The 144,179-nt window shown below is 40.6% G+C and overlaps 3 protein-coding genes across 3 annotated transcripts; 2 read left to right on the plus strand and 1 right to left on the minus strand.

Annotated features, from left to right (window-relative positions):
• Positions 1 to 15,004: 15,004 nt before the first annotated feature.
• CMPK2 (cytidine/uridine monophosphate kinase 2) lies at positions 15,005 to 24,522 on the minus strand. The gene is made up of 7 exons (XM_063150555.1): positions 24,398 to 24,522; positions 23,330 to 23,405; positions 22,479 to 22,844; positions 22,026 to 22,140; positions 21,011 to 21,212; positions 19,613 to 19,846; positions 15,005 to 16,584 (listed from the first exon to the last, which is right to left on the minus strand). The coding sequence occupies exons 1-7, from the start codon at positions 24,520 to 24,522 to the stop codon at positions 16,464 to 16,466; spliced, it is 1,239 nt and encodes a 412-aa protein (XP_063006625.1). The 3' UTR covers positions 15,005 to 16,463.
• Positions 24,523 to 29,592: 5,070 nt separating this feature from the next.
• On the plus strand, positions 29,593 to 35,126 carry RSAD2 (radical S-adenosyl methionine domain containing 2). Its single transcript, XM_063150804.1, has 6 exons — positions 29,593 to 30,090; positions 30,278 to 30,439; positions 30,911 to 31,140; positions 31,943 to 32,092; positions 33,832 to 33,864; positions 34,434 to 35,126. The coding sequence occupies exons 1-6, from the start codon at positions 29,757 to 29,759 to the stop codon at positions 34,596 to 34,598; spliced, it is 1,074 nt and encodes a 357-aa protein (XP_063006874.1). The 5' UTR covers positions 29,593 to 29,756; the 3' UTR covers positions 34,599 to 35,126.
• A 3,836-nt stretch (positions 35,127 to 38,962) lies between these two features.
• Positions 38,963 to 99,431, plus strand: RNF144A (ring finger protein 144A). The gene is made up of 9 exons (XM_063150805.1): positions 38,963 to 39,016; positions 53,487 to 53,569; positions 71,095 to 71,240; positions 86,671 to 86,775; positions 86,964 to 87,024; positions 88,037 to 88,244; positions 90,023 to 90,170; positions 91,409 to 91,498; positions 94,706 to 99,431. The coding sequence occupies exons 3-9, from the start codon at positions 71,106 to 71,108 to the stop codon at positions 94,835 to 94,837; spliced, it is 879 nt and encodes a 292-aa protein (XP_063006875.1). The 5' UTR covers positions 38,963 to 39,016; positions 53,487 to 53,569; positions 71,095 to 71,105; the 3' UTR covers positions 94,838 to 99,431.
• The last annotated feature ends 44,748 nt before the right edge of the window (positions 99,432 to 144,179 follow it).

A 144,179-nucleotide genomic window follows, 5' to 3' on the forward strand; every position in this document is an offset into this window, starting at 1 on the left:
GCACACACAAACACACAGACACACAAACACACAGCCACACATACACACACAGAGCCACACACACAGACGCACACACAAACACATAGACACAGACACACAGACACAGACAGACAGACACACAAACACACAGACAGACACGCACACACAAACACACAGACACACACACAGACACACGCACACCCACACAGACAGACAAACACACACAGCCACGCAGACACACAGATACACACACAGAGATGCACACACAAACACACAGACACACATACACACACAGAGCCACACACACACACAGAGACACACACACAAACACACAGACACAGACACACACACAAACGCACACACACACACACACACACAGAGACACACTCAGACACACACAAACACACAGACACACACACAAACACACAGACACACACACACACACACACAGACACACACAGACACACTCAGACAGACACACACAAACACACACACACACGCACGCACTCGTGCCCCTCTGAGAAGGTTACAGTAACCAGAGGTTATAATTTTACTTAATCCTTTATGACGTTTTTAATTAAAAAGGCTTTAGTGCTTTTCTAGCGTGACATTTGATTGCACTCTAGATAATGCACTCTAGCTGATTCTGGCAGCCGTAAAGCGCTCAGAAAATATATGAAATATTTTTATAAGGAATTCTGTCAGATCTGTCTTCAATGGGAAACAGAATGATTTCAAACCATGTGTATTCTTTTCAATAAAACAACAATATATGCCAGAGAAACATAACTGAAGAAAATTACCCGATCCAAATTACTGTCCATTTGAAACTGTTTTTATTCCTGCTACTTAGATTGACTTGTTTTTTTATATAAAAATTAACTGAAATTTGTTGCACCATTTTGAAGTACTGACTGAAATTAAACCTACTACAAGCTGTTTCTAGCTTGTCTGAAAAAAACTGTGTCTGATTCTCTTGTCATCCATACCATTTTAATTTACTTGACTTAATCCTTATTTTCATCTAGAGCAGAATCGTAGATCCTCATTCCTCAGTAACTCAGAATTATGCTGTATTTTTACTTTTATCACTATTATATATACCCCTTTGATTTATTCACAGGTATTCCTTTATCCACTTTGGTCAGCAGTAATCACACGTTGCTTAAACATGGTACCTTGTTAATCTGTGACACTGAGCTGTAATGTTATGCTCTTTCCTGGATTTATGCAAATCTGAAAGCAGAAATGCTGCTACTAAGGACTTCACATACTTTGATGACAGGGATGCATTTACAAGATCAAAGAACAAAATTCTAGTCCCACTGTAGTCTTCTGAAGGTAGCCATTGACAAAAAGAGCTCCTACATTTTTTTTCTCAAAATAATAGATCTCTTAGAGATTTATTTGGCTTGTTGTTTTGGTGGGTTTTTTTCCCAATTAAACAAAGTTTTTGACGTTTCAAATTCTTTCTACTGAATTGCAGGAAAAAAAATTATTAATTCTGAGAAAAAAAAAAAAAACCTGTATAGAGCAAATTTTCCTATTCAAACAAATAAAACCCTTTTTTTTCTTTTTTTAGTTGTGGCAAAAACTGTGTATGCTTTGTCTTGAAAAAAAATTCAGCGGAATAATTCTGAAGAAAGCCTAAGTCATGGGAGACAAATCAGTCATTTCATGACAAATTTGTCTATGGGTCCATCACAGCAGTATATAAAGGCTTTCCAAATGGATTTGTCCTCATAGCATCCTCATGACATTAATAGTCCTTTCCTTCCCCTTCTCTGCTACGGATGCTGCAAAATGCACATCAGAACCTCCTCCTCATTTGTTAAATCCTGATTTTAAATGCCAAGATTTTTCAATCAGTGTTGTTCAAAGGTGCTGTATTTATGGTCGAGTGTTTCATTTACCCCAGTACAAAATTCCCACTGACTCAGACTCTCTCTGGAAGCTCAGCCTTGCTGCCAGCCAGGCACCAGGTGTCCCCCGGAGGGCACTGCAGTGAGGAGCACACACACTCACACACACACACACAGAGTTATCACCTGTGTAAAACAGTGACCTGTGTCCCTTGCTCAGGGACACCAGGGTGACCTGACCCTGCAAGGGCACTGGTGCTCGGCTGGGCCTGCCCCAGCCTTGGCCCATCTGCCTGTACAAAGAGAAGGATGGAGGTGACTGGCAGGGGACAAGGGGCATGTGCTGCAGGAAGGAGGTGGCTCCTCAGGGGACAGCTCTGGGAACTGTGGGTTATCTAGGCAGATTGCTTTGAATTTGAAAATACTTGAAAAAATCAGTCCCACACTGGATCTGCTGTTAGCCTGTTTCCTTAGAGGGGCTGGTAAGGAAATGTGGTGCCATCTACACCAAGGATGGCAAAGGGTTTCATAGTCAGAGGACACAGTGACCCATCCAACCATTCTGTGGCTGCAATACCTTCACTGCTTTCCATTTCTATGGTGAGATGAAGGGCCTTTTTAACAAGGCATTGCCAAGACCCCATCTTGGGCCATTTCCTGAATCCCATCCACCTCCTGTAGTGTGTGAAGAGGAGATAGAGACGAAAACATTTTGTCAGGCTGAATCTGGCGAATCCTGTCTCATTCACCAGCCCACGAGTCTCAAACAGAGCGATCTGTCATTTGGTTGCACAGAGAGGAGTCCTCTGTGGTGCACATTCAAGTGCCTAGCTCCTTGATTTTGGGTCATCCCAAAACTTCTTGTTCCTTTAGGCTGATTTTGGGTCATCCCAAAACTTCTTGTTCCTTCTTGTTCCATCAGCTCTGTGCCATGGTGCTGATGCCCAGTGCTGGATGTGGGCAAGGAGGCTGCAGGGAGAGCTCTGCTCAGCTCTGCCAGACCGTGGTCACCAACAGGAGGGTCAGGTTTCTTTAACAGCCCTGCTGTCACTGCAGTGCAGAGGCTTATGACCTGCCCAGGTGCTGGTAGGCTTTGGGTTGGGTTTTTTTGTGAGTGCTGCCCCCATGTTTCTGATCCATAGTCAGGAGTGGCTCATAACCCAGGTTTCTGCTGCAGTGCAAACCATGGAGATGAGCATCCTTCAACCAAATTGTGGCCGAAACTTTCTAAAATGGGTGAAGCAGCTTGTCTTTTCCTATGTGCCATGTTGGGAAGTCAGTGCGCTGGTTTTGCAATGTTTCTCCTGAATGTTTTGATAACACTTTTCCAAAAAGTATTAACTCTGCAGCAAGCATGAGGCAGGCAATATTTCAACTCAGAAAAACTGGCAAAGTTATGAGAAGCTAAAAAGGGTGTCTTAAAAGAACACATTTCCAACAACATTCACCATAAATACCACTATTTATATGTTTTCGAAAAGGCATGGGCTTACATAGTACCTGTAATTTTTGAGGCACTACAACTAATTTTTCAACAGTAAATCTTTCCCTTGCTTTGAAATCAAAATTCAATAAAGCCTTACCTATGGAGCTTACAGGTTATGTTGACAATGAAAAAGAACTGGATGGACATCCAGGCTCAGAGTGGTGGTGCATTAAGTTACATCCATCTGGTGTCCAGTCACTAGTGATATTCCCCAGGGCTCACTTTTGGGGATAGTCCTGTTCAATATCTTTGTCAATGATCTGACAAGGGGATCCAGGGCACACTCAGTCAGTTAGCAGATGACACCATGTTGTGCAGGAGTGCTGGAAAGTTGATCTGCTGGAGAGTTGGAAAGCTGCCCAGTGGTCATGGGCCAAGGCCAATCAAGGCCAAGTTAAAGGTCCTGCCCTTGGATCATAACAACTGCAGGCTGAGGGCAGAGTGGCTGGAAAGCTGGATGGTGGAAAAGAATCTGGGGGGTTGAGGAGAGCCAGCTGAACACAAGCCAGCATGTGTACAGATGGCCAAGAAGGCCAATGGCATCCTAGATTGTATCAGAAACAGTATGGCCAGCTGGACCAGGGCAGTGATTGTCCCACTATACTCAGCACTGATGAGACTGCACCTCGAGTGCTGTGTTCAGCTCTGGGGCCCTAACCACAAGAAAGGCATTGAGGGGCAGGAGTGAGTCCAGAGAAGGGCAACAGAGCTGGTGAAGGGCCTGGAGAATGAGTCATATGAGGCACAGATGAGGAAGCAGAGGGTGTTTAGCCTGCAATAAAAGGAGGTTCAGGGGTGACGTTATTGCTGTCTACAACTACCTGAAAGGAGATTGTAGTCACGTGAGGGTTGGCTTTTTCTAACAGTTAACAAGTGATAGACAAGAGGAAATGGTTTCAAGTTATGCCAGGAAAACTTTAGATCAGATATTAGGAAAAATTGCTTTGCAGAAAGAGGTTTTTCCAGCATTGGAACATGCCATGGAAGTGGTTATGTCACCACCTCTGGAGGTATTTAAAAGATGTGTAGATGTGACTCTTGGGAACATGGTCTAGTGGTGAACTTGTATGTTTTACAGTAAAGGTTGGACTCAGAGTTCTTTTCTAGCCTAAATGATCCTATGATATTTAACACCAGTAATGCATATTACTACTACCATTATGTGTGGCCTGATAGATATCAGGAGAAGGATGGGGATGAATTCCAATTTTAGAACCAATTTTCTATGGAGTGCTGTCCCCTTTTTCTTAATAGCCCAATTTGGTTCAAAGAATTCTTCAAGGCATGCTTTAAAAACAGCAGCTTCTCAACTACATATGTCAGGTTGCAGCCAATAATGAAATTTTGTAACTTGTTGAAAAGTAAGATCTGCAATGGAAAAATCTGACACACCCTTAATTATTGCATTCTGAATGAACCCAGTACAATAAAGGAAACAGATAAAACTCAGGAGACATAAAAGTCACATCTGTAACAGCAAGACAGACCGATGCTGTGTGTGCTGTGCAGCCGAGTTCTGGAGATCTTGATTTTTTAATCAGAATGCCTGGCTTGTAGCCTCAGCAGCATGCCTTCTGCATGGCTGCATGGAAAACCAGCCCAGGACATCCTTGAACAAAAAATAACGTTGTTAAAAGTCTCAGTTATCTTATGCCAGTTGTAACAATCAAAGCCCTGGGCCCCAGGTCCCTGAAACATAAAATCTTTCACTCTTTAGTGCACTCTTTACAACATGGTCTGTTTTTCTGTGAGGGAAAGAAGCTGCAATTCTGACACATAGAGCAAATGGGGCACAGGGGAAATAGGGCTACACTATTGTTTAGGTTCTGCTGTTTTTCAGAGTGTTAAGTTTCCTTATTATCAGTGGATCTGGGTTTAGGTGATTTGCACACAGCCACACAAGGAAGAAGTGACAGAAGAGCAAACCTTCAGCAGTGCTGTTTGTAAAGATACAGTATTGTGTTTAAATTCTGTGTGACTGAGAGTCTTTTGGTCACTTTGTTTAATAGTCCACTTTTGCCTTTCTCTTAGAGGAATGGTATGAAGTATTTGTAATAGCTACATCTTTATTACATTTGGCAGCTTATACAGTTTAGCCACTGTTGATTACATAAAGAAATCAAGAAGTAGGAAAAAAACCAAAAACAAAATAAAAACAGAACAACAAAAACCCACAAAACAAAAATCCCAGTGTTGATTACAAAAAGAAATCTAGAATTAGGGAAAAAAAATATACAAAACCAAAACAACCTAAACCCCAACACCTACCAAATGCATCAAAATGGGCTTTAAAATGTCTTTGGGGTTTCTCCACCTAAATGCAACCACACAGATTCTGAGCCAGCCCTCCTCTCCTCCTGGCTCGGGATGATTTCTGTGTTTGCATCGCCTGAAGCTGCGGTCCCGAGCTGCCTTGCTCGGTGCTCTCGCTCCCTCTGGTGGCTCTGCGCTCCCCGCACACCGGCTCCGAGAGATGGCTTCGCACAAACACTGCAGAGACAGATTCATCTGATGCGCTGCAGATTTCCCTGATGCACAAGCCTGCTTGGCACACTGGAATAAAGAAGGAGATAAAGAAAAGAGTCTCAAAGAGAAGGAGCTGGCATCCCAGCTGGTTTAGGCACACAAATGGAGCGAGATGGGTGGGTTGCAGCCCACCAGCTCCTCTGCAGTGTTTCCCTGTTTGGGGGAATTTATGGCACGGTGCATTTGGAAATCAAACTGCTCACACGGCTCGTGCCAGATCTGCTCCCTGTGTGGGGAAATCTGGGCAAGCATCAGGAAAGTCTGCAAGGTTCCCTCCACGAGCCTCCCAGCAGATTGTTTTGCCAGATGTTGGCCACCCTGCAGATAAAGCCTCAGGCTCTGCAGATCTCTGAGGGCGCCTGCCAAAACCCGGTCACCTCCTGTGTGTGGCTGGGCTCTGCCCTCCCTCCCCACCTCCTCACTGACTTTGTGGAGCAGAATCCAGTTCCCTGCATCTCCCTTTGGGCCCCCATGGTCCTGTAAGGAGAGGATTTCATTGTCCCGAGCCTGCCTCAGGCAAAATTCACTCTAAAATACCTTTTCCCCAGAGGTCCAAATGGAGGATCTCAATGTCAGGAGACACTGTTCCTTTCTGTGCAAGTCTCTGCACAGATCACCATGGACATCAATAGGTCAGGCATGCAGGCAGAGAGCCAGATGGAAGAAGTATGCAATCTGAGATCTCTGCTCCTGTCAGTGATGGGCAGACAGCCCTTACAAAGGACAAGGTTTGACAAAGCAAATAAGTTATTTGTCTGAACAAAATACTGTTCCTTCCATGCCCTTTTATTCTATAGAACAGGTTATGATGAGGGGAAGTCCTTTGAAATTCATTTAAGTATTTCCCGTATGCTCTGCTGCTTCATGTATTTGATTCTTCTTATTGAAGTGCTTGAGAACGAGTATGTTTTGAGGCTCTAAACCCCTTCCACTGTCTGAATCAGAGTGAGACCTTTTTTCACTGCTAACCAACATGCAGGACCTGCTAGCCCAAGTCTCAGCATGTGCACAGCTCCTGTTAAAGATCAGGGCTTAGTGCCCAGGGCTCTCCACATCTGAATATTAGATTCCAAATCCACCATGTGGATCCTGTTAACTCCACGCTGAGAAAGAATACCAGAGCTCAGAGTGATAATCTGTAATGAGCCTAACCCAAAATCCCCAGCCAAAGCAGCTGTGACCTCTGAAGGAGCTCAGACCGAGATCCAGACTTCTGTGACTTAGCCCAGCTCCACAGGCTGTGCATGCAACATTAACACAACTGCAGTCCCAGGGGACAAAAGCAAACCACAGACTTGCTGATGCCCCAGCTGTGCTTGATTTACTGAAACTGGATTACAGGCTTTCCCTATCACAACTGGCTGTACCACTGGCATGGCTGGAAGCAAAGGACATGATTGTTTTCTCCTGCAGCGTGCTAATATGTTCCTGCTTATTTCCGATACTGTAAACAAAAGTGAAGCGAGGTTTGATATTTAGGCAAAAGCTGTTCCTCTGCAGAGTTGGAATGAGAACAAAGACGTTGATTACAGAAATCTTTCAACTCTTCCTTCCCACTGGTCATCTCCTCACCCCTTCTTATGTCAATACCTCCAATTCCGCAGCTATTTTCTGCTCCTTAACCTGGCAGTAAGAATTGCTAAAATCACTCACCTCTTCAATTTTTCCTGCGGGATATGAATCAACACCATCTACAATATATTCGTGTCTTTCTCAGTAAGTACAGCTGTGAGGAAAAAAACAAAACAGAAACAAACCCTCAAACAGAGAGGTGAAACAATGGTGAGAACAAGCCTCCTGCAAAGCTTTCAAGCCCGCTGTGATTTTATTGATACATACCCCTCTGTGAGCAGGATATCTTACTGCTTCAGCATTTGTAGTCTTGGGTGAAGGCAAGGAGAGATATGAGAGAAGTTTAGCTTCAGAAGCTTCTTGATCAGTTTCTTGGGCTACAATTTTGGTTGCAGAGTTTTGGTTTTTTCCAGAATACATCTCCCATGCCTATTACTAAATACTAATCAATACTAATTAATATTAATCTCTAAAAACTAATCAACACATCATTTTTTCTGTTGTCTTCCAAAAATGATGTCAGAAATCTGAATAGGTATCTACATTTTACTTGCAAAGAGTAGGTTTTGATCAAGGAACTCATTACAGAAATTATGCACAGCTTAAAGGTCTCCAAAAATATCAAAGTGGAAAGACTGAGAAGAAAGCCCTTATTAGATCCTTATTGTCATCAGATGCACCACTCACATCTTCCCAGGAGCACAACCTTACTTTGGTGTTACCCTCCAAGTGAAAAACCTGTCTGGGGCTCACCCACCTATCTTGAAGGAATAGGGACAGAAATGCTTTTTCTGTTTACAACAGATTGACACAATACACTCCAATAAGACATAAATCACAGGTCAGTTCCTTACTCTGCCTTCAAAGGTGCAATCCCTTGTCTCTTTTCCCTGGTAAAAGTCAGGCTGAAATTGCTTTGGGAATAAGAGAGTTTTGGCTCTTGCAACTCTGTGGAGAGAAGATTAGGAAATCACAAACGTTGTCTTTGGTATGAGAAAGAAGTCGTGCTTTACTGAGGGATCACAGTGCTTTCTGAGGATGACATGCAGTGATTTTAGAAGTGTGCTACATGGCATTGAGGGCTAGAGAGCCAAAACTATCTATGCAGATCATTGCACCCACTGGTGCATCCCTTGCACGAATCAGGTTATGCTTGGACCATCTCTCCTCACTGGTGAGCTCTACAGGGGAACGCAGCGCAGGGAAATGGCTGGGATCCACTGACCTACAGTTGCCATTTCTTAGGGATGTAAATTAAACTTCCAGGCAGGAGACACCTGAAACAAAATGTCCATAATATAACAAAGCCATGTGTTAGAGACAGATGTAATTCCCTATGCCTTCCCACAGTACATGTGTGCGCACACACACCCATACACAGTACACATGTGCACAGTTCAGGATGGGGTGCATCCAGTTCAGCCTTGCATCTTGTTTTATCCTTCAAGAAAGAGCTGAATTTTACAAATTGCAGGAACAATAAATTGCATTTATTGTTCAGTAAGGGCTGAATTCACAGAATTTAACAGAATTCTTGCAAAGCTTGAGGTTCAGTTTCTGTTTGTGTAATTTACTTGCCTAATTCCCCACATGCTTTGAGGACTGTAGCATCAGAGTCTTTGCAGGACCATATCCTAAAGCTAGCAAATCATTACTTTATTAAATTACTAATAGTAATAAATTCTTTGTAGTCTTTGCAGGATCATATCCTAAAGCTAGCAAATCATTACTTTATTAAATTAATAATAGTAATAAATGTAATAATAGTAATAAATTCTTTGTAATGGCATGGGCTGAGTGCAGCACTTGCTGGTTCCCCTGTAACTCAGATTTCCCCTCTGCCTGGTGGGCTGCAAACTTGGAGCAGGTCCCAGGTTGTTTTGTTTCTGTTGGGATCCTTTTCCTGTTTGCTTTTGTCCTCCTCAAGGGGCTTTCTGAAGCCCCCTGCAATCTTGTTTCATTTGGTTTCTAAGGCAGTGCCTGTGGGCAGGCTGGTGAATCTGTGGGTACAACTGGCTGCAGACCATTCTGCTTCATTCTCTGGGACAATTCTACAGCTGCTCTTTTGTTTTGCCCTGAAAAAAGGAGGGTAACAGCATCTGTCTCTTCTCATAATTGTGAAATTGTCCTGAAAATCCACACTCTAGATCCAGTGGTTCTAGAGATTTACAAAAATAACATATTTTCTCCCAACAGAATTAGATTTATAGGAAAACGTTTGTAAAATAACAAGAGATTTCTTCCTAAGGTCAGTAACTTTGAGAAAGTGAATCTATTTTGGGGGATGGCTGGCAAAGCTACATATAGGTGTTTCTTTTGAATTGCAGCTGCAGATAACTAAGTCCTGATTTCCTGTGAAGAGCCCACATTTAGATCATTTCAGAGCTGTCTTCTCAGTGAAACTCCCACTCAGAAAAAGGAGAGGCTTTTCACGGTACTTTGAGAGCAGTTGTTGCACAGATGATGCATCCTCTGAGGAGGCAGCTGTAATTCTAAAGTAGATGAACTCTAGAGCTGAACTCTGCTGTGTTACCAGAGTCATATGGGAATGCTGCTTGGAGCTGAGCTGCACTGCCATGGGGAAGCAGAGTCACACCCACTTCAAGGCTTCTGATCTTAAATATCACAGTTCAACCTGACAGCAGTTCAGAGGCTGTGAACTGCTAAATAAAAGCTAACTGTAAGTACTCTTCCTTTACTAAAATAACCTATGTTCCATTTACCAAATAAATCTCATGTGGAATTGGAAAAGCAGAGCAAAACCCATATTGTTTGGGCAATACACATACATAGTACATAAACATGATACACAAACTACATTACAAAGAAATGTCTGTATAGCTTGTTTGACACTTAGGTAATCAACTTTAGTAAAATATTGTTGTAGAGTGAATGAATTTTTCAAATTAAAATATCAGTGCAGAGATATTTTTGCCAACCTAACACAGTTTCTGGTAGCTGCAATCCTCAACTGGAGTATTCACCCCAAAAGTCTGCTGGCTGGGAACAAGGAATACGTGCAGTCGGATACAGACCAAACTTCAGAGACAGAAGCAGCACAATATTGTCTGTGTATCAATAGTATGAAATCTGCATCCATCAGCAGATGAGGCTCCCTCCTTAACCTGGTACATCACTGCAATCTCCTCCAAGTCTGACCAACACCAGAGTCAAGGAGGACTTACTCAGAAATGGTCAAAGAATCATAGAATCATATGATTGTTTAGGTTGGAAAAGCCCTCTAAGATTGTTGAGTCCAACTGTTAACCCAGCACTGCCAAGACCACCACCAAATACCCCATGTACACAATTTTTAAGTACCCCCAGGGATGGCCACCACTTCCCTGAGCAACCTGTTACAATGCCGGACAAACCTTTCCATTAAGAATTTTTTTCTGATGTCAAATCTAAACCTTTCCTTGCACAACTTTAAGGCATTTTCTCTTGTCCTGTTGCTTTATTATCTGGGAGAAAAGACCAATCCCCACCTCACTACAACCTCCTCTCTGGTAGTTGTAGATAGTGACAAGATACCCACCAAGCCTCCCTCCTTTTCTCCAGGATTAATGTCCCCAGCTCCCTCAACCACTCCCCACAGGATTTGTGGTCTGAACCCTTCACCAGCTTTGTTGCTCTTCTTTGGACACCCTCTGGCACCTCAATGCCTTTCTTGTAGTGAGGGTCTCTCGAGCACAGTACTCAAGGTGTAGCACTTGTATCACCAACAAAAGCCTAAGCACTGGCTCAGACGATTTACAGTTGTGGGATGTGGTCTGAAACATCTGCAAAATTGTGTCTTCTGCCTTCTCAGGGAAAGCAGTGCCTACTTGCTAACAACATCTTTCATGAAATAAAACTGAAAGCCCCAGCAATTCTGCAGCCTGCACTAAGCTTTCACCAGTGTAGCTGGCTCCAGTGAGGGGGAGAGCAGCAGGAAAAGTAAATTACCCTGCTGGAATTCATTCTGTACTTGCCACATGCTTAAAGTGCAGCTTTTCTGTCTGGGTATTTTCATAAGCAATGAGGTTGCAGACATAGCATTTTTCATCATATCTCCCCTGCTTTGGAGTACACAACATGCACTGTCTTTGTGGCTGAAAAAAAGGTCATGACTGGCCAGCTGGTAACACAAAATGCATTTTTACACTAATGGCAAGGTATTCTAGCTTTTATTTCACAAAATTGCACTGACTGCATATTTACATAAACCCTACATCTGTTTAGTTAAATTAAGCCAGAGGGTGATGATCTTTGTCTTTACAAAAGAGCTGATTTAATTTTATTGAACAAAGCTTTCTATTTAAAAGATCAAAGTCAGTGCAGCCCCCTGCAGCAACAACTTAAAAGTTTCTTCAACTATTCGAATTAATGAAATACAGTAACTGGGACTGAACAAGTAGGAAAAAGAAAAAAGGAAAATAAAAATAAAAACTCCTTGGGGCTTTGGTTATCATGAACTTTGAGAGACATTTTTCCTTTCATCAAAGTCCCATTGAGTGTCCTGACTCTCCTGCTTCTGAGAAGGCAGGAATTGATAGCAGAAGCAGCATGCACAGTTTTTAGACAAATTTTTAGAAGCTGTGCTAATGCTGCTAATGCTAAAGGCACAGTAAAGTGAAGAAAATGTAGCAAAGAACTGGCATCTCTAGATTCCATGTGCTAGTTCCAGGTGCTAGTGAGGTCCTACTTGATAAAATATCAGTTTGTTTATAAAATTGCTGGGTAACTCTACAGAAAATAATTGTAAAATCATGAGTTTGAAACTGTAGCTGTAGTGGAGATAGATATTTCATGCCTTCTGAGAGAGCCTGCCTGTGACCTCCTAGCATCTGACTTTGGGGAAATTGTCTTGCAAACTTATTTTTGGGAGGGGAATGGCTAAACACCTGCCTGACATTTCAATCCTGAAGTCTGGTATTTGCTTGCAAGTAGCTTTCTCCCCTCCCAGACTGACAGCAGCACTCACTACTGGTACACTGGGTGAGCCCATGGCTACACCTCATGCTATAGCAGGATGGGGTCAAACATGCACCAAAATTCACTCTTTGTGCCTGTCCATAGGTTATATCTGGCAGGTAGCCCAGGAACATGGACCAAAAGGAACTGTAGCACGTTCCAACTTAGCCCTCAGTTAGGACACTGATGAAACTGGCCCCAAAGTCTGTTGTGGCTCCAAGGAAACCTTTCCCAGAGATCTATGTTGCTTCTACATCTCTTGTACACAATACATCCAAATTCAGCTTGGATCAGGAGAGTGCTGTGGCAGCTTTCCTCCCCCTCCTTACCATGCTTTGCTTCACCTGCTGAAACAGTCCTGGCATCTTCAACTGGACTCCATCCAGACAAAGCTACACAGAAAAATCTGGTGTATGAGTGCACTTACTGCACTACAGCTGCTAATATGAGGCCAGTCAATGTGACCAGATTAGAGCTGGTCTAAAATAAACCCCTAAAATACACAGAGGGCACACACTGCTCCCCTGTGCCAGCTCCTCTGTGCTACAGATCATCCCTACTTGTTCCAGGCCACCTGCTAATGTAGACTCAACCCAAAGGGGCTGCACTGCTGCTTCCTGACCCTCTCACTGTTTAAATGGGTGAATAGTGCCATTTTAGGCACCATATGGTATCCCTGCAGGCCTCCAGCTGCCACTCTGCAGATCAACAGCTCAACCAAATGTCTCCTGTCATATCTGGCAGCCCCACACAGACATCTCAGATACCTCAGGGAGACTAACTGCTGTGGATGTCTATGTTTAGACAACTGAATATCATTTTATTTTAGCATCTATTCCCCTCTAGACCAAAAAAAATGAAGTAAATGAAATTGAAAATGAGAATGCAGATGCTTTAAATACTATGGTGGGTTTTATGAAATAAAATGTACAATATAGAATAAATAAAATAATAAAAATAGAATTTCTTGAAAAATTCATTAAAACTCAATTTTTAATAATCTAAAAAGTATACAAAGCTTAATCCGACAACAACAAAAGTATTTTTTTTGTTCTTCAGGAAACAGCTGAATTTTACAAATTGCATTTATTGTTCAGTAAGGGATGAACTCACTGAATTGAACAGAATAATTGCAAAGCTTGAGATTCAGTTTCTGTTTGTGTTATTTACTGGCCTAATTCCCCAGATTTGAAGACTGTAGCATCAGTCTTTGCAGGACCATATTCTAAAGCTAGCAAATCAATAAATTATTAAATGACTAATAGTAATAGTAATAAATGAAACAGGCTTTGGCATGTTTCCTGTCCTGAGGGTGACTGACGGAGAGCAGCCCTTCTCTGTTACTAGCAAACTCCTGGTGTCCAGCATGGGCTGGCTGCAGGTAAGCAGGGATGCTCTCTGGGCTGACCCAGGACTGCCTGGCAGGGGCTGGTGGCCATGGGCCAGTGCTGTGTCATGGCTGAACCTCCTTCCCACAGGATGTCTTACACAGCAAGCACCCTCCAAAGCCGCAGGAAAACATTTACATTCCAAGGAACTGACTTCTGAATCTGCGTGGAAATACCTGGGAGATTACAGGTCTTTCAGACACTTAAACATTAAAATCCTGACCTCTTGTGGCCATCAAACTGTCCAGCAAAACTTCTGTCAGTTTCTAATGCAGGCGATGTTCTTGCTGGGTGCAGGATGGTAATTTGTATATTGCTGCTCCCAGACCTGCCTGTGTGCCAGAAGCCATTGACAAACCTCACATTTGAACACCTCTGTGGGCCCAGAGGAGGCCACAAATGAGATCAGAGGGCTGGAGCACTTCTCCTACAAAGGCAGGCTGAGAGAGCTGGGGCTGTTCAGCTTGGAGAAGGGAATGCTTTGGGGAGACCTTAAAACAGCCCTCCAGTACCTAAAAGGGGAGATTTAGATTAGATAATTGGAATAAATTCTTTACTGTGAGACTGTTGAGGCGCTGAAACAGGTTGCCCAGAGAAGCTGAGGATGCCTCATCCCTGGATGTGTTCAAGTCCAGATTTAATGGGCCCCTGAGAAACCTGATCTAGTAGGTGATATCCCAGCCTGCAGCAGGGGGTTTAGAAATAGATGATCCTTAAGGTCCTTTCTAACCTAAGCAATTTTTTTTTTGTTCTGTGATTTGTCCTAAATGTAAATAAAGTCTTTTTAGACACTGTGGACAAAAATCTCCAGAAATGGGAAGCATGGGAGTGGGTCTACACATTAACATCCTGCATGTGGCACAGAGCTACTTGCAGACCTTTAATTCTAACAAAGAGAAAGGGAATGTTTGTTTTGTCTACCTTGCTTTGCTATTCTCCTAGTCTGCATCAGTAGATTTGGGTTATAGAAAAATTTAGACTATGAATATATTCTGCATGTGTGCAATTGATAATATCTGATGTGAATTTTTGCAGATATATACAATTATTGCACCACTTCAAATATGAACCTAAACTTCTAAGAACCCAGCATCAAAACCCAGAAAGTCTGGCTTCATGTGCAAGTGTACGTAAGGACAAAGGGCAAGTGGAGTTTCTCTGGATGAGTGATCTTTTACCTGCACAAGCTAAGGCTACACAATATTTAGGACAGGCACATATTTGCACCCTGATCATTCATATGCAGTAGTGTCTTTAATATAAGAATTTCCTCTATCCAGGACTGAGTACCTGAATACTTTATAATTTCTAAAATAATTGGAGCATCTACAAGTATGCATTTTCAGTCTGCATGTATGGCAAATCCAAAGGCTGCTGAAATACAAATAACATACAAAACAAAACAGCATCCATTTCTAGAATTTATAAATTTATAGAATGTATAACTTATATAATATATTAATAGCATACTCAAAACCATTAAACAGTGCATGAATAAAATGTATTTTTTAGAAGTTTTTCTTTCTATCACCTTGTATATACAGACTGGACACAGGAACTACAGTACTGAGTATATTATTATTTAGAAGACAGATTCATTGATAATTGCACTCGCTTAAAACAGGAAAGTAAGTAAAAGTGTTTTAAATCAAATTTATATTTTAAGATTTTTTTTTTCTGGAACTGCAGCTTTATTTCTGACCTCACAAAGGCTTATCCATATGTTTAGTTTTACACTTAGGAGTTCAACTAATGTGCATAAAAATAAGCTTTTGCAGACCTGAAGTCTTGATGCAGACCTGAAGTTTCTGCGTTCACATTCAACCTGTTTGAACACCCACATAAGAAAGAAAAGATGAACTCAAAAGGTGCAATCATTACCACTGCTCAGAATCTCTGAGGTTTTTCATTTCACATTCTCTCAAAAGAAGATTAGTTCTCATTAACAAATATTAATAGGATAAAGTTTTGTAAAAAATATTATAGTGATTATTTTTAAGTTTTTAGTTTCCGGTTCTCCTCAGGTCTCTGTTTCTCATTTGCTGGCATTGTCTGGGTTCCCTCTGAAAATATTCATATATATAGATATTTCATTTGAATATATAAACAGGCTTGGACTTTATCACTTACAGCCCTTGGTGTTTACTGGCACCTTTTTACAACACATTTTTTCCACGATGCTCATCATAGCAACAGCTGCACATCCTCCATACCAAAAAAACCCCTCAACACTGGGCACTGGATTTTCTGTTCCTAAATGTTACAATCATTTTATGGTTTTAGTGCTTATGATATTTTAGCCTCTCCTTGGGCATCTAATGCTCCTGATGCAGTGCAGCAAATTTTGGCACACAATGGATTGGGGAATAAGTTCTCCTGGTGAAGAAGATGCAACATGATAGGATCTCAAAATGTCCTGGTGTCAGAAAGCACTCTGAGGCACTTCATGCATGACTGTAGTATGCCTGTTTCTTTACAAAGAATGCTGAATGATGTGAGTACCACTTTTCTGTATTTTGCCTTATACAGAAGAGTAGCAACCACAAAACAGATAACCTGCACCGATTACTGTTGACAGAATAAAACCGTGTTCAGTATTTCTGTGAGACAAAACAAATCACTGTACATTTTCAGGTACCAAAACAGTGGAGCAATAAAAAGTATCTTTTAAGTGCTACTACACAAAAGTTGCTTTCAAAAAACACAGTGCTTCTTAATTAGTTGTAGAACAGTCTTGAGAACCTCTTCTTTGGAGGGACTGGCATCAACCTCTTGGCATGCAGGATTCACCATCCTTCTGTATGACTCTTCAACTCTAAAAACAAAACACAGAAAAATAGAGAAATTAAACTTCAAAATGCAGGGATATGAAATGAAATTAGTCATCAGTCTCAGAAGACAGTGCTTACACTGCAGAGACGGAGGATAGAAAATCTAATATGAAGCTAAGAATGAAATCTCCAGCAAAGAGCAATAAACCATTAGGAACTATTACAATGTAAATCTCAAACCATGCAGTTTCCTCGACATTGATCTCCAGAGCTCCAGCCCTATTAACAAGACATGGCATAAAGTATTTCTTTCTTTACAGCTTGTCACTGGATACAGTTTGGTACAGCAGTAGAGCGGACAGTTTTCTTCTAGCACCTGAATTAATTTTTTTCATTTTCTGCTAAGGTATCTCTGAACTATATGGCATTGCATTGTGTAATTGTGCTCATTGACTGATCTCAGCTTTGACTCACTAGATTACTGAGTTGACATATCATTCAACCCCTTCCTCTGATCAACTAACCAGATGAATAACAGGATAAAGTACAGGATGCAAACCTCCTCACTTAGGCCATAAGCATAATGCAGAACCCTCCCACATTGTGTCTTTGAGGGTGTGAACGGGGATGTGAATATTATTGTCTATGTTCCCATAATGCCATTCAGGACAAAAGTCACAAGACAAATCAAGGAAGATTCTGGATGTTCTCATATTCAAATTGACAAAATGAACAGGTAGAAATAACTAAAAGCTTTCTGACATGAATATGCAGTAACAGGATTAAAATGTAAAAGATGCCTAAATGGCAGTATATTCCCTAGCTAACTCATCCCTCTGCAGGTCCCACTATATGAGCTGGGTGTCCACACAGAGTTTCTGTCAAAATTAGGCAATCACAGAATCATAGAATGTTAAGGGGCTGGAATGGGCCTTAAAATTCATCTAGTCCCAGTCCCCCTACCATGGTCAGGGATACTTCCCACCAGACCAGGTCGCTTAAGGCCTTACCCAACCTGACTATGAACACTGACAGAGTTGGGGCATCAACAGCATCTCTGGGCAACCTGTTTCAGTAGCTCACCATCCTCAAAGTTAAAAATTTCTTACTAATAGCTAACCTAAATTTCCCCTCTTTCCATCTGTATCCATTACTCCTTGTGCTGTCACTACAGTTCCTGATGAAAAGTCCCTCTCTGGTTTCCCTGTAGGCCCCTTCAGATACTGGAAGGTTGCTATGAGGTGTCTACTCAACCTTCTCTTTTCCAGGCTGAACAGCCTCCCCTTTCTCAGGCTGTCTTTGTAGAGGAGGTGCTCCAGTTCTCTCATCAATTCTGTGACCCTCCTCTGAGCTTGCCCCAAAAGTTCCATGACCTCCTTATGCTGGGGACACCAAAACTGGACTCAGCACTCCAGGTGAGGTTTCACAAGACCAGTGTATAGGAGGAGAATCCCCTCCTTCAACCTGCTGACCATGGTGCACAGATGCAGCCCAGGGCACAGTTGGCATTCTGGGCTGTGAGTGCACGTTGCCAGCTCATAATGAGTTTTTCATCAACCATCACCCTCAAGTCTTTCTTTGTAGGGCACTCTCAATCACTTCTCCATCCAACATGTAGATGTGCTCGGGATTACCACAACACAGGTGCAGGACATTGTACTTCCTTCCCTTTGTGGAATTTCATGAGGTTAACACAGGCCCACCCCTCAGGCCTGCCCAGGTTCCTCTGAATGGCATCCATTCCCTCCAGTATGTCCACTGCACCACACAGCTTGGTCTTGTCAGCAAAGCTGCTGAGGGTGCACTCACTTCCACTGCCCATGTCACCAAAAAGATGCTGAATAGTATCAGCCCCAGCAGCGACCCCAGGGGACACCACTTGTCATTGGTTCCCATGTGGACAGTAAGCCATTGTGTGCTGCCATCCAGCCAATTCTTCATTCACTGAATGGTCCATTGATCAAATCCATGTCTCTCAAATCTGAAGATGAGGATGTCATGTCAAACACTTTGCATGTTACTGTCACATGTCATGTCACTGTCAAACACTTTGCAGAAGTCCAGGCAGATATCATCATCTGCTCCATTCACCAATGTTGAATTTGTCAGGCAAAGTCTCCCCTCTGTAAAGCCACTTTGGCTTTACAAATTATAACCACTTTTGACTTTACAACATTTTTAAGGTATACCATCACTAGAAATTTATAATCCTAAAGGTAGATTTCAGCCTTGCTTGTAGATATGGAAACCAATGTTCAGGTGTCTCTGTTGAGGTATCTACATGAACACTGAGTATTTGAGTTTCCACCTTAGACAAAGATGATCTAATCAATACATTTGGCAGAGCCTAGACAGCAATTCAGCACACCCTGAAGCAGGATACCTAGGGAGCCATTCAGTTGCTTAAATTAATGTACCTAGTACTGCTTGAGATGCTCTGGACTATCTCATTTAGCTTCCAGTTTCTAGCCCAGGAAGTGTACACAAGTTCTACATCACATCTCATATCAAAAGGTTTTAAATACTTAAATTTAGATCACTGAGCTCCAAAGAAGTGGTGAGATAAATCACTTTGAAGGCTCCATTAAAGGTAGTGACAATACTGGTACCTGAAACACTTTGTACAACTAAAGACATCTACAACAGGATTTTTTTAAATTTTATTCTCTTAATCTGGAGCTCAATTCCAGAATTTCCTGGGGAAATGTGTGCTTCATCTTCTTGCCTCCTAGTCCTGGAACCCTTAAGTCCATTTCCTTCATGACCTCAATAAGAAAGATGCAAAAATAAAAGCAGCAAAGCAAAATAGAAGTATTTTAACTCAAAGATCCTTTACAATGAAATTATACATCTGCATCTTTCAAACACTTTCAGTTAGCAGTGAGAGAATTTACCCTCCCTGACAGCCATGCATTCTTTCAAAAAAAAAACCCACCAAAAACCTAACAAAAGCTTATACAAAGGAAATTCTTGTGGAAATTCTTGTCCCAATAACATGGGAGGCACATTTGTTATTGATCCCAGAGGGACCAAGATTGCCTCCAGCCTCTTATTCCCCATTAAAGGAATTACCTTTGGCGAAACAAGCTGTTTGCTTCCAACTCAGCTTCCTCCTTTGTTTTCTCCAGCCCCCGATGCTGAAGTCTCCGGACTCGTTCTTCAGGGTCAACAGTCAGGAGAAGCACAAGATCAGGTTTAAGCAGATCTTCAGGCCACTGATACACCTCATCTTGAGCTGGTGGAAGATCCTGGACTTCCCCACTTGTTTCAGTGGCAATTGCATAGGCAGCTGTGCTGTGCCAGTATCTGTCAGGAAAACACAAAATGGAGGGAGAGAAATTTTAAAGAGAACATTAATTCTTCAGTAATATAGGAGACAGTTGGCATTATAACAAGAAGTCAATAATGATGAGATAGGTGACACCATGGCTTTGAAGGGAAATAACAGTTCTGTGCTATCCATTATTTCTTAACAATGATAATAGTCAGTGCACTATTCAGAGTTAATGTGAACTATTAATTAAAACATTATGTAGAGACTGTTTCAAATACTCCTGTCAAAAGAAAGTCTCCTGATATATTGAGACAGGTCAAAGAAGAGTTACAATATATCTCAAAATCCTTTACCCTGAGTCCCCTTTTTTGTGATTCCCATCCTACTTAATGCAATAGATTTGGTAGTGAACATGCAGTCTTCACAAACATGTGAACGAACACAGGCATTACTAATGTTACTAATTTCACTTGCGTTTAATATTGTCCCTACTACAAGGCACTGTGTTTGATAGATTTCAGTGGATTTGAGGCTGGTTGAAAACAGCACTCACATGCAAATAAGGCATGTGTGCATGTGTGTCTGTGTGTGTTTTGTAGCAGGAGGTTACAGTAACACCTACTGAATAAAGCTAGAGGGTTCAATGTACATCTAGACTTTTTTATGAACAGTAATATTGTAAGCTGCCTACACATATAGTGAAAACCAGAAATAACACAAACTCAAAAAAGTAGGAAGTATATCTCTGTGTTTAAATTCACAAAGAGTAAGTTTACCTAACACTCAGTCATTCCAATCCACCCATATGTGAGACACATCTTGGAGACAGCCATGACCAGCAGCCCACAGTCTCCTCTGGTTTGTCACAAAACCCTGGTTTAGCTCAGGATGCACAGCCTGTGCCTTCACTATTCCTAACTGAAGATGTAACAATTTTCATGTTTCCTAAAGCTAGTTATGAGTATTACACTGATTGAAGTTCCCTATTTTACTGTTATCATAAATGTTACTCTTTAAAAGATATAATATTTATCTGACTCTCTGCAGAGTGCTTCCAAAAAAACCCTGAACAAACTACAAAAAATCCCAAAACAAAACCCCTGAAGAAACACAGAGACAATCACTGACTGCTTGCAACACTGCAAGAACAACTGTATGATGGCACTGATATAAGAGGGCTTCTTAAATACACAAACCTGTCTATGATCACAGGTGCCTGAGTGGATGCTTTTGCTATCTCTGAAGCCAGAATGTAGTTGCCGGCAGCATAAAATGCTCTTTTGATGGGTGTTCGCTCGTCATCAAATACAGTCCTCCACTGGCTGATGCAGGGTGGTGGGGACCGCAGCAGGATGCCATTCAGGGTGTCCTTAACAGCCTGGGTCACTGTGGTTTTGCCTGCATTTCATTTACAGAAGGAAACATTAATTATATTATTTACCAGATACACCTGAGTTTAAAAACTGAAAAACGCTCCTGTCTGCTCATGTGGAATACAGGTTCTGACATCTGAATATGTAACCCGAGCATCTTGTCATAAGGTTTCCAGTGGAAAATGATTCTGAGTCTGGTTGCAGGAATTATTACTCCTCTTCCTGATCTCTGGGCCTTCCAGTCCTTCCTTTAGCCAGCTTTCAGTTTTCATTTCCTTAAATGCATTAGGTGCACGGCAATTTCTCTATATATTCATGGCAATTTCCCTATCTATTAATTTATAACATTTTTCCCGGCTGCAATTTATGTGAATGTTGCCATGCTGATCATCCAGTTCCTTCTTTATAGGAGGATTTTCAGTTATCTTTAACTGACAAGTCAGAAAACAAAGTTAGCCAGAAGTAAGTAATATTTCTCTTTTAGACAAACTGCTGGCAGCTCCCCAGACTACCACTAGTTTAATTCATTTATTTGAAAACTCTCCAGTAAAAGTATGTTTCATCATCTGCACAAGAAATTTAATTTTCAATATTTCACTCTGTATTTTTTCATTTGCATAGGTAAGGAATTAAACTACTGAATGTAAATTAGCATACACTAATCTTTTACAAGTAAGAGAAGACAGATTGGCATTTGTAATTATTAATTCCATATCTGTCACAGGTTTCCGAGATTTTTTAAATTTTATTTTAACGCCTGATGTCTAATAAAAAACATAGCAGTTGCTCCTTTCAACAATTTCTCGTCTGTGATTCTTCAACCACACGTTGATCTTACCTGTGGCATCCAGGCCCTCAAAAACTATGACGGGAAAAGATCCCTTTTTTTGGTGCTCTGGGCATTTCTCCAGCAGGTCGAGTACTGCCTCAGCCTCTGGGATCCGTTCTGCACACTGCAAGGAGCGATCACAGCATGCGTTGGCTCGGAAGGGACCTGTAAAGACCATCTAGTCCAACCCCCATGCAGTGCACTGGATCATCCTGAACTAGATCAGGTCTCTCAGAGCCCTGTCCAGCCTCGCCTGGAATGTTTCAAGCGGTGGAACATCCATCACCTCTCCGGGCAACCTATGCCAGTGTTTCACCACGCTCACCGTAAAAAACTTCTTCCTTACACCTGGTCAGAACCTGCCCTCCCGTCCTTTAAAACGATTATCCCCTGTTCCCGCGGCACCCTCCCGCCCCACGGCTCTGGAGAGCCAAACTCGGGCTGCGCGCCCGCGGCGCTGACCTGGCGCAGGCGCTGGCGGAGGGCGCTGGCGGAGGGCGGCAGGGCGCGCACCGCGCACCGGGGGCCCGGGGAGCCCGGGGCGCAGCGCCCCAGCATCGCCGGGAGCAGCGAGCAGCGAGCCGGGAGCAGCGAGCAGCGAGCCGGGAGCAGCGAGCAGAGAGCCGGGAGCAGCGAGCCGGGGGAGCAGCGAGCAGAGAGCCGGGAGCCGGGAACAGGGAGCCGGGAGCCGGGAGCGGCGATCCCGACCAGCGGCACAGCGAAGGGGGCGGGCGGAGGCGGAGGAGGAGCCAGCGGGAAACGAAACTGGCCCGGCCGGCCGGGAAAGCGCCCGTCCGCGGGGAGCAGCTCCTCGGAACGCCCTTCTGCCTTCCCCGCCCCGCGTCACTGGCACCGGGTTGAACGGGCCCGCTCCTGCGGGGAATGGGCGGCAGCAATCACGGGATGTAAGGTCCCAGTGTTTTGCGGAGAAAAGAAGAAACCTCACAACTTTATAAAAGTTGTAAAGCCCGGTATGCCTTTATTACGACGCGCGCCGGACGCAAGCCTCCCCAAAAGGCATGCGTACCCCTGAAGACCTCAGGTCTCCTTTTATCCCCCTTCCAAATGCATATGCATACAGTTTCACAATAGGTTCATACATATTCATTCTGTGTGACATTTATCGCCAGTTCTTCTTTATCAAAGGAATTCCTAGGTCGGGGGTAAATTGACCTTGTGGTCATTTCTATTTTTCTTTCTCTGTCTCCTTGTTGTCTCTGGAATGCGGCTTTTCCTTCAGCTTTGGCCTCACAGACTTTTCACCTCTCCTAGACACTTCACCTAATTCAGAATGGATCTCTACTCTGTCTCACCAGCCTCGGGATCCGGCCCGCCAGCTGCAAAGGGTTGCATTCCCACGGATTCCCGTGGCTGAATCCTGACGATCTTCTAAAAAAAAAAAAAAAAAATTAAAAAAATTAGATGTGCAAATATGCTCCACTGGCCCAAAATAACAAACAAGTCCTAACCTAAACTGAACTACTTTGTTGAGTTGCAGTGCCCAAGCAACGCTGGGCTGTCAGGCATATCAGTAACTTGACCCCATTATTTGGTAATTCAGTGCCTTGATATCAAGACCAACAGGCACAAATAATTTTGGGGGTAAACTGGACTTTTAGAAGGCTGTTGTCATTTCCAAGCAATTTTGCCAAGGCCAATTTCAGCTTTCATCAGTTCAGATGTATGAACCATGAACACTGCAAATAGCAATAGCACAGTCTTAGTCTTGTGACAGCTGCTATGAGTAACATTGCCTAAAATGTAATTTTTGAGTTTTCAGAAGATGTAACTTAAAATGTTGGAGAACCTGCGTCTCTTTAGGAAACTTCTCATTTACAATAGTTGGAGAACTGCCACTTAGAGATATCTAAAGTTAAACTTCTGACATGTTTTTTGAACTAATAGACTCTGCAAGAAAATCCTTGGAAACCTGTCTTCCTCTGGTCATCTCAAACGCCTGCACAAATACCTTTTACTTAGTGTAACTGCAGGGAGAGGGGAGCAGCTGGGAGGCAGTACCAGTTGCAGATCATCTGTACTAGTTGGAAACTGCCCATCTCAAAGAAGCTGTTGGAAGTCTGGGCCAGAGCCACAGCTGAGAACATAGCCTTGGAAGCTCTTCAGTACAGTCCCAGCATCATGTGCCAAAATTCATTTGGTTCTTTTTAAGGCTGTTTCATACCTGAGAACTCCAGCACTATTCCACGTCACTCAAACACATGGCTAGGGCATCTGGGTACGGATACCAGAAGACACAGGGTAAAACATGGTTCATTGTACAGGAAGCTAATAGATAGTTTTAAGACCATAATAATACACACTGATTAAGAGTAGGGACTCTTGTCAGCCAATATTTTGTCTGGCAGAATGACATGCTGTACATGCCTGGCTTGTCCATGGTCCCTTCTACTAGTCCTTGTGCTCCTCCAGCCTCCACAGTCACTAAACCAGGAATGCTGAACAGTACATCCTCATCTTTCAGCACCTGTTGTGGTTCCTTGCTCATGGAGTTGGCTAAATGCGATACAATCTACCTCCATAAACCCCTGTGCTCTCCAATCCCAGCAATCCTACTGTTGCATAAAAATTTTGTAAGTTTTAAACACACATCTTTATTTCAACAAGTGCCCCTTCTAATAATGTTACTGGTTTTGGTGAATAACAGTTCAACATTCAGTTTATTTATTACATACAGGATTTTTTTAAAGATCACTCAGATTTTGCCTTCAGCTTTTTCATGTCAGAAATTACAGCCTCTATCCCTTGGTAAGGCAGCTGCTTCATCCCCTTGATCAGTTAGAAACAAGGATAACTTCTTTAACTGTGAGGTCCTGCTAAGATGTGGAGACCTGAACTGGACATCTAGTCAGGGTGTGGTTACACTTACCAAAGTTTCACAGACTAGAAGAGTAATGCAATCTACCTTGTTTCTGGGTGACACTAAGCTTTAAGCTGACTTTTTTTCTCTGCTTCCTCCTGCAGAGCCATTGATTTCAGAGGGGAAGCCACAGTGACTAAGATGTCCTTCCTGAGCACAAGTGCCACTGCTGAGCTCAGCATCAGGTTTCGATTACTCTTTTGGATCTGCACTGCCTCACCTTTATCTGTACTGAAACTTACCTGCCACTTTTCTGTTTATTTGTTTGCTTGAGGTCCAATTGACTTGCAGCCAAGTTTCATTTCAAAAGTGCTTGTAAACCTGGCCATTTCCCTCACTGACCTCTCAGCTTTTTTTTTTTTTTTTTTTATTGTTGTTGGCTTTTTTTGTTTGTTTTTTCTCCAATGCTACTGTTGCCTTTCCCCTCTCTGCTGAACAAACTGAAAGAACTTACTTTCATTTTCTCTTTTCCCTTTTCCCATCTCATAACCTAGTTACAACTATTCCTGAACCAAGCTGGTGGTGATTCCTTCATTTATAGTAGGCTTATGAGATCATTCATAATAGGCATGTGATGCCTGTTCTCCTGCCTAATTACTTTAAAGTACCCTCTTTCAGGATTCAAGTAAAAATATAGGAAAAGAAAGTTGTCGTTTTATGCCCAAGATGCTTTGTTGTATTTAAAATCAGTGGAGACAGTATGACTTTTTCAGCCTCTCTACAAGGACCTTTATAATTTTTTCCTCTGTATAATATGAAGCAATGTTGAAGAACAAATGTGCTAATTATGTACAAAACACTGCTCAGGAGCATTTTTACATCTTTGAGTGTCTACTGTGCTTACATAGAGCTATAGGGATGAGATACAGAGACAAGAAGAGGCCATATGAATATTCAAAAATTTTTGATCCACACAAAATGGAAAAAGAGAAAAAAAATACAAAACCAAACCATGGAAATTGATTAGCCTGTAACTTAAGAATATATCTAAGTGTACAGTCCTGTAAACAGCTGTCTGATACACAAGCAGGAAAAACTTAAGTCAAAGGCACATAAAATGGGTAGGTACATGGAATACACATAAATAAAACTGCTCTTTTAATGCAAAATAAACTTTAAAGAATATCAATAAATGGCCCTCCAGTAAAGAAAAAGATCTGGGGATAAGACAATAAGAACACAGAAGGCAGTATAGTGTGAGGCCAAGAGAGATTCCTCTTCTGCCCATGACAGTGGCCACTGCCAGATGTTTGGGGGAGGTTACAGAAAGGACACAGAAAAATCCTTCTCTCAACATACTTTTGTCAAGAAAGGATCTGATGATCCTTGAGGTCCCTCCCAACCTGGTATTCTATCATTCTAAAAGTCTATGATCTTTTCCTAGACCACAGAAATCATCTTTTTAATACATCTTGAATGGGAATTCACATCTACACTATTAAGGGTCCATGGTGGACTTCTTTCAAATGTGCCTAATCTGTATCCATATTCATATTGTGTGTTTCATATGTCTTTCATAATTTAATTGCATGTGGGTTTGAGCTTTCTGTTTGGTAACTTCCCCTTGGATTTTTTCATCCAAAGGAGAGCTGAGTCACTCTAAGTACAAGGTTCTTGACAGATTTGCATTTATAGTGCTGCAGATGCAATGAGAAAGCAATAGTTTCCAGATGAGACTACAGCAAAAAGTAATATATTTACCAAATGCTAAAATTGCATCTGCCATTGCTTGATTTGCATGAGTTGTCTAGTTGTCCTTGGATGGTTTCTGGTCCTCCCAGGTGATGTGATATGACTCCTCTTTTAACCTTTTTTATGTTACTGGTTTGTATCAGTAGTTTCGTTTGCCTAGCAAAATACTGTTTGACTGGAACTGCCAAATGGCCCCTCTGGAGAAGCAATACATTTATTTCAAATATAAAATTACATTATTCGATAAATATTATACAGGTTTTGCTTTTCTAGCAACTAGGCACAAGAGCATTATCTATGCTTATCCCTTTGGATTCTTCCATGCTAGTTGTGTACTTATTTACTATCTAGTGCACCATTAATAACATTATTCAATAATTTTTGAAAAATTATATTAATCTTTAAAGGGTTTTTAGATACAGATTTGGAATACAGAAACATTTTTATTACTGTGACTCCATTGTGTAAGAGGGCTTCTATAGGAAGCTAGAGGAAAGAATCGTACTTCCTACAAATTTCAAAGAATATTTATGTTTGCTTTTCTGAGGTTTTTCCTGAAGGCATCAGGACAGAAAATTTCATTACAGTTCTAGCTTGCAATATTTCTTATAGATTCAAAGCTGTGCATAAAAATGCACATGTGTGTTTTCTTAAAGGCCTTACCATAGAGCCTGTGAGCTAAGACAGTTTGGGATGTAAAATGTGAGTGTCCTTCTGAAAGCTACTGGATCTTGTATATAGGAAGGGGCCACATCCTGGTCTGGGTTTACTTTGAGAGGCTTTACAGTAAAGCAGAGAGTGTAATCTGAAAACATACTTATTTGAGGCAAAAAGTAAAAAGAACTATAATTTCCATTTTTCTAAGAAAGCACTGATAGGATTGCAAAGAACAAGAAGCCTTGAGTATGCTTGGGTGCAAAGTTTTCTGCATGTTTTTTTCCTTGAAATGGAGATCTGTGTTTTCAAAGAAAAACAGTCCAAAACTGCTAATATTTTCATTTTCTGATTTATAGAGCAATATTTTTCTGACATGTTTTTGGAATGTTTGGGTATCAGATGTAATTCTTGTGTCGAGAGAAATTGGTAATCATCAAGGGTTCTTTACTGACTTAGGAAATTAAGTATTTTGAACCTAATTTTTCTGGCCAGCTGAGGTACTAGGCAACAAGCTTAGGGCTAGTCATGAGCCTTCCATCTCAAAGAAGAGAGAAAGAATGTAGTTCCTACACCTGCATTGGCTTAACTTGACATGAACAAGGGATATGAATGAGGACACAAGGAATTTGAATTGGGGCTAGAGAAGGTAACACATGAAGTAGGATTCCTACCATGCAACAGAAGGGATGTATGGAGTGAGGAAGAAAGAGGGCATATCAGAATTCTCCAAATTAATTGAAACATTGAAGCTACCAATTAGCAACTCCAATGTCAGATTTCAGTTTAAATTTGCATTGTCTTGTCCAGCTCCCTTTCCAATAATATTTTCAAGTTTGTGATCAACAAACTCTTTATTTATTAGAAAATAGTGCTTTTATCCTTGATCTTGTATCTTACATAAAGCTCAAGGAACTGGAAGAGCATATCGTTAACTCCTGCTGGAATTATCTCTGCTGATAGCCTCTCAGACCATTTTGGAAAGCCTCAGAAGTGAGATGTTTCACATCATGCTGCAGCATGTGAGGGGGCATTACTGGAGCCAGACACAGCAAGAAGTTTCTCATCCTGCCCTAGTAGTATGAACCTGTGCCAGCAAGAAACAGCTGATAGAAACAATAATAAAAACTGTTCAAACAATAAAAACTGCGCAGAATGGTTTTTGCTGATCCAGACATTATTCAGCCAGTAGATCACCTCCAGGAAAATGAAGGAAAGATGATGGGAATTCCACAATAGGCAATGACAAACCAAATTAACACTTCTTATTCACAAGCAGGTTTTGTTTCCCATGAAAATTGCACAGGATGAAGATAATTCTACCCCTTTTTTCAAAGGGGGAAAAAAGGGAAATAAAAAGAAGGGAAGATGAGGGCAAGACTTCTTGGCTACACCAGCAGTTCTGGCTGGGCTGGTCAATGGAAGTGAAGGAAGCTCCATTTTATGCCATTGACAACATGCAGGTGGAAGGTGTTAAGATTTGAGCATGACTCTGTACCTTGGCAATAGTGGCAATGTTAAACAGCCCACGCAAGAGTGAGGACAGGCTGAGTGAAGACAAAGTGAGGCTGAAAATTTGTGACAATCCTGTTGGTGTGTCTGAACACACTGGAAGACTGAAGATAGCACTGGTATTACCATGGAGGAGATCCTTCTCCAGCAGTACCTGTTGTACCACCAAGGAACTGAGGAATATGGAAACTGGCAGCTTTGTCCTGGTCTCTCCTGGTGTTACCACGAGCGGGCAGCCACCAATGTCTCACCTCAGGCTGCCAACTGTTCCTGCTGTTAAGGCTAACCATGTGCTCAACTTGGTGCAGCAGCTTTGCTTGAGGAGCATCATTGAGACCAAGAATCAAAGAACCCGCAATTACTTTCTTTTCATGTATCTGAAGTCATCAGGCTTCCTCACTTGGGTTGCTTTTCCATGCAAAACTGTTTAAACTTACAGGAGCTCTTGAATGCCTGACAAAGGTGCAGTGCAGTTATACAAACTCAGTTTTCCCCCTGCTACACGAGTTTAACGACAGGAGCCAAAGTCACTGAGACCTCACGCACCAAAAGGGGTCCTAGATGCTAGACCTGCTCAAACCCAGAGGTGCTCCAACCTGCTCCCAGCCCCTGCTCCCAGCCCCTGCGGTGGCCGGCGCCGAGAAGCGGCTCTGGAGCGTGGGGACTCTGCAGTCACGGGTGGGGCAGGCGGGAGAAGGAAAACACCGCGTCTCGGTGCCAAGTTTCGCTTCTGGGAGAAGGGAAAACGAAACCGAGCTGTTCCTCGCCGTGCAGGACGGCGGGGCGGGACGGGCGGGGAGGGGAGGCGGTCCCCGCACATTTAAGTGCGGAGCGCCGACACCTCTCTGCAGCCTGCGAGCCGAGCCGAGCCGGGTCGGATTGAACTGAACCGAGACCAGCCAAACCGACTTCAGGCTAATCAAGTCCAGTCGAACCGTGCCCAGGAGGGTCCGAAGCAGCAGCGCATCTCGCCGGATCCGAGCCGAGCCGAACCGAGCCGAGCCATGCAGCTGGTCCTGCTGGCCCGGCTGCTGTCCGTCGGGCGGGCGGTGCTGGCGGCGCTGCGAGGGCGCCTGGGCGCGCTGTGCTGGAGCCTGGCTCCCCTGCCCCTGTCCCTGTCGCTGCCGCTGTCCCTGTCCCTGCCCTGGCGGGACTCGTCCCCCCGGCCGCAGCGGGAGCAGGAAGGGGACGACGCGGCCCCGACGCCCACCAGCGTCAATTACCACTTCACCCGGCAGTGCAACTACAAGTGCGGCTTCTGCTTCCACACGGCCAAGACCTCCTTCGTGCTGCCCCTGGAGGAGGCCAAGCGGGGGCTGGCGATGCTCAAGGAAGGAGGTGAGTGCAGGAGAGGTGGGTCCGGAGGGAACCGGGGAAGAGAGACCCCGCAGGACCAAGTGCCGTGGAAAAAGTTATCCCGGGGATGTCCCTTGTCCCGCTGCCGTGGGGCATTGATTACATTGAACAGGAGCAGGCGATGGGCAGCAGGGGTTGTTCATAGCATCTTTCTTCGGTCCTTCTCTAGGAATGGAGAAAATCAATTTCTCGGGAGGAGAACCATTTCTTCAGGACAGAGGCGAATTTGTAGGCAAACTGGTCCAGTTTTGCAAGCAGGAGTTGGAGCTCCCAAGTGTCAGCATTGTCAGCAATGGCAGCCTGATCAGAAAGCAGTGGTTCGAGAAGTACGGTAAGGAGGGAGCACGGGCACAGCTGCACTGGCAGGGCTGGAGAGCCTCCATGGGGCAGCCTCACCCATGGATGGGCTGGGGGGCAAGTGGGAGATGGTTTCTTAGTGCTTAATTTTTAGTAAATGCAAATCAAATGTAAATGCCAGTGAAACAGTGTTGATTATCTCCTGTAAAGGTAGGCATTATACCACAAAAACCTTCTGGTATAATGGTGCAATAAAACAATAATTACACCATTATACCAAATGTTTCCATATGTTCCACCTGTTTCCATATTGCTGGGGACACACACACACACAATGTGTTTCTATGCTGCTGTTGCTGTGGCTTTTGTGGTTGATGGGATGACTCCACAGAACTGCATTTACTGGCATTTTGCGTCAGATGACAAGGAAGTGAAAATGACTAGAGTCCTGACAGCTTTTAGCTGATGGACTGGATATTAATCAATTTTTAAAACTTGTTTTCAGGTGAATATTTAGATATTCTGGCAATTTCATGCGATAGTTTTGATGAGGATGTCAATGTTTTAATTGGCCGTCGTCAAGGAAAGAAGAACCATGTGGACAATCTCCATAAACTGAGGCAGTGGTGCCGAGAGTATGCTGTTGCTTTTAAAATAAATTCAGTCATCAACAGATTTAATGTTGAGGAAGATATGAATGAGCAGATCAAGGCACTGAACCCTGTGCGCTGGAAGGTAAGAAAGTAGGATATACCACATGTTTCCTGTTCAAAGAAAAGTAATAATCAAGTCCTGGAGTTGTCTGAACCTCTGTTGACCTGAGTCTTACCTCCAGCTCCAGCCTGGGCTGGTGTCAGGAGCCTTCTTGTCAATGTTGCCTGGTGCTGAGATAGGTTCTAACTCATTCAGCACTTAAATGGAGCCCCGTAGATCAAGAATGGTTTTTTTTGGTTGTGTTATGCACAGAAAATTACTATTTCAGTGTGTCTAGATCTAGGTTGTTTTAATATATTAAAATTAGCACAGAAAGCCTTTAACATGTGAAAATATGTTATGATGTAGAGAAAATTAAAGTAAATAGATTTTTACCAAGATATAGGTGTATAATAATTTTATCTTACAGAGTATTAGAGGGTAGTGTACATGTATTATTTTTTTACTAGAAATGTTTGAAAATGGGTTGGTATAATGTGACATAAATATGGGAGAACTTGTGGATTAATTTCTCATTCTATGTCTCATGGATATTGTTATAGACACAGAATGACTCAGAAAAAAAAAACAAAAAACCAAAAAACACTGTAAGTGAAATCTCAGATAGTAAGGAAAATCACCATTTATAACATTTAGAGCTCTGTAATGTTAATTTACAAAAAGTAAATCTGCACCATGCCCTTTGTGGAGTATTCAGTTATCACAAGTTGTGTCATTTTGTTTCCACTGACAGAAAAATTAGGCATTGCTGCTGAGATTGAAATCTCTTATCCTCAAGGCAAGTGAAAACATAACGTCTTACCCAGGTGCTTTCTTCGTCCAGGTATTCCAGTGCCTGCTTATCGAAGGGGAGAACAGTGGTGAGGATGCTCTAAGAGAAGCAGAAAAATTTGTTATCAGTGATGAAGACTTTGATCGTTTCCTGGATCGCCACAAAAATGTCTCCTGCTTGGTACCTGAATCTAATCAGAAGGTAAAAATGAAACTGTCCCTTTGTAACTCTATTTTTAAATATTGCTAGAATATTTGAAAGGAACAAAAACTTTCATGGCAATTAATACTCTCCCTGTTAATAGTGGCTTAGAAGAGGTGCAGTGCAACTTTATCAGCAACTGCTTTTGTTATGGTGGAAGACAAGATTTTAAATTTTTAAAATTTTCTTTAAGGCTTTTCATTGACAACAAAGTTATTAGGAAGAGGAAAAGCCCATTGTTCCCAGTCCTGTGGATACTAATGGAAAAACCCATTGTTCCCAGTCCTGTGGATACTCTTCCTGACTTGGGCACAAGATCCTGAAAATTTCAGAGTTAATGTAAACACACTTTATAGTCTAAGTATAGTTTCCTAATGGAGATTGACTGTGATGTCACATTGTGCCAGTGTCACCCACCTACATGAACAAGACAGCATCCCAACCAGCATTGTATTGGGTACTGAGGAACAGTACCCAACTAATAGTGCTTTTGGGTAATCCCTCTCACAATAAAGTTGCATTTTTAACATTTTCTGTCTGAACTCCTTTGGATTGCACACTCAGGCTCTTTAATCAGGAGAAGACTCCTTGTGCTCCTGCAGAGCCTGCCAGTTAACTTGATCAGCTGCCATCCCGCTTACATTAATCACACTCTAAAGGACTTTGGTGCCTATGGCTCAGGCCATTTTGTAAATGCCTACAGATCCTAAAGATGGGATGAGGAGAGTTAGAAGACACTCTGTTAGGAAAGTTTATGAACTAGGTGAAGAAATAGCAAGTTGAACCAAGATCAGGAATGCATTAAATCTCCCATCTTGTGTTCCTTTTCTTTTCCACAGATAAGGACTGGAACTGTAAACTCTATTTACAGTTTACTTCTTAATGTATGTAGAGGTTAAGTGAGCAGACTGGGTTGCTTTTGCTATGTAAGACCTAAAAGTGGGGCTGTGCAGCTAGCATTTGAGGCATTTGGTGAGAGGGAGCACTCATCAGAGAAAGGGTTAAGATGAGAACCCAGAACTGTTTCTACTTTCTCTTTTTTTTTTTCCTTCATAATAGAAGTCATACAAAAAAGGCTTCCCATTGTAGGTTTGGTTCCAGAAAACTGTTTCTGATTTGTGGTAAACCTGTGTGAAAGATGAACACCAAATTGACCAGATTTCCTGTTCTACACAGCAGCAATCCCCAGCTACCCAGAGAATTTTAAGGAGGATTTAGGAGATGCCCACTTAGCTAAGCAAACATGCCTTATTTCAGCTGTTGGCATATTTATTTGTGGAGACCCGAGAGCTTTTTTACCTTTGAGCCAGCAGAGTACCTTTGTTTGGTGGGGTTATAATTAAACATTCCAGTTAAAATGGTCATGTCATTTGTTTGGAAAATGGCATAATCATTCCAGCATGCAAAACTTTAAGTTCTTCTGGTGTAGAAGTTAATAGAAAACTTGGATATTATTTAAAATACCTTTGCCCAGTTGGGCACCCACATTTCACTTAGAAACCAGAGAGGCAATATTCCAGGAATTACTAATTTATTCATACATAAAGTTTTTCTAGCAATTCTGTCATTTATTTCTATAAATTTCATCCAAGCTCACTGAAACAGTGGTGATACAGCAACTGTTTCAAAGATTTGTATCAGACCTTGAATGAATAGTTGCTTGTTTTGTCCCTCCTTTTTCAGTGGAATGGAATTTTGATTTGTACATTAATTTAGTTTTTTCTTTTGGTCTATTACAGATGAGGGATTCATACCTCATTCTGGATGAATATGTAAGTATTTTTTTGATACATGGTATTTGTATGTTAATATATGTATGTATACAACAGTGAGAACCAGTTAATTTACTCTGCATTCTATAAAAAAATTTTGCCATGTAGTACAAGGAAGAGATGTGATTTATGCCCATCAGACATGTTGTGAACTACAATACAGCATGACCTAAGGAGGCGTTGCCATCAGCCTGCACACATAATCCTTGCATCACAAATCTCAAGGTGTAGATGTCTAGTTTTGCAGGCCATCTTTGCTTTTTTTCTTTAATATAAAAATGCAGAACTTGCCCTTGAAAGTTAAGTTTAAAAGTGCCAACTTAGTTTACATGTAACTGAAGTGACAGCATTTAATCTTCAAGAATTACGATATTGCTTTGTTCCTGCTAAGATTTGTCACATGTCTAACCATGAGTTTCTGAGCCTTCTGAGGACTACAGTGAACCTCTTCATGCACTTACATAGGCTTTGGTGGAATTGCAGTGCAACTTGCTTAAGTCTGTAGAAAACTTAAGCTTTTGCAAATTGGCTTTCTAACATCTTATCATCTTATCTATCTTATATTCCAGATGCGTTTTCTAAACTGTAGAAATGGGCGGAAAGAACCTTCCAAGTCCATCCTGGATGTCGGTGTAGAAGAAGCTATAAAATTCAGTGGATTTGATGAGAAGATGTTCCTAAAAAGAGGAGGAAAGTATGTGTGGAGTAAAGCAGATATGAAACTGGACTGGTGACTCAGTATACTGAGTTAGGGCAGTGCATTCTGTGAAAATAGGTGTATCTTATAGGTGAGTGTATACTTGTATCTAATGCTTTTAATTACACCTGATATTTTACACAGACTGATGTTCAGTATAACTGTACATGTGAATATGTTACATGCTTTTTAAATGCAGATTACATTGTCTATTACTTTCTTGAGCATGACCAAATACTTTCAGAGCTTTTACATGAACAGATCTCTGAAATAAACTTTCTAGTCCATTGCACCTAGGACTAAAAGGCAAACTGTTTTTATAAAATACTACATGAGTGTGCATGCCAGATAAGAAGCAAAAAAAATCCCAAACTCTAATTCATTTTAAATAGCTGCAGTGATGGAGAAGTCAAAATTCTTATCAGGACACACATTCTGCCTGTTTCTCAGGGCAAGATGGATTGCAGTTCCTGGGTAGATCACTGGAGGGCCAGCTGGCGGGTCTCTGGAAGCAACTTCTGCTTTTTTCCGGAGTAATAGAGGGTCAGAATCCGGGAATCGTTAAGTAATGATGTATTTAAAAGAAAATCAAGGAGGAAAAATTGGCAGTTTTTATTCTTTAAGACTTATTTGTAACAGAATCTTCTCCCTCTCCTCTGTATAAACACATGATATTTGCAAAAATGTTGGGGCATGTAATTTTCTGTGAAAACATATTTTTAGTCATGAAAAAATATTATATTCATTCATCCTAAAACCTAGAGGTGCATTTTACCTAATGATAAACATCATATTTCACATTGGAAATGTCCTTCAAATATTTGTTCTAACAAATATTTACAGGGAAACATTGTTTTTATTTTACTAGTATCTCAATTTTCCTTTCATCTGCAAATATTGATTTATTATTTTAAACTATTTTTGAAGTGTGGGCATATAGTTCTGATGAATACTCTTTCTTAAACTAATTAATACCATGTAGAACAACCTAACATATATCTTCTGTTGCATACTAGGTTTTTATTTTGCTAAGCTATGGAACTACAAATAACAAAGTTCATGTATCAAGCAACCTTGCTGTTCATAAACCTGCAGATTTTAAATGAAACTAACTTGTTTTTGTGAGAGCTACCTTTGATTTTAAAAGCAAGTAGCATCAGTATAAAATACAAAAAATTAAAAGAAAAATCCTCAAAACATGAAAAACAATCGAATGCACTGCCCTCATTCTTGGTTTTCTGGCAATTATTATGGCTTTATAATTGCAGTTTTTCAAATTTAACTAGTCCCATCCTCCCTCTGTCTGAAGGGCATGGTGATAGGCACTGCACAGTGAGATGGCACTACTCATTAATCCTGTCCCTGAACTCAATGCCTGGACTGTCTCACACATTTAAATATTTGCAGCAGCTGGGAGCCAGCATGCATTAAATGTACCACATAGAGAAAATGACACCTTATTCAATTTTTTTGGAAATGCTAATTGATTTTTTTAAAGAAGCTTTTTGCATTTTTGCATGAAAGAAATGTTTTGCATTCACCTAATGCATCTTCAAAGTTGAAGTGGGAAAATGCTTAAGTAGAAGCTGGTACTTCTGTGTAAAGGAAAGTGCTCTGAATACTCAGTGAAAATGTTTCCATTTATAATTCCTTCAGTTTCTATTTTTACTATCCTAACTGTAACTATACTCAGTGGTGCTCTTTTGTCCCTTTGTATTTTGCATTTTGCAGTCACAACATTTCCTAGACACTGACATTTCAGTACTTTTTTTTCTCGTATTAACACTAAGTGACATTTAAAATGTGGCCCACACACAGTAACCCCACAGTCTTTTGGCAGCTATTTCACTGACCTTGGCTGGAGCTCTCCCTGGCTCTATGGGCAGTGCAAATTTATGTAACTGGGGTTTGACTTCCCCTGCCCAGATATTAAATCTAGTCTCTTCCTCAGTACCTACACCCCACTGATAGAAAAGAAGCATTTTTCTTTGTTGCTGTCTCAGTCCCAGGATGGGGAAAGATTTAGTGGATCAATGTAGCAAAAAATCTACCACCCTGCAGCTTCTGCAAAAAATGCCAGCTGTAGCACAGCACACAGATATGAGGCACACAAACTCCTGTTCCCATCCAGAAATCCTGCCATTCTTTGCTTTGCATTTGACCCTGTAAATGGCTGTTCTTGTGCTTCCTCTGTGCCTACAGAGGAAACTGCAGGAGAAACAAGAAGGAAATGATGAAAATGTCAAAATCCAGCAAATAATGTACAGACATTTAAGATGGCTTTTGTTAGAAGGTTCTGTGTGCTTACCTTCTTAAAATGATAGGGATTTCACCTGCATAATTAGTAAAAGGTTTCTCCTCTGTGTGATGCTCCTTTTCAAAGGAAATATGAGTTCTGTACATTGGAAATTAAGAATCTCACATTACAGTTGGAGAGTAATTTAAGTTAATGAATAGCTATTGGCATTTTTATATGCAAAATTTATTGCTGTGTAAAACAACAAAAATTTGGCTACAGTTGATGAGTCTAGTTTATTTAAAAAAATTATAAACACAGTTCATATTGGAGCAAAAGTGGACTTTGAGCTTTCATTATGTAGTAGGGGCTACCTTTCAGTATGGGACTAGAAAAATAAAACAGAATTCAACACGGTTACTCCCAGGCTTAGTGATTACAGCTATGTTGTGATCCTGAAAAGTCAGGATTAAATTTAAGTCTTATAAGCACAGATATGCTTAACTGTAGCTTTGTGTATAATATCATAGTATTGCAGCTAAGCACTTGCTGAAGATGCTGAATTGGGAAGGAACTGGCACTGCATTCCACTAACATTATACAATTGTTTCTATTTGTAAAAAAATGTAAAGAATGAGTGTTTGGAAGGATGACTTCTGATAAACTTGTGACTATACCTTGGGTAGCAAGTAAAATTGTCACTTAAGATGCACTTTAGGATGCCCTTTTTCAGTATGAAGGATGCTCGTATATTTTAGGATGCCCTTTTTCAGTTTGAAGGATGCTCATATATTTGAATGTTACAAATGATCAATTTTGGACTGATAGTGTCAAATAATTAATGCTAAGTATTTCATGAGTATGTTGCACCTTTCAATAAATGTTTCTATTTTCCTAAGTTTGTCTGTATTTTTTTTCCTGTAATACAAGCCATAGTAGCAGAATGTGTGGCTGCATTCACAAGAGATCTGTAATTCTGGGTGCATTTAGTCTGTATTTAGCAGGGGGGCTGCTTGCACGGTGCCAAGGGCAGCATGGAGGCCGAAACGGAGAACAATGGTGGTGATTCTCCTGGCGATGAAAGGCACTTGTTACAAGGCTGAGTGGACTGGGCTGTGCTGGGAGAGGACAGTTCAAATACCTTGTGCTGCTCAGATGCGCGAAAGGCACAGCTATCCATAAATATCTGAGGACAAAAAAAAAAAATTATCTTCTGTTATGGTAAATAAGAGAGAAAAGCCAGTCTATTTAGAAGACTGAAGACAAGCAGCTTCTCAAGCTCATCTTCCATCTTCAGGCTCGGTGTAAACTGTTGTACTAGACAACCTCAAATCGAGCTTTCCACAGTATTTGGCTGTGTGAGAGGATGCTCGGCTTTTTACCCCGCGTTGCGATTGCCCCGCGCACTGCGGCGCTGTGAGGGGCCCGGCAGCCGTGCCGCAGTGAGCTGCCGTGCGCCCGGGCCCGGGGCTGCCGCGCCGTGCTGCTGGGCTGCGCCCCATGAATCCGCCTCACAGCTCCGTGCGGCTCCTGCCGTGCCTGCCGCAGGAGCACCGGGCCTTGCTCCGCACACACACCGGCAGCAGGGAGGCTCGGACAGCTCCCGCAGAACAGCCGTGCCCGTCATGGTTCCCGTGCTTTCCTCTCCTTCCTTTCCCGGCAGGCAGGACAAGCCCCCCTCCTCCCCGGCACAACCAGCCCCGTTTTTCTCTCTGCCGCTGACGGACCTGCTGGGCCCGGCCCATCACGCTCAGACACCCCGAAGTGCTATAGCTTCAAGCAGATAAAAAACCTCATGGTACAACCGGCGGCTCGGCTCGGCTCAGCACGCCCGGGCCGGCGGCGTTGCCAAGCGGGAAATCCCGGGATCCCCGCGCCCGGGAAGCGCCTCCCGCCGCCGCCAGGGGGCGCCGCTGTGCCTGGCGCGGCGCGGCCGCTTCAAAGTGGGCGGCGGCGCGAGCGCGGCCGTTAATGGCGCCCGCCCGCCGTGGGCGCGCCCGCCCCCGCCCGCCCTCACCCCACCCTCACTCCACCCTCCTCCTCCCCCGCCGGAGAAAAGACCGGGAGCGGCGCCCGCTGCGCACACTCCGGCTCCGCGGGGGGTGGAGACCATGGTTGGGGCGGCGGTGTCGTCCTGCCGCGGCTCCGCGGGATAGCGCGGGACAGCGCCGCGCACCGCCCGCGGGCCGCCCCGCGCCGGCAGGGGCTGCAGCGGCACGGTAAGGCGGCGGGAGCGGGGGCGCCTCCCGGGGCGCTGGGGTAGCGGGAGGCGGCGCAGGAGCGCACGGGCACCCTCGACCCCTCTACGTGAAGGGCTGTAGCGGCGTTCCCCGTGGCGTTTCGTATCCCTGCCGCTGCCGCCCGCCGGGAGCCCCCGGCGGCAGGGCGCCGTGCCCGGAGCGGTGCCGGCTGCGGGGCGGGCGCGGCGGGGCCAGGCTGCCGGCGGGAAGCGCGGCCGCCGGCGGAGCGCCGCGTCGGGGGCGTAATGACAGCGGCGGCTCAGCCCCGCGTGTGCTCTGTCTTGGGGTTTCCATAAACGAGCGAAAACGTCTGGAAAGAGCCCAGTGCCCTGGAGTGCGGTAGCCATTCTTCGGGGAGCGGGAAATAATGCGCGCAGGGGTCTGTGGAGTGCCGCCCCCAGCCGTGCTCTCAGCACAAGCGGAGTGTGCAGCCTGGGGAGAGCCCGGATCGTTTGGGTTGCAGGGCTGGAAGAAGCGGGAGTAAGGCTCGGGTTTTCCTTGCCGGAGCTGGAGTGATGTCGCCGTTGGCTTTTTTTGAGCTGTTGGAAGAACCCATAGGTACGATAAGGAGGTGTCTTCCCACCCGCTGGATCAAGGGTATCTTGTTCCTGAACAGATCAGGCCCTGCATCATGTGTTTATTGCTTCTGTAGTACTGGAACAGGGTGTGTCAGCAGGGCAGGCTGATGGAAGAAGATACCAGCTCTTTGAATTTTTACTGTGTTCTTGGAAATACTGCCACTTCTGCCCTGGAACATAATATTCCTGTTCTATAACAAGTATAAATAATGATTTATAAATAAATTCATTTGTTTATATTGTCCCCTGTGTCGCCAAACAACTGTTTACATTGGGAAATGGATTGCTTCATTTCACATCAGCTTATCAGTGCCGGCCCAGGAGTGGCTAAGCTGAAGTTACACGTTCTTGGGCAGAGTGCTACTGAGAGATTACATCAGTAGTGTAAACTTCTGGTGGCTGGGCTGTCTGCTGGTGTGTGCTTCTCTCACAGGCATCAGAGGCTACTGAGGGGATGATTGGGGGGTGAAAGAGTGTGTAGGGTTGTAGTACAGTAAGGGGGAGATTTGTGCATTTTAATGAAAATGGTTAGTTTATACTTTATTGGGACTTTGCAGTGTGGGAAAACTTAGATTATTTTTTCCTGTGAGGTATCAAGGTGTCCCAATATGAAGCTTGTTAAATACCCAAGAGAAGCAAGATCAAGTGAGAGGAGTAGTGGCAGGAGGGAAAAATAGTTCCTTTTGTCTAGGGGTGTCTTGAAAAAGACAGGATTTTCCCCACAGCCATCTTTGCCCCTGGGATGAGGTTTTAGTTTTTACTCCCCCTTTTCCTGACCATCATGTCTCAATATCCTCTTGTGCAATCTGTGTATTTTGAGGGGGAAAACCAGTTGTGATTGAAGTAATACTAGGTGTTTCAATTTTATATAGCTACTTTGAACAAGCCATCCTTTATATAAAACAGAGGGTTGATTTTCCTCATATCTAAATCACCATGATTCATATCCTGGGAGCTGCTAGATCAAATCATGTGCTTGTTGTCTGCAGTTATTGTAGATTTTTGCACTTGAAGCACAGTTTTGAAAGTTACACTTTTATGCTATTAGAAGTAACACTTACAAGTTGAGGGGTTTTTTGCCTCATTCAGTATTTTAAGGCAGTAATTTGTAGGGGGATAAAAGACTATAAAGTTGCTTAAGTCCTTTGGTTTTAAGTGTGGGTTGTTTTTTTATGTTTTTTTGGTTTTTTTTTTTTTTTTTTTTCCCAATGCTATACTCCAAGTATTTGTCAGATTTCATGTGGGGCTTTTTATAACTTCTGACAACTTTTCTTTCAGTTAAGCCAAGGGACAAAGCTGCTGTCTTAAACATGAGTTTTGGCTGCAGTGTCATACAGTGGGTATGAATGGCTTCAGTGTATCTGCTGTATTTACAAGAATGCTCTCATAGGCTGGCAGAAAACTCGTATTTGCCCTCCCAGTGCTGATTCAGGGAAAAATAATGGCTCTGATCATCCTGCAGCCTGGTCAGCGAGCACAGACCTTTTCTCTCTCTGAGACCTGATGTAGCAGGGGAACTGGAGCCTGTTATACTTAGCACCATATTTCCTATGGGTTAGTATCAATAGGTATGCAATTGAGTTAGTAGTCTGTGGATTGATTAGAAGACTTGCTTTTCATTGTGCTCCTTTTTACATCTTGGGTTACAAATAGGAAATAGAAAACAATTACAAATTAACCCACCACTCATTTTGAGTGGTGTAGTGAGTCTGCTGTGTCTAACTTAGGCTGTGGTCAGCTGTTCTTTTTATAAGGCATGCTCCTTTTCTGTATTGCTTTGTGGAAACAAGCTCATAAAATTCATTTTGAAGGAGATCAGACAAAAAGATCATAATGATAATGTCTGTTTTTCACTTCTGATGGCTGGGAGGAAGAAGCTGTTGAAAATAGACTTGCTCTTCTGGCTGCTTGCTGCAAAGTGATATGTTTTTTGTATTTCCTAATCAACTGGGATCAGAAATGCTTACAGTTTTTCTGCATATGCAGTCAGCAAATTCTGGAGCTGGCAAAAATAGTATAAAATGGATTTTCAAATAGATTAGTTGTTGATGGTGCTGCTTATGGTGGTAATACCATTAAGTGTCTTTTCTAAAAGGTTGAAGAAAAAGAGGAACAGAGAAAGTGAATCAGTATGTCTGGTAACTTTTTATTTACTCTGAAGACAGACTATCTTGTCAGACTGTTCTAGTCTTAGCATGACTATTGCTTCCTTACTACAGCAACATTTTCACCTTTTCTTGCATAGAATATCAAGTCAGTGGTAGCTTGTTGCATTGAAACACCTTGCTGTTATCCTCCAGGTACCACTATGACAGTTTAATACAGCTTCATCCTGTTTATATTGAATGGAAATGGCTTGTGATTGAAAAAATGCCCTGAAGCTTATTAAATAGAAACTTTTTCTTCTTCATGATGTCCAATGGATCATCTGAAATACTTCAGAATGTGGGCAGGTCTTGCAGCTTGTCTGGAAAATAAAGTTCTAACTTACCAGGTTCAGGTGTAATTTTTTCATTACTTACCAATGTTCAGCTTTATTTGCACTGATCACTGCTTTGCTTGTGAGAAAGCAGATTCCATAGTTTTGGAGTCTTTATTCTTGAATTTCACTTGGAAATTTTACTGACTGTTCTGTTTCCAGAGTATTTGGGTTGTTTCCTGTAACCATAAAACTCCAGTATGAACTACAGGCTATGAAAGTTCCACTGTGGTTCTTGGAGACAGTTTCAGCTGACCAGCCTTTGTCTCAACTCTACTCTCTACTAAATAGATCATATAGAACATAACAATTGTATACTGTTCTACACATCCAGTCCTTGCAGACAACTCTTATATTTAGCCAGGAAAATAAAATACAAGGAATATGAAAATGAATTAGAAATATATTGAGGCAAAAATCTGTTATTAGCCCTTGATAATCAGGCATGTGATCAGCTACTTCCTATGCTTATTATTTCTGTTGTTGTTCAGTGGTTGATTTGCTTCATGTTTGATCACTGATGAGGATCTATGTGTGAGTTTTATAATCTCACAGCTATTAATTGCCTTCTAGATATACTTTTTTTGTGTATATGTATATAAAATACATGCTATATAGAACATTTTATGCAATGTATGTATATAAATAAATCTCTCTTACTTTTCATTTCTCTGATGGGGGCAGGTCTGACAGAAGCATCAGAAGTGGTTGCCTGCTGTCCTCCTACACAATGTTTTCAGTCAGGGCTGCCTCCCTGCAGTGACCATACAGGATGGTTGTGGTGGTATGGGTGAGCAGAGTCTGTTCCTTGCTGAAATGTCCCCTCCCTGGGCTGACAGGAGGGGTCTTGCTGCATTCTGTAAAGCAGCTGTATTTTTCTGGGGCTGATGCTTCAGACAGTGTTTGTCCTCTTAGGAGGAAAATGAATGTTTTTTAAGTCTGGGTTTCCTTCTATTACTATGGTTTTCCCTTCATCTCTCTATTCCCTAGTAAGAAATACATCCATCCCGACAGAATGAGAGCAATGCTCTGCGACTTGTGTGGTCAGGCTCTTGTCTCCAGTGCAGTCTGGTAACAGCAACTTCAAGTTCAACACCAAGCTATGTGCAGTCAGTATATATATATTTCTAGCCTGGTTTTCTGAGAGAATAGATAGTCTGTGCAGCTCTGTGAATGTCTGACTTTCATTGTTGCTCTTAATTTCTAAACCTTTTGAGCAATTCCAGTTGCATTTGTGAGAGGGTGGTAGCTTATGGCCGATAAACCTACACCTTTTCTGGCAGTAGGTAGCCTTGGCAGATGGAAAGATGCCTGCTGAAGGACAGATTGAAATCTGAGCTCTTCCTGCAACTTTGACACATATTCCTAGGAAACTGGGTTTACTGCCTCCTTTGCTTACAAATCAGCTTACATTGTGTTCCTATTTTTTGACACTGTTTCAAATTATACTTTTCTTTCATTACTGAGTATTTTTGCAACAGTTTTGAGTATGAAGAAGAGCAAGTGTTTAGTCTTTATAAGTAGCTTTATAATATAACAAAAAGTGCATGATGAGAAAGGAAGGAGTCACTGGTTTTTAAAAAGATTTTATTATTGTTCTTCATACATGCCCTGCTTATGTGAATTCCTGTTTGTTAAAATAATTATTTTAACTCTTATCTTTTTTAATTTTACTTTGTAATAGCAGCCCTTTAGACACCCAGAAACTTTCTTTGTAGCTGTATCATATAAAGATTGTTCTCCAAATGTAACAAGACTTAATAGGATGCAAACTGAAACAGTTCAGTCTTATTTCTGTATTTCTCCTCTGTGTTTGTTTTCTGTAAACAGACTCTGTGTGAACCTTTCAGTTAGCTGATCACTTTTGCACACTGCTATCTGTTGAATACATCTTGTGGTCTTTGTTTGTCTTGTCACGCTGACTTGATTAATGTTGTACCATCATCTTCCTTCATGAATAATGCATTTCCTGTCATGCAGTTGGAGCCTAGAGAAGACACCTACACCTACTTTCTTAGATTAATTATGCATTACTTTTACTTTTGATGTGTACTGTCTATTCTTACTTTAATGGAAAAAATGCTGACCAAAAGATACATGTTGAGGGTGTAGAAGGTATGTTAGATTTGTGGAAAGGCAGATCATATTCAAATAAAACCAACCAAACTAAGCCCCAACTTTTATTAGAGCTTCCTGTTTGTTTTTTTTTTTCCTTTGTACTCTTGATATTAATTGGCAGCTTGTATTTTGAAAGGTTTGCTGGTGATTTCTCTCTACTTTAAATCACCAGGTTTTGCTGGTGTCAGTTACTGTTTCTTAGTTGTGTGTGTGTGTCTAGCTTTCTAGCAAAGATATGACAATATTCATTAGGTTTCACTGTTGCTGGAAAGCTGTAGGATGCATGTGCCAGCTCAAATGGGCTGTTGATGTGTATTCCATCTTGTTTGGTCTCATTGTTCCTCTGGACCACACTTGGAGCCTGCTGGGCTCTGGCTTGCTCCAAACACTGAGCTGACCTCATAAGCTTTGTGCCTCAGGTAAAACAGAGCAGTTCTCTCTTCCTGTTAATCACTGAGAAGTGAAACTGATACAGGTTAAGCACAACATGGTTGTGAACCTCGTTGTTTATACAGGAGCTGAAGCCAGCTGCTTCCTAAGGGTGCAGAATGTACTGTCCCTAGTGCTGATGGTAAGCACTTAAAGACCTTCAAAGTTTGTGGGTGCTCATCCATTCATACTCACCTGCAGGATGTAAGCTTATCTCAAGGCTACAGCCTTGTTTTTTCTCTTTGCCGTGTGATGTGACAGCCCCTGGCCTTGGGGAAGGTTGTGCTGGAGGAATTGGTGCTGTGTGCAGCTTGCTCAGAGCAGTGCTGCTGACCCCGGCACCTCTCCATGCTGTAGGTGGCTCCACTCTGTGTTAGGTTGTGCTCTGTACTTTGGATCCTTGTGGCTCTGAGGGAGCCATTCTCTGCAGAGGGAGTTCATCCTTCTCTCCACTGTAGCTTTTCACCTCTCCTGCCTGTGGCAGCAAACAGCTTGGCTCCATCAAACTGCTGCTGTCGCTGGGCATCAGCTGTGGTGGTGTTCAGAATATGCAATGTCAAGTCACCATCTCCTTTCTTGCATGATGTCTCACTGGGGCAGCAGCATTGGCCATTTAGTTTGCATGGATTTATGTCTGAAAATCCATTCTTAAAGGTTTTACCAAGGGCTTTTGTTGAGGGTGAAACAATAATTCTTAGTAGTTTTACTGTCTTAACCCCTTTGCATCTGTAGAGTCACTAGAGTGTGATCAGCCATTTCCCTGTCTTCTGTTCTCTTTTGTTCTAGCTTGTCATTGTTTTAAAATCTCACTTCAGTGGGAGCAACAGGGTACTTCTAATTTCAGTTCATGTTACATACTTAGTCAAAAATCAAGGTATGACAAATTCGTAGACAACTCATAAATCCAAAGAATGTGATATCTTTTTGGCAAACTGTCAGTGCTAAATATTTGAATCAGTCACTTTATGTTTCCACTAGCTCCTTAGAAAGGTGAACTTCACAGATTAGAATGAAATACAATGTTTGACTGTGTTCCCTGCTTTTCAATTTAGACTACTGCTGTGAAGCTTTCTTATAGTTACAGATGAATGTGTTTTCAGGGGCTGCTCTTTTTGGAAAGCTTACTGTTTTGCTCTGTCTTCTCTGAAAGGTCTGCATGGGATTTTTTGAGGGTTTCTTTGGTTTGATTTTGTCTCCTGTCCTCCATGGTTCTGCTGCATTGGTCTTCAGACCAACACAGGCATGTCCTTGTAACTTTTATTAATAGGAATGGTTGCTTTTGGATGAGATGATTCACCACAGCTGCCAGTATAAGGAAGAGTCAAAACATTGTGCCCCTTCATTGTGCTAATAATAGTGGTGTACCTTTTTGCTGGCTGGCAACACTGCTGTTCGTGGCAGCTTCAGAAGGGATTGCTGCAAGGGCAGTGAGGATCTCTGCTTTTTCCCTTTCGCCTTAGGATCTTTTCTCATGCAGCTTCATTTCTCACTCTGTGACACTGAGCCCATCCTTTTCATTGAAATGACAGTGTATTTTCACTCTGCTATCAACCGCTTCTGATCTTGAACTTGTGGAAGGGCAAAGATGGTGCTATTTTTGGAGGAAAAAAACAACACAAAAAACCCCTGCAAAACAAAACACTTTTTGTGCTGTGCTGGACAGGATGTTACTAAAACTATAACCTGGAGAGTTCCAGGGTAAAACAATATATGCACATAAGGATGTCCTATCAAAATCACCTAAACTAATGTGAAAATCCATTTGTTTTCTCAATACCAAGGGAGTTTACATGTGATTGCCTTAATGTGGGACTTACTCAGCCCTACTGGTTATGAAGAATTTTCAGTATCTGGAGCTTTATAGGAAAGAGAGAAAATCATTCTCTTAAAAGAAAAAAAAATCTTTACAGCCAAAGAGACTTAAAACAAGCAGGCTTAAATGAAAGACAGTATCCAAGCTCTTGGAAATTGCTGAAAGGCTGCAGAAGGTTAGTATCTGTCCCTTAGCAATTAGATCTTCCTAGAAATGTGTAGGAAATGCTTTGTGGGAGCTATAGACCTGAGTTTAGGTATTTCATATTAGCTAAAGTCTTTGTGTTTGCTGTCCAGCTGTTTCAGTGCTTGAGTGGGAGAATATCGGAGGTTACTCAACAAGATTGTTGCCAGGCATTTGTCAGGCTTGATTTTTCTCATTCAGTGAAAATATGTAGAACTCCACTACCTGAAAAGAGTAAATGCTGTAAAAAGAAAATAAAGAATAATTTTAAAGACTTGTGTTCCTATTTTATACAGACACTTAATTTTTTAATATGTGCATCAGGTAAAGCACATCATGTTTTCATGCATTTATTGAATGCTCAAAAAGGCTTTGTAAGAGAACCTTCTGTGATTTGCATCATTATGTTCTTCAGGAGTCTAAGTGCCAAATTGACTTTCTCTTTAATTGAGGTGGCTCCAGATATTTAAAACTATTACATATCTACAGTGTTGGAAAGGCTGCAGGGATCAGAAAAGATTTCTCATTTAGCAGAGAGAGTTTTTTCCTGAATATACTGTATCCATATTTCTTTAAAACAAGTTACTTTTCATAATAATGCAAAAAGCACTCTCCAGTTTCTTCTCCATATTCTTCTTCCTACTCAGCAGCCATTCAGTACATGGAAATAAGGAAATGAGAATATTTTGAAATAGGGGTACTTTGCATAAATTATTTCCAAAAATATTTGGAGGATTTGAATGTTGACATTTTCTTTGGATGTTAACAGTTAAGGAGTATAATGAAACTGTCAAATTAGAAAAGATATGAATTCCTTAGAAAACAATAATGTAAATACAGTGGTTTTCCTCTCAATGCAGTATACTTTTGTAGATATCATCTATTCCAGGAAAGTACCACAAATGCGAAGCATGCAGATGCAAAGAGTGGCTTTGGGGCAGTGTGTCCCAAAATGACCAAATGTTTGGCATCTGACAGTACAGCTTAAATCGTATGAACTCCTAATGTGTGAAGGCTTGATATGCCTGCCAGTGAGTGAGCAGTGCTGTATGATGGGAAAGATGTGAGTTATTCCAGAATCTCAGAGGTTTGTCTGGTGCTAGCCATGAAGACAGCCAGGCTGAGTGGGCCTTTGGCTACTGTGGTGTTGTGAATTGCAGCATTGCGTGCCCTGTCGTTAATGAGCACACAGAGAAGGGGCTGGTTAATCTGTATGTGGAGCTGTATTTTCTTTTAAGATAATTCCTGTTTGCATCTTTTCCCTCTTTTCACTCTGTCCCTGTGTTCTCCTGTGTTAGGAGAGGGGTGTTGGTTAGTTGACTTAGTTTTGAGATTCTATGGGAATCTTGAGGCAGAAAACTGAAGCTAATTTGCATGTATAATTCCCTTTTCCATCCAAGAACCACAGTCCTCTCTTAACTGATAGAGTGCCTTTGGGAAATGTCTGATATAGAACAAGATATAGAAGAGTTGAAACAGCTCTCATCCACAGCCATGGGGAGACTGTCCCCAAAAGTTCCAGGGAGTACATGCTTTGGGGTAATGCCATCATACCAGTTTCATCTTGCCTCCTGTTTTGCCTCTCTTTTGGCTGTGCAGCTCGCTGCCAGTCGCAGTGATGGAGCCATTGCCAAGTCAGTCCATCTGGCTTAGCCTGTGCAAAATGCAGCTGTACCTCAGCCCACATCTGTGCCTCTTCCTGTGCTCTGGGGCCACTTTGTAGCCTGAAAGGAGTTGCCCGGCGTGTTTCTCTTCACCCAGTACATCTCCTGTGTGGTCAGGTTTCGAGAGGGAAGGAATGTGAATCTATGTTCAGTCAAATACCTTGTGTGTTTCAATGTATCTGAGATTACAGGCAACTTCTTTGGTCCATTTGTGATTGACTGACGAAATGAGGTCAGGTTAAGTCTGTGTTGATTTCTAGGTCAGACTGAACCTTAGACTCTTTTTTAGTTTAATTTCTCTCTAGTACTTGTAGGTGAACAATAACTTTAAAAATATTTGCTAAAGAGGGAATTAAAAATGGGTTTATTTTCTCACACAACTGTGAGAAAGTTGCAGAATTTAAACTGATATTACACCTCATTCAGATCCCAATTATGGTCAAATTATTTTAATATTTTTCCCTAGGAAATTAGACTAGACATGAGGAAAAAGCATTTCTTTTTCCCAAAAAATTATATTATTTTTTTAAATGGTGTGATATGCCTGCTCTACCTTTTTATAGGAAAAAATACAATATTTAATCAACATTACTGCATTTGGGGATCTTCTGGAAAGCTTAGAAAACCTTATGTGGTAAAATGAATAGGTAATTGTGATTTCATTATTTTAACCATAGGTTTTGATTGTTTGTTCTTCATTGGATGGAGAAATAAATACAGGGAAGACATTTTCCATTCCAGCTTTTTAATAAGCAAGTGTGTATGTGGTGGGGAATTGTCTTCTCACAAAGGCTCAATTCTGTGTGCTTTTCTATTATATATATTATAATAAACCTGATAGTTAAATCCAACCATCTCTTCTTTAAAAAAAAAAATCTAAAATGACAAAGCTTCTTTAGAAGTGCATCCAAGAGTTAGTAGAGTAGTAATAGCTGTCAAGTTCAAAGCAAAGCTAGCAATTAAATCTTCTGGCCTATCATGTTAGAAATGTCTCTAAATTTCGCTGTTTTCAGCACACACTATCTCCTGTATTAGTATGAATGGATCTATTAAAATGCCTTTTATCACTGTGCTTTGAGCTTTTCTGTCTTCATGAAATCATGTAGCTGCTTTCTCTAAAAAGCCTTTAAAGAACTTCCCACGTGTGATCTGATGAAAAGCACCTCACTGCTGGGAACCAGCCAGTCAAATAGCTGTTCAGCTGTGGTAACCTGAATATTTCTTGCCAAGAGAAAATGGTGTGGGATATGTGAATCAGAGGGAAGGGAGGGGAGGGACTGGGGCAGGTGGGTAGCTTCCTACTCTGCTTCAGGGAATCCATAGGGATTTCATCTCCTGACTTGAGCAACAGCATACTTCAGCTGGCACTGTGCAGCAAAGAGCTTTACCCAGAGTTCATAAGGGCTTCTCTCTACTCTAAGCTATACACTTAAATTTTGCTTAAGTTTCCAGGATGTAGCTCTGTGTCTCCTTGGCACAGGGCTTCAATTTGTTTGTGGCCTGTTCTTGCACGGCAGAATTTCCCTCTGAAAGCTGTGTTGTGTCCCTGGCTGCTGTGGGAGCTGGTGCTGCTGAGGGATCTCATCTTTCTCTCCCTTCCCCCTGTGCCTAGGGCTGACAGTGTAGGACTGTATGAAATGCTGTCTCCTGACAAAGCTAAGGAGGCTGGTGAGGATATGTTTTGCATAATCACAAGTTGTCACCACTGCAAGTAAAGTGAGAATCCAAAGCTAAAATTCCTTCTTGTGCATATAACCTGTCAAACCTCATCCTCTTTCCTGTGTGCCCTTTAGCATTTGTCCTTGGACCCTGTGGCTGCCAGGCTGTGAGCTGCATCATGAGCTCTGACAGGATGAAGTGCAGAGAGATGAGTTCACGGCCATTTGTGCCTCCTGGCTACTCTTGGCTGACACAAAGAAACAGATGACCCATGGGCTGTCACACAAATATAGAGTAGATCCCACAGCCTTTCTTTCCACATCTGCCACTGGTCCTCTGCTGAGGCTGACACAGGTTTTTTAATTCTTCTGCCCATCAGTTTGTGCCTCTGTACTGTACAGTGTTCTTGTTGGAAACCATTACAGCACGTCAGCAAAAGCCTGCCAGGTGAATGGAGCAGCAGCCAGCTGTAAAATATAAACAAGTAGATAGGTATCTGTGGGAAATAAACTGTGAATTACAATGTTCCAGGACTGGGCCTAGGCAAGATGCCATTTAACATTTTCATTTCTAAGACAGAAGCTTGAAAAAAAAAAAAAAAGGCATTCATAAACAGCAGTTATGCTGTTTATCAGATTGCAATAATAAGTAAGCAGTCAGAAAGAATGATTTATTTCTTTTTGATGAGTAAAACCAAAGGTATGTATACAGGATGTAGCTGTTCAGGTTTCTTGGTGAAAAGTTTTCCAGACATGAAGCATGAGGGGCTGCATCGAGGAGAACAGCAACTCTGCAAAAGTGTTGGGATCAAGCTGGATATCAGTGCACTGTTGTAGGAAGGGAAGATAGAACTAATTTAATTCTTGGTTGATGGGATTTATACAATAAGAATTTTTCTCCTGGCATGATAGAGGTGTTACAAATGACAATAACACTCAAATTCTGTATCTGATCCTAGTTTTTACATCTTTAAAAGGTCTTTTGAAAACCCTCAGTTGGATAGAAAAAATTCCTGGAAATTGTGTAATATGGAAAGGGTGGAGTGTGAGCAAGTGCTTTTTTTTCCACCTGCATTTTTATTAGTAGATACTGGATTCCTGTCCAGATAATTTTAATACAGACTTCATATCATCCAAAGATAAATGTCTAAAAAATGTTGAATGTTGATAGTCAGGTCATTTTTGTGAGATAAATTGTTTAGTTGCTAATGCAGGATAAAACATCAGTAAAAAATGATCAAAAGAAAAGGCTGAGAAGACAGAGAAGGTTATTAAAACTATGGGAAAAGCATTTGGGGGGACACTTTACATGAATTAAATAACAATAAAAGAGTTAAAATATCCCAGCAGCATGTGCAGGAGATGACCATTGTCCTTTCAGAAATTCTTGAGGTTGGATTCATTTGGATGAAGCCTGAGAAAAGGAGGAAGATCTTTCAGGATAAAAGGATCCCATTTTATAAACCAGGATAACCATTTTATTTGTGTAAGAGATCAGAAAAAAGACTGCATTTTATGTACATTATGTGCATGTTCTTTCTACAGGATTTAGACATACAGCTTCATGTTGAATATAATGATCAGCCTGCAGGCTGGGGGACTGGCAGGATGCTGACTTTTTAAGAAGAGACTCTTGGGAAGGAGGGGAGATAATTGGTTTGTCCATCTGTGTAGAGCTTAACCTAATAGCTGGATAACTCCAAATTTCCAACTCTGGAAATTCAGAGAGAAGGGTTGTAATTTCCACTTTGGATAAGGGGAGAGAGAGATTTGGAGTAGGAGGTAAATAAATCTGTGAGGTCCTTCTGTAGAGAGGGCAAACTGAGTTTCTGTGGTTGGAAGAGGTTGCCCACGAGCAAGCAGGAGGAGTGACAAACCCTGCTGATAAGAACTATTTGTTTCCTCAGGATGCCTCCTGCCTTTGTGAGCTACAAGTGGGAGAGAGGGCCCAGGAAGGCAGTGCTGGTAGAGAGGTTAGTGAGGGGCTGGCAAGGGCAAGGTTTTCAGAGGAAGAAAGAGATTAGGAGATGCATAAGTCAGATGAAGCTGATGCAATGACTGAGAGTGTTGGCCCAGGACAAGTTGTGTGCTAAAAAGAAAGAGAGCTGGCAGAAGAGAAGAAAAACATCTATGGTAGAGCTTTAGGAAATGAATTTGAAAGCAACTTAAGCACTAACCATACCATACCTTAACTGTACAAGAGACTGCATTGACAAGAAAGTGTGTTGTACTCAATTCTTTCCTTTTTAAATTAAATTTCCTCCTCCCATTGAGAGAGTGATAAATATAACTAGAAACACTGTCTGAAGAGTTACATGGAAAGGTAAACAGCTGTAGTTCTTCAAACCAGTAAATTGCCCTTCCTGCCATTAGAGAAAGTGGTGAATCTCTCCAGGTTTCCAGCCCAAGGCAGGTTGTATGCCTAGGCAGTATTTGTTATCCATGTAAAAGCTACTTATCTTGCTGTCAGGGCACTTGGAAAATGTGCAATAATCTGTGGTGTTCAGGTTAACAATCTAATACATCCCATGGACCTTCTGACCCCAAGGTACAGGAAACAGTTTTCTTATTTTACAAGTAGGTAGAGCATAATGAAAATAAATTTTTATTTTCCTCCTGAAATGTCAAGATAATTTAGGAAGAGGGCAATAATAATTTTTGTCAGTTTTCCTAATTTTCAAGCAAGATTTGTTTTAAAGAAGTAGGAGGGTAATGTTGAAGTGCGGAGGACGTGAAAGAAGTGAGGGGGAAACCTTGTTTTGGTGACAGAGCTGTTGGCTGAGTAACTGATCAGTAGCCTAGAATTTTGGAGTACGTGTATCTGAGCTTTTTTCGAACATTGGTTGCCCGAGTAACAGTAATTACTGTTTGTTTTTTTCTAGAAGTACAGTAGATATTTTTCCCATATCACATCTCCCTCTAAGTGGAAATCAGTGGAGGATGAGAGTGTTGCAGAATGAGAATGTAGCAATACTTATTTTTAGGAGTTTTAAATGTTAAGGCAGACTTCAATAATTACAAATATTTTTAAATAGCATGTTGTCTAAAACTTAAGATGAATAAGGAAAATGGGAATTTTGTGTTTGGCTGTAAACTTATTCCAAGCTGCATTCTTTTTAATATTTGATAACAAAAGACAGATTTTATGTTTAAAATCTACATACTCAGTTTGTGTAAATAAGTTTTATGAGTATTTGTTGGAAAGGAACTCAGCTGATAGTTTATTTCTGAGAAAAAACACTATTGGATAAATCTGAGAAGTGGGAAATAGCTTGCAGTGAAAGTAGGACTCCTGCCAGTTGCTGTTTTCTGAATTCATAGAATCATACAATTGTTTAGTTGAAAAAGACCTCTAAGATCATCAAGTCCAACTCTTAACCCAGCACTGCCAAATCCACCACAAAATTTTGTCTGCTAGGACTGTACTATCACAAAATTTTAAAAGCTGCTTGGCAAAATGGAACTCTCAGTTCTGGTTTTATATGGTCAGTTGAAATAAAGTGTGACCCTTATCTTTTGTATTCCAGGCTTGTCTAACACTGCCAAAATCGTGGACTGGTTGGTGCTTTCTCATGGGATCCCTGTGACTGACAAAGGAGAGGTTGTTGTGGTAGGTGTTTGCCTTGACTGTCTTGATAACACTTGGCTGGGCACAGACAGATGCAATTTTCAATGCAGCCACACTTTCATAGGACTCTTATGCCAACAGAAGCTGTGGGAGGGGAAAAATATGCCTGAGAGATGGGTTTTACAGTCTTGGGAATTGCCCTTGTGGTTGCCCATAAAAGTGGAAGCCACATAGCCTGGGGTAGTGTAAGAGGAGGGAATTTGTCAAAGTTTGCTTGTAATTATGGAGCTCTACCATGAAAAGGGTTGGTTCATTTACCAAAGAAATGTAGGAAAGCAACCAAATCTGCATTCTAATTGGCTTCCTAGCAAAATCCAAGTCACAGAGACTTGTTTGATAGCAATCCTCAAAGCACAGTTTAATGGTACCACCTAAAATGGGCTCACTAGGTTTTCATTTTTAAATCTCTACATAGCATATGTGTGTGTGTGTGTGTATATACACACACATGTATAAAACACATAAAAATATATCTCCATCTCTATAACAGAGCCTGTTGTGCTTTCATACATGGTTTTTGATTTAATAGTTCCATTTCCTGTGTACTCCATATGTCCCACATACTTCATACTCCAAATAAGGGAGAGAGATAGTATAGTGATTTCCTTTTTGAGATAGCTACAGTTCTATACAGTACTCGATAGCAAATTGATATAGTTGGTAAATGCACCTCCAGTCAAACAAAAAACATAGCACATATTCAGTTTCAGATCTTTTAAAAGGCAGCAGAACTTGTGATTAAATAATGAAAACCTATCTGTTTCTCTGTGGTTTGGAGAAGGTCATCCTGCTAATATCACTACAGCTGCAAGTTCTGCATTATGGTTGCTCTAATATATGGCTATATGCAGAAGTAATGGCAGTTTTAGATTTTTTATTTGCTTGAGCTCGTGACCTGCTGTTAGTAGCTTTCCATTTTTCAAGCAATGCTGCTTTTGCACACATTGATGTTCTGGAAATAGTACTAAAAAGTCATACTTATGGATTAGCAGATTGTACAATATTTTTCCCTCCTTTTCTTTGAAACTCATATTCTTGGCTTATCAAAGTGTAACAGTGTTCTTACTTGACTTGTTTTGACTACTGGAAAAACCCCTTGTGAAAACATAATCATACCCTCATTGGCTTATATTTTAAGTATTGAAGATTTAATGTAACAGTCTGTATGCTCTGCTTGAGTAACATATCTTAATATAAAGCAGTATTTCTTAATTATATAGCTAGTTTAAATATTTTAATTTTTTTTCTGCTCCATTGTTTAGCACTAAGTGGAAAGGTCTGTATTTTCATGTCTTTTTTACAAGCAGAAGATCTAAATGAGAGGGGAGAAGAGGAGAGATAACATTTATTTTGAAGCCAAAATGTCTGATACTGTCTTTCATATCCCTTGCTTAAAAAAAAAGTTGAGGTTAAAAAAAGGTAAATCTACAGTTTTATTGTTCTTTAATTTAATCAGCTGATTTAAAATTTAAATACAAAGAAGCAGAAAGATTTTTTTTTTTGTCCCTCACAGTGCTGTAGTTACTTTTATAAACTTTCAGCTTTCAAGTAATCAGCATTTTTCCTACTTTTAGAAAACTATGCTAGAAACATATCATTAATTCCTGATACTTAGAAACTTGAAGAAAATCCTTATAAGACGTGGGAAATGGCAAGTTTATACATGTCTATGCTTGGGGTCAGTGATTTCTTGAAATAGTTCCCCTCCCATTTAGTGATGTACTTTACCCTGCATCATGGGTATTCAGGGAGTGACAGCAGCTCTTCTTGATCTCCTCGTGGGAAGCTAAATGAGCCAAGGTCCCTCAGCCTCTCTCCCTTCTTTCAGCTCTCCATGCCTCTCCTGAGGAGTCCCATCATAGTCATCTGCCTCTGCATTCACCACTGTGCTCTTTCAGCAGTGCAGCTTGTTCTGTTCTCACCTTGCTGTTTGTTTAGTTTTCTGCTGAGGTGCCTCTAAAGATCCTCAAACTTCTCCAGGCACCATATCCCATTTTCTGAAACATGAGGGGAAAACCAGGTCTAATGTACTCTCAGGAGCTGTGTCCATTGTCTTGGAAAAGCATGCATAACTGGTCAGTCTTTTTTTCATTTTCTCAAACAAGTGTAAGCCTAAGTTGAGTGTGTTCTGTTCCAGCAAAAGTCAAACTGTGAAACCTGTATGATCTTTCCTGGCCTTTGATCAGTGTGAGAGCAGCTCTGACATCTTGTGAGCATACATGGTTAAAATGTGCCTTGAGTTCTTGAATCTTTCTGCTGCCTTCCAACCCTATTTCACTGAAATGGCTCTAAGGGATTACTGAAATGGAGCATGTCCTGGCAGAGATCTGTATTGGAAAATATTTGTGGCATACAGATGATCATGAGGTATTTGTGTAAAGAACAAGAACATACCATACATAGCTCAGATGATTAATACAAAGCAGAGACGCTTTTCCCTCTGATTTTCCTTGTCTGGCAGGCAAGACCCTGCCACTTCTGTCTGTGTGACAGTGAACATAGGGGGACAGCTCATGATCTTTCCTAAGCATCTAAAGAGGCTTGTGCTCTTGTCATCTTCTTTAGACATGCTTTTGTAGCTTGCTCCTGCTCACTAATAGGGAGAGAAGGGAACAGATGGGGAGTCAAAGTTTGCCAGTAAAATGCAAAATTCTTCTCTAATGATCTAGTGTTGGCTTGAAATTCAGATTTTCTATTAGAGTTGATAATTTCTGTTCCATTGTTTATAACCTTAAAAGAGTTCTAATGTTTCATTTCACTGTGGAAGGAAACAATCAAAATATTTTGGCTTTGCTTCAGAAAAAGATGTTTTCTAAGTAGCTGTCTGTAACCTTAATGGCAGTTGAGACCTATATAAACTTTATCATTGTACCATAATTTAGTGACAAGTGTGTGATCAAGATCCAGTGATCCAGTAATAATTTGAATTATCATAATCATCATTATTAATTTATGTCTTATAGCAGTAGCCAGAGACAACTTGGCTCAGTCCAATATAGGAAACAGGTAACTAAAATGAAATCTGATAAAGATGTAAATATCTGTCTACAAAAGTCAAAGTGTTTTTTCAGCCTGTGACATAAAGAATTATATTGTGGAAGTGACAAACTCATTCTGTAATGTCAGCCACAAAATAAAATTTATTTTTAATTATAGTTAATGAAAGGATGAAAAACTTTTATTTTTACTATTTATTTGCCTTAGCCACAAAAAATCTTCCCCACTAATACAGAAGGGTACGAGGGTGGGAAATATTTATCAGTATGCAACATTTTAAAAAGTAATTATTCTTAATCCATCTGCATTTCTTTGTTTGCCGGGTTGTTGATGTGTTTAGGTCTGTGGCTAGCTCAGATCGTCATGGAAGTGGTTCTGACCAGGCATGGCCTGCTCAGCCTTCATTGCTTTTAATTCTTAGTTTTGAATGCCCCTCTAGTGCTGCAGAACAACTTGGCATCCTATTGAAATAAATAGCTGTAGATTGCATTTCTGAGGCTTTGTTTCAAATGTTGGAGGGTTTTTTCCCTATATTTGTTTCTATTTGTTGTTGCAGGCAATTAAAAAAAAAAAAACAGTATTAGCTTCTAATATAGGAACGTTCTGGGGTCTTACCATATACCAAAACCTGATTAGGAGTTATTTCTCACCTCTTTTGACGTTTGCAGAAATTAGTCTGGCTGTGAATGTTTACTTTTTGTATGGATGCTATGTATATGTGGCATTGGTTTTTTGTAGTTTGTTCCAGGTTCTGTAAAATTTATCACCTTTCTGTTAAGAGGGAATTGCAAGAGTTAGTGTGTTGGGGATGATGATTGATTTTTCTCCAGCTCAGTGTGTGAGAAAGGAAACAAAGGACACTGACTACTGCAGATGTACAGAGTATTAAATACAGATATTAAATGTGCTGGAATGTACTGTCAATGCATGAAGCAGGGAAAGAGGCACAAGTCAAGACACTCGTCTGCTGTTGTGTATTTTGACCTTTATAAAGTTAAGTAACCACTACACACCTTGGAGCAATTTTTTGTCTTATGCAAAAGAATCTCGTTGCTGCATAACAGTGAGTTCCTAAGCTTTCACAAGCTTTCTTCCACCTTTTGTATTTTTTTTAATGCAGTGTACACAACTCCATTACAGCAGTACTTGAGAAATTTTCTTGTCACTAGATTCAGACATTGCAGTGGAGCCTCTAATTTTCTCTGAACAGTTTTCCATTCTCCTGGTAAGGTATTGATCCTAACAAGAATTGATAGCTCTTTCTGCTGTTTGTGTCATGTCAGTATTACTAAATCTTCCTCCTATCCCTAGCAGTTATGAATTTGGCTCTTTCTCCTTTCTTCTGGCTTGCATTTTGCATGTCTCAATCCAGTCTCAATTTTCTATAGAATTTGCTGGTTGGCTTGAAGTAACACTGCAGAATAAGGACTGCCAATGGGAATGAAACAGCTAGAGATCTGGATGTCAGAGAGGGAAACTTCCCACTTCATCCCTTTCCTTTTCTGTCATGGTAAAAGGCTGATTTACAGCTTTCCATGTTATTCAGCAGTCCTTTTAATGTTTCTGTTATAAACTGAGATGCTGGTTGCCATTTCTGTCAAGCCTTGAGCTCAGGGCTGGGGAGGAAGCAGGTTGGTGGCTGGTCTGTCAGGCATAAGCTGAGCTGCATAAGCAAGCTGGTTTTCTCAGGGGGTATGGAAAGAACTTCTCCAAGCACTTGGGAGCCCTCTCAAACCTCAGCACTTTCTGTTCCAAGCCCAACAGCTACTTTTCAACACCGCTTTCTTTAACCAAACAGCAAAGCCAGTCTCCACAGAAGAAAACATTTCATTTTGAGTGTTAGTAGGGAAGGCAGGAGAGAGCACAAACTGTCTGTGTCACAGGATAATTATATTGTCTTATGCACTACATACCACTTCGCTTTTTCCATCTGCTAACTCTCTAACCACTGCTGTCTTTGCAAGAACCCAGACCTCGTGGTTATTTCAGGTCACTAGCAGGTATTGTAGCATCCTCTTCAAGCCAGCTCAGGTGATTCAGATCTGTGGTTAGAAGTTGAGCTCAGTTTGTTGCCCAGTATTAGAGTGTTGTGCCCAAGTATGAGAGCCTGTATTGCTGTTCAGTACCTGGGTGAAGGGGTCTCTGCCCAGCACAATGAATTCCTGCTCTAGTGCCATTTATCTGTGCCCATATTCAGTCGTTTTATAGTCCTTCAACATTTTTTTTACTTCTTTATTAGCTATTTTTACAAATGGTTGGTTATTTTTATTAATTTCTAACAACCACATGGTTAGAAGCCCCATGTGTTCAGCTTTTGCTTAATATGTTTTAAATCTAATATTTGGACGACTCCTGGTCTACATATCCTTCTCATTTTCACTGTCTCCCATGAGCCTTCTTTAGTGGGCTTTGGGGTTTTTTGTTCTTTTCAAGTACAGATAGATTTTGAATGTGGTGGTAGTTACTGACCTAGTTGTTTTGTCATTCATATTCCCAAACTCCCCATTAACTCAACTGCATGGCTTCAGCTATTAGACTTCATGGGTTTAGAGTTTATGTTGCACTGCCTTGGCTTACAGCTGATCCCCTATGTCTGATGTTGAGTCCTCCCTATTCTCCATGTAGAATATAGTTTGGTGTGGGTGAAAAAATGCCTGAATTTATTCTGTTGCATTATAGGCTCTTCCTACACTGCTCTGCTCTGGCCTTTCCCAGTGCAGTGAGTTCTGAAGGCCCCCAAGCACCTTGGTTCAAGTGGAGATGCTCTTGCTCCCATCTGTGCTCACCAGCATAAAGGAGATGCACTGCTTTGTGTCTCCTCTTCTTGAAAGAATGGCTTGTTCCAAGTCTTGGAGAAGCTGCAGCCAGCTCCTGTGCTCTTCTCTCGTTTGTTTTTTTAAAGAAGCACTGCTTTGCCCTTGCATCTATTTAATTGGTTTCCTGCTGGAAAGAAACTCAAGGGCTGCCTTTGCCAATTAACTAGGACAAAATACTCTGTTGTAGACAATGTAGGATTTACCCAAGGATTTCAGAAAAGAAATGTGGGATACCTTCGATGATTTAATAGTTGTTCTGTTCAAAGAACAGTTGTTCTTTGGTGGTGGACTCTTGTCATTAAACATGCAACATGTTCCAGGTTTAGTTCCTTCCTGAAAGCTTTTTTTTTAATGCATAGTTTTAATATTAACAAACTATTTAATCCCAATAACATGACAAATTTTAAAGTCCTAGTCAAGCATTTACTGTCTTTGGTCAAAAAAAACCAAACCCCAACAAAACCTAGAGAATGACTTAAGACCTGGTACACAGGTCAGTCATGTGGTAGACTATATTTAGGAACATTAATAGCCATATTTAAAATGAAATTTCTATTATTGGCCTCCTAGATTGCTAGGTGCAATAACTTAAGCCAAGAAAGCAGTCAGATTGAGTTTGTTACTAGGAATATCTAAAAACCAACCACAGAACCTAATTTTAAACGGTGGATTGTAATCCATGCTATTTGGTTTAGAACTCCTTCAGCAATTCTAAATGTCTATTTTAAACCAGTATGTCAGACCTCTGGCTGTTTTTTCACAATGTCCCAAACATAAAACACTTTGACCATTAAAGTAAATAGGAAAAAGTAACAACTAAAGAACTTAAAATATATATATATTTTTTTAGTACTGTGGATTCCCTTTAAATAGAGAGGTATGTTTGAAGAGGTGGGTGGTGGTGTGTGTGCCATGTTACTTGGTTGGGACCATAATGAACAACCTCATCTGTGATCTTCCCAGTAGCTGGAAAGAGGGCAGGCTTCTGTGGTTTGTGTCTTGTTTGGTTTGGGAAAGCATGAGTTGAACTTGGAAAGTTTCCTACTATCTGAAATGTGCACTTGACCTCTGGGAAGTGTAGAGTATCTTTGCCTACCACTTTAAAATTCAGTCTTTTAATCATAACTTCTTAAGAAAAACTTTTTTTTTTCCTTTATTCCTTATTTTAGTGTGAACTTGACTTAATTGGTCTACTTTTTTGGGCTGCATGCAAACAGATGGAAGCTACAGGAATCAGAACTGCTCAGACAAATACTGTATCAGAATACTTCCTGATGCCCAAACAGCTCTGCAGCAAATGGTTGCTCACTAAATTCAGCTACTTATGTTTTCTGAGGCAGAGAATATTTAGTACCAAGGCTATTGCTATTAGTTGAATTGTCTTCCAGCTTGTTTGTATTGATGTAAACTTCTGTAACCTCTGGCCCACTGCAGTGTGCACCATGCAAACATAAGAGAATCTTTTCCCCACAGAGGAATTTGCAGTTGATTTCTGTTAATAAACTGTTTGGGACTGTTCTGCCTCCATATGAATATATGTCAAGGTCCTGAAAAGGGCTTTTGCAGGCATAACCAATGTCCAAGGTAAAAGGCTTGACATTGTTATTTTACATAAGGAGAAGCATGTTTTCAAAGAACTCTTAGCCTTTTCCTATATTTTGTTTTTGTGGGATAAGCTTTAGTAACCTTTTTGGTAATGTACATAGACTGATCATTTTTACTTGTGGAAGGAGCTCATTTTATGAAGTGGCTTAGGGAAAATAATGTGCATGTAAATGCTTTAAATATAAGTATCACTGCTTTATTCTATTTACTTCTTTAGGAAATAAGATTACTTAATTTTGATAATTTCACTTCTTCTAAAAACCATTAGGCCTCACTGAAAAAGCTCTTTGTTTGACTTTTAGTTTTCAAAGCTTTTTTTTTATATAAACCCCTAGAATAATATCTACAAGCTTAAGCTGTCCTAAAAATGCTTTTGTCCTTGCCAGAATAAGTCTATGCAAATTTCAGTTGCTTTATGCAGCAAACCAGATCTCTCTGCTGGGAAACTGAAGATTAAGTAGGTGTTTTCCATCTGTGTGCCCAGTGTGCTTTCTGCTAGTAAGCAGGTCAGCACTGTGACCCACAAGATGGGCAGTGGGGACTGTGTTTCAGCATCCTTCCCACCCATATGCATGAGCACATAAAAGTTGGAGATTGAGCAGGATGTGGGTGCTTTGTACAGGTACAAAACTCAAAAGTGCTCCAGCATGTTCAGCATGGAGTGTATCCTGAACACCAGGACTGGCTATCAGTTGCAACATCTGTGTTAATTTGGGTAAGGGGTAATATGGTCTAGGAGTGCTAGGAGATGATGCAAAACAGTAGCAGGCAGTTCCTCTCCTGAGTAGGCTGTTACATTCACTGCATGCCAAATCTACAGCAAAGTACTCTGGTGTACTAGGTATTAATGCCTGCACCGTTGGTACCTGAGGTGTTCCCTCTTTAACAGGATGAATTATGGGAGTATGTTGAAGATGTAAGGGATTGACTTAAGTACCTTCAGCTTTCACTTCATAGCAATACAGTGCTATATAGTGCTAGGCTACACTAATACACAGATGCCATGCTAAGGTAGCATCCTTTTTTATTTATATTTTTATTGCAATTCAAATTGATTTTGCTAACTCGATGTTAGAAAAGCTTTATTTAAATGATTTTTTGATAGCTTATTCTATTGGTATATTCCTAGAATAACTTTTGACATCTCTTCTGTTTGTGTAACTCAAAAGCCAAGCCTCTTCCATAATAGTAAAGGTTTAAAATCCCAAAGATGGAAATAAGAGTGGGTCAGGCTGGAGGGGACCGCGATAGATCATCCAGTCCAACCTCCCTGCTCAAGCAGGGTCATCCTGACAGCACAGGTTTGGGTTCAGTTAGTTATTGAATTTCTCCAGGTTTCTCTGGGAAACCTGTTCCTGTGCAGTTACCTCCACAGCAAAGAATAGGAGGAAGCAGGTTGGTGGCTGGTCTGTCAGGCATAAGCTGAGCTGCATAAGCAAGCTGGTTTTCTCAGGGGGTATGGAAAGAACTTCTCCAAGCACTTGGGAGCTACAGGGAAGTTAACCATGCTTTACCCCACTCTGAATGTTGCTTTCAGCCAGCAGCATATCTGCTTTGCATTTCAGATCTAGCATAGGAAGGGATGGTGCTTGGATATGTGCTGTCTTACAGCTAGTGCAGGAGCTGTTGTTCAAACCTGAGCTCCACTGTTAGTATGCAAGTGACACCTTGAGGGGGTTTGTGGTGGGTTTTTCAATCCCATGTACTCATCTGAGACTTGTGAAGTACAATGGAGATACAGCATGCCTTAAGCATGCATTTTGTCATAGTTGCAAGTAAAAGAACAGTTTTGATTTCCTTTTGAGAGGTGGTCCAAATGTCTCAGGCAGAACTAGGGCTCTATTCCCCTTGCTCATATTTTCAGTTTCACAATAACTTTGCATAGCTTTAAATGTGGTTTCTAGCTTGAAGCCTCTGAGGCTTTTCTCTTTTCCCCCCTGGAAGAAAGCTCTTACAGAGCTCAAACTTGGTGTTATTTGGACTTTGTGTAAACATGGGTCTTACTTTTCTGGGAGAGTCAGCTGTGGAGAAGGAAAAAGCTTGTGGTATGTCAGAGCTTCAAACTGCTCTGTACTGATTTATTGCTTGTGTGGAGACAGCCCAGAGTGCATTAATTCATCAATTCTTGTAAGCAGAGAGGAGGGAAAGAATAGGAGGAAACAAGAAAGGGGGTGGAGGGGAAAAGAGTTGGGGAGGAGAAAAGAAAAACATGGGGAAATATAACGGGTGGGAGGAAAGACATAGCAAAGCAAATGACTTTGAGTGGGTGGTCTAGGAATTTCTGGAAGATAATAAAGTGCTTCCCTAGAAAGCAGTGGAATTGTCTGTGCCCTTCTTATTGCTGTGGCCTTTACAAGCTAGGATGCTATTTGGTCTCAAGTCACTTCTGACGGCCAGATTACACTGAGGGGTTTTTGCAGCTGTGCTTAGTTTACAACTGACTTTAAGATCAGTCTGCTTTAGGTTGGCTCCATCTTGGCTCACTTTAAGACCTGTTCTATGTGCAACTAATGTTCCCTTCTCTAAAATACTCAGAGCTTAAACATTTTGTCTGTTAGTGATTTAACCTGTGACCTCCCTCACCTTTGTATATATTTTGTATATTATATTTTACACACCTATAGCTATACAGTAATTTATGTGTGGTGCCTTGGTATTGGCCCCAGTATTCAAAGCCAGTGGTTCACTGCAGTAAAGTTTATGGAAGTCTCTAAGGATCTAATGGGTTGATGACTCTTAAAGCAAGCAAATGAGACAGGCAGGCTTGTTCTCTCCAGACCAAAATGTGTTACACTTGTGCCAGTTTTAGATCCAGTTGCAAAACCAGTTCTACAGTGTCTAGGTTTTTCTCCTCATATTATGTAGGATGGAGTTTTCCCGTCCAGCAGAGATGAGGAGGCTTTTAAAATGCATATCATCTTGACCTCACTGTTTCAAATTATCTTAAGCCTTGTGCCTCTGGCTGCTGAGAGGGCTCTGAGGTGTGCAGAGGATCTAGGACTCCAGTACTGGGAAATGGCATAGTGCAAGGGCTTCCCATCTTTTACCTGACGTCTTCTGCTGCTCCAGTGCTTTTAAAATCTCTTAGCAAACATTGATTAGGCACATGAATTCTCAGCAATGTTCTTTAGTAGTTACACGCCTGTCCTTTTGTTCATGTAATCTTTTGGGAATTTTGAATGTTTGGGTTACATTGCAGAGGGATTCCATTTCAATTGTTATTTTATTCTGTATAGAAGTACACTACTTCTGAGATGAGCTGGGAAGTTGATTTATTTCAGCTATTTTCTTGAGATTTCTCCTGTCTTTCCTATGTTTTCAACTGTTTTACTTATTACACCATTTTTCTTTTTATTATATTTATTTTTTCTTACCTTTGACTCTTCCAGTTCTTCCCCTTCTGTTTCCCTTTCCCATCGACAGTTTCTTTCAGATGAAATGAAGTGATTCTTTTTTTCTTTGGAATGTTTTCACCCTTGCCTACAGGATCTGAATAAGAGCCTCACCCAGTTTATTTCAGGTTGCTGCTGGTTGGCAGTGCTACAAGAAGCCACAGTGGCACCAGTGCTGGTGACAAACATAGGAAAATGCAAGGTCAGGAAAGTCTTTGGCTCTGTCACATTCACTGACTGTGTTTTTTTGAATATGTGCACGGATCTAGCTCTCTGGGGCACTTCTGCATGGACAGCTTATGGCATGTCTATTTGTAGTATTCTTTTGAAGGGGTTTTAACAATCTCTTATTTTTCTGTATTTGTTGCAATAAAATCTTTTCCTCTCTACCCACCCATGTATTTGATAGGCAGTATTCTCATATCCATAGATCTGGAAACTGTCCATTGCTTTTTCTAATCTTTAAAATCTGTCATGGTCTGTGCAGTAATCAAACCCCATTGTCTAATGTTTTGGCAGGGATGGTTGCTGTATATAATATTCTAATTTCTCAAGAAAACAAACAAGAAAAAATTTACCCAGGTATTTAGCAAAGAAATCGGTGTGAATTTTTTTTTCTTCTTTTAACATGCCCTAACAGTGATTTGTCCCTGAAGCAATCCACTATTCTGTTTTGCGCTCAATGTTACTGTTCAGATACCTTTTATCAGTGAAAAGACACATTCTTTCTTTTTTTATTGGCATTGTAATGTTTCAATGTAATCTTTATATATTTGTATATTTATACACCTATATCTGTACACCTATATACATATACATATGTGTGTGTGTGATACATATATAAATATTTAAAATAGAGGATTTTATCAGTCAGAGAGGTAAAGCAAAGAAACATAGTGGCTACTCATGAGTGGACTAAAGTCCCTGGAATAATTGTTTCAACTCAAAGTAAGATTTTCTTTCCCCTGTGCTTTATTGTCCAGGAGATTGCAGTTGCTGACAGCGTTCTAAAGCTTTTTATACCCGGTCTTTTATCTCTTCTGGGCTTGGGCCTTGGAATAGCTTGAAGATAACCTGGAGACGTTGAAGTTGGTGGTTAGTCTGTGTAGGGACTTAAAGGCTAGCTCTGAAGAGCTCACAATAGACAAAGCTGACATGACTTTCTGCACTACTCTAAGCTGAAGTTTCATACATGTAGAAAAAAGTTATGCCTATAAACAGCAGCCTGTTATACTGCTGGAATAAAGAATGTGGCTTTAGTGGGGTTGTCTGGAATTCAAAGGATGATATCTATCTGCTGGACTTGTGCAGCTGATTGTGGATCAGATTTATGAATGAGTTTGGAGACTTAGGTAGGCATTTGAAAGGTTGACAGGATTTAAGAATATAAGCAAGGCAGGCATCAAAATTCTGAAGTTAGTAATCCCTAAACATCCATGTAAATCAGTCTTGTGTTAGTGTGACTGACACCTATCAGGGAGAGCGATTCTGCTTTACCAGGCAGTTCAGTGAAGCTGAAGACTTGGAGACACAGCTACTGCAGTGATAGATGCCAGTAACTAACTGTGACTGATAAGTGAGAGATATGGAGTCTGCCTGCCAGATTGTTATTGTAAAATCTACCTGGTGGGTGGATGTAATAATTAATTTGCTATATAAAGTGACTTTAAAATGACCTTATCTGTGATATAGTTGCATAATAAAAACTGGTGCCATGGACACAAAACATTTGCAAAGTGGTCAATTATGTCATGTAGGCTTCTTTCATATGATCCTTCTGAAGATCTTTGGAAAAGCCTAGGAGCAAAGAAAAATGGCATTGAGTTCTAGCTCTGACAGAGGGGTAGCAAATAATGCAAGCCCCAGGACTGTTGCTGAATGCCCTCAGCCACCAGCCTGGATCATGGGGGGTAGTCCCTGCTGCCCCGAGGGTATGGCCCATGGCTGTGGGATTGTGTGTGATGAGCCACAGCTGTGGCTGCAGAGGAAGGCTCAAAGTCAAAAATATTGACTTTAAATAAGTGGTAGGCAGTGTCAGTTCCAGAGTGCACTATAGTAGCCTTTCTACAGATGACTGCTTGAGACCTTTGTGGGCTTCTTCCACATAAATAAAAATATGTAGGTTTTTGTACAGATTTATATTTGTTATAAATATTAGTGGTATAAATGCATAATATAGAAACATACTTTATATATTAAAAAAAACCATACAATTGTACTAACAGATGTGTTTGACTTTATATAGCAGGAAATGCAGTCAGTATTATATCCTTCTTTAATCTATAAATACTTGTACACAATACTGAAACTGTACTATAGCAGATGTCTGATTTCATCTAGTAGCCTGTATTGGAGTTATTTTGATAAAGAAGGACAAAGAAGATTGAGACCAAATTTTAAATCCCATTTTAGTCCCTTCCTTTGATTACTATTTTCATGCTTTTCATCATGTCAATAAATTCAGATTAAGTTAACTCCTTAAGCCAGATGACTTAAGTGTACTTGATTAACTATCTGTCTGGTAGGAGTGGGAACTGAGGCCCTTAATTTAGAAATTAAACTCATCCTTGACCTAAAGCTGAAATTGAGATTCTGCTGAAATCTCTATTTTGAGTCTTGCTTGGTGGAAAAGACCCACCAGCAAGTGTGCTGCATATGACTTCTATTTATCCCTATTTTCTAGTCACTCTTCTCACATAGGCAGTCATGCATCCTAAGTGTTAATGATGCAATTGCAGTTTAAATGTACAATGCTGCAAAATACTTGACTAGTGTACAATAAAAAATCTTATTGTTTTATGATTTCTTGAATGAATTTTATGAAGAAAGTTGCATTATTTTCTGCTTCCATAGAGGTTTTCACAGTTTTTCTGCTTCACTGTTTTCTGCGACTCTTTGAGGCCTAAAAAGAATTGTTCTATTCAGATGTTATCAGCCACTTGTTCTCACTAGAAAATGTAGTCTGTGTAGGTGGACCAAAAGCTGAGGGATTACTGTTCAGAAATAGTTCATGTTCACTTAATTCTTCAGAAATAATGAAAGTTTCCTTTTCCATGCACATCTCCAGGAATGCCTAAGAGTCACATTCATATATATTTTGTTATTACAGTAAGAAGACTTCAGTCCCTTCTCTCTCTTTACACAGAGGTTCCCTTTCAGTGTAGACATGCATGATTGAAGAATTAAACAGTCATTAGTCAGATTGTTAATTATTTATGACAAGACTGCTCTGAACAAACTCTTACTAAAGCTATTTCCTATACTTCTGACTTCCAGTTTGCTTTGGGATGCTTTCCCAGAAAATCACGTGCTATCTTACCATATATCTTACAAATTCAGTATTACCGTTTTGCTGACCACAGTCAGCAAAAATACATAAATGGGATTGACCTTGACTGCAGTAGAATTGGGAGTTTGAACTGATGACCAACTTCTCTTCTGATTTTCTGTGCCTCCAAGTCTATTTTGGTGTATCTGCTGTCAATATTTATGTTTGCACTGAGTTTGGCAAGAAACGCAATCTCCAGTGAACTACATTTTTAGTGTGCCGGGGTTTGTTGAGCTGTACCTTCACTAGCATTATTTCTTGGGACCTCCTACTAAATAGCCAAACCACGGGGGCAGAATTTTCTACTGGCTGTTTGAGTAACTAGTGCTATCATTCAACACAATGACACACCAAGATGTTTTTCAATATCTTGTTCCTCTAGAAATCCAGTTACCTTGTCTTTCTTGCAATTACTTAGCATTCTCCCTGAGATATTGCACATGACTAGAAAGCATGAGAATGCAATCTGAAGCCATAAGAGGCCACAGTTGTGGAACAGTAGGAGTTTTAATCTGATTTTGAAAGAAGGTGTTTTTCTACTTGTCTCTTACAAGTTTGTGGCTTGATTTTATGCTTTTTTTTAAAGCTTTTTTAAATGTGTGATGTAAACAGAGAAGCTTATTATTTAGTTGCAGCAGTGTGCTGGATGATCATGAAACAAGACCTAATCCATGCATTGAAAAGCTTCATTCTGTGTTCCTTTACAGGGGTACCCAGGAAAGATGATCCAGTGGGGTGTGGAGGATTTTGTCCAAGCCTTTTTGAGCTGGGTGGCAAATTTCTTGGTCCTTGCTTTAATGGCATCAGTGACATTGTGTCCTCTCCTTGCCCCATTGTGAATGTAAAATTTCTTTATTAAAAGAAGGTGTTTGGCAAGGAGGGGAGAGCAGGAATGGCTACCATTTGAGGCTGAATTCAGATTTTGCTCAGTTATCACCATGGCTGAATTCAGCATGGAATAGATGCCAACTGTATGGGCAGCTGGTTTCTGCTGGTCTATTAAAAGCCAACTTGAAAGGCATTTTAATTTGATTGATTCTTGCTTTGCAAAAGACAAAGAGGAGAAATATTTGCCAGTGAGGTGTTGTTGCAGTATAGTTGTTCTGCAAAAGTGGAATTACCACAGTGATACCAGTAAACCTCTACTGAATATCCTAGAAAATGAGGCTAAGCCTTGGTGCTGGAAGCTTGATATTTTCCCTTTGTTGTCACTTATTGACCCACACTGAATATATAGATTTTTTTTTTCTGAATTGAACCATGCCATACATTCAGTGAGCTTTAGTCTGAATTGTGTCAGATTCTACATCTTAAAATTTGCTGTGATTTTGGTCTGCCTGCTGTATGCAAGTGCATCCTTAAGGTAATCTGTCCTTTGTTGTTCATTTCCTGGTTTCATCTACTTGGAACCATAAGCATCAGATATGCAATAGACTAGGCAGGACAAGCAAATAACTAATAGCAGCCAGTGCAGATGTGTTTGGTCACTACTTCTCAAATACTTCATGAATCTGTGTATGTCAGATAAACCAAAGTTTGGAAGAAGGAAATTGGTTTTGCTAGTAATTTGTGAGTGAAATGAAAAAGTAGTGGTGAAGTATAGAAGCAGTCTAGTAGCCTTAGAAATCATGGGGTTTCATTCATATCACCATGTCTGACTTTCAAGTTGAAGTCTCAGAAAAGACTGCACAGCACAGTTGTATTTTGTGAGGTGGAGCCATTATTCTTGTGCTGGTCTGTGGGGCTGTTCCATGTTTTTGCTTTGAAACAGTGTTGAGTTGGTGTGTGGACTTCCAGAGGAAGTGCTCGAGAGCAGCCCTGGAAATGGGGTTGCTTAACCTTTATTCTCTCACCCCTCGTCTCCCTGTTGACTGCACTAGGAAAAAAATCTTTTGGTGGTACTTCCGTACATCATAAAAAGCATCTTCTACTGAATTGGACTGAATGGGAGGGCTGACAAAGTCTTCACTTTCTTTCAGAAATGTTAGGGACTTTGGTGGAGTCATGCCTACAATTAATTGAATATCAAAGACTTGGACTTCAAGGAAATGTTTGTGAAGTCTGCACGTGATTTCTTGGGGGACAAAAAGCACATTTTTCTTGAACATTTGCCTAAATCTAGTCTAGTAAGCATTAGTTTGTTACAGTTCTGGAGGTTTGCAAAGTTCACATATATGAGTTAAAAATTTAGCAGTTCCTGCAAGGAGTAGTGGAGGCAGAGGGGAAAAAAAGAGGAAAGAAAAGAAAACAAACCCTGAAAAAACTGTGACCGTGATTTGAGTAACATAACTGCTGGTGTAACGATGGTAAGGAACTACCTAATTTTGGGTAGGAGGAAGGCATGATAATGTGAACCTTTCAACAGCTTGGGATGTGAATTTTCTATGCTCAGGAGGTCAATGTCACAGTGATAAAACATTGCTAGTAAATATGTTGTTAAAATTTGATGTACTCCATAAGTTACCCTAGATGTTTTGGGGGAGTGTGTGGGTTTTTGTTTTGTTTTTTCTTCATGTAAAATTCATAAATTAACTTTTCTCTTTGGGAATACATTTCTTACGTGTGAGATTTTCTTTCTGCTTAGTCAGTTGACAGCACACCATCTGGGCCCTGAAGCCTAGGATAAAGATGCTCTGCATGATCTTATCCTATCACTGTCTTGAGGGTGATATATAGGTTATTTTAACCTCTTCTTATGGCTTACTTTGTGCTCTTATTTGCCCCAGATGCTTGTTGCTACAACAAAGTTGTGCTCTCAGCATATTGAAAGGCTTGGAGGAAATTGCAGGCTAAAAGTTGCAGTGTACTCAAAATATTTATTGTTCTTGCTAAAATTAACAGCAAACTGATTGATCTGTCATGCTCCTGGGAACAAAAATATCTGGCTCTGTGAGTTGAAATATCATCATGCTGGAAAAGGGCATAATAAATGCCTGGCTTATGAAAGACCTTTTGAGTCTTGCCTGGGTAGCTGAGGTTAAGGAACGTCATGAGAAAATTTTAATGTTTGTCAGAGAAAGCTTGTAGCTAGTGATGAAAATCACAGGAATTGGAAATGGGATTTTTGTTTGTAATGTGTGACAAAAGCCTGTGGCTTAAGGGTATTCCTGTTTGCTTCATCTGTTTAGTGTATTGTGTGTGGGGTTATTTTTCCTTCTGCTTTCTATATGCCAGTTCTATCAGGCAGGGGATATACAAGGGAATGCAAATGCTGGCACTGTCAAGTTAACTATGTTGGTTAGTTTGGTTGCTAGAAAAAAACAAACTCAACAGGCAATGTCTGACAATGTGATTTTTGATGGCAGAGATGTACTGACTATCAGTATAAGGAAATAATGGAGTATCTTTACTTTTTGTGCTGTTCTTCAGACTACTCTGCAATGACTACAGCAAGATACAGGCCTACCTGGGACTTGGTACTTGACCCTTTAGTGTCCTGTAAGCTCTGCCTTGGTGAATACCCCGTGGAGCAGATGACAACAATAGCACAATGCCAATGCATCTTCTGTACCCTGGTGAGTTTGTGCTCTTTATTAGACATAAAAAAACATGACATAAGTTTAACTGCAGAAATAGGGTGTTTCTGCTGGGAGGGACTCACCCTGAAGTATTGATCGTGTGGTGGAAATAAATACTGTTGCTGTGTACTTGACGCAAAAGCTAGGAAGTAAACCTTTGTTTGCCTGCAATAAAAAATAAATAAATTATTCAGCATTTGAGTATACTGTGTAGTTATCTGCTTAACAAGGTTATTCACACTTTCCCTTTTATCTATCAATGGCTTGGATCTGGGGGTGGTTTTGGCGCTCCTTATGTACCTTATAAAAGCATCTTCTAGTTAGTTGGACTGAATGGGAGGGCTGACGAAATCTTCACTTTTTTTTCAGAAATATTAGAGACCTTGGTGGAGTAATGCCCACATTTAATTGAATATCAAAGACTACTGGTGGTAGTTTTGTGATTGATTGGGTTTTTGTTGGGTGCTGAGGTCTTTGTTTGAATTTCTTTTTTTTTAACTTTGGAAGAGAATAGTCTTTCAGTTAAAAGGGATCACTTCAACCATGATCTGTGGTCCAACTGCCTGGGCACTTTCATGGCTCATCAAAAGCTAAAGCATGGTGTTAAAAGGCATTGTCCAAATACCTCATAAACGCTGGGAAGCCTGTTCCAGTGTTTGGTCACCCTCTCTGTAAAGAAGTGCTTCCTTATGTCCAGTCTGAACCTTGCCTGGTGCAGCTTTGAACCTCTCCCATGTGTCTTGTCAATGGGTACTAGGGAGAAGAGCTCAGCACCTCCCTTTCTACTTTCCTTCCTCAAGAAGCTTTAGGGAGCAATGAGGTCACCCCTCAGTCTCATTCTCTCCAAACTAGATGAACCTCAGGTTCTCAGCTGCTCCTCACAGGACGCTCCTCCCAGCCCTCTCACCAGCTTTGTTGTCCTCTGGAGATACATCCAAGGATCTTCACATCCTGAAGTGGTGGGCCCAGAACTCCACCCAGTGCTGAAGGTGGGGCTGAACTCTGAACACAGTGGGACAATCACCTCTTTTGAGCAGCTGGCAATGCTGGGTTTGGTGATCCCAGGATGGGCTTTGCCCTCCTGCCTGCTGACTCACATGGAGCTGCTGTCATCCAGCACCCCAGATGTCCTTCTGCAGGGCTGCTCTCCAGCCACTTCCCTCCTGATTCATACTTGTGCCCGGTGTTACTCCATACCAGGTGCAGAAACTGACAATTCAACTTGTTAAATTTCATGCCATTAATAATTTCCCTGCTCCTATTTATCTAGATCCTTCTGCAAGGCATCTTGCCCCTCAACAGTATCAGCAGCAGTTTCCAGTTTTGTATCATCATGAAATGTGCTAATGGTACATTTGATTCTTGGATCCAAAATGCTGAACACAACTGACACTAGAGCTGAGCTCTGAGGAACAGTGCTGGTGCCAAGCAAATGTAGTTCCATTCACTACAACCTTTGTAGCCCGGTTTTACACTTAGCTCATCTCACAGCTGGACAGCTTGTGCAGAAGGGTGCTGAGAGGGACAGTATTTACTACTTTGAAAAGCTTTACTAAAATCCAGAGAGAGTGCATGCACTGCCTAATTCTTAATTCCAGAGAGGTGACCTTGTCATAGAAGGTTATCAAATTAGTTACACAGTCTTTCTCTTTTTGATCCTATGTTGAGGGTGCCTGATGATTGCATTGTTCTTTAAGTGCCTTTCAATGGTACCAGCATAGCCATGCACACACTTGTAGCTAGAGAAGTATTTAAAGTATTTAATGTATTACAGATTCTAATCTCACTGCCTCATAATTAGTCACAAAACAGGCTTCCATTACCATATTGTACAAATGCCTACCCAGAATAACAAGAATCTTGTCAGTTAAATACTGGGGGACATGTGTAGTATTTGACAAAGAACATCATCATCACAGTTAATGAATATTGCTGGTTTAGGATCAGAGGAAACTACCTAGTCAGTTTCCATCCCTAATACTGAATTTAAATTAAAATTTTAGTTCATTAAATATTGCAATAGGTGGTGCAATTTTACACCAAAAACCTTGTAATGATGGTTCAGTAGAGGAAAAATTTGAGTATTATCAGTAAGAATAGAATTTGTGGCATACATGATGCTCAGACTTTAATTTCCCAAGGGTTTATGATATGGTATTATAGACTCAGACATGGGATTGGGTGACTTTTTAAAAATTAATTTAAAAAGTCCTTCCCAGAGAAGATTTTTTTGGTGTATGTTTTTAATACTTAAGATCAAAGATTTTAGTTTTTCATTTTTTCTTCATGGAAATACTACTTTTTTTTTAATAGTAGATTTCATTTTTCCTGATGGTTATTGAAGATATAGGAGGCAGCCAATGGAACAGGTAGATCTACTGTGAAAGAAATGTTGCTCAAGCATGCAAAAGCATATAAAATAAAAGGCTTTATGAAAACTCTTCTCTTCAAATGCTTACAGATGAGTGTTGTGTTTCTCCCTGGTGCTTGAATGCAGATAATATTTAAATGTCAGTTTTCAGTAACATTTCCATGGCAGCAGAATGCTTGAGCTACCAAATACATTTTTTCATCTTCACCTTGCTCCTTTCAATGTTTACTGTCATCCCCAATCTTCTGATTTTTTGGTTAGAATGTGGTTGCTGACTCTTACAGCTGTTTTGCAGATATAACCAGTTACAGACATCAGATGTGTAACCTTTACCGATAACCTGTTCTAGGCAGCTGATATCGTAATCTGACTGATGACATGGAGTTTGCATTTTGAACTCTGTTCAGGTGGAATCATAAACCAGTTTTTACTAGTATTTGATTGACTTGAATAGTTTGTTCAGCTTTGTCGTGTTTAAAGAAATTTTTGTAGTTTGTCTGCCTCTTGTTTGCCACTAATAAGCTTATATAGTGACCTTTCAGTGCCCTGAAAAAATTTTTGTCCTAAAACTTTCTCATGAATTAATAGATAGTATTACCCTTGCTTTCCTTGATAATGGTGAAGGAAGTATTAAGAATCAATCCCAATAAATGCAAGAGGCAACAGCTATAAACCTGTTACAGCCCAGGCCTTCACCTAAAACCCAAGGCCTTCATCTCTACCTTTGGGCCAGCCTGAAGGTTGATAAATTGCTAAAGAAAATAGTCCCATGAGTCTAGCAAGGTTGTTTGGCCTATTGACAGTAGTTAAGGAGGAGTGTGACAGATATATGCAGAATCCTCCACTGGTGTTACCTCAGCAATGATTCCCAGAAACATCAGGGACACGGTGTATGAACTGTGCTTTGTAAATGGCCAAACAATCAAAAAGAGGAGCCTTTTGACTCAAGATTTTGCATGGAGTCTACGTACAGTAGACCCAGTTCATATCTGCTTTGCTATTGTTTGACCAATATGTAGTTTTCTTCAGGCTTCTTTTTTTTTGTACATTAACGGTGGTCTTTCCAGGAATATGAGCAAAAAAGAAAAAGGAATGTCTGTAGAAGTGTGAGAACTACTTTTACTACAGCTTTTACCACTAGGTCTAGCCTTTCTGTCTAAATCACAGCCAGCCAACAACATGAGTATGTACTACAAAGAGATCTTTCAAGTGCAGTACTACTGCTGTGTTGGCAACATTTGGATCAATGTACAGGTCTCTAAATCCTATATTTCTGTCTGCAAGTCTTGACTCTTTATAATCACAGAAGTGCTGTAGTAAAGATACCATGAAGGATTGTCTCTTCCTGACACTTGTACAGTAGCACAGCATTTCCATTCAGAAAGATAGAATGGGGACACTGTTTCCGTTTGCTTTCTGGCAGAGCTGTGCATGGATTAAATAGAGCAGACTGCCACTCCTCTGCTGATAAGGCCCAGGCATTACAATTTCCCATAGTATTATTTTGCCAGTTAGTACAATATTCCATTATTGTTTTTATCATTGTGATCACTAATGCCTAGACAATGCTGTGAGCTCTCAAGTTTTGTATATCTCATCCATTAGGAATGTTATGAAAATGTATTTTCTCTGGTACATCAAGCAAATCCATTGTTGGATTGCTTGAGGTGCCAGAGAAACATAAGTCTAAAAAACAGAGAGAAAAACAAGCTAACCTGCTGTTAGCTTTTTCTTTGTTTTTCTGAGTACTATCACGGGGCAAACAAGTAGAGTAATGTTAACAATAGGACCAATCTTAAATGTGCTTGTGTAAGTTTGGATCAAAACACCTGAATATCTTTTTATTAAAATTTTTCCCCACTTAAATAGCACACAGTACATAGCTAATAATCTTACATAGATAGTCACTTAGCAGTTGCTTGCCTCAGAAGTAATTAGTTTTACATGTTTTCTTCAGAAAGATTTACACTTAGAGAAGAAAAAAGAGAGTAAAGCAGAGAACACCACTTTTTTTTTTTTTGTATTATTTGCTGTACTAAATTTTTTCACTTACTACTTAGCCTTTGCTTTTTCAAGGGAATTTCAGGAGATAAACAAGGAGCAATTTTATCCAATTCCTGTCTGAAACTCAGATTATTTTGTAATCTGTGATGAAATTAACATGCATCTTCATGAGCAGGATGTTTCTTTGATGTGTTACCAATTGTATCTGTGCTAAAGTTGCAACAGGTTTTTTTCAAGTTGATATTCTTGCATGGAAGTCAAGCAGTTAGTTGCTTGAATGTTTTCTGGTTCAGGATTTGCATGTACATCTGTGTACATAAATATGTATAGTTTATACATATATATAAAACACACACATAGATGTGTCAATGTGTTCCAAGTGCAGTGATGCCACTATGGCTCAGTGATAATGCCACTATCACTGCACTCAAGTGCAGTGATGCCACTATTACTCAAGACAGGCTAAGCTCCTTTTGACCTCACATGAGATTAAGTTCCCTTCAGGATGATATGCACCACTGATCATTCTGGTACCAGTGGATTCATTGCTTACTTTACTCAAACTTAAAACCAAAGTCTGTCCAAGCAAGCAAATGTCTAGAAGACATATGAAGCATGACAGAAAACTTGTCTTTGATGAAAAAATTTGATTACTCCTCTGTAGTCTATCTTGTTTCCAATAGAAGGAGAAACTGTGGTCAGGTACACGAAGGAGGGAGCCACCAACAGTTAGAAAATAACAAGACTAAGCTTAAGACCTGCTTTCTGCTTCCTGTTTGTACTTTCTTTTTGGTCAGATAGCACATATGGATCAACTTTGGTGTTTGAAACTAACACTGCTTTGCAGATACTCATACTCTGATTCTTACCCTAAGCTCTACCTTAAGCACTTGAGCCAGCTGGTTAATCTTACCTGGACCTTTAGGTGTCCCTCTAAGTTTGTTGTATTCTATCCCAAGTAGCATAGTGACAGACTTCTGTTATCACTAGTCCTTTTTAAACAGGATTACTGAATTTGCCTAATTGTGACTGCTTTTATGGATCTTCTTAATTTTAATCATTCTGCTATTTGAGCTTCCTCTCAGGGTGATGACCAGCAAGGCAATTATCCTATCTATAACTGATATCAGGCACCTCTTTTTTTTTTCTCATTGTCATGCTTGACCAGAAGCGCATGGAGCTTCTCTGAGTAGAAGGACAGAAAAAAGTGATTTTACTCAGTGTTATCCCTCACTCCAAATGAGGCAGAGGCAGCATCAGCCTCTCCTTCCCCCAAGGCAAGGCAGACACCAAGAGCAATGTGGATCAAACAGGTGGGCTTGGCTGCCTTCCTGTTCCTGTGTAGCTTCTTTCTGCTTGCCAACAGAAGCCTACCTTAGCAGGGCAGCGCTGTGCTGACACCAGGCTGTTCCTCACCTCTAACCAAAGGAAATGCCTCACTTGCTTAGAGACAGGAGGGAGGGGGAAAACTAATGGCTTGTGAGGTTTTATGGAGTTCAAGGTCCTTCTTAGCAGCTATAATGTTTCTGTCTCCCACCACCAAAGCTTAGAGCTTGCTGCTTGTGCTCATATACCCCAACCTCAGCAGAGAACTGATACTAATCTTGATGTTATGTGTCATAGAGGCTTCATGGTGAGAGGTCACTGTGTGTTTGCATAGTAGTTGACATGGCTGGCTGCATTCTCACTTGTCTTGTAGGTGGTGGGATGGCAGAACTCCCTGCTTTAATAAATAGGTACCACAGAACCCTGGGTGAAAACTAAAATTGATCCAGAGCCTTCAGCTCTCCTCTCCTGTGTGATGTCACTAAATTAGATTATCTCTCTTCATCAGGCTGTTGGGAAAACTAGCTCATTTTGGTTTGCATAGGGTTTTGCATGTGAAAAGGGAAGGGCCTTTGTTTGCTGCAGGTGTATTTTCCTCCCACTCAGAATTGCTATTTTGGTTGTGAAATAGAATAAACTTTTCTCAAGCATATAAGACCGAATTTTTTGTGGTGCTTTTTTCCTTCAGAATATTTGGTTTTCATCCCACATATGTTGGCATTTGAATATAAATTAATTTTTCTAAAGTTTGCTGTGTGTTTTTAGCAATTGCAGCCCTAAATAGGTGAGAACAAAAAGTTTGTGCAAGGTAATGGGGGGATAAAAATTCATAATGAAAAAAGTTTACCTGTACATCCACTTGAAATACCTATTTAAAGATGAAGAGGTATCACAAGCTATTATCCTTGTGTCATTTGGCCATTTTTTGCTGTCTGCTGCTGTGATTGATTCCTCTGAAGAAAAATTGTTCAACTTTATAAATTTTACAGTACACAGCCATAAAAGTGTATATAAAAAAGCATAAACAAGCCCACCACTTCAAAGGCTGGGCAGCTGTTAGTCTTTGTTGCTTTCTCTTTCAAGATACTCAGCTGGAGAAAGGCAGTGGTTTTTGCAGTGCTTTTAGTTTTGTTTGCTTGGTTTTGCTTGTGATTTCTGCAGCCATTGATTGCTGTGTCTCAGAGGCTGTTTGCCATGTCCTGACATTTCTCAAGCTGAAGTAGTCATCAAGGCTCTTCTTTCTGCTTTCTTGATAATACATTTCTTCTTGCCTTACTTCATCATTTGTTGACTGATGGCCTAATGGTGCTGTTCCCTGTACTCAAGCTGGTGCAGTCTCCTGTGGAGGATTTGGAGGCTGGTCTCAAAGGGGTGATACAAACATCTTGTCTGTGAGTTGTTGTTTGCATTCGTTAAGAAGCAGGTACCAGGGACTGCTGTGATGTTTGGGTGTACTGTCAGAAGGCATTTGGACAGAGGTAGAACCAATGCAGCAAAGTCTACTCTGCTGTCCACAGGAGGAATCTAACTACAGCAGAATTTGCAATGGGTGAGTTCCTGCTCCTGCCAGGATGTGGCCAGTCCCCATACTAGGATTACATCAGCTGCTGAGAGCACAAGGGTTCTTGGACAACAATAATTTTTACAGCTCAGGGAAGAATGCTTAGATGGTTTGTCCTCAGACATGGAAGCACATGGGTTGTGTTTATCTTTCCCAGCCCTCATCCTGTTTGGCCATCATCCACAGGGAAGATTATGTGACTGTGTTTAGACTGGCAAAATAGTCTATAACAGGGCTACAGAACAGCTGAGGGAGTCTTTAAACATTGACAGCATGGTGGGGAAAAGAGGCGTTTACCCATGGCAATTTCAAACAAAAAGTATCTTTAAAATAGGCCAAGTATCAGGAGGATAGAGGCGAGAAACCTGTCAAACAGGGGTCTTCCAAACTGCTTGCCACTTTGGGAAAAACATGTATCAGCTGTGATGTTATCTCTCCCTGGTCCTGGCCAAAGTCTCTCTCAGTGTGTACCTTCTTGTTCACAGCATGAGGCTTTAGGTATTTCCCTGTTGCAGAGCTCTGGAGTGCCTTGCAGGTGCTTCTCTTGGAGTCAAGGGTTGGTATGCTTGTGTAGCAGAATTTTTGTCTCTGTAACAAAACAAAGGATATAAAGGATAAACATGTAAGACAGTTCTCTGTTACTGCTTTTAGATTTGAAGTACTGCTTGTCAAGATAAGTGAATTTGTTCTTCCTGTGATTTATTCTTAAAATGATAAATTAGGGTTAATAAAATTGTGAGTTCTAATGGTGAAGATTTCTTTGCAAGTAGATAATTATTTCTGGAAAGATGTCTGTAGAAGTGGAAATTATTTAAGTTCAAAGTATTACCACAAACATTAAACACGTCTAATGTGCATCTGTCTCAGATCTACATGGTTTGGGAAGTTGAATGTATCTTTTGCTTGCAGATTTGGTCAGTATAGCTGACAGTTTATCTAGTAAACAAGAAAAATTGCTCCCACAGTCAGGCATATGCCTCCAGCAGATCTCTGTGATTAAGTGTGCATAGATATTTTCCAGTAAGTCTCTTGTCAGCTAAGTAGGATTAGGGTGATATTAAAAAGCCAGGCTGTAGGTCTGCTGTAGAGAATTGTTCACTCTGGAGCTGCAGTGCAAGAGTGGTTTTGAGTTGAGCCTGTTATTAAACAACAATAGATTTGAGGCAGGATTATAACTGCTTTACACAAAAAGGCCATGTAGTAAATTTGAAAGAAGCTTAAAACCTCTCTGAGGAACCTACTGTTCTTTTTCTTTTCTTGCACATGTTTTCTTGTGTGCGGTAAGTATACCATGGAAATTTCTCGGTAAGTAGTTTTCTTTTTCTGTAAAACACTAAGATTAAATAATATTGCTCTTGTGACTGGAGTGTTGGAATGGAAGGATGCAGGCTCTTTAGGAAGGGCAGGCAGAAGAAATGACGTGGAGGTGTCACTATATGTCAGTTGGAGGTTGTGGAGCTACACTTGGGGACTAAGGAGACGACCAAAAGCTTATGGGTCAGGATTAAAGGGAGGGCAGGGACAGGTAACTTTATGGTGGGGTTTCCTACAGGGAGTCCAACTAGGAGGCTGTACAAGAAAATTGGAGGGGCTTTATTTATAAAGGCATGTAGTGATTGGACAAGTGGGAATGGCTTCAAACTGAAAGAGAGTTGGTTTAGATACTAGGATGGAATTCTTTACTATGATGGTGGTGAGGCACTGGACAGGTTACCCAGAGAAGTTGCGAGTACCTCATCTCTGGAAGTGTTCAAGGCCAGTTTGGATAGAGCTCTGAGCAACCTGGTCTAGTAGAAAGTGTCCCTGCCTATGGCAAAAGGGTTGGAACTATAGGATCTGTAAGGTATGTCCCAACCTCAGTTATGCTATGATTCTGTCCTATTTGTCCTATTACCAGATAAGCATTCCTGTTACTTTAAGAAGTATGCACTGAAATATTTAAAAAGGTAGCATATGATAGTTATATATGGCTACAAAAATCTCTTTCAGGAATAGGGAAGGCTCTAGCCTTGTTTTATCATTCTTCCTTTATCAGAACACCCCAGATGCAGGCTGCTTCTTTTAGGGGAGTTTTTCTTCTTGAAATTGTTCAGGTTTGTCTAAGTGGAAAATATTTCTAGAAAATGGTATTCAGAATGAATTTGTTATTTGGACAAAAGGAAGGGAGCTATTTTTCCAGGAGTGTTAGGCTTTACCCGAGACACAGACACTCAGATTCTTTTGTAGTGAAAGAAATTCACTCCCTCTCACACATGCTGTCTCCTCCTGCCCCAGTGAGTATTGCACACTACATCACTGCACTGTTCTAATATGAACCTAAAATAGGACATTACATCATGTTACCCAAAAGATTTACAGGCAGTTTGTCTAAGAGTATAAATTCTACTTATTCACCAGACTGACTGCAGAATTAGCTTAGGAAGCTTGCACAGAGCAGCAGAATAACCTTGGTATTGCCCTGTCTTATGGAAGGAAAAGATATTACCTTCTTAGAATTAATTTCAAAGCAGTGTAAAGAAAACTTTCCAGTATGTAGAGCATAAAAATACTGCCAACTGCAGTTGATGCTGAAGTAGTTTTGGTCATCTGTGTAGCCCCCATCACATGAATTTTGAGCTTTGGCTTAGTATCCTGTTAGCATAAAAGCAGCCCATAGACCAAACTGTAGATTTTTAGCTACAAGACACGAAATAAGTGCTTCTCACTCAATATCCTTTCATATTCTTCATACAGAAGAATCTTCTTACCCTAGAATGCAATGCCCAAAGGGATCTTTGCATGTACATATCCTGATGTCACTTGTAACATGGATCACAAAATACCAACCAGCTTTTCCCGAGTCTTCATGTGGTTGAATGCAAGTTTATGTAATTATATGTGTGTGTATAATTATGTATGATATTTTTAGATGTTCATCTAATCCTGGATTGCAGATGATATAGAATTTGAGACCAACAATTTAGTCTACATGTTAATAATTATCCTCTTTGAAAAGATTTTTAGCTTGAGCTTTAAAAAACTCCCTTGTTGAGAAAGCATGTCAGCCCTTCCTTGTGTTTCTGAAGTGCAGTGTAAACTCCTAGTTATTGTCTGCCCAAAGTGCAGGGTTATCTCCAAGGTTAATATTTGTGCACTGCCTTTGCCTAACTTTAATATTAATTGCTACTAAATAAATTGTAAAAAATTAATTCCCTTTCTTTTTTAGAACTTGTTAAATGCTAGATTTCTTGTTTTTATTTTCCTCCTTTTCAGTTTTATTGGTGCATGTGTTTTGGTTTTTTAAAAATTGTTTTCCAATACCAGCATGTGATGATTCTGCATGTAGTGCACACTTCATGTGGTGATGGCTATGGCCTAGTGCCAGCACTAAAATACATTTGAAGGTTTAAGAAATAAATCAAATTGTGTAGTGATGATATACTTCACTCTTGTCATGTGTTTTTCGCCTTTCCAAATCCATGAACTGATTTAAAACTTTCCCATATGATTTGGCACATGCATCACAGCATTAGTGTAGTCAGAAGTCTACATTTTAACAAATTCCACCTATCAGCTGTTAAGAAAACAGTGCAGGATAATCTTTTTGTCTGCCTAACTCAAATAAGTGGCATCTTGAAAAATTGCTCCTTGTTTGCTGCAATAGTAGCAATAAAATGTTCTTAAAAATAAATTAGTTATAACTTTCCCAAACCATCTCCAAATGTTTTTAATTATGTACATTTTGTATTGAAAAATGACCTCATGTGCCAAGTGAACACATTTTTTCTGTCAAAGTAGATGGTAGATAAATGTTGCCCCCCCATGTAAACAGTGAAAGTCAAGATTCCTTTTTTGGTATTATGGTGGGGTTTATTTGGGGTTTGATGTCAGGAGAAATAAATCAAAGCACCAACATCAGAAGTAAGCATGATTATTCCTGGAGTTCTTCTAAAAGAAAAGGAAAACCCAAAAATTTTGCTGTGGCCCATGCAGGTTTGTTAGAGCTAAATGCAAGAGAGCAAGATTGTGTTGTGGTTTTGAAATTAGGCAAAAAATAAGCATTTTGATTCCTATATAGGGTCTATTGATCTTTATAACATTAAACAAAAAGATATGAAGCTCTAAAGCCATGGCACTTGAGTGGTCAGAGCACATACCTTCCTTGTGGCACAATCCTTGATGTACAGAGGTTAGAAGTGCAACACATCTTACTGAGCTTTAAATACTGCACTGTGCTTGGCAGCTTCAGAAAGTCATTCCTTTATTAGTCATCTGTCTCTGAGGCAACAGAAAAAAAAAGTGCTCCCAATTTATATAGGCAGCTTATAGTAAAACTGCTGCTGAATTGGAGTCTCGGTTGATCTTTGTGAGGGAATGGATCTGGGCCAAAACTCCTAAAAATGGATGTGCTTCTGCCCTTTGTCATGGGGTCAGCAAATGCCTGTAGGATTCATGCGTTACCAGATGACAGAAAAAGTTATGCATGTGTCAGAAAGGACAGCAGGGATGGAAGGAGGACGGGGCAGGGATGTATTGAACAAGGAGCATGCATGCACAGGGAACAATACAAGAGTAGTGCTCAGGGGAGCTAACTGGTCTCTTCTGACACACATCCATTAGAGGAATAATGAAGATGTTCCTCAGCATATTGCTTTTATATACATCAGTGTACTCTTGTAACCTTACTCCAATCTCATGCCTTAGGTATCTAATTTTAGCTCTTGTTTTCTCTGAGAAAAGTTATGTAATAGACTTCATTTTGAATGTTGTTTGGGGTGACCTACGCTCCTACATTTTTTGCTCATGCTATAGAGTACTTTATTGCCTTAATGGAAGGACTATGAAAATAATTTCTTCCAGCATTGAGTCAAGTTGCATAGAAAATTTGCAAAAATTTGTCATTTTTTTGTAATTGTTTTACAATTAATTTTTCATAGTATATGATTGAATACCTAATCCTGCTTTGTTGTGTTGCTTGCATGCTGCTGCATTTCTGGTACTGTAGCCAATCTTATACAAGTTGAATGTCTTGCGTCTGCTCTCAAGAGAAGCCACAGCTACCCTGTGCATCAAATTCTCTTGCAACTGATTTGGGTTCCTCTCTCTCTACCCAAGAAGTCTCAGGGGAGTCTTGAGTGGATAGCATGTTTTATCCTCTACCTATTTTCCAGCAATGTTTTGTAGCCTTGAGGCATTTCTCAGAAGGTGAAGCATGAGAAGTGCACTTGGCTGTGCTGTTTTTGAGAAGGCAGCAGCCAGTGCCCCATCAAGGGGAAGGGAAAGGCCAGGGACACTGCTCATGACAGGAATGAACTGTGTAGTTTCTTGGAAAATGAGAGGAAAGGGAAGCAATTTGAGTAGGCTTTGGCAATAGTCCTAAACAGGTTGAGGAGGAGAATTAACCACATTAATGATTAATGATAGCAAAGCTTATTCAGCTTGAAAAGTGCTTGCTATAAGTGCTTAGTGCTGGCATTAAAAATGTATGCATTTCGTTTTAATCCACACTTGGCATCTGCAAATGGAGAGGAAAGAGAAGAGCCAGCAGTGTCATTATAGCAGCACTAATACCTCACTACAGCTGAAATCACAGCTTGCCAAGGCACACAGCCTAGGGTCTGGGTGTTGCAGAGCTCAGCCTGTTGTGCTTAGTGATACGGGTTCTCCTAAAGTGTTCCATCACCTGCCCTGCAGAGCTCTGAGTGAAGGCTTGAAAACCTTCTGTGAGTCAACATCTACTAAATGAACAGTTGTCCTCATTAAACCCCTACTGAGGAAGACAAAGACTATGTGTAGGCTGTCACACATGGATTTCTTTGCACAATTAAAAATTTTATAAATATCAATTATCTGATCTCTGTTTTTCTTCTCAAAAAAAAAAAAAATGACCTGCTTTTTCTAATGTGTGGGAGACACAGAAAGGGAGCTCTAACAGAAATGATTTGTCATGCTATCAAGGTGGTGGCAACTTGCCACCAGAAATGCTGTGGATCAGAGCAGCAGAGATTGTGTGGGCAGGAAGTACAGTCTTTGCCACAATCAAGCTGCGAGAGGTAAAATCTAGAATAATTTGTTAATAGAGGTATCTGAAAGGAGCTGAGTAGACAAATGGAGAGGCAGAAGAGAAGAGGTTTGAAGTGTGAACTTTACCAGCTACAAGCCAATGCCTGAGGGTTAGGCTGAAAGGTGCTTGTTGATGGGCCATTTGATTGCACAGGGTGAAGGAAGAAGCAGTTTTGTGCTCTGACCTGAAGTTAGGCACACCAGCCTTGGCACCGTCAATGCAGCCCTTCACCTTCCTAGGCTGGTGGTTAGTCAGCAGCTGCATACCTTTAGCAAATGTCTGGAAATGGTAACTGAAATCCTTGTTTTGCCAGTTTGCTGCAGAGTGTGTAATCCTTCTTGCCTCCCACACAGCTGTATGCTGAGCTGGTGTTATATCTTCATTTCACTCTGCTGTTGGTGTAGCCTCACTCTTTATTCATACATCTGCAAACAGAGTTAGGGACAGAGTTCTTTAATTGTCTCCAGTTTGCTTATGGAAGCTGAGCACACAGGCAGGGTGAGAACATCACAGGGTGCCCCATCCACTGGGAAGCAGAGCCTTGTCTGCTCTTTCTGTGTAGTGCTGGGCTGGTGGAAGCTGCACAATAGCAGCAGAGGGCATCTCTTCATCACTGCCCTGTCTTCCCAGTAGACACCTAAGCATTAGCTCTCAGCTTGATGTAGGAAAAATGGAGGTGGAGGGGAGTTGTTGCTCATCAAGAATGACAAGGTTTAATCTTAATTTGCCCTTGGTCAAAAATATACACTTCTCTGCTTTGTTGACAGCCGTGCTGTGCACTGCTGTGCCAGAGGCTACATTTACAGTTATGAGCTGGGTAAAATGCTGTGGTTGCCAGGGGAGAAAAGTATTAGTATTACCAATATTTATTATTTGGTCCCCATGGAAACTATAGTTCTTCAGGGAGTCCTAATTTTCACATTTTTCCTCTCTGTGGAAAAGTTACTTCTTTAACCATGAAGTTCAGATAGTTGTTTTCCAAGAATAAATGTCAAGATACTCAACTTCCTTTGTGTTCTAGCATGCTTGACTGTTGGTTTCTCGGCTGTTTTAATGACCTGGAAAGGCTCGGGGTGGCCTTGGGCAGCCCGCGCTCCAAAGGACGAGAAGAGGCTTCAGGTTTTTTCTCGGTCTTCAGTGTTTATTAGTTTTTATCTAAAAGATTTTCTCTCGGCCCGACAGAGGTCTGCACAGCAAGCCAGCCATGAGCACACTGAGAGCCCCCGGGGAGGTCACTTATCTTTATACTCAAAACTACGTATACAATATTTACCTGTTTCCCCCAATACTTTTTACTCTTATTGACCAGTACACCTTTAGTAATAACCAATCCCAAAGTGCCAACATCACTACAGAAGATGGAGGCCAAGAAGAAGAAGAAGAAGGACAGGACACGCCCCAATTCCTCCATCTTACTTCTCTAGACCCCCCTGTACAGAAATCTTAAACCCTGTGTCTTACACTCTAATTAATTTATCCCTTCACCATTTATCCCAGTGAAATCCTCCCATCCTCATACAGGTGTCGTCTCCCATGCAGGATCAAAGTCCAGCCACCAGACACTTCTGGCAACATTCCAGGACCTCCGAGCCCCCCAAGGGTGGTCTCGGTGACTCGGCACATCAGTCCTGAGGTGCTGAGATCCCACACTTGACAGATGCCTGTCTATGGGGAATTACTGCTTACTAAGATACATTGTGGCTTCCAGGCACACAAATTTCTTTGGAGTGTGGTTAATCTAATTGTATCATGGAGGTGTTTTATTGTTTTTTCCGCCTCTGCATCCTCTTTGATTTGTTCTTTCCCCCATCATTATTTTGTAATTTGCTGCATATTTTAAATTGATGAAGAGCTATTTGGTTAATTTTGGTTTAAGTGGTCTTAGAAGGTTTTTTCAACCTAAATGATTCTATAATTTTGATGGGGAAATAAACTTTCTGTTTTCTACTTAAAGGTATAAATGTGGCAAAAGCTATCAGTGTGGCTAATGACTGTAAAACAGACACAGTAGTACCTGTTTTTTCAAAGTCTGAGTTCTTCAGATTTTCAGACTAAAGCTGTTAAAATACTGAGGGATTTAACCTTGGCAGAATAGTTAACTCAGTGTTTGGCTCTCTTACAGTGCCTAAAACAGTATGTGGAACTTCTAATCAAAGAAGGTCTAGAAACAGCAATCAGCTGCCCTGATGCTGCCTGCCCAAAGCGAGGTCATCTGCAAGAAAATGAGGTACACTCTTCCTGCAAAGAGGGTGTTTTCCTTACAGGATGTTTAAATCTGTCTTGCTTTTTATGTTACAGCTTTATTGTTGACAACATATGTTTTTATTAATTCTTCAAAGGTCAAATACTCTGTTTGTTTAACAGATTATTACTGTTCCTAATTGGATTTTTTTCTTCTTTTCCTTTTTTCAACAGATTGAGTGCATGGTTGCATCAGAAATCATGCAAAGGTATAAGAAGCTACAGTTTGAAAGAGGTAACAATATAACACTATCCATTGAAGGCTGTGAGAATGAGTTTTTTCCAGAGCAATCCTATAAATCAGAATCTCTGCATATGTTCTTGCAGCATCATTGTGTGTTAATTGCTTGGTCATCAGAAAGAAAAACCCCAAAACCTAAAAAGTAATTGCTTCTGTTCTTGCCTGCATGATTCCCAGAACTGCAGCACTCTGGGAATAAACTAAGGAAAGAAAATTGCTGTGTATAATATTCCTAAATAGCTAAGGGAGGGAGTGACTTCTATTTTGGGCTTTGCTGTTTAAGTTGACTACTGGTATTGTAGGGGCTGGAGAAGAACACTGACCTCTTTCACAGAGGCAAGATTATCTGCTGGGTTAGCATTTAGTACAGAATTAATGAGCATGTGTGTAACGATACAAACACATTAAGAACATAAATTGACTGTATGTTTATGGAGATGTGGAATGGCAGGACCATAGAGAACTGTCAGTAAAGTTTTGCTGGGACCCAGCCTAGAAACCACTCCAATCATTGGTAGATTTTTACTGCCTTCACTGGGCTTTGAAACATGAAATGACTTACCTGTAAGGAGCACCCAAGAAAGAGATGAAACTGTATCTTATGCTCTTGTTAATCATGTGGTTGCATTAGGATAGAGGTCAACTTGAAATAGGTTCCTACTGGGCAAGGCATTGTAAAAACACTTTCTGGTGGTTTTAACTGCATAGTATACGCTGTATTTAACTTCAAGTACAACTGAAAAAAATACGTCTCATTCTCAGAACAAGTTTAGTTCAGTGAATGAAAGTGTGCAATTAATTGAGATTCATGAAACTCACTTTGGTTTGGTGCCTGTTTGCAAAGCAGGCCAGGTTTATGTCAATGTGGGTCACATAAATTAAAAAGCTCCTTTTGAAAATTTGTGTCTTCAAATGCCCTGCCAGTCAACCTCAGCTGAAATGCATTGTTATGGAAGGCTGATCTTGTATCCGCCTTTGAATTTGGTTCTTTTATGTCCCTTTGCAGAAGTGCTTTTGGATCCCTGCCGGACTTGGTGTCCATCCTCTACGTGCCAGGCAGTTTGCCAGCTCCAGGAATCAAGCCCACAGGACCCTCAGCTGGTCCAGTGCAAAGTGTGTGACATTGAGTTCTGCTCTGCTTGCAAATCTAATTGGCATCCAGGTCAAGGCTGTCAAGAGAGCATGCCAATCTCTTTTCTTCCAGGAGAAACAAGGTAAGATTTTGAGAAAGATTAAGTATTTAGAAGCCAAAAACTCTAAGAGGCATTTTCCTGATGTTTTGTTATAAAGCTGTTTCCTTCACTTAGTTGTTCCTGTTCTTTTAATGCTGTATTCTAAAACTGAACAGCTCTTGGCAGCCTTGCTCTTTGCCAGCATTCCCAGAAAAGCACAAAAGAGCTGCTTGAGCCTTTGGCCTTTTGCCTCAGTGGGAAAAATATGACATCCAGGCAGCTCATCAGCTTCACTTGAGGGATGATCTTGTTACTGCTGCTCTCCTGGACAGTGTGGGAGTCGCTAACATCATGCCAGACAGTGATTTTTAGGATACCCTGTCAATCATCTTTTCTGCTGCACATTTGCCATATGATCTTAAGCTCTGTTTCAAGTGGTCTCTGGTGGCAAACTGCAGCCATTGAATAAGAAAGACCATTGTGTCTGGGCTTTTTCAAAGATTGTGTTGCACTCCAAGGCATCATTAAAGCCCTGTCCAGCTTTGGACTTAGTTACTCATACCTTGTCTTCTTTCAAGCTTTGCTGTAACAGATGACTAGCTAGGATGCTGTCATGATGAGTTCCTGATCAAATACACTAACTTTGGCACATGCTTTTGTGTGTGCATGACAAGAACTGAAGGTTGCTAAATTTCATGGCAAGATAACAAATTTTTTCTATTTTTGCTTAGTGTTTTGGTTGCTTTTAGTTTTTATTCCATGCTTAATTTTTTTACTCCACCAAGTAAAAGTAAAACTTGTTTTTTCATTGTTCTGGAGCATAATGTGCCTGTTAGGAGTTTCACATTAGGAGTTTCACATACATTTTATGTATACAAAGCATTTTTTTCTAGTACAGTCACCCCTAGTGTTAATAATTAGTGTGTGTCCTTTTATCCTGCTATTGGGGAAATAAATCAATCAATCATCAGTCCAGTTTTGCAGCAAATTGTTGATTCTCCATCAGTAATTCTTGCATCTCACAATGGCAGTAGCTGCAGGATTTGTCATTTAAGGTACATTTTAGTTGTTAATGAGCATAAAACCTGCATACAGTAGAAAGCTACACAAGGGAAATAAAAATTGTTCCACTATTTCAACATTCCTCTGTGTTGTGCCCATTATATCAGGGGATATCTGTGGTTTTGCACACTTGTGCAAGAACAGTCAGTGGCGACCCTAACTCATGAACAGTGACTTGTTAGGAGTCTGTCAACAGAGACAAAGTTTAACTGAAAGAGCAACATGCACCAAAACCTTATTGTTCTTGATTTGGAGGGAAACTCTTAGACAGGGTCCTCAAGGAGGGCACAGACAAGTTCTCTGTCCCTGGTGCCCCAGTCCAAAGGAATGTGGTCTGGGGTTATTGTGCAGTCAAGGGATTGTTTCTTCATCTGGGAAAGAAAGGAGAGAAAAGGAAAATAATCTAGATGTACAAAATATTTAGATGTGAGCTACCTGCTGCTCAGCTGGTACGTTACAGGAGAAAACTGTTTAATATTTATTAATATCTACATAAAAAAGCTGTTTTTTACATGATAAAGAAAAGATCCTAACTTTATGTAGACACTGTAGTCATTAAGCATATTCCTAAAGATATAGTTGAAAAGTAGTGCACAGCATAATATCTGAATAATAAAACCACTTGAATTCCTGAATATCTAGTAATTTCTCTTTTTTTAAGCAAAAAAAGCAGGCTTGCCTTCATACACAGTTCTTAGACATTATTTTCTAAACTGACATGGTCATGCATTTTACTAATTTCTCACTCTCTCCCACAGTTCAGTTTTCAAAATGGAAGATGATGATGCTCCGATCAAACGCTGTCCAAAGTGTAAAGTTTACATTGAACGAGATGAAGGCTGTGCCCAAATGATGTGTAAGAATTGCAAACATGCCTTTTGCTGGTACTGTCTGGAATCTCTTGATGTGAGTACATGCTGTGCACTCTTGACTCTCAGAAGCTTAGAAGTTCATTGCTTTGCCATCCAGCTGTCTCTTTAATCAATTAAATAAATAGCGCTCGAGCTTCTGGCCACAACTGGTGCTGGGAATTTGATAGGATTTGTATCCTCTGTTTTGCTTGTCTGACCTGTGTGAATTTAGCATTTGGCCTGAGTCAGTAAATAATTATTAAAAAGTAAAAAATCTTATGACAGTAATTTGTTTACAATCTTTACATGGCACATGGGGAAGGGTGTTGCTTTTTTTTTCAGTGCTGACTTTTCAATGTTGCCTTTCTTGAAGGCATTACAGTATAAGACTAGCAATGCTCTTAGTCTGAGGATGTTTAACAAACTAGATGTGGTAGGTTATTAGCAGTCTAATTTGTTTACCATTCATTGTATTCTGTGGGACAAGAAATAGATCTGCCATAGGAGAAAGAATACTGTGTTCCCTCAACAGCAGGAATTTATTGTTCTATAAGCTGCTACTGTCATATGTTTATATTTTTTTAAAATCAGCCTGTTATCATGCCCACAGATCAGAATATATACAATACACAACATCTGTTTCCATGTCATCAGTTTTACTTTATAACTTTGTTAACAATAGCAAAGGAAATTAGGTTCCTGAGAACTACTCTCAACTATTCAAATCTTGTGGTTGTTCCATTTGAATACTTTACTAACAATCCTGAAATCACAGGCTTCTCACATGCTCTCACAGATAAAAAAAGCAGTTTTGCCTTAGAACTAGGCCTACTATCTTGTCTGGTTTGTGAGGAGCTGACAGAATTGATAGGGATGTAATATCTCAGAAATCTGTTTTGTCATTCTGTTCTTCAGGTAGATAAAGGAGCCAGCTTTGGGAGGTCTGCAGCACAAGTACTGATTTTTCCTTTGCTCTTGCTATATGTTTGTAAAATGCCTGCAGTGATCAGCTTAGCTTCTTGGATTCTCTTGCTAAAGTTCATGCTAGCATTTAAATATGCAGCTTAAGACCCTTTGGGAGAAGAATTTATTATATATCTATAACACATGCCAAATAAACCTGCTTGTGAAGACACCTAACTATAAACAAAGCACTTTGGAAAGGTTGGACATGGCCATATCCACTTGCTTTTATCTTCCTGTGTGATTCTTGGGTTTAAGTTGTCTGGTTATAGTGTTTTGTAACTTGAAGAACTTCTGTTTATTGCCTACCTTCTCATTTAATATTTGCAGGATGATTTTCTCCTTATACATTATGACAAAGGACCTTGTCGAAACAAGCTGGGGCACTCCAGGGCATCTGTTATCTGGCACAGGACACAGGTAAAGCTCAGATCATTTAAAGCTCTCTACAATTCTACTGCTGTCATAGTCCCTCATTTTAACTCCTTAGGATAAATTCTGTGCCAAATGGTAACTGATTTTTGTAGCAGATAAAAAGGGGGCAATAGCTTGGAGTGGAACAATTATCTCTCCTAGAGAAGGCCCTCCTTGGCAAAATGCCCCTGAGAACCAGAAAAGGTATGTTTGCAGAGCCAGTTCAGTGCCAGTCCAGATTGTTCTCACTGAACATGGAGGATGAACTAGGTTGCCACTGTCAGTATTATTTACAAGGAAGCCCTTTCTGCAAGGCAGTTTTAGCTCTGGATCCAGAACTGGAGTGGAATTAACCTGAACACAGACATTATCTTGCTATGGTCTCTATCTGACTCTTTCCTGTTGGTTGGATAGAAATAACCCTGAAGGTTCATCAGTAGTTTCAAACACAGATTCAAACTGACAATCGCAGAGAGTGTGGGAATACCTCTTGTAGTCTAGATTCAGTGTTGCTAGACTCAGCAAGCGTGCTAGAAATAAAAGAGCTCTCTGCAGCACTGTGATGCATGCAGTATAAATGCTAATGTGTGACTTGGTCCAATCTACTGCCTCTACATTCACTTCAGAGATAGGGGGACATCTGCGTATCTGAGTCATCTCTTCCTAAATTAACTGTGTGCCTGGAAAAAGCTACCTTTGAGATGAGGTACTTTTCTTGAAGTAAGAAGATTTTTTTCCATGTGAGCATAAACCCCAAGTCTACAGAATAATCATCAAGTCTGGATAAACAGCTAAACTGAAATAAAAGGAGAAGGATCTCACTCACCCTTCTTTCACCCACACCACTGAGTATCTGAGCTGAGGACTGGCTTTTGCTTGGATTAGCCAATGGTAGCTTAGGAGGTGTGTGGGTATGTGAAGTTTACTTGATAAATCTGTAGTATGAGGTGATTAATCTGATATTTGGAATCTCTTCTAAGCCACTGCAGTTTGTGCAAATATGTTTGATATATGGAATGTTTGATCTGTTTATTGTTGAGAAAGAAGGTGATAATTCACTACTAGTCAGGATGTAATTCTGCTAAACCTGCTGAAGCCAAATCAACACTGCAATTGTTTCCTTATGTTAACTTTGAGTAAGTTGTTACGGTTCTTCTTAGATTTATCCAAAGCAAACTGAGGTGAGTGTTTGGTTTGTTGTTTGTGGGTTTAAAAAAATATTTGTTTTGGCCAGAGAAAATGGCTTGATGCCTAGTAGGGCAGCAATTTCTTCAGAAGAGAAAGAACCAAGGAAAAGTAAGTAAGTAATACTCAGCAGGCAGTTTTACTTAAAAATAAACAACGCCCCCCACCACACACATGCAAAACCACACCAAAAAAACAAAAACAGCAGAACCAAAAAACTGAAACGTGATGATTTCTTTGATGGCATATTAAGGTTGAAAGGATAGTGTAAATAGATGTTTTATATTAATTACCAGTAGTCAGTCTGGTCCACTGAATTGCCAGCTTCTAGCTTGGCTCTGTCTGACCAGTGCACTCACCCTGGGTTGCAAAGAGCAGCATGGCAGTAGTTGCAGCTCATGTTTTTTAAGGATAAGAATTTCACTTTAGTTTCTGGGAAATAAATGCAAAGATTAGAAGTTGCATCACATTGTCAGCACCACCAGAAGAAAAAGAATGGGTTATGAAACGTGCCCACCTCTGAAGCTGAAAAAGGAATTGCTGCCGGGAGGAAATAAGATGGTAGGGCGAGGCAGCGGGGGCTCCCCATGCCGGGCAGCAGCAGCCGCGGTCCGGTCCCCCTCGGTGGGTGCGGGGCTCCCCATGCCGGGCAGCCGCAGCCGCGGTCCGGCCCCGCTCGGTGGGTGCGGGGCTCCCCATGCCGGGCAGCAGCATCCGCGGTGCCGGTGGGTGCGGGGCTCCCCATGCCGGGCAGCCGTAGCCGCGGTCCGGCCCCGCTCGGTGGGTGCGGGGCTCCCCAAGCCGGGCAGCAGCAGCCGCGGTCCGGCCCCGCTCGGTGCGTGGGTGCGCGCCCGGAGCGCTGTCGCACAGCGCCATCTCCCGCGGGTGCGGGCGCTCAGCGGCAGCACAGCCCCACAACCCTGTGCGAGATATCCACACCCGATTATCCATGCCCAGCCAAAGAGCTACTGCATCGTCCCATCTATACCATGGCTAATTTAATATTTGCCAGCTAATTGAAGTGGTGTATCTAGCCCTGACTAGAAGAATCTGTAATGAGTGCTGCACTCTAATTTCATTTTGCCTTCTGCTGTGAGGTTTTGCTATTGCATTAGCATTCCACTCTTGCCATCATTATTCAAAATTATTCACAGACACTGTCATGTGAATAAATCTAAATTGTTCACTTAAATAATTTGTGAGCATATCATTGCAGCATCACTCTTACGGTTGCCTGTGGCAAATGGGAAACTTTCTCAGGTGATGAAGCTCAACTTGAATGTTTCTTAAATAATTTTCCAAATTTAAGCTTTGTAGAAATTAACTGCTTTGTCACACTGACTGGTTATGTAAGTCTATGGTCCTCTGCTCATGCTGGGAAGGAGGCGGTCAATAAATGTAAGTGAAAAAGATGCACTTAGATCATGTGCCCTGAAGCAGCAGCATGAGCTCAGGTCTGACTGCAAAAAGCCACTGCATATGCAAAGTCCTCCTATAATCCATATTGTTAGTAATCTGTGATTGAAATTCCCAAGCTTGACTGCATGCTGGTGGTATATTGTGGGATTCTTCCCAGATTATACCACCACCACCTTGACTCATTCTTCTTGAAGCTTTCTCCAGAAAAAAAGGGAGCACCTGAAAGTGGAAGTCTTTTTTGTAGCTTTGATTTCAATATTCAGCATTTAAGATTGGTCAAGAAAACTAGTAGTGATTTGCTTCATTAGCTGCTTGAGATATAAGAAAACTCAAAAAGTCAAATAGCCATCTGCATCACCTTGTGTGATAAAACAGTTCTGTGGCACAGTTCTGGCAGGAGCCATTAAGACATGAACATTCACACTACTTTCACTCACATTTTCTGGTCACAGGAGCTGACTGTAGTGTACACATGGGGAGTTCTGGTTCTGATAAGGTCAGTGGCATTTGCTGAGGTCTCTCTGATGGGCACAGAGGATGCAGTGGTGTAGCTGACACAGGATCTAGGCAATGCTGTCCCTGACACAATGCTATCCCTTTCTCTTACAGGTGGTAGGCATTTTTGCAGGATTTGGTCTTCTACTTTTGGTGGCCTCCCCTTTCCTTCTACTTGCTACACCATTTGTTCTCTGCTGCAAGTGCAAATGTAGTAAAGGAGATGATGACCCTCTACCTACCTAGACTGAGAGAAGATTGGACTCATCACAACATGTTTTGATTTTACTGTTGCTGTTATGTTTCCCTCTTGCACTTACATTGCTGTAGCCTTACTTGCCCCATTCTGCTTTTTGTTGACACAGTCTTGATTCCAGGAACTGTTGTTACTACTGTTGTACAGATCACTTGATAACAGACAAGGAGGGTAAGAGAGGGCAAGTTTGGTGCTAAAGGGAGACCACAGACCTGGGCAGCTATCTGAAATTAAAAGGTGATACTGCTAAAAATAATGCAAAAGGTTGGTGCTGCCCTGCTGGTGGGACTGTACTGAATGACATCAGCAAACCAAGCTGAAAAAGCCTACAAACTTCTGCATATCTGTTTGCTTCCAAATTTGCTGTCTTATTCCTGCATATGTTTGAGTTGACTATCATTTGAATCTGATAGTCAACTTCATGTGACTTTATTACACATCTGATTTTGTTAAAGCCATCACAATGTCCTTTTTAGTACCTATTTTTTCCAAGTGTAACAAAATTAGTAAGGTGCATATAGGCCATCTTATGCCTTTCTTGAAATTTGGGGAGGATCAGAGGGACAAAGTTAGTCCTGCTGCCTTCCACTAATTTTATAAAGTCTTATAAGAAATTTGTTTGATTAAAAGCTACATTTTAAAGTTAATTGATGAAGCTGTAAGGTTGAGTGGAGACACAAACCTGCTATTTAATCAAGTTTCTTTTAAAAATACATTGATGGTATTGCTTACCCCTGGACCACTGGTGTTTTTCTGAATTGTTATTTTTTGCTTTTGTTTAGGGTTCTGCTACACTTATAGGGCTATGTAACTTCTAATCCAGGTATCTTAATCTTTTTATAGATACATAGATATATATATATTAAATCCTATTTAAACCAAATGTGTAAATAGCTGTGCTATTGAATTATTTTGGAAATTCAGAATAGCTTGCTTCTGTCTTTAGGACAATTAATAAAAAATACAGGACTAACTTTACTGTTTAGCAGACTTTTGGGTTATTAATGAGTCTTTCCTTTTAAATATAAAAATACATCATGGTTATCCCTGTAGTTAATATGAAAATGCCTGGGATATTTGTGGAAGTTGTGCTTTGCATTTAAACTACTTAACTCATTTTCAGAGATAGTATTGTATGATATGTGGTGTATTGTGCTAATAACAATACTGTGACAAAATAAGTTTTTATTTGAAAACTAATCACTTGATAGTTTTGCAAGATTCAGTACTCTGTTTTCAGGGTAGTAAAGTGTGCTATTCAACATACTACATCATAGAGGTTTCTCTTTAGAAATATTTTTTGAAAACCATTTTGCTCTATTTTAAAGTCAACAAGAATTTGACTAATAACTTCTTGCCATGAAATGTGAAGCACCTGAAACAATGTGTATGTCTGTAATACGAAGGAAAACATTCTTTTGAATGGCTTGTGGACTGAAGTTTTACTGCATTTCTTGGTCATCATTTATTTCTGCCATTAGCAATGTACTGACATGGATGAATATCTTGAAGCCAGGATAATTTTATACTGAAAATGTCTTAAGATCTTTGACTGCATCTGCTTCTGGCTGTTGTCACAGGCTGGGAATTGTTTTCATAGCCCAACCATCAAAAAATTACTCTTTATTGGCTTTTGATTTACACTGTGTATCTATTAAATAAAAATATTGTAGGGCACAGTTTTGAAAAGGCCAATTTCTTTTTATAAAACTATTCTCCTCCCTTATCCTCCAAGTTTAGTGCTGTTCAAATTGTATCTAACCATAGATTTTAACTCCAGGAGCTGGAGATTGCAATTCACTTACTTGGTTTGATTTTAATGAATTTGGCCTCTGTAATGTGAATAAAAAGGACAGGTTGTTTCCAGCAAATCTGAAGTCATGGTATCTTCAGATATGTTTATGGCAATGCGCAGTTCAGATCTTGGTTATTAAAAATTGCTTAATTGTTCAAAAATACCTGTAGGGAAGTGTGGTAGTGCGTTTGATCCCTGTTTGTCAGCTTCAAGGGGTGTGTGGAGCCCTGCTGAGTTCAGCAGGCAGGGAGCTGCTTCTCTCCCTCTGGCATCAGCTCAGTCCATTTCCCAGAGGGATCCCAAGCCATGCACCTAAGTTGTCCTGAGTCATGGCTTCACTGGGCAGAATTAGTGGAAACCCTTCTGCAAAGGACAGCTTCCTGAAGGTTAGCTTGAACTATGGCCTTTCCTCCCTGGCCCTGTACTCCTGTTTGACTGGAGAAAAAAAAACCCTGGACAATAGGATGTAAAGACTTAATGGGTTATTAATTTTCTAGCTGGGGCACTGAGGGGTTTTGCTGTATTGTAGCTGTGACTGGTGACCAATTCTCCTGCTGGGATCATAGTAAACAGCAAATATTCACTGGCCTGTGAACAGTATTGAGTGTCCTGGTATGAGGAAGTTTATTTTCTCTGTGCCTTTCTTAGAGAATTTATGTCAAAATACAGCAGAACTTGACTTTTCCCAAGTGCTGTGCGACCAATTAATAACCAATGTCAGAATTAATGCATTTCCAGATTTAAAAGAAAAAAGAAAGATAAATAAGCTATTTGCAAATACAGAACTTTTAAAATTATAGTTTATAATTGATACTTACAGGTAACATTATATGCAATCAGAAAACTCTGTCAGTGTATCTCTGATCTCAACATACTTGAATTGCTACTGGTGATTTTTATGACACAGCTCTTGTTTCACATCCTAGCTGTTGGAATAGACTATATGCCTACATATATTTTCCAAATACCTACCCAGTCTTTTCAGGTTTGTTAAATGTCATTCCATCTGTATTCTCGGGGACTTTTTTGCTTGTTTTTATGGTTGTTAATATCATTATTATTATTTTTTTAATGTTGATTTGGTTCCAAAGTAGCAACTTTTGGTGGTGATGTATTAAGTTCAGGGTGCTTTTATGTTACAGCTTATGTTGATACTGTGACATTTAATACCCCAAAATTCAATTGTAAATACATAATTTTAAACTCTGACATTTAAATCCCCTGCCATGGTAATGTTTGTTTCTTTGTCTTTCAAATGAAAATCTGTTGCAACAGCTATGGCTTTTTGGATTTGCACCAGAAAAATAAGTATCACAGCATGATTCCTGATGCATTTTTATGGTTATGCTATTATTTAGGGTGTTTTTATTCACACAGAATCATAGAATATTCTGATTTGAAAGGACCCACAAGGATCAAGTCCAGCTCTTGAGTAAATGGTGTGTTCATAAATGCTGTTTGATGGAGTTTGTACTCGTACATCATCTGCATGTTCATCTGGGGTGTCATGTGGTGTCACATCTAGGGAGTGTGGAGTCCCACTCCAGAGGCTCTGCATCTCCCCAGCCTTGCCATTAGTTGGGCTGAAGCCAGTCCTGGGAGAGATCAGGAGCACAGCCCACTTCATCTTCAATGCTGGTAGTGTTGGCTTTTCCCCTGTGACATTGGCCAAGTCACTTACTGCCTTTTATCTCAGCCTGACCGTCTTTAAAGTGAATGGACCAGTGTTTACCTCAGGAGTGCTGTGAGGACAAATTCATTGGTTTTGAGACTCTTCAAAAGTTTGTGAATGATGAACAATTATATATAAAAGATTACTGTAGTTTTATGTTAATATTTCAGTTTTATTCGTGTTAGCGTTCATTCTGAGGCCTCCTACTACTGACTTTAGCATGTCAAGAATTTAGGATACTTTCCCCAACATACTAAGAAGCATGATCTTTCCTCAGATACTCTGGTGCATAAATCAGGCAAAATCCCAAATAACAGCAGACTGAATCAACTCTCAGTTTACAGCTGAGCTCCTGACATGCAGAAAACAATCAAAATTAGGGAATAGCTCTCATTTATGGAGCTGACAGGATAAAATATCCATAGATGAGAAAAATACTAAGTGTTTTTTTTAAAAAAATATTGTTATGGGCAGGAAGATTAGAATGAAGTTCTGTGCATTTCATCTGTAGGCCTTTTACTGTATAGGAATAAATATTTTTAATGCAGGCCATTATCATTCCAGTGAGGTGCAGCATGCATAAACCTTTGTGCAGGTTTGCTTTTTTAAGACCAAAGTTTGTACATTTCATGTACATAATCTAAAAGCCTGAGGAAAACAAGTAAATTACAGTTGTTGATGACAGTGATACTAAGGACATCAAAAAAGCCTGCATCAGCCCTTAATTGCTAATGCACTTGTACTAAGTAAGGCATGCTGTTTGTGTTTAGAGCCCTGTGGTCTTCATTATTGCTTTGATTTGTGTATATCTTACAAGAAATCCAGGAACATTAGGTACAGGTACATGGTACATAACTGAACCTTTCTTGATCATTTTATTATGATGTATTTTAAAACTTGTATAGGGATAAGCATGAAGGAGTCATGCATATGTATAAATAATGTATTTGACCAGTGTAAAAATAGTTCTGTTGATGTATTTGAAATGTAAGTGCATTTTGTGCCACTAACACTGTGATGTATAAAGGAGCTGTTGAATGCCTTTTAATGTGGTGTTTTGTACTTTGAATCATATTGGAGAGTTTAATTTGTAATTTCAATAGATATTTTAAATGAATGTGTTTCCTGTGATTCTTCATAGTGACTTTTCCCTGTGCTTCTCTGCCTCTCAGGCTTTTGGAGAAAGCACAGCCTGTGGCCTGGAGACCTCCTGCCACAATTCTGGACATAATTGTGGTTTCTGACTCACCATCTCCCAGCTTAGCTGGAAGAGGGAATCTGAATATCTCTATTCAGATATATCTCTAGGACTAATTTGATGTACAGCTGGATCTATGATGGCCTGAAGCCAGTCCTGAGAGAGATCAGGAGCACAGCCCACTTCATCTTCAATGGTGATAGTGTTGGATTTTCCCTTATGACATTGGCCAAGTCACCTACTGCCTTTTATCTCAATTTGACCATCTTTTAAATGAGTCCTTGATCCAGCTCCCGTTGTAGTCCATGGATGCTCTGGGCAGGTGGCCGTGCTGCCCCAAGGATCACTCTGAGGCATTTGTATGTCCTTGCGCCAGGGGTTTAGGTCTGGTGCAGGTGACTGCAAGCAGCTTGTACTCCCACCTGCTGGTGTGGAAGAGAAAAAGTAATGTTGGGGTACCTGTTGCCAATTCCCTGACTTCTGGGACTCTGCCTGGGCTCTCCAGGGGGCTTCCCTGTCTGGGGAGACCCTCCTGGAGTGGTCTTGTGTCAGGAAAGAGAGACGCACTGGATCTTTTCATCTTCAGGTTCTTGTTTATTATCTTATCTAGAGTTCTGCACACTGTTCACGCCAGGCTCAGCGCACTGGAAAAGCACTGCAAAAATGGCAAACAATCTATCATTACAAGGTCTTTTAAAGCTAAACTATCCAATTTAGAGCTAACACCTAGATTATTTTCCCTTTTAACCCAATAACTGATCCCCAATAGCCCACAATGTGGACTTTTCCACCCAATTACAAAATGCCACCCAAACCCATGAAGAAGGAGGAAGAAGAGGCATGAGGAAGAAGCCCAGGATGACGCCCTGTGCCCTCCATCTTGCTTCCATCCAGTACATACTAAAAATCCTAAAACCTAAATTTCCCAAGTGATACATCTACACTACTCTCTATAATCTACTTCATACTCTAGTGGATTCTAGTCTATTCTGGAGTTTAGGAAACTTTCTCCGTGAATGAAGGTCAAAATCATTGTTTCCTGGGGGTCAGGGCACCCCAGAGCAGAGAGGGACATATTCCCAGTGCCCTGGGTTTCCACAAAGTAAAGCCCAATCTCCTGAATAACTGAGCATATTTAACTCTCTGAAAGTGGAGTCAAGAACATGAGTTCTCATGTTCTTGACTCCATCAACAAGCACTTTGCATTTTGCCTAAACGGTAGTTGAGGATGCAGACTTTCCTTTAGTTCCCACAGTTTATTTCTCATTTGTTAGGATACAATTTGTCTATATCTGTAAAGAATGAACAGACATAATTTCTTCAAGAAAATGGTGTACATAAAGAATATGCATGTATGTGCTTTCTACCTAACTACTTTAGAAAAAGCCAGGTAATGGCTGCTACTAACTAATTTCTTTCATTTTCATGGAGCATAATGATTTTTCTCCATAAAGGTAAGAGCTAGTTAGATATTTTGTTCAATTAATTGGGTAGAAAATTGTGTCTAAAAGCCACAAGGTGTTTTGACTTCTAGGAGCAGGTATTGTTAATAATGATCTTTCTACTTGCTTCTGCTGCTCCCGCATTGTGTTGCTTCCAATGAATGGATGTTTGGTGTTGCAATTTTCTCCTGGAGAGTAGGATTATTTCTCAGTCATGTGCAATAACTGTGTAGATTAGTGACCTTTAGGTTCTGGACAGTCCCTCTATTTCTCTACCAGTTTCAGCCTCCCTTGCTGTAGAAGGATTTTCTAACCTGTGCCTTTCAGCTGTGTGATTGGGTTTCTGCACAGCAAGTCTGTCATCAGAGAATGACAAGCACTGCAGAAATTAGGTGGAGCAACAGTCATCTGTCTAAAATTAGAAAATTTGAGTGGCAAACTTATAGCACATGCATGTTCTAGTAAACAGTGTCCAGGACCATTCAGTTGCCAGAGCTGAACCACATCCATACTAGTAAGTTCTGTTAGGAGGGACCACAGCCCCAGAATAATTCCTGAAGTGTATTTGGGCATTGGATGGAAGAGTTCTGCTCAAAATCATGTCATTAACTGTCCTGTAAGAACTGAAAGATTGAGACAAGAGAATTGCACAGCACAAAACTCTTGTGCTAATTCTAGCATTCTGCTAGTTACAGTGGTTCTAATGGAATTGGTATTGTGTATGCACACATGCATGGGGGATAGTGCTAGAAATTGCCACTACCAAATTGTGAGCACAGTGCATCTACAGCATCCACAAAGCACCTTTCTTCTTCTTCTTTTTTTTTTTTTTTTTTTTAATTGAAGATCACCTGGAAAGTTCCTCATAAGAGATTTTGTGCCGTGGGTACTTGACCTGTCAGCACTGCATCTATATCAAGAGTTATTTTATGTGGGATATATTGAAACCAATGAAACTTTCATTGATTTTGAGAATGACAGGTAAGGCTGTTTGGTACAAGGAAGCCTTTGCTACCCAAATTCTGTGCTCTGGGAACCAAGATTCAGCCTCTAGTATCTGATATCACTTAAGTATGAGGTGTTTTGACATATATGTGTCTAGCCTCAGCTGAGGGTAGTTGATGCAAAGACACGTCTCCTCAGTTTTTGGGACGTCTCCTTTCCCATCCTATACTGTTTTTACTAAGGTTGTTGTCTAGACAAATTAGCTTTTTTTAGCCTCTCAAGCTACTTCTCAGGTGTGGGGTTTTTTTTTCCCATATGCTTTGATGACAGAAGTCTAAACTGTCCTTGTCCAGACATATAACTACTTTCAGACTCCAGAGCAGAACTTGGTGGTGCGAATCAGAACCAGGTAGGTTACTTTGTATTTCCAGGTGGCTCTGTGTGTGATGACCATAACTCAACACGTGTGCCACATACAAAATGTTTAGAAACTGTAAGTCATACAAACCAACTCACACATGCAAGCAATGGAAATTCACTTTAAATATTAGAGTCCTGTTCTTTTGTGGTGTGTGACAGAACAACGTCAAGTTCTGTGTGCTATCTGTGAATTTATTCCCATGTTCCTTGATTTTTTTGTTTGAGTTTTAAGCCAAAAATGAAAAAAACACTGTAAGCCAAATAAGAGAGCCCCTGGAAGCAAATTGTAGGTGTCCTAATTCAGTGCAGTATTCTAAAATCTGGATCTATATATGTGTGTCTAGCTAATATGTGCTTTATTTTTATACTCAGCGTCTCCTTTAATGTCGAATGTGTCTTCTAGTCTGTGTACTCATATATGACTGCAGGAAGAAGAAATTCTATTGCATAATTTTGTAGGAAATGCAATAATTTAGCAGGTTCTCTAGGCCTGACCTCCTCATACCAGTCTAAATTAAAGATGTTGGCTCAGCCATTCCTGAGATCTCACTGCAGTATGTTATCCTTGAGAACAATTACAAACAACCACACACTTAATTTTTCCTCTTTGCTCCCTCAAAATGATGTTTTGGTGGGTGGCAGAAATACTTGGGCTGCCACAAAATCCTGAGGTCTTACTGTATTTTGAGAATGCCACTGTCATTTTAGGGGTTAGCCACAGCAGAAATGCATGAGTTGTGCAAAATTGCATTGAAAATTGCCTCGGCAGATGGGCAGAGCGCGGCGTTTCTTTGTTTTCATGCCTGGACTCATTTTGTTGAAACTGCTACGAGGGGCACAGGTCGACTGAGGGATTCCTGAGCTGGAGCAGGGATAAACTCCTCCAGTGCATTAAGCGAAGTCCCTTGAAGGGACGTTCCCGGCAGAGAGCGGTGCTGGCGCCGGCCAGCAGGGAGCAGCCGCCGACCGGCGCAGCTCAGCGTGGGCTGCCTCCGGGAGAAATCCCTGGCAGCCCGATTCCCACCCCGAGCCTGTAAAGTCTGTGTCTCAAAGCCTCCGCAGAGCTAATTGTAAAGATAGGGCTAAAAATAACGATGTTATGATGGGCCTGCTGACACTGCTGGGGCTGTTCTAGTCTCTGATATTAACATACATTATTGCTCCTGTTCTCTGAGGGTGTATAAACCTTTCCTGACAGGGAAAAACACCGAGTGTTGAACTTTCAAAAGCAGATATAGAGATGTTGCAGTCTACAAATGTAAAATGAGAAGTGCAAACCAGAGATCTCCTTCAAAATGCCAAATTCAAAAACATTGATTTCACTGGGAGAAGGGGGGGGGGAACACTAAAATCAGTTGGTTACAAACAGAGTAAGATTTGGCTAATAACACTGCATCTTCTCTATATTTTATAATGGACGGATATTGTAGCTCAGCCAAATTATTTTCTCTCTTCCTACCCACACCTGCTGTTGTATCTGTGTTCTTTAATACAGATGTTCAGCAGAAACAATACAACTGTCCAAACAATAACTCCAGCCATCCATTCAGCAGTCAATCTGTTTGGCAGGGGAGGCTAGATGCAACAGGGAAGTTGTGAGTCCTTCTGTCTTTACCTCTCTATTTATATACATTCCAAAGTTCATGTGCCTTCCTACCCCTGCCCAGCCACCAAGTACATCTGAGTAAAGCAAAGTGAGAAGTTGGTTTCTCATATTTTTTTGTGGACTAGAGGTTTGTTTCAGGATCCTGCCAATACTAACACAAACTCTAACTTTAAAAAAAAAAAGATAAAATGTGCGGTCCTGGTTGCCACCGTGTCCCTGACAGAATTCCAGGGACTCCTGGAATTCATTCCAATTACACCCTGTTAGGGATGTGTTTGGAGCAGGTTTTTGAGCTGAATCTGTTTTTCCTTTTCAGATCCTTGAAGTTTTCTCAGGTGAAGCAGAGCAGTTAGAGGATTGGGGTAACACAGTGTCTCTTACCAAACCACTAACCCTTTCCTTCCACCATATCCATGCATTTTGTTCAGCAAATTTTCCCAGCCTTCAACATCAATTAGGGGGCTACAGACAGAAAATCTTCAGAGTGCAGGATACCTCCAGCCTTTCAGTGTTCCTTGCAGTTTTTCCTGCCTTCCCAGGAGCAGGGTAGTTTTTCTAGGTGCAGAGTATTGAAGAATAGCCCTTGAAAGATGCAAACGGGGGGGGAGGGGGTGTTTGCTATCGCTATCTTGCTGTTTCCCACAACTGGAATCAGAAAGCAGAGACATTCGGAACAGCAGAAGAGAGAATGTGAGAAATTGCACCTTTCTCTCTGTCACCTCTACCTATGCTGTGACTAAAATGTACATTGGTGCTCAGTGCAATCATCCTTACCAGCAATTTTTATCCTTTCCTTACTTGTGATCTCAGGAAGTGCTGCATTGCAGGTTCTGCAGTCAAGTACTCGCATTTCCTTACAACTAAGGCTTGGTGAGGGAGGCAGAGGAAGGTTGTGACTCAGTTAAAATACAAGTGCCTTATGTGAGAGCTGACCCTCTGACTCAGATTCTCCTGTGCCCTAAGACTGAGAGAATTACCCAGGTATTTTCTCTGCCATTGTGCTATGAAAATAAACTGAATGTGAGAAGCTACAGCACCTGCAAGCAATATCCTTTTTCTTTCTAGAGACATCCCTTAAACATAGAGCTCCTTAAACTGAAAGAATTCTGTTGGGTACAACCATCTCTCTTTCATAGCTTTTAACATTAAGCCTGAGAAAATGCCTTCTGAGCCCCAGCGTCTGGCCAGAAGCTGCAGGGAAAAGCTGTGGCTGTGAGGGAAAGGAAACTGAGAAATGCTTGAGGCTGCAGCAACGCTTGTTTTGAATCACAGGATACCTTAATGACCCTTCAGGACACTCAGTACTTTAGGACTTTAAAATTTTTGACAGCAACCTCAGATGTGCAGCCTGTCAGCACGGCTCAGTAAGGTTGTAACACTGCTCTCAGCTGGATAGACTATGACTTTCCTTACTCCAACTCAAATATGAAGCTTGCAGAGGAGCTCATGCAGTGCCAGCAAAGCAGCTGAGAGCTACCTGCCTGCCCTTTCCATGCAGCACATAGCACCATGGAGCACTCCCTGGCAATGGGCATGATTGTCTCTGCTCAGAGATGTCCAAACAGGCATGGGCAGCAGCCCCACAGAAATGATTGTGGTGCTTCTTCAAGGTCCTGCTCAGGAGGCTGTGTCAGGTGGGATTTTCCAATAAAACAACTAACAATGCTCCAATGGAAGGGTTTTGTAGAGCTTTATGTATCTGAGTGTTCAACAACCACATGTGAAGCACTGCAAACAAAGCTCCTGGATACGAGGAGCACTCAACATGTCGGTAGGGAGAAGAAAACCTTTTTCTGTTAACAAGAAAGTATCATAATCTCTTTAAAAGCCATAAAAGCAGTGACAACATGAGGTTCAGAAAAAACTTCATTCCTCTCTAGAGTATCCTCTGTGTCCTTTGTGTTCAATAGGTTTTTCCACCTGAAGAACTCATTCTCTCCAGGCTTCTCTGAAGAGCTACTAAGGCTCAACATAAGGTTTGTGTGAAGAGTGTGTGGGTTGTGTGCAGTGCTCAGGCTAATTGCTGCCCCTGAAGCAGCTGGGAGGGGGTGGCCACAGAGGAATAGTAAATGAAGGTAGTCCACAAAGATTAGAAAATGTGATAATCACTTGAATTGTCAGGAGCAGAATCAGGAAATTTAAGCAAATATCTCAAATTCATTATTATTTCCTTCAACAAGCAAAATTTCAAAAGATATCTGGCATGTACCCCTCTCCCACCTTACAGAGAGGAAAACATCTCTTGTGTTACTGCTGGCTGTTTCACTATTTTCTTCCTATTTTAAACATAAGAAGCAAACCCCAAAATTTCAACAAGCCTTGAGTACTGCACAATGCCTGCCTTATTTCTTTTCATGCATGGTGTCATGGCAACAGGAGGAATTCAAAATTAATTATAATGCAGGCAAGATGGGCTATACTTGTATTATGTTTGATTTAGCTTGGCCTCCTGATTTATTTTTGACAAAGCAATATCAGAGGTGCTCTTTGCTACTACAGATTTTACTTTGTCTGGTAAAGATCTTGTAGTCAATAATTTGAATATGTAGCAAGCTGCCAATGAAAACTGAATTATTAAAGAGAGATGAGATGAAAAATATTCAAAGGGAAAAGCAGGAAGAGGTAGTAAGTGATTAAGTGAAACAGATCATGTTAAACTTTAGTAAATTCTAGGAGTAAAACAAAGCATGCTCTTTTTAACAGGAACAGCTCTACAACTATTACTGTTATCAATTTCCCTAAAAAGATTTGATTTATGACTTATTAATCAGATACAAGAATGTGTTTCATCTGAGAAATGCTCAGTACCTGCTTTGATATGGTGATGCCTTAACCTGAAAGATACCTTGATGGTACACAAAGGGAACTCAATAAAAAATCAGTTAGACTTTCCAGCCTAACAAGTGTTTTACTTCCTCATTCAAAGTTGAAGTACTAAATTAATTTTTCTCCTGCTCTGCATTGCTAAAGACTCATGTATCATATAGTTTTTTTATATAGAAAGGACCAAATTCAATTTTTAACACTTAGATAGAATTCTTACACCTGGAAAGCCATTTCTGGTTTGGCAGCTCTGGCAAACCTGCAAATCTGTACCAGCAAGTCTATTTTGCACTTCCATCTGCAGGCATACTGTGCATCCTGTGAAGGACCAAATGCAGACTGAGAGACCCTGCAGCAGATTCCTTCAGCCTCTGTTCTGCATAAGGCAGAAATAGTTCCCATGTGATGTGTGAGTGACCCATTTATGAGGCAGCTTCTGGAAAATCATGGGAGGTGTAAAGGCAATAATCATAAAGTAAAAGAAAGTTCTGGATTATCTATGTCCATCTTTTTTGTCTTTTGCATGATAAACATCCACGTTTGCAAGTTTTTATTCACTACGATCACCAGAACCAATGTTTTATAAAAATTTTCCCCCAAAAATAAAATCTGAGATATAGCACAATCTCCAAAAGTAGGATTTTGGAATAAATAATAGAGACAACAAGGTGTTGAATTTTATTCTTTTTTTTGTACAAAATATTTTGCATGAATCTTATTTCCTTTATGCCAAATCAGTCTGACTTAAATGTTCCAGGTATAAGGTACCCAGAAACAACCTACCACTGACTAAACAGAATACTCTTTTTTTTTTTTTTTTTTTTTTTTTAATGACAAAGGGAAATGCTTTTTTTATTGGCAGGAAAAACTATATCTATCTTGGAGGGCAAAAAACCCCCCAACAACTTATATTCAGATGTCACATTGCATTTAGTTCTTGACTTAGTGAAGAGTAAAAGAGATCTTTAACTGGGTTGATTACCCACAGAAGTTATGCTCTCAGCAGTCCTGAAACTTGTGAACATCACTGTTGTTCAAGCCTTTGCATGCAGTGAGAGCTACTTGGAGGACAGTTTGATCTAAGTTTCTCCTCACTTATTTACCCCGGGGTCTCAATACAATTTCCAGAGCTATTGTACAATATGTGCGGATGATGAAATTCCAGAAGCTAATGCCTTCCCAGACTGGCATTAGGGATCAGTGGTATTGCATAAATAACCTCTGGATATTGTGACTATTTTCTGTCAGAACAACAGCTAACTCATTGCAAGAACTGAGAAACAACAGGTGGGAAAAGCAGCAACAAGCACTGAACAACGTCTTGACATGTCCTCCATGCAGTGCTGAGGCATTGATCCACTTACCAGATGGGAGAGACAAGTCAGGCACGTTTCCTGATTCTTTGGGTCCACATGTGGAGCATCAAAGAGGTGAACTCATATTTTTTTGGAAACAGAAAATTACTCAGTTCAACAGAAATATCTGGGGATGTAGACACTTCCCCAAGATGCAGGATGAAAATATTCTGGTATGTGATACCACTTCTGTTTCAGGTTTCTGGAGAAATTTGTGAGGTTAAAGGAGAATGGGCAAGAGACAAGGAAATAACCAGATTTACTAGACCACAGTTACTCTGAGGAGTAGTGCTTTCCTTGTGGCTCTTTTTCAGTGTTTTGAATCTGTACTGCCTGCAGCCAGCACTGGTTACAGATTATACTGGCGGTTCTCTAACATCTGAATTGCTCTAGCATGTTTTCAGATAGTTCCACAACTTGCTATTGGCACTTATTTTGGGTATTGTTTTAAATTACTCTGTTTCTTTTATGCATGGTGATAATGAGACACAGATTTTGTTCCATACTGACTGGCAAGCAGGCAGCAATCAAGAGTCCTGATGTGTACCAGTGAAGCCTTTCTCCCAAAACGCTCCCAAAACTGTCACTTCTGAAAAATGTGGTCCCAACTAGCAAAAGAGTGCGACCTTGCAGGCAGCTGAAGAGAGGCTGTCTGTTTAATCCATAGCTAAACAGAAGTGGGAAAGCAGTAGGAGCTCAGTAACTTCCTGGATATGAACAATGTTATGTCAGCTGAAAACTTGGCAAAGCAGATTCATGTGGGGGCAAGGACAAAAGCTTAAAGTATAAGGGGAGAATTGTCCAGCACAGTACAAGAGGATGCTGTACTTAATAAAAAAAAGGAAACACGCTGCAGTGTAATTAAAAACAAAACCAAACCACCACATAAGCCCATCATGCAAAAAAAACTGAAAGGAGAAAAAAACCACCAAATCAAGAAAGTGTAAAACATTTATGTGAAAAGACATGCATACTTTATTTCATAGAATGCCTGTGTAAAAAACTATTTCTACTGTGTTTAATAAACTGTCTGCATAGAGAAGTGCATATCAGGGTTAGTTTACTTCTGCTATGCAAACCTGCTCAAGGCAGGACTGCTGGCAGGACACTTCCCTTGATGGCAGCAGCATTGCCACCTGACTGAGCACAGACTGACTTGCATTCCTTCAGCACTCCAACCAGGGTCACTGAAGAGAGTCATTTGTCACCATCCTACTGCACGACTGTGTTCACAGGGGTCTTAGGATGAGGGAAGAGATGAGGATCTGACTCCATGTTTCAGAAGGCTTGATTTATTATTTTATGATATATATTATATTGAAACTATACTAAAAGAATAGAAGAAGGGATTTAATCAGAAGGGTAGCTAAGAATAGAAAAAGAAAGAATGATAACAAAAGCTTCTGTCTGGGACAGAGAGTCCAAGCCAGCTGACTGTGATTGGCCATTAACTAGAAACAACACAATGAGACCAATCACCGATCCACCTGTTGCATTCCACAGCAGCAGATAACCATTGTTACATTAACAAAGGTTAACATTACATTGTTAACCTTTGTTCCTGAGGTCCCTCAGCTTCTCAGGAGGAAAAATCCTAAAGAAAGGATTTTTCATAGAAGATGTCTGTGACACTACTGGGCAAGTTCAAGGGCCAAACTTTGTAATACTGTAGTTTTAGCTTCTTATATCTTAACATTTAATGAGAGTTAGATCAGTATAAAGAATGATGAAGTGGTTCCAAAGGTGTCCATGGGAAATTCTTCTCAACCACAGGGAATAATACTAAATGAAAAGAGTTTGGAAATTGAGAGGAATTTGACCTTGGCAGAAGGTAGACTGAAATCAGGGACTGGCACCCTTTCAAGGGTATTTTTCCAGTCAGTATTTTCCTGCCTAAGTTAGAGGTTAAGCAATCCTAGTAGGAAGTTGGTGGGAGCCAGAGACACCATTCTCAACCAAACAATGTGCTACTGATGAAAGGGTCAAATCCCTCAGGAGACAGGGCTGGAAACTGCTGCCTTTTGTAGACTAGACATTTAGGTGGCAGTCTTTGCTGGCCTTGCTGATAGTACCTGACATCCTTCCAAAGAAATACACTTGTATTGCCCCTTTGCAAAGTTTCTGACCCTGATTTTCCCATCCTTTCTTTCTAAGAACATTTTGTTGTATTCAGTGTTGCGAGCAAATACTGCGACCAGTCAAGAAATTGACCCAAAAGGTAATCACAGAAGTCATTTGTTTTATATTATTCAGCATCTTCTCTTCCTTTTACTTTTTTTCTATAAAACAGCCAAATCATTAAGTATCTTGAAGAAACTTCTGTTTTTTAAAAACAGTAAAGGAATCTACATCAAACAGCAGTGGTGGCTCTAGTAGTGGTGGCAAAACATGCAACAAAACCTTGCAGTAGCACAGCAAGTTTCCATCCCACTTTAGTCTTTACAAGACAGCCTTATTTCTTCAAAATCTTTTATTCTCTTCCTTTTACATGCATACATGCAAATTTCTAGCATTTACATTTGGTGGGCTTATTTACTAAATTCTGCAAAATTATTCATTCATTCCTTTCACAAAGCTGTAATAAGGAGCCCAAAACTGAGTTTCTCACACAGATTCCCACTTTTTTTATGTCACCCAAACTGGATGTCTGTGATTTAGAGCTACGCAGCAAAGCCTCCTATTACATCCAACAGAAAGAAACAGTTCCCTCCAGAGGAGGCTTATCTCACAAGTTGTGCAAGTTTTAGACTTGGGTCTAGGTTGGTATCTAAGAAAAGTGAGTTGAGTTTAAATGCTCCCTCTCCCAGTCAGCTGATGTTGAAGAACCATAGGGGTGGTTTCCCACAGCCCAGGCAAGCCTGACAGAAGGTTTTTCTCCTCCCAAGAACCAACACTAGAGCTTGTGGGATACTTTTCCACATGTGCATTTGGGCAGCCCCTTGGAAGTATCACTGTAGTCACTGTAAAATTGCAGTCTGAGAGGAATAAGTTTTAGCTGCTTAAACTCCCTGAGATAAATCTGTTTCTGAGAAGTTCTGTACGTATGTTTTTGTGGAACTGGTTAGAGGGTTATGTTCCTGGCTGCCTGCTACAGAGGTTGTTTTTCGTTTCTGGGCTGACAGGATAAACTTACTGTTTTCAAGTGTTATTTCTGTGGGGGAAAAAGAGTCTAGAAATCTCTTGGGGAAATGCAAACAGCGTGTTGCACATGCTCTGTATTCCAGCAATTGAATTCCTGAGGGAAGTACCTGACAGTGGAGAAATTAAAACAGTGAACTTGATACAGACATACATGGGAAACTCAAAGTGAATTTGATTAAGAGTGAAAACGCAAATAGTTAAGTTTTTGTGCCTGTTCTGAACTGTGATTAGAAACAGTCATGTGAGTTGTCTGTGGGGGGCACTTGCTTAAACCCACCTAAAACACATGGGGCCATCTTGGCGACTCTTCTGTTTATAGCTGTTCGTATCTACCAGGTTTGCAGTTGTACCTTTTCCACATAGCAGTTCACTACTTCATAAATCCAGGTGTAGCCCACATATCAGAAGATCCATATCAGGACGTTCACATTTTAAATCAATACAATTTTGGATAATATTCCTTCTTTCCATTCTCCTCTTTCTTCCAGCATAACTGCAGAACACTGGTGCCAGAAGCCATATGTCTTCACTTTGAATACATCTATGTAGTCTATAGCCCCCTCTGGTTTATTGTTTCTGACTGATCTTTGTTTTTAGAGCAATTCATCAGTTTAAAAATAGATGGGTGTGTTACTTTCAAAAATCGCAATGAAGGATGAATGCTTTGATGTTTTCTTATTGAAAAATCCTAAATAATTCTTTGTATGGTGTGACTCTATAAGACTTGCTCAACAAGTTAAGCAGTTTGGCCAGTTTGATATTCCAAAATAATATTTTATAATGAAAATGAAGTTCAAAAAATGCAGGTCAAACTAAATTCCCTTACTGTTACCATTATTGTATTTTTTGGCAAGTCTTGCCTCAATGTATTTTGGCTGAAATTAAGTTTTGCTTGTGTCTTATATTTGCTTTTGTTAGAAAGCACAATCTCCTAAATCTGAAGGCTATGACCAATGATATTATTTCTCAAATAGTAAGACGTAGGATGAAACCTCTATTTCTTTTTTTTTAATCTTATATTTTGTGCTCTAAGTCCCTTCCTAACTCAAAGTGACAAGGTTCTGAGTATCAGAATGAAAATGAAAAGTTTATATTTTAGTCACTCGGTCTGTGGATTCTATAATTAGTGGCCTTCAAGGCTACTGAAGTATATGCAGCATTTGAGGAAGGTTCTGCAACATCCCCCACCAGAATCTGAGTTGAGCAAATGAGATGTCTGGGGAATACACTCCAGCTCCTGGCTGCACAGGGAAGATATGTGCCTGTATGAATAGTGGAAGGGATTTCATCAGCCCTCTTCTGTTTGGGCATTTCATTTAAAATCCAGATGATGAAAAATATAGATATATATGATATTTATAGATATTTATAGATTTTTATGATATTTATAGATAGTCATGGAGTAATTTTAAAATAGGTACATTACATGGCTAAATCAAAGATTAGCTCGAAATTCTTCTGGCAGGGGTTTACCTGAGCTGCTTTGCTTTTCTCAGTGCAAGATGTTGAATGGTTGAAGCATGTTCTATCTGTGATGGATGGGTGAACAGTGGCTTTAGCTTGCAAAAAAGGACAATGAAGTGAAAGAAAAGTTCACTAATTGCAGAACCAGTGAAAACCAAGAACAGGCTAAAGATTTTCAGATTTCTCTGTGACAAAACTTTTAATAAGAGATTGGACAAATATTTCCTAGGAAGAAGATTGTTCTGGTGATGGACTGGGACCTCCCAAAACACCTGAGCTCTGCTGTTCAATGATTTTAAATCCACATGAGACCTTGTGTTATCTGTAATGATTCAGAGAGTACCTATTCCAAATTTTCAGGAAAGCTCAGACCTATGCTTGGGCAAGTCACTATGGTATTTTATAACATAGGAATGCTACTAAAATCTCACTCCTTGGAGGCAAATACTCAAGACAGCACATGGAGAAGGCAGCCTGAGTTTGTCCTAGCTGCTGCTTCACATGATTACCAGGATGTAGGTGTCCATGTCACCATTTAGTGGCTGTTTGTCAACAAAGGAGAAGTTTTGCTTAACAAATGCAAGAGGCTTTTGCTTACCCTTCCAAAAGCCTAAAATGAAAGGACAGACCACCCTGCGCAATGAGGTCGGTTTATAGAGGCTTTGAAAATAGACAGTAAGACGGAAAAATATCTGACTTTGAAATAGTTTCAGCATAAGTTTGGGAGTGAAAAGAGCTCAAGAAACAAAAGACAGAGAAAAGGGTATTTAGGAAAGAGCAATGGTAAAGGAAAGCCTTGTTGCAAAGGCCTGTGTCAAACCAAGTTTGCTTGTTCAGAAGGCAAATATGATGCGGACACGTTCAATAACCTTATTTTCTTTTTGATCACCACAGAGTGGGACAGTTTGGCACACCAGCTCTGCCAGGTTGACTAGATTTAAAATAGAATGAAGTACTACTTTGGTTGGAGTTGGAGACAAGACTTGCTGGTTTTTGCAGATATCAGCTGCGGTGCTAAAAACAAAGCTTCTTATGAGGGGAAAGAAGTAGCAGGCAGTGATGTTCACCTTGTCAGACTTATTTGGGAAGTCAATAGGCTAAATCTCTAGTCTCTTTGTTATCTTATTGTTTTACTGAAGAGGAATCATCTTTAAAAGCCTTCAATATCATGGTGTTTCTGGAATCTAGAGACCCTTTCTAGACCTACACATCCTCAATGCACGAACCCAAGTTGCTCTGCTCTTGATCTACTTTGTGTAGATCAAAGTGGAGATAACATCCCCACATATTGATAATGCACTGTTTTCTAGGTGTATACTTTGTATATTTGTATGCTTTCTTAGTCCCTTTGGGCTAGCTATGAGCTGGACAATTGTATTGCAGGACAGTGCATGCACTGAGGAGCAGCAGTCCAGCTCAGTAGTACTCATGCAGGGCTTACACCAGTTGAACTCACATAACTTTGTACATGTTTAGAAAACCTACACTGGACCTAAACTCTCCCCTAGTCCCAAAGCAAAGGAAAAAATTCATATCAATGTATTTTCCTATGAAATGGAAAGCAAGGAAATAACTGCACTTTCATTTTTCCTGCATATTTTTCATGTAAGATGACATCAGAAGTTACACATGGAGAAGTGGCATGAAAGCGTGTTGTAATTTCATCTCACATGGGAAAGGACTGATGGTGTTATTCCTCAGGTAGTCACAAATGCAATACTGTACTTCATTTCCACCCTAACCTGTATTATATTGTATTTCAAATGCTATAGAGTAAAACAGAAAGTATAGGGTGTAACTTGTCATGTTCCAGAATTATTTTTTACATCTGATTTTATATGTTATTACTTTACCTTGTGAAAGGAAAAAAAAGGGAGAGAATTAAATCAAAGTAGGAAACAGAAAAGAGTCATGGGAAACAGATGAATGATGACATCCAAAGAATGGCATGAAAAACTGAAGAAATGCTACACAAAGCCAGGAAATTGTCATTTTGCAGCAATGGCATCTGTCTGTGATCGTCTCCAGCACTGTTTCACCACATCCATCACTGAAGGACGCACAGATGTCACCATGAGAAATTCACAATTTGAATATAGTTCCACAGCAAGCAGTGGAAATACTTTGATTAACTCCAGAGGGCTTTGGATGTGGCTCTTTCCATATCCTGGCTCATTTTGGCTCAGGACCTGAAATCACTGTTTTTCTTTTTAATAACAATACTTTCCATTTCTGTGGTGAATTACATCCACAAAGCTCAGTGAAAGCTTGTAATATTTCCTTTCATGAGTTCTATTAATATCAAGCAAGATAAGAACCTTTTGTCTTGAATCACAGGTCTTCTGACCTTCTCACAGTTCGGAGGCAGCTTAAAATTGTAATTAACTTTGGTAGAAATTGCAGCATGCTGAAGATTGTTCTCGTTCTGATTTACATTTACAAAATCCATTGTCGTCAGGGGAGGTTTAGGTTGGATATCAGGGAAAGGTTCTTCCCCCAGAGGGTGGTTGGGCACTGGAACAGGATCCTCAGGGAAGTGGTCACAGCACCAGCCTGACAGAGCTCAAGAAGCACTTGGACAATGTTGTCAGGCACATGGTGTGATGCACTCTTGGGGATGGTGCTGTGCAGGGCCAGGAGTTGGACTTGATGATCCCTGTGGGTCCCTTCCAACTCCACATATTCTATAATTCTTTGATTTCTTATGACACAAATTTTATAAAATATAATAACCTAATAAGTTATTCACATGTTGAAATATCAAGTCAGAAATCATTCTTCAGTTTCATGTTTTACTTATGAAATTAGATTTTCTTTTTTTATACATATGACAATCAACATCTATCATTAATTACAGTTTGAAATACAAATTAATACTGCTGTAATATGTCATAATGAGATAGAAATGTGGCTGGAAAATACATTTTGATTTGATTTTCTTTTTTAGATTGTGGAGGAGACTGCTGTCTAGTAGGATAGCAAAAAATTAAATCTCTTATTTTTTCTCTTTTTTTTTCCTCCTTTTTTAAATCAATGTCTCCTGTTTAGGTTACTACAAAATTTTTTTTTTTATTATTTAAGGCAGGACAACACACTATGAAAAATAATGGACATAAAGTAAAAAATTTCCCTTGAGCACAAAAAATAGTGCCTAATTTGTTCTGCTGCATATTTAAGAAATGGGAAAAGTGCTTGTGTATAGCAATATGATAGCGGATTCTTCTGGGCAATCTGTCCTGGATTATATGTAAGTAAAAATAAATTATTTTGAATAGGTAACCAGTGAATTGCACACAATGAAGTTAAAATACCTCTGCAAAAATACAGGCAGCAATGAGCACACATGACTGATGTGTGACTGTGTCAGTAAGGGGGTCTGGAGATGTGTGTGTGCTGGTTGCCTCCTCTAGAAAGGATTTCCAAATCCCCAAAGATGAGACCAATAGAGCAAACAATAGCACTGCTATTTTAGCAACAAGAAACAAGAAAAGAGCAGCTCCAGCAGGAGCAGCTTGATGCAAGAAATGGGCTTTTATCTCTGCTTCCATCCTGATATCACAGCCAAGCATCATGATGAGACCTTCAGTTCCAGGGCAACAGTACACTCCATTTTTAAAGGCCAAAACGGATTCCAATGAGGCTGTCTTGATTAATTTAAAATAGCCTTGTGCTGAAGTGGAAGAGAGCTTGTTCCAAAGCCCACTGAAGTCAATAGGAGTTGACTTCAATTGCCATTGGATCTAGGCCAAGATAGAGGAACCATGAGGTCATAGTTTAACAACTTTGTTCTAAAGGACAAAATCTAAAATGTTCCAACACTTGTGAGTTCCTTATTTAACTCCAGGAGGCTTCAGGAGACAGTTTGCATTATGAATTGAATCGACTTTCCTCTTAGTTGAGAGGATGCTACTGAGTGCTCAAGTCAGAGGTGCTTGCAGTGGTTGGGGTTGCATTAGAACAGGGAGGGGTCTCAGGGAGCTCTGAAGCTTTCTCCATAAATTACAGCCGAGCATCCCAGCCCCTGCTTCAGCTGCCACCACAGATGGCCTGGGCCAGCTCAGTAACTGTGTGTCACCACAGCTGATGGCAGGGGTTGTCCTGAGGGCTTACGTCAGTAGCTCAGCATCCAGCCCTCTGCAGCAGCTTGTTCACAGAAGAATTTTCCTTTTTTTAGATTTCCAATAAATTAGTAAAAAGACCCATAAATCTATTGAACACTATTTCCTGCCGTCACTCTCGTTTGTAGAATCTTTCCTCTTTTATATCTCCTGGCTCCCAGCACCGTTCCAGTCCCTTGCCCAGCAGTCAGGTCTAGCAGAGCACGGTGTTGTGTCCTTGCTGTCTTTGCACATCTCCTCACATGTGAGAGGGGCTCGTAGTGGTTTGCTGGGTAATCCTGGGCCCGTAAAATGTTGCCTTTGCACTTGTCCCACAGCCATGGGGTGGGTTGTGTGCACCCCAGGACTGTCCTCACGGGAATGCTTTCCTTTCCCCAGCCCAGGGGTGGCTTTGTCACTGTGCTCTGCAGGAGCACGGCTGAGGGGCAGTGAGGGGTGTGAGGTGTTCTCTGGGTGAGGTGCTCACATATCCCAGAGGGGAAGATGTGTGGGAAGGTGGTGACAGCTTCAGGATGAAGCAGGCCATGAATATGAAAGGGGCCTTGCTTGAAATTAAGTCTGATTTTGATCCAGTCTAGGCCAACAGACAGTCTTGCATGCAAAACACAAAATACTTGCATCTTGTCCCTGAACTTTTTTGTGAATGTTTGCTTAAATCAAGTGAGACCCCCAAAACATAAGCTCAAACATAAGAAACGTATGAAAAATCTATTACAGATGAAACAGTGACAATAGAATGGGCCCCACCTGCATCTCTAAAGGAAATATTATGACAGACTTATTTTTCATCTTTTTCTTTTTCTTTTTCTTTTTCTTTTTCTCTTTTTCTTTTTTCCTTTTTCTTTTTTCTTTAATTTTTTTTCTTTTTCTTTCCTTCTTTCTTCTTCTTTTTCTTTCCCCTTTTCCTTTTTCTTTCTTATTTTTTCCTTTCTCTTTTTTTTTCTCTTTTTTTCCCCTTTTCCTCCTGCATCAGTTGTAAAATCAAAAGAAACAAAATAGGACAGAAGAAAATGCTGACTTTGGGCTACATTTGCCTGTGTAAAAGAGCCTCATACAATTAACAGTCTAGTCCTGTGTAGCTGTCTCAGGTGATTTGGCTAACATACCATCCTCATCAGAAATATGTTAAATAAATATTTCTGAAAGCATAAGGTTTTGAGAAATATTCAGCATCCTATAAAAAGAGTTGTAAAATCAAGACAGGCTTATTCCCAGGAAAGGGTAACATAACCCTTTGTTATGATCAGAAATTTATTAATTCAATTTCCCAACAACAACACAGCACCACCCCACTCCCCACCTCTCATCTATCTTAGGGTTATGTATTTGCCAGCATAATTATTTGCTGTTACATGTGGCAGATATAGTCCCTTGTCTGGTTGCAGTTTGAGCTCTAGTCTGATGTTTGCTGGTTCTTATCCTTGATCAAAGCTTATGTCAGGAAGTATTTTTCACCAGTACTGTTAAAAAGGTAGCTTAAATAAATAACACAATTTTTATTTTCTGTACATGAAGTGATTCTTTCATGGACAGTAAAGTTCTTGTCCGTTCTTACTGAATAAACAGTATTTTTAGTCTATTATCTCCCATCATTATTGTAATGTTACTCAATAAACTAAATGCTTTATTTGTTCAGCAGGGTGACAGTGTATTTCCTTAACAACACAACATCATTGTGTGCTTTAGGAAACAGCTGCACAAACCAGTAAAGTGATGACACATACTTGGAATTTTCTCCATCTCTCAACCACATTTTGATGAATATCCCATGAAATGAATAAAAGCTATCTGCTGTAAATGTCAGGCAGGTGCTATGCAGCTGCACACCAAACACGGAAGGGCTATTTCATGAGAATCTATCTGCTGTGTCTATCTCTTCTTCTCTCCATCTCTGCACTGTGTCTACCCATCCACATCTTTTTCTGTCCACTCTGCCTAAATCTCATATCTAAATCTATTTCAGTCTAAAGACCAGCTTGCTTCCCTCTAAATCCAGGTTTTACTTCCTGCTGTGGCTATGACATTGAAAGCCTTTTGTTAAAGACGTTAAATACAGCTTGTTTTCTAGATTTGGCATTGGTTGGAATGTCCTATTAAAGGCGATTTAAGAATGTCAGCTTTCCTGTAGGCACCATTTAATTAAGTTGTTTAAAATGCTCATCAAAATGCAACTAACTTCTGAATTTTAAATATAACAGTTAACACAGTTCTTGCAGCATAGAGAAATTTTAAAAGGAGTTTTGCACTGGGTGGAGGCAAAGAGGCATTTTAATGCCATTCTCTCCATGATTTGCTGCCAAGGTGGGCATATTTCATTCAGCTGGATGGCAGACAGGATGTTTGTGCTTCAATGAACCCTGATATTACGGAGGTACAACAATCTCCACCCTTCTGAAGAACTGACAGATCCAGGAGAGTGTTGGCATGTGCCACCCCTGTGCTGTGCTTGGCACATTCTGGTGATCAGATTTGGGGTGGCTCACTGTCCAGCATCATAATTCTCCATTGTCTGTGACTTATGGATGGGACTGACACATTCCAAAATGTGCTCTAAATGACAGTCATCTACCTAAAAGCTTCTCATATTCCATGAATTTGTCTAGTACACCTCATGCATACCCATCAGTGTGTATATATATGTACACACACACACATGTATATATATATATATATGTACATACATATACACACCCTTACATAACACATTTTTATATGTAGAGTAATAGAATATTTCACTCATAAGAATGCTAGAATGTTCATCCAGTGCAATGCCTACACACTTGTTTATACATTCCAGTGCATCATATGCATGTTTGTGTGTGTGTGTCTCTCTGTGTAAAGAAGAACCATCGGTGCTGTGCATAAATTCATGGTGTCAACTTGTACCCATGTCATTGTAAACCTGTGAGGAGTGGGGTTAGGGCTAGGGTTAACACACTGGCACACCAGGTGCTTGCCCTGCAATGAGAGACCTCAGCTGGTTCAAGAAATGGTCCAGCAAGAATCTGATGAAGGTCAACAAAGGGAAATGCGAAGTCCTGCAGCTGGGGGGAGTGACCCAGTGTATCAGGACACACCAGGGGCCAGCCAGCAGGAAAGCAGCTCTGCAGAGGCAGCCCTGGGGCACCCTTGTACACCAAGCTGACCATGAGCCAGCAATATGCCCTCACAGCAAAAATCAACAATGTCCTGGCCCGAATTAGTGGCTGCATTACCAGCAGCTCTCGTTTCCTCTCAATTTTGTTCTGAAAATTTGGAGTGCTTTGTTCAGTTCTAGACTACAAGTACACTCTGCACCCAGAACAAAACAGACATGTTCATACTGAAACAGATTCCTCACAAAGATGATGGAGGAAGTGGAGCACCTGACATATGAGTAAAGGTTGATTCATCCCAGAGAAGAGAATGCTTAGGGGGAATCTTGTCAATGTGTATAAATACCTGATCAGAAGACACAGGCAGACTCTTCTCAGGGGTATCTGGTGAGAATGCAAGAGGCAATGTCACAGGTTGAAATACTGATATTGTATTTAAACATCTGGGAAAAGCTTTTTTTAATGTGAGGCTTGTTTAACACCATAATAGAGTGCCCTGAGAGGTTGTGGCATCTCCAGCCTTGGCAACATCTAACACCTGAGAGGACACAGTCCTGGGAAACCTGCTCTTAGCTGACCCTGCTTTGAGCAGGGAGTTGTACTAGGTGAGCTCCAGAGGTGCCTTCAAATTTCTACAATTTTATGATTCTGTGGGTGGAGGTGCCCAGAATTTCTTATTTGCTCAGAATTTTACCTTAGTTTTGGGTCAGATGCACGAGAAACCTCAAAGAAACCAGGTTTAATGCATTGAAAAAACTTCTAGAAACAATGACATTGGTCAATGAATGCCTGAGAGACACCAATGAATGGATTGACTTTCCCATTATTCCACACCTTCTCTTAAGTGCCCAAGTAATACTTATCTTTTTTTTTCTTTTGGGACAGAGTACTTTATTTCAACAGATATATTATAAAGATTCCATCATCCTCATGTTTTCCTTTCAGTTCCAGTCCCTTTGTATAGCAAACTGTACAAAGTTTACTCAGTCACACTAATCCATGGTCCTTACCATTATGCTGGTCCTGTGAGTAAGAAAACTTTAAAATCAATTTTCAGCTTAGCTAGTTCTGTTGCCTTGGTTTTACCGGCATTGATTATTCACACCCAAAATCTTTACCAGGGAGAAGGGTAGCTGAGGTCTGTTTTTTCAGCCCTCTAGAGGAAGAAACAACATTTAAGTGAACCAGAGTTCCTCACATACCACTCTCAAAAGCAAGACATTCCCAGCTGCAATGACCAACAATTGTTTGGAGCATTTTACTTATGACATTGCAAAAGCTGGATGAACACAATCATTTCCCAACTCACCCTAGACTAAGCCTTATGTGTTTTCATAGGACAGATACTTGAGAATCTTTGTCCCCTGAAAAGTTTTATAAAATCAGTTTCTTTAAACTTTCAATATATAATGAAATATATGTTAAAAAATCCTCTGACTTCAATTGATCAGATTTTCTCTTTCACTAGTTCCTGAACGTTAAATTTTCTTTAGGCAGAATTGATAATAATCATTCACCAAGTAGGCCTATAAGGCTTATAACTCCCATGTTTTATGTGAAATAAAAAAAAACATTATCCTCTACCTAACAGAGGTGCTGAAGGCTTCTTTTTATTTGAGTTTTCCTCCTCAGCTGGAGAACAAATACAAATGGATGAGGTCAGCTAGGTGTTAGAAAGAATTTTATAAAATTATAGATTCTCTATAAAAATAAAATGTCTCCTTGGTGGTTTTTTCTATTACATTTTTTTAGGTATCTTTTTCTTGGAGCACATATCCACAAAATACTAATTCTTCCCATACATGCATAAGAAAAATTTAAATTGGCTTAAAAGTAAGGTTTAAGGAAGTTTAAGTTTACTTATCCTACAGTAAACTGTAGGATTAAGATATGCATTAAAGACCATAGAGATATAAGACAGTTTCATGATAATTAGAATGGAAATTCAAGTTGTTTTGGGATTTTTTTTATCATAAATGAGACCATCTGTGTTTATTTATTCCTCACATAGAACAAGATATCAGCCTTTATTAAATCAAGAAAGCAACAGAAATTCTTCTTATCACCAGCACATAATCTGAAGATAAACAATAATGCTCTATCTGAGTGATAAGGAATGGTTTGTACCTTTTTCACCCTTTAAATGGACTAATTCTATGCCATACTCCAAAATATGAATCTCAAATGCTTGTCTTCCAAGCATTTGAGATTCTTTGTAGTCTAAACCCAAGGTACCTAAAAATAACTCCCTAAATCTAGGGCCATGGATGGCTCAGATCCTTTGGGATACTTTCTGCTGTACAGTGAGTCTCATCTGCAGGTGAGATGAAGTTTCCCAGTGATGTCCATCACAGATCTTTCTCCCTTCCAGAGCAGTTTGTAATCTCAGTGTCATGATTATTGTATTCTCTTCTCCACATTTATCTTTCTCAAGATGGATACAATTTCCAGCAACTGGCAGCAGGATTGAAGCACCAAAAAGAGGTTAATATTGCTCTAAATAATTTTTATTTTCTAAGATTATAGATTCAAAGTAGGAAAAAGCCTAAAAGACGTAACCCAAAATGCCTAAATCTAATGCAAAATTCCTCCTTCACTCCCTCCCTTGTTACTGTGTATAATACCTGTTTGCTTAACTTTGTCAACCGACCTTGAGGGTACTGTAATTATCTTTGACAAAAAAATCTGGAATTTCCTTCTACTTACAGTGAGAAAACTTTGTGAAAATTTCTACTGTTGTGATTTCGTAGTACTTGTTCTGTCTCCAGTGTGTATGAAAATAAAATTAGAAACAAATAATGCCAAAACTTTCTTCCTCTTTTTCAATAAAGTTTGGTGAAGTTGAAAACCACCTTTAAGTCTCTCCTTCACTTCTCTTTGCACTTAAAAAAACCCCAACAATAATCCCCATACAATGAGTTCAAGTCTCCTTGCTAGGTCTTCTATGTTTCAGTTTCTTGATCAGAGTTGTCAGTGACCTCTGGACCCTCTCCAAAAGTGTCCTATTTTTCAGAAACACATTTAGAATTGAGATCTGGCTGAAGTCACACTTTATTTGAATCATCAATGTATGTGCTGTGTTATTCACTGTAGCCTCAAGTGCTTTACCTGCAGCCAGTTGATTTAGTGATGTGTTTGTACTTCACTTTTGTTTATCTCTCATGGTGCCATGTTTTGCATACACCCTTGTTGAATTGTGTCCCATTTTTTGCATGTCATTTACTCAATCTCAATGTCATTCTTGACATCAAGAATATATTCAATTTATCAAAGTCACTTTGAGTTCTAATCTTGCTGTCTACTACATTTACAGGATTGTACAGCCTCAGATTTCAAAAATATATTTCTGTTAACCTGTCCAAATTATTTAATGTTTAATAATTTAAATGTTTATCTAGAGACTACCAGGCCATCCACAGAACCTTGTAGATTCCATCTTCATGCATCTTCCCATCTTGATGTTACATTTATTTTTTTAACCATATGTTCCTAACCTGCTTATAGAATTGGGATAGAAGACAGTCAAGCCTTAAAGAAACACAACTGTGTCATACTTGGTTACTTCCTCTTTCCTGTCCACATGTCCCTTTATTCTGCTATCTTAGGTCTTTCAATGGATTCAACAGTGTTTCTTCTTTGCTAATCTATGTGTCAAATACTTATAGCCTTTTTCTTTATATTTATTTATTCGAGCAGCATTGTACAGTGGAAGTGAAGCTCCACTGGTCTGTAAGTGACTGAGGACTCCTTTTCTCCTTTTTATACACCTTACATTCTGTTTTATCTCTTCTGCCTTCTGGAGCCCAGCTATCCTCCATGACTACATTTTCTGGCATTGCCCTAGACAGTGCCCTAACTTCTCTGAGCAGAATTTAAAGAGTGTATAAAATTATTTGAAACCAGGTAACTTATTTAGATGGCCTCCAAGATGCTCTTTTTTTATGCCAGGAGACTTCACACGCCTTTGACATTGATGCTAATTGTGTCAGCTATCTAATCACAGCTGGTGAAGACTAAAGCCAAAAACCCATGAATCTCTTCAAATCCATTGGCAACATGTCATTAGCCTTCCCTTTCCATTAAGCAGAAGAGTAGATCTTACTACTTAAAAAAAACTGTGGAATGCTTTAATGTTGTTGTTTTTCTTTTGAGACAAGTGTACTGAAATTTTCTTTTTTTTTATTGTTCTTTCTGCCATTGGCTCTTCACATTTATGTCATTTTTCATGCTTGTCATTAAGAATTTGGCCAGTTTGTATTTTATATTAATTTCTTTCTCGAGAGTGAAATACTGAAGAGGTAGCTAAAGCATCTCACTATTATGTTCATTTTCTTTCAAGGAGAATCTGAGGTGGAACTTTTAAGAAATATTTTTTATTACAGCTAAGGGGAAATTAAAAGACAAGGGAGAAAGGGACTTGTGAGGTAGTGAAAGATTTCACTTCTCTTTCCAATGCTGCTGAAAAAGAAAGTTAAATCAAGCCCTGCAGTGGCCACTCTTCCTTATACATTGCTGTTCATTGTTTTTGTGTCTTATTTAAGGAACTGCCAGCTGCAACTCCCTTAGACTCTTTCCTATAATTGTGTTTCCTAATGGGTTCAGTTCACTAAGTTATTAAAGTCTCTTTTCTTGAAGCTCACTGTCCTGTTTCTCCAGTGTTCTCTCCTCCTCCATTTCTGAGGTGTATCAATTCTACCATGTCACTCCTCATTCTCCCTTAATTGACCTGCCCTTCCTTATTTTCAGTCATGTTTTCCTTTTTGATCAGATTCAAGTCAAGAAGAGATTTGGATTCCACTCAGATCTGTGAAGGAGATAATATTTTATTCTTATTTTTTAACTATCTTAGGCACTCAGTTTTCTAGGTTTCATTCAGAGTCCTTGTAGAGACTCAAACTCCTTCACAGGCAGTTCTTCTCATCATAGAATAGAAGTCTAGGACAGGTGAAAGGGTTTGATTGCAGTGCTAGCCTACATGACTAGTTTAAATTTGATACCTAACTATGAAAAAACTAAAATAAATTTAAACACACCCTAGTTTGCATTCTCTGCATCCTATCTTTTTTTTTTCCAAAGATGCCCTTTCCTCCTTCTGTTATTACCCTGGAGAATTTTAACAGATCTGTCTCCCTCCAGACTCCAGATCTCAGAGTGAACATGTGCATCCTGCATCATATAAGGCAAAATACTTTACACATATCTACAACCGATGCAGTCATTTCCTTCTCATCCCTCTTATGACCCTATTATGAATGCAGCCTCCCCCTTCAGGAAACCCAAGTTCTCTGAGCCTCACCATCTGTACAGCCATATATTTATCTCCAGGATGTGTCTGTCCTTGCTTGGGCTTTTACCCTCTCTGATGGGATTGATAAGCACACCAGCTGAGGCTCCAGTTCTCTCGCCATCGCTTCAGGATCCCTGCTGGTTTTTATGGTTTTCCCTTGCTTGTTCCTAGAGCAGTGGCATTAGCTCTGAAGTGACTGAGCCATGTGGAGGAGGTGTCAGAGGGCTGAATGAGCCTTGGCAAACTTGTGCAATAGCTCTGGTTTGGGCAAAGCCTCTCCATAAGCATTAGGTCATACCGACAAACCGATGTCTCTGCTACGCAGAGGAGTGAGTCACCAACCACTGCCACCATTCAGTTTCTTTTGTGAGCAGGGGTCATGAACTGCTAAGCTGTCAGAGCATGTGGTTTTTCTTCCTTCAGCAATGCAGTTGGTTTCCCTCTCATTGCCAAGGCAGTTTACTACTTTTTTTAAAGCCTAATAGATTGCCAGCTGAGGCTGAAGCTCCATCTGCCAGCAATAGCAGGTCACAGCCAACTTTCTCCCTGTGGAGAAATGTGTTCCTTTTCTTTTGCTGGGGCTTCTGCAGACCTCAGCTTCTTTGTTCTTGGAGTCTCCATGTCTAGTAAATCTATGAAATTTTTCCTTTCTCTCATACTTCTCAGCCCACCCTTTCTTCCTGTAGTTCTTCCATTTGATTTCTAGGAAGTTGCACTTCCTGGCTTTCTGGATTCTGCTATAAACCACATTCCCTGAAAATCCAGACTGTGACCCAGATAAAAACATCTACAATTGGGATCCTAGTCTGGTCATAGCTCCCCTGAGGGCAGGTGGAGGAAGAGCTGGCTGCTGAGAGAGCTCTAGCAGGGATAAGTCACATGGCCTTCTTTTCCATAGCATGTAAACTGTTGGTTTATTCCAATCTCCAAATGCAGTTCTCTCTTGCTGCCATCTGTTGCTGTTTAAGTGATCCCAACCTTTCTATGGGAAAGGGGGCTTCTAATTAAGTCCCTGATTTAATACTTCAAAGATGAAACTGAAATTTGAGTCAAAATGTCAGCTGATGTTCTGAAGAGATTTTTAGCCACATTTTACTAATCAGCACTTCTCCATGGTAGCTAACCCTCACAGCTGCTGACTCTGAGCCACGAGTTAAGACCAGACCAACAGTGTGGATTAAACCTCTGTGCTTAAGGACAATGAGTTGACCAGGGCCCCATTTATTTCTGGTACAGACTTCTCCACTGAGCTCAGCAGCACTCCACCCTTCAGCATCTCCAGGGGAACACCACAGCTCCCCTACGCTGACACCTTTTTTGACACAAATTAAACAATTTAAGGTCAATAGCTTTTGGCAGGGGACATGAAAAGGATCTAAACGAAATCTGCAACTGAGTCTGACATAAGCCATTGCAGTTAACGGGATATTTTATACTAATTTCAATTACATTCAGAGCAAACGGGTAGTCAGTCATCTGCTCTTGTATTTTCATATTATGTCAATATACATAATACTTTAAAAGGAAAGTCCTTTAAATAAGAGCCGCCTATAAATCAGGTGTAACTTAATTGCTGATAGAAAAATAATGAACAGATGTATTAAAGAAAATCTTCTGAGAACCATTCCTAAAAATGTGGCATAAAATTAGGACTATTATTATTTCAGTCAGTAAACTCAGTAGAGTACTTTAAAAGGTTCTTAAAATCTCAGTTTCTAAAAAGTCCTCATGGGTCTTTCATCCATCATCTAAATGCTGGAGATGTGATGATAGAGAAAGATGTGGAGAGATTGCAAAAAAAAGGGTAGAAAAGTGGCAAACTTTATTTTCCAGCTTGCTGTGTGACTATTTTTCTATAGCAACACAGAGTTATGCCCAAGGTATGATAGATTTTCCAGAACAACATGCAGTTCACTCTCCTGGTTTTTCTCCTGCTGACATGTTTTCCTTTGTGATGAGAATTAGTATATTTTCTTCTGCTTGAGTCTCACAGGGGCTTTAAAATCTTTGGTCATCACAGAGCTATCAGTGGTCTCAGAATAAAATTGGTTAAAGGATCAGAATAGCTGTTACTAAATGTTATTCATAGGGAGCAGGGGAAAAAGTGGAATTTTAGCTCCAGGAATCGTTGCTGTTTTAGTTTTCCTTAACTTTAGAGGGTTACCACACCCTCAGTCTGGTTCCTCCTCTCATATACATGTGCATTCTAAGCACAATTTCTGATACAACCTCACTTTTCTTGTGCCTGGCTATCAGATTTCTGGCTTTCTAATCCGGAGGAGATAAGGAATAGGAATTTCCCGGGATTTCTCTCAATCTGATAAAATGGCAGCATTATCTCAGCTTTTAAAAGCAACTGCTCCTTACCCACTCTCTGTCTTGTTTCAGTGGCTGTATTTTTTCAAATTTCTGTTCTTCTTCTATGCTTAATGCAATTTTTAATGTATCTTTAATTTGACATAATGTGTTATCTTTGTGTCATTACACTCTTCAGGTTCCCTGAAACTCTCACCAGTCCTAATGAAGGGGTGCGCTGTCCCTCCTTTGAATTTTACAATTTTACCCTCCTCTGGTTTTTCTTCATTTACTGTAAACCCTAATTTGTAATTTATTTAAGCAAGTTGGTTTTTTCCTCCACTTTTCTTGTCATGTAGTTGTGTGCAGTTTTCCCTTTTACCTTTCCTTGTTTTACTTTTTCTTCCCAAGTGGTCAAGTCTGTTCCCCCCCAGTACATTTGCAGGGCCAGTAACTCAAAGCTGACCTTCCTGTGAATTCAACCTGGATTTAGTGCCTCTGTAAATAAAAACTCCCGTTCCCCACTGCCACCTTCAGCCCAAGGTGACTAACAGGCTCTTTGCCCTCCTCCTCCTCAATCTAATTCTGCTGTTTCATTTCTCTGGGGACAGATCTCATACACTTCCCATTCACAGAGGTGTGGAGGTGTGGGTTACCTGGTTGGGAGTGGGGTGAGGTGGGGTGATATCAGGGTTTCCCAATATCTCTGCTCCCTTGGGAGCCTCATGGAAGCCGAGATATTTAGGCTCTTTCCGAACTCTATCACTACCTCCTATATAATGTTTCCTTTCATCTCTCCCAATGACTTTCATCACCTTTCCTCTCATTAGCTGCAGTGCTCTTTTTCCAGCATCCTTTTTGCTTTTCTCCCATCTCCTGATCCCTTAAATCCATAAGAGAGGCTAGGCTGTTGAGGAGAAATTCCTGTCCCTGCTGCTTGGCACAGCAGCCTGCAGCAGCACACAGAATAAAGCAGGGCCAGCCTCTCCCACCCTGGATCAGATGACACAGTGGTGGCCTACATGTGGCATCTGGAGTTTTGGATCTGTTGGTGCTCTTGGGTCTGCCCATGGTTAGCAAGCCTCTGGTGAGGGAACAAGTTCCCAGACTAAATTTCAAGGCAAAGAAGAAAGGGGAAATAAGTTACAAGTATAATGATATGTAATTTTTATTTTAATATTGTTCCTCACTACATGTCTAACAGATATATTCTTCCTGGTATCTTCTATTAGATAGCCCAAAGCTGTTTACCAGTCTGTTTCAAATTGCAAGATTTTTACATTTACATTGTAATACCTTTTCTGCTATTTCAGAAACAGGCAAATAGCGGGCTGTAAAGTTCATAAAACTATTTGTTTAAGAGAAGACTTTAATCTTTGCAAGACTGCAATCTTGATTACACAGATATGAAAATAAAAGCAATATGTTTCCATGTTTCTCATATATTTCTGATCCGGAAGCAATTTTCAAACTGTATCTTGAAGTTAGTCCATTTTACAGCTGGGAGAAAGTAGAGAATGAGAAGCAGTACAAGTAAAGTTGCTTAAAGATAAGATATTTAAATTGTCAGAGGTAACTGAGGTATAAATCAAGACCATCACTGTCTCACTATGTACTTTCTCATTATGGAGAGTTTATTAAAAATGCTGGGGTTAAGTGCAATGCATACCTACATCCAAAGGAACAACACTATCTTTTCCATCTTACACTTAGGGTTGTGAACACTTAAAAATTATTGATGGCCTTCATGAAGGGTATTAGAGAGATTTATGCAATGCTCTTTCAGTTGTCATGATGTAATGTCAATAGTTGAAGCAACATATGTCCAGGTGGTTTTGATATGTAACATATGCAGTGTTTCAACATTCTTTCTCCTGGAATTTCACAAAAATAATAAAAAAAAAAGTAATCTACAGCTGATGCCGACTCTTTAGCTTAGAAGTCCTCTGAGCCAGGTGTGATGGATTGAAGCTCAGGCCAACTGTGTTTTACCATTGTTCCAAATGGAACCAAATTCTCAGCCCATTTGGTTTCTGTCTTCTTGTTGGCCCGTAACATTCATGGCAAAGTCAATCCTGAGTACATTTGACATGACTCCCGTCTGTGTTTCAAGGATGAGAGCCTTTTGACTTTGAAGAGCTCGCATGCAAAACAGACTGGACTTCCAAGTGGAGGGTGTGCTTTTATCCATTTTGGAATTTTGAACAATATAATAAAATACAATTTACACTTGATGACAAAATACGACAAGAACATAAAAGGAAGGAGATATCTTTATATCTAAAAAGAAAACCTAACCAAAACCACAAAAAACAAGGCAGAACTGCTAACCATAGTGTCCTGCTTGCTGCTAAGGGCTTATTTGGACCTCTACAAATATTGCTGAGTAGCACAGCTCTGAGTACTGTACTGCAAGAATTAAGTGCACCTTCTGGAGGGTCTGGAAGCTGAATTAGAGGTCTGAAGAGTATGAGTAAAGAGGAAATTCTGTCATATATAGCTAAAGGGGAGGGGAGGGCAGGGCAACCTGAAGAAGAAAAACCTGAAAGAAGACAGAACAACAAAAGCTTCAAGAATGTAAAGAGCTAATGCAGAGAGCAAAAGGACAATCTGTTTTTCACATCCAGTAGGGATATCCTGAACAAAAAGGGAATTGAAGCAATACAGAAGACATTAAGTTCAGACATTGTGGAAGCTAACTGAAATAAAAATAAATAAATAAATAAATAAATAAAAGTAGAAGTTAGTGAATCTGTTGATTGATGATTAGGAGATTTAGTATATATATATGTATTATATATTTATACTTTCAAGGCATAGTTAGGGTATAATTAGAAAGTATAACTGATCTCACAGCAGTAGGGTTTTGAAGTTCCTTCAAATCCTATTTTTTTATGGTTCTGTTTTTTTTAATATGAATCAGTTCAGTGTTTAGCCATGATTCACTCATGACTGGAACAATTTTGGAAAAGCCCCATGCTACATGCTATCTTTAAACGTGATTTTTTCATGATTTGTGCATACAGGAGTTTACTTTCCATGTTGAAGGCACTGTAACATTATCCTTTTGTGTTCCCCGTTTGAGCTCCTCTCTTGGTGACAGTAGATGGGATCAGCGATGCTCTGAGGAGCAGAATTTGAAGCCCTTCCTCCTGAGACACCCTGGGGGGGTCTCTCTCACGTAAATGAGGGCACTGTTCCCTGCTCCCGAGGGGATGCATCCAGGCCGTGTTGCAATTTGGCACAGGGCAGCGAGCCAGGGCAGCGAGGACGCGCTCCGAGAGGGAAGGGGCCGCGTTCCTCGCTCTGCCGCGGGAACGGGCGGCGGTGCCCACGAGCTGCCGCTGGCACCGAGGAGCGGGCGGGTTGTGCCAGCTCCGGCAGCCGCTGCGGGTTTGTGCCATGTGCGGTGCCCGGCGCTGGGCTCTGTGCTAGGGCTCTGTGCCGTGTGCGGTGCCCGGAGGCGCTGGACTCTGTGCCATGTGTGGTGCCCGCTGGTGCGGGTCTGTGCCATGTGCGGTGCCCGGCGCTGGGGGCTCTGTGCCATGTGTGGTGCCTGGAGCTGGGGGTCTGTGCCATGCGCGGTGCCCGGCGCTGGGGGCTCTGTGCCATGTGCGGTGCCCAGAGCTGGGCTCTGTGCCATGTGCGGTGCCTGGAGGTGTTGGGTTTGTGCCATGTGCGGTGCCCGGCCCTGGGCTCTGTGCCATGTGCGGTGCCCGGCTCTGCGGGAGCTGTGCCATGTGCCGTGCCCGGCCCTGGGGGCTCTGTGCTGGGGTTCTGTGCCATGTGCGGTGCCTGGCACCGGGCTCTGTGCCATGTGCGGTGCCCAGTGGCGCTGGGGGCTCTGTGCCATGTGCGGTGCCCGGTCCTGCGGGTCTGTGCCGTGTACGGTGCCTGGCGCTGGGCTCTGTGCCATGTGCAGTGCCCAGCCCTGTGCTCTGTGCCATGTGCGGTGCCCGGCAGTGTGGATCTGTGCCATGTGCAGTGCCCGGCACTGGGGGCTCTGTTCTGGAGGCTCTGTGCCCTGTGTGGTGCCCGGCCCTGGGCTGTGTGCCATATGCGCTGCCTGGCACTGGGTTCTGTGCCATGTACGGTGCCAGGCACTGGGGCTCTGTGCTAGGGCTCTGTGCCGTGTGCTGTGCCCGGAGGCGCTGGGCTCTGCGCCATGTGTGGTGCCCGGGTCTGTGCCATGTGCGGTGCCCAGCGCTGGGGGCTCTGTGCTGGGGTCTGTGCCATGTGCAGTGCCCAGCGCTGGGGGCTCTGCGTCATGTGCGGTGCCCAGCACTGGGGGCTCTGTGCCATGTACGGTGCCCAGAGCTGGGCTCTGTGCCATGTGCGGTGCCTGGAGGTGCTGGGTTTGTGCCATGTGCGGTGCCCGGCCCTGGGCTCTGTGCCATGTGCGGTGCCCGGTGGTGCTGCGGGGTCTGTGCCATGTGCGGTACCCGGCGCTGGTGGTCTGTGCCATGTGCAGTGCCCAGTACTGGGCTCCGTGCCATGCGCGGTGCCCGGCGGTGCTGCGGGGTCTGTGCCACGCGCGGTGCCCAGCGCCGGGCTGTGTGCCCTGTGCGGTGCCCGGCTCTGGTGGTCTGTGCCATGTGCAGTGCCCAGTACTGGGCTCCGTGCCATGCGCGGTGCCCGGCGGTGCTGCGGGGTCTGTGCCATGCGCGGTGCCCAGCGCCGGGCTGTGTGCCCTGTGCGGTGCCCGGCTCTGGTGGTCTGTGCCATGTGCAGTGCCCAGTACTGGGCTCTGTGCCATGTGCGGTGCCCAGCCCCGGGCTGTGTGCCCTGTGCGGTGCCCGGTGGTGCTGCGGGATCTGTGCCACGTGCAGTGCCCAGTACTGGGCTCTGTGCCATGCGCGGTGCCCGGCAGTGCTGCGGGCTGTGTGCCATGCGCGGTGCCCGGCCCCGGGCTGTGTGCCCTGTGCGGTGCCCGGGACTGAGGCTGGGCTGCCCTGCGGAGCCCGGAGGCGCTGGTGCCAGGAGCGGAGCTCCGCGGGATGGAGGAGCTGCCCCGGCTGCCAAACTCGGCTGAGACTTTTCGCACTGTAAATTTAAAACAGAAATGTGAATATGGCAGAAACATAAGCTGTTTCTGGATGTGTCTCAACAAGACACGGCTTCTTGCAGAGAGCAGGCAGAAAAGAGGGAAGGATTCAGTGTAAAAAAAGCCAAACTATGTCTCAGCAGTGGTGCATGAGTGGTGCAAATTGTCTTGAAGCCCATTGAGCTCTGTTGAGGGCCTGTTGTGCTTATCAGTATTGCTGAACTGAGTTGTAGCAAAGGAAACCACTTTCCAGGGCTCTCTGAGTTGTTATTGCTGGACATCACTTTTCTAAAAGTGGGGTCTCCCCTCTGCAGATAAAATACATATGGGACAAAAACAGGGTAACAGAGGGTTTAGCCCCAACACAAAACACCTGAACTGGAAAACAGAGCTGACCTGGCAAAGCCTGTTTGTGAATTGCCTCAGTCAGGGCTCCCTAGGCTGCAGCTTCTGCTCTGCACCAGCCCTGGCTCTGAGAGCCAGCAGGAGCTCAGGGAGGTGTTGACCAGAAACTGGGAGCAGCTCTGGGCCATTCACACTGGGGACACTTCCAGGCCAGAACAGGGGATAAGCAGGAGTCATATCCCCAGCAGGACTGGGAAATTGCTCTCTTAACATGGAGGAAAACCTCTGGGTTTGGGAGAAAACTTGCCCAGACAGTCTATGATCAGCTAAAAAATTTCAGTAGATATTTAGGAGAAAATCATCAAGAATCCTCAGGGCAAAAGGATATAACACTTGTATTTTTTTTTAAATACATACTTTAATACTGACTATCACTTTTTTTTGAAGACTATGCTATTGAGTTATAAAGCTGATTCTAGGACAGCAGAAATTGATAATGTAAATTCTCAACATTTTAAATACTACTTTTAGTGCTTTTTTCAAAATTAGATACTTCTGTTATTTTTCGCAGAATTAGGTTGATTTTTTATTATTTTCTTTCAATAAATTACTAGAGTCTAACCTATTAATTTTTAGTTGATCTCTAACCAAATTTACCATTCAAATTTAATGACTCCCTTTTGTCATGATTTTGCCTCAAATGTTTGAATTTAAGGACTAAATACTGCCTGATGGCAGTAAACTTCTATACATAAAAATTTACCTAAAATATTATAGGTCATGGGAATCGTTTTTATTAGCTCCATATTTTGTTAAAACATTTTTCTGAAGAGAAATGTATTAAATTTACCCCAAGGTAAATTTAATCTCTCTGCGTGACTGTACATTAAATCAGGTCTAGAAATTCAGAGATGTCTGACTTCCAGGAGATGGTGCTGTAGCACTTCAGCTGCATTCCTGCTGGCATTCATGTGCAGGTTTCCAACTCTGACAAAAATTTTATTTTTCACTGTGATTCCTCAGAAAAGCAGGAGCCCCAACCTAAAAGGAACATATTTTATTCTCCTCCTGAGAATTTTTTTACACAAGAAACATTTAAAATCAAGGAAAGAGAGCAGAAATACTGTCTGGCCATTAATATGGGGATAAGAAAGACAAGGATCAAAGAATGAGATGTAAGATCAACCTGCTTATTTTAGACCTGTCTTAAAACAGGTTTGAATTCAGTTCTGCTGTTTTGGTTGACTTCCTTCTGAAGGTTCTGTACCTGAACTTTTTGCACGACCTGGTCTCAGTTCAGCAATATTTAAATCCAGATTTTCATTCTAGCCTATGTTTGCTCCTAGACTATCCTCAACTATTAATTAAAAATATCATCTCTGAAGGCATGCTTGCCTTCCCCTATAATCCCTACTCCAGCAGCTCTCATGGAATGAACTCTGTGCTTGCTACAAAAAAGTAATAGGGGAAGGGGAAACAAAAAACCAAACTACCAAACAAAATATCAGAAAGATTAAAAAGTTAATTGGAATTACTTTAAAAAAAATCTATTTTAAAAAATATTTATTTAAAAGCTCTTTCCTCTCCCGATTGCCAGACTACAGCCTTGATTTATGGCCCTGCAAACCCAGGCGGTACAGCTTGCAAAAGAGATAATTTTGGCCTGAAAATGAATTCTATAGCTGTGGCATTGCAGATGTGGAAAGCCTATCAGTGCTGGAAAAGCGTGGTATCTTTTTGCAGCATGCTGCCCTAACTTTTTTCTTTAAGTGTCACAAGAAACCAGGAGTTCTGGACACAATCCAGCATCTACATTTCTGTTTGCTTTATGCAGATCACTTGGAGCTATACTTTGGGAGTTTTCTTTCTTTTCTTTTCTTTATTTTTCTTTTCCTTTCTTTATTTGTTTCTTTTATTTTTTTAGCCATAGTATTTCTGAAGTGTTGAAATATAAAATGGAATACTTAAGTGCAAGGGTCTGGAAATCAGTACTTCCAGATTCCACAACTGGCACCGACTACAGCTAAGAGGGATGCAATATTGTCCACACAAAACACTGGAAAGACATGAAAAATGCAGGGTCTTAAAAAATCACAATTAAAAAATCAAACATGTGTTGGTGACTTGTATGGAAAAACTGAACAAAAAAGGAAAAAAAAAACACTCTCTCTCTTTTCAAAATTTGCATTTTGAAAAGAAAAAAAGAGCTTTTTTATCTGTGAGAGGCTTTCAGTACATGTTCTTTCATTGGGTTAGACAGTGACTTTGACAGACTCTGCTCGACCTTGAGCAAACCCTTCATCTGCTAGTTACCCAAGTGCCTCCCACCTGTGTTAGCAAGGTGTCTATAGAAAGATAATGAAGCTTATCTCAAGTGTTTTTCTGCAGACATGTTTAGTGGAAGGAGGATAGCTTTATCCCCTACAGCTACATTTGCTACATTTATTCCTTCTGCTTCTTTTGTGTCTCTCCTAACACAGAAATGCCTTGAATTTCATGTTTTACCTTCTTTTACAAAAGCAATGCAAGGAGGCATCAGCATGCTCTTCTGCAGAACTGGGAGAAACCTCTTGCCAGCTGCGTTTCCCTCCCAAGGGAACCTTTATCAGATGGGTTGGGACCCCGTTAGGTGTGTGCAGGGGCCTCATGAGCACTCACACAAAGCTGTCTGGCCTGGGAAGGAAGGCTGCCTGGTGCTCTGGTGTTGGAAGGCTGCAGGGTGCCCATGAGGTGCCATGAGGAGGATGCTGCACATGGCTATTCCTGGGGGACAGCTCGAGGGTGCCGCTGACCACCGCTGTAAATCTCCTCACAGGAGATTTTAGTTTAGATTTTAGTTTAGATTAGAGTTTAAAGGAAGGGCAGCTCCACTTCAGAGATAACCACTGGAGTCACAGAAATAAAATAATGCAAGATCTCTGCAGAAGTCCGGGGCAGAGAGGGGGCTTGGGCCAGGACTTCCCTTCCTCCGGCAGCTGCAGGCAGTGCTGGGGCTGCCAATCTCTTAAATGCAAGTGAGATTGTAGGACAAACTTCAAAAGAAAAGGCAGCAAAATGCAACTAAAAACTGAACAAAAAAAGTCAGTTTAAGGTAATTTTTATGTACTAGCTCGTTCACTTGCTTTGAGAAGATATCTGATTTTTGAGACAAAGAAAACCGGGGGAGTCTAATTTACCTGGCCTTCTGAAAATCCTCTAATTCTATGGAAACATCTGATTTCAGAACACAGATACAAATTTTTTTAATTAGATTGAGAAAATTGAATTAAGACTGGAATTATAAGTGGTTTATGTATGTCATTGTGAAAATCAGTTGTATTATCCTCAAAAAACCCCTTAAATCTCTGGGTCTTGAAGAACTGGGCCTTTTCAGCAGGTTGAAGAAATATTTTTAGTGATTTAAGTACATTTTACAAAGTTCTGATAAAGAAATAATTTTACACAGTTCTTTCCTTACATTTTTTTGGTTGCTTGTTCTCTCATTTTTTTTCTGGAGGGGTTTAGGATTTTTTATTGTATGTATTATTAATTTTTTATCTTTGACAAGATAAGTTTCTTCAGGGTGTATTTTTAACATCCATTATTCTGGAGCTTTCTTCCCCTGACCCTGGATTTTTGTGAACTCATTGCAACACGAAAAACTATGGACACCAAAACATGGTGTAGATAAAATAAGAGTACAAACAACATTTCCCCACTATAGTCAAGAATACAGCACAGAACAGGAAACATTTTGCTCAAAGAATCACAGCAAAATTAGTACTTTTGTCACTGCTTATACAGTATTCACTCCTAATCAAAACCTTATATAAGTGCTTCCTTATTAACAAAGAAAAACTTGTTCCTAGACACACCCATTCAAAGATCTGGCCTGGGTGGTTATGTTTGGCTTGGGTTTTGATGTGCTGGATAATGTGAAAACAATAAAGCTGTAAGTACCGTAGCTGTTAAGTGATTTAACCAGGAGATTAATCTTGTGGATCACAAAAACTGAAGAACAAAGGAGAAGCTGACATTGAATATGAGTTTGTGAAATTTTTCATTTTTAGTTCAGCAGCGACAACATGCTTTAGCTGAACTACTCTCCATATTGCAATGCACAGGAGAGTAATTGTCATAGAGATAATAAGCTCTCTTCCCAGCATGGATACTGAATGGTAGGGAAAAGTGATAATTTAGCTCCTTTCTCATACAGCTATATCAGCACAAGTAAGTCTAGCTCTTCCACCTGTCAGCAGAGGTACATTTGTTCTGAGCTGTATTCATACACGGTGCTTAAATAGTAAAGAACACTGATTCTTCACTGATTTTTTTACACTTTTGTTCAGCCTCACTGAAAGCTCACTTGCTTTCTAGCAGTAGAATGGGAAAGAAAGCTATTCCAATCTGAAAGAGAATTACATGGAGACAAAAAGAAAAAGAAGTGCTTTTTCAAAACATACTTCCTTTTCACTATACCTTCAGACTCATGGTTAAAGAAATTACCTATTGCTCTGGAGTTTCCCACATCACATGCAGGGCTGAAAGAGATTTATCAGCCTGCCTTGCTGTTAGGAAACTGCAGCACTGTTAATATTGCTGTGCAACTCTAGGTGGTATCTTTGCATCGCTCTGGTTGGCACTATATGCACACACCAGCTTAATGTGGAATTCAGCTGCTGCTGAGGAAATTGAGCACTTGGAAGGATCAGCCTTGGTTGTTACTTTGGAAATAATATCAACATTAAAGTTGGCAAAAGAAGAAAATCCTGAAGATTTTTTAAATTAAGTAAAAACATCTACTCAGGACTGAGTTCCATGCACAAATACTTCACTCCCTACTTTTCACAGTCAGCAGCATCTACTCTGCAATTGTTAACTGAGCCAAGAAATGAAATGCTGGCTATGACATTCTTGATGCTCGCTAGCACTACAGGTGACTTCATGCAAAACAAGAACTAACATGTTGAGTATCTGAGAACTGTGGTATACAATCCAAAAACTGCCTTTCACCAGAAATTACCCTTAGATGCCTCCATCTTTAGCTTCCCAAATGAGAAATGATGGATTTGTTCTTACCCCTCTCTCTTTAAAAGCAAAATATTGGAGCAAGTTTCACCAAAGATGGAGCCTGGTGTCCATATGCAGCTTAGGCCACTATTCAGTGGCAAAGGCAAGTTCCACAGCTCTGGTGAATGATTTTCCTTTCTGTTATAATTTTCAGAGCAATTTTGTGTTTCTTGGGCAACAACACACAGTTTGTGTAGAACTACATGAAAATGGATAATAATTTATTTTTACTTTGCAATTTGAGGGCTCTTTATGTTGCCAGTTTTGGTAAAAGAGCTGTGGGGTGAAGGAGAATGGAGTGCATTGTGTCAGAGTGCTTAGAGTAATACCAGAAGTGTGAAAATTTGTTACCATCCTAGTGGTTCCTTCTTTGACCTGGATTGATTGCAAATTACTTAATCCACCGATCATTTCTTTAACTTTGTATAAGCACTGTGGTTCTGAAGATAGATTAAATGACATTTACATTTCCATCTTGTTACATCTCAGCAGCTAATGGTTGTGCAGTTATTCCCTCATTTTTTGCTTTCAGTTTGGCCAGAAAACCTACCTGACTAGAGAAAACTCTTTGTAAAGACTTTTCAATACTGGAATTTTCCTGGAAAAATACTAAGTTTCCTACAAACTGACATTTTCCAGGAATAAGTATTTTGTTGAAGTGTTCTTGACTAGCTTGACAAAGACTCTCAGCTGCTATACCAGTAAATCCTTCTTATTTCCATTACAATTGAGGCTAGACCTGGACTCTTCATCCACAGAAGAGCAGTTGGAAGAAAATACGATAAATTGTATAAAACCATGGATTTTTTAATAATACATATTCATAATACATTGAATAATTATATCTAGAATACAAGAACTAGAAAGCAGCCACTGGCAAAACAAATTCCACAGGAAGAGATGCTGTATCTTTAATTAGAGCAACTGGCATAGTTGGAAATTGTCACACTTGTACCTGTGGACCATGGTAAGACAAAGAACAATGAGGGAAAAACAGTGAAATTGGCTGTCAGCAGTTTAAAAACAAGCCAGCAAACAAAAAGCTGAAAGTAAAAGTATGACTTTGCATTACAACAGAAAAAAGTTGTGTATTTCATTCAATGAAAGTCATTACATCTAGATTATCAGAAACTAGAGGCCATAGCAGGGCAGGGATCCCTCTACACGAGACTTCCTTTTATTCTTTCCTGAGTGTCCATGGCTCCTCGCTGTAAGTCAGTTACTAAACTGGATGAACCTTTGATCTGACTCAACATAAGGAGGGTCAAAGTCATGTAGATAGACTTCCCCTGAGAGGAAAGGTGTTGGTTTCCTACAGGACAATAAGGGAGAGGGTGGAGCTGTGGTTTTCAATACAGTTCTGATAGCAAAGGCACTAATTTTAGCATATCTATATGGCTTTGTAGCTTAATGCTGGAAATCACAGCAGTGGATTGAATCCCTCGTGCCCTCCTGCACCAGAGTAACGCACTCAGTGCTGAAGCCAGGGTGTGGCAAGCTTCTGCCCTTGCTGCTATTCCTGCCTCCTTGGGGTAATACCCTCCCTCCAGAGGTGACTGGGTCACACACAGAGAATAATGGCCCTGTTGAATCCTTGATTGCCATAGGAGAATTATTTCAATGAGGCTATAAAATCTACCTTAAGAGGGAAATCACCTGAGTTATACCAGTAAAATGGAGTAAAATACCTTTAAAGATATCTTTGCATCTTGATTTATGGCCATGTCAGTGCTATCTCTAAGGTGATTTGCCCTCTGTGAAAAAAGTTTTAGCTTGTGCTCCCCATTTATGCAGAAATCATCCCACAATTTCACATTTACTATCAGCACTTCGGGTTGAGTACTTATTGTATTCAACCACGAAGATCTGCCATTCACTCTGGATGTGTCAGAAACTGTTTCTGTCTGGAAAACTTTTAATGATGCATTTTTGTTCCCCCAGCAGAATGAAATAATTAAAGTGCATGGGTGATGGGGTGATATTTATTCCTCTTCACCTAGTTGTGAAATTTTGAAGAAAGTGAAATGTTCTGGCTTCTCGTTAAGGGTGGAAGGTTTCATATGCCTCCAGGGGATGACAGGGCATGTGAGCAGTCGCATTCTAGGACCTGCAGCTCTCAGGTGTCCTGCTTCCCTTTCCTCAAAGGTTATGCTCATCAGCACATTTGCCAGGGGCTGCTGTTTTACTTTTCCAAAGGTATTCTGGGTAATCTGTAAACAGCATTCAACTACATGGATTATGTGGCAAATACCTCTGTCTGGTACATAAGGTCCAAACCCAAGAATGATCAGACAATACAGCATGAGGATGCATAAGCCTTTTTCATTAAACACAGAAAACAACATCTGTTTTTTCCTTATTTCAGGTTTACTTTACCAGATATTGATCGGCTAATGATTATATAGCAATTTCCTATTATTATGCAGGTGAGCCACTACAGCACAAAAAGGCATTCTTCAGAGGCAGTGGAAAATGACACTGCACCCCAAAAAGCACAGCACACACACTGCTCAGGAGCTGTGGGAGCTGTGGAGCAAATGGCTCAGAGAAATGCTTTTGCAATAGATGCCTCTGAAATTCATGCCTCTAAAATGAACTCCAAAAGAACTTCACAGAAAATTATGCTGAGGCTCATTTTAGCACTCAGAGCAGCATGCAAAACTATGAAAAAAGTCACAGAGTTTGAGCTAACACTTCAGAAAACAAACAAATTATGTATGTTGTGTTTGTGGATAGATATGTTTCACTGTGCTTGAGACAGAGAGGTCACAGGACAGCAAACTGAATTTTTGATCATATTTTAGATTTCATTCATATCTTGATATTGGTAGTAGACTTCAGAAATGCACTCTTTGCTCAGCAACCATTCTTGTTAGAAATAAAATTAAATGCCCCAGCAAGCAAAGAAGGGATCTCTGTATTTGTTTGTGTTTTACAGTTCTGTATGATCATGTTAAATTATTGATGGGACTTTACATGAGTGCTACAAGAAGTAGACTTTTCCAACCGTTACTTCTAAAATGAATGTGCTGGTTACAATTCTATTGTGAGAAATTGGAGAATGGAATACCTTATGAAATTAGCTGTCTTCTGCCTAGGTACAGGTAGCCCAGGCTGCCCATAAGCCCCAGTTTTAAAAACCCTTATGTTTCCTCTGCTACTGCATTGGCTGGACCTCAGTGAAAATAAAGTGTTAATGGAAGGAGCAAGGACAATTAATTCTGTGTGAGAAGGCAAAGGTCAGAGAAGAACTTCATTCCAGGTTTCTCTAGGGTAGTGCATACTCTCATTTCTAAATGTTAGTACCTGGGAAGGTCACAGTTTGGACTTCTGTCCCAAATTCCCTTCAGTCTCTGTGCATACAAGCCCTTGCTGTCATGCATTGCTTAACAAATCAGTTTATATATGGTTATGGTTAATTTCTTCTGGATTCCATTCATATAAGAGGTCTCCAAAAAAAAAAAAAAAAAAAAACCAAAAAAACAAAAAAAAACAAGGACAAAGTCAAAGAGGAGAGCTATTGAGCTATTGAGAAGAAAAAATGAAAATCTTTGCCTGGTAAAAAAAAAATCAACATATTATCTTATTAAGATTGGAGAGTTCCTCGATCTAGATTTTATTATTTCCATTATTATATATTGGTTTTCTGTAAATACATTAGCCTTGTTACACACTTCAACTATTGACATTGATAGGATCTTACAAGTTAGAGATGGAAGAGGGCTATTAGATAATGTAGCCATTTCCCTGCTGATACAGGACCAGTCATTGAATTACTTATGCTCATTGAAGAAGAGAGACCTAAAGGATCGAACCTGCCCTTTCAAAGGTAATCAAATAAAATCAGCCACTGTTATTGTGCTGGTTTTAAGCCTTAAGGTCAGTGGTGATTTATTCAAGAAAAATTGGTAGAAAACAAAATAAATGATACAGCTCAGTATTGCTTCTGCAGGAACAAATAGTATACAGGAGGTAGGGTTCTTTAGAGCTGTGAGTATATTTCTTAGCAGCACTAAATAATACTAAGCAAAGTCAAGTAATATTAGGTTTCTGAAAGGTGTACTGCAGGCTGCATAATTGTTATACAAATCTTTTTACAAATCATGTGATTTAAAACTTCAACTCTCAGGCCCTTATTTCTGGTCTTTGTCTAATGTGTAATATACAGTTATTTTCTACAGATTCTCTGCACCCATCCATCAGATCAAAGTGAATGGGCAAGTGTAGTTCTTGTCTACTGGAGGCTGTGGTGGCTGATGGAAGCAGGCAGTGTCTGCACACAGCACACCTCTGGGAACTGCAGTGTCCAGGTCAGGGCTGAACCCTGGTGCTCAGATTGTGCACTGGGTTTTCTTCTGTCTGTTCCTGGGTTGTTTTTACATGGAAACCCTAGAATTAGACATGGGGAGAGAAGTGTGTCCTCCACCAGCATGATTTCCTTATTCAGTATCAGTATAGAGCTGGGAGATACTCTGCCCAAGAACTTAAAAACTTCACAGCTTTGGCAGCTGCAGTAACTATTTTTCTTGAATTAATAGTTTAAAACTGGAAGCAAAACAGTGAGAGGAAAATAATTTTAGAACAGCAAGCCCCCTCCATGCCCTCCTTACCAAAACCCCCATCATCTCAAAATGTGGATTGCTCAGGTCTGTTTTTCGTACATGCCACAAAAAGGGACTGTGTAGGAATGCCTCACAAGAAATTCCCACATCTGTTCTGGAGAGACTATTTCCATCTGGATGACCCCTTATACCCAAGCTAGTGAAAAACAATGTTAATTGCTTTGAAAATCAGGACTTTGCATCCTCACAAGATGTAGCCTGCCTATTGTCTCTTTGCAGTAAATTGGCATTTACTACAGAATCCATATCTTATCTCACACCATTCTTTGTTCTTTTCTTATAGCTGAAGTCAGGGTAAGCTGGCATGTTCACATTATATTTAGTAAATAGCCAGGCTACATGAAATATTATTAAATCATTGCAAAACAGCCCCATACAACCATCACACTGATGTTAAAAAAAAAAAAAGATAAAATATCCTGAAAAATAATTAACAATTTTTATGCTGCTATCTCCCAACATAGGCATATTTCCTTCTTTCCTTGCTCTACTCTATTTGCTTCCCATTTAACAAGTTTTGTAAAAAAGTTTCAGCAATTCATCTGATGGCTGAGTTGCAGTTATTTATAATTATGGAATATTCTTGGGTGTTTGTTTAAAGTGTGCTGGAGAGCTGCTGGTTTTGTTTTTTTCTGGTAGGCGGCTCATTACTTCATAAATCTGTGACTGAATGGGAATTGTGGCTGGGAGCAACTGTGCTGTTCATGCATCATGACCAAGTGTGTGTGGGAGTCAGGAACAGCACCTCTCTGGACCAGCTGCTCCATCCATCTGCAGCTGGGTCTAGGTACAGTGATCTACGGTCAAGATCTGCACTGGGAGTATTTTTATAGCTGCTTTATAGCAGCTGGTGTGAATGGCAGCAGAAAAATGAACAATCAGCTTCCTAACCATCAGGAACAAACTAAGTAAGAAAAATAAGCATAAAAATTAGCACATTTTTGTTAGTATTATAAAGTTACTATTTGAAGTTCAGTTTCTCAGAAGAGCTACTCTAAGCCTACATATTTATTGGTTTGTCACTCAGCTGAAAATTTTCTTTCTACCAAAACTTGGCACAAAACTGTATTTGAGTGGCAAATGATGTTCATAATTTCGGATGCTTCTATTTTCCCTTAAAAATGAAAAATAACTATTTAAAAGGGAAATGTTTTTTGAAGCTAATCTGTTTTTGCCAGTTTTATAGAGAAAATAAGGGTGCATGAAAAAAAAATGAATTAATTTAAAAATTGAGGCAGAGTGGGACAGCTCAAACTGTGGAGCGAAGGATTTTTCTCTATTATCCTAGTTTCAGAAAAATAGGATGAGAAATATTTCTGCACAGCTCTGACTTTTAATTTTGGATTTAAATAAATCATGAGAGATCTCAGCACATTTTAGGCTATATCTGCATCTTTCATGGTGGAGGCTCTGTGTGCATGTGGCTCTGCAGCTCCTGCCAGATGAAGCTCTGCCATCACATCTAAGTCCCCTTTGCAATACATCCACAATGGCATAATGAAAAATGGCATAATGAAAAATGGCAGAGAGGGTGGAGGTGGTAGCTTTTTGTCAGAGTTCTGTTTAAAATTAATTCAGTGATTATTTAGACTTTCATTGCAGAAACAAAGAAAGTG

The sequence above is a fragment of the Melospiza melodia genome, chromosome 3 (genome assembly GCF_035770615.1).
Source record: "Melospiza melodia melodia isolate bMelMel2 chromosome 3, bMelMel2.pri, whole genome shotgun sequence".
Lineage (NCBI taxonomy): Eukaryota > Metazoa > Chordata > Aves > Passeriformes > Passerellidae > Melospiza > Melospiza melodia.

Bases quoted from the DNA above. Each gene is read 5' to 3' on its own strand.
- CMPK2 (XM_063150555.1), bottom strand. From the start codon at position 24,522: ATGAGCAAGGAACCACAACAGGTGCTGAAAGATGAGGATGTACTGTTC. The intron at 23,406-24,397 runs GTACAGCATGTC...TTTTTTTTTTAG, and splicing joins ACCATGGACAAGCCAGGCAT to AAGATCGTCAGGATTCAGCC. The intron at 16,585-19,612 runs GTAATTCCTTTA...TTTTGTTTTTAG, and splicing joins AACAGCTTGTTTCGCCAAAG to AGTTGAAGAGTCATACAGAA.
- RNF144A (XM_063150805.1), top strand. From the start codon at position 71,106: ATGACTACAGCAAGATACAGGCCTACCTGGGACTTGGTACTTGACCCT. The intron at 88,245-90,022 runs GTAAGATTTTGA...TCTCTCCCACAG, and splicing joins TTTCTTCCAGGAGAAACAAG to TTCAGTTTTCAAAATGGAAG. The intron at 90,171-91,408 runs GTGAGTACATGC...TAATATTTGCAG, and splicing joins ACTGTCTGGAATCTCTTGAT to GATGATTTTCTCCTTATACA.
- RSAD2 (XM_063150804.1), top strand. From the start codon at position 29,757: ATGCAGCTGGTCCTGCTGGCCCGGCTGCTGTCCGTCGGGCGGGCGGTG. The intron at 31,141-31,942 runs GTAAGAAAGTAG...TTCTTCGTCCAG, and splicing joins TGAACCCTGTGCGCTGGAAG to GTATTCCAGTGCCTGCTTAT. The intron at 32,093-33,831 runs GTAAAAATGAAA...GGTCTATTACAG, and splicing joins TACCTGAATCTAATCAGAAG to ATGAGGGATTCATACCTCAT.